The 144,179-nt window shown below is 44.5% G+C and overlaps 1 protein-coding gene across 1 annotated transcript; it reads left to right on the forward strand.

Annotated features, from left to right (window-relative positions):
* The first annotated feature begins 9,511 nt into the window (after positions 1-9,511).
* On the forward strand, positions 9,512-107,288 carry TOM1 (target of myb1 membrane trafficking protein). The gene is made up of 15 exons (XM_077278802.1): positions 9,512-9,678; positions 21,123-21,207; positions 21,283-21,361; positions 21,583-21,732; positions 30,259-30,393; positions 34,340-34,498; positions 39,617-39,733; positions 44,887-45,020; positions 46,249-46,297; positions 69,007-69,112; positions 91,175-91,295; positions 95,089-95,164; positions 97,104-97,163; positions 102,878-102,917; positions 104,502-107,288. The coding sequence occupies exons 1-15, from the start codon at positions 9,627-9,629 to the stop codon at positions 104,645-104,647; spliced, it is 1,509 nt and encodes a 502-aa protein (XP_077134917.1). The 5' UTR covers positions 9,512-9,626; the 3' UTR covers positions 104,648-107,288.
* Positions 107,289-144,179: the final 36,891 nt, after the last annotated feature.

Consider the following 144,179-nt stretch of genomic DNA (forward strand, 5'->3'; position numbering starts at 1 on the left):
AGCTTGAAAAATGATTTTAAAATCTGAAATGTTGGCCTACTGAAATGTATGTTCAGTAAATGCACTCAATACTTGGTCGGGGCTTCTTTTGCATCAATTACTGCATCAATGCGGCGTGGCATGGAGGCGATCAGCCTGTGGAACTGCTGAGGTGTTATGGAAGCCCAGGTTGCTTTGATAGCAGCCTTCAGCTCGTCTGCATTGTGGGGTCTGGTGTCTCTCATCTTCCTCTTGACAATACTCCATAGATTCTCTGTGGAGTTAAGGTCGGGCGAGTTTGCTGGCCAATCAAGCACAGTGATACTGTTGTTTTTAAACCAGGTATTGGTACTTTTGGCAGTGTGGACAGGTGCCAAGTCCTGCTGGAGAATGAAATTTCCATCTCCAAAAAGCTTGTCGGCAGAGGGAAGCATGAAATGTTCTAAAATTTTCCTAGTAGACGGCTGTGCTGACTTTGGTCTTGATAAAACACAGTGGACCTACACCAGCAGATGACATGGCTCCCCAAACCATCACTGATTGTGGAAACTTCACACTAGACCTCCAGCAGCTTGGATTGTGGCCTCTCCACTCTTCCTCCAGACTCTGGGACCTTGATTTCCAAATGAAATGCAAAATTTACTTTCGTCTGAAAACAACACCTTGTACTACTGAGTAACAGTCCAGTTCTTTTTCTTCTTGGTCCAGGTAAGATGCTTCTGGCGTTGTCTACTGGTCATGAGTGGCTTGACACAAGGATTGTGACACTTGTATCCCATGTCCTGGATACGACTGTGTGTGGTGGCTCTTGAAGCAATGACTCCAGCAGCAGTCCACTCCTCGTGAATCTCCCTCAAAATTTTGAATGGCCTTTTCTTAACAATCTTTTTAAGACTGCGGGTATCCCGGCTGCTTGTGCACCTTTTTCTACCACACTTTTTCCTTCTACTCAACTTTCCATTAATATGTTGGATACAGCACTCTGTGAACAGCCAGCTTCTACAGCAATGACCTTTTGTGGCTTACCCTCCTTGTGGAGTGTGTTACGGACTGACCTGGTTGGAGTAGTGATATTGCAACCACTAAGGGCAGCACCGGCAGGTAGCGTAGTCTGGAATAGCCGAGGAGTCGATACACAGGAACAACAATGTAGTTTGAAGGAATAAGCAGGAATCTTAGTCAAGGAAGCCAGAGGTCGTTTACCAGGAGCAGCAGTGTCGTTTGAAGGAACAGCAAGTGGAAGGATGCTTGACTAAAGGCAGGTAGCTCAATAATCACGCAAGGAAATGAGAGCAAGGTCAGGTTTAAATAGGGTGTGCAATCAGAATGAGCCAATCAGGAACTCATAGTGGTAACCAACAGCAAACTCAGGGAGGAGACATCAGCAACAACATAGGATCAAGTATTTGGATAAGCATGGAACTGTTAAGCGAGCGGAATAGCTCAAAAGGAAGAGCTGCCGACTGGTGCACAGGAGCTGCTAGGGTCAAATCTTGACAGTGTGTGTCAATGACTGTCTTCTGGACATCTGTCAAGTCAGCAGTCTTCCCCATGAGTGTGGAGTCTACTGAAACAGACTAAGGGACCTTTTTTAACACTTAGGAAGCCTTTGCAGGTGTTTTTTGTTGATAATACTAATTTACTGAGATAATGACTTTTGGGTTTTCATTGCCTAAGGTATCTTCACACTGAACAACTTACCAACGATAACGATAGTGATCCGTGACGTTGCAGCGTCCTGGATAGCGATATCGTTCTGTTTGACACGCAGCAGCGATCTGGATCCTGCTGTGATATCGTTGGTCGGAGCTAGAAGTCCACAACTTTATTTGGTCGTCAGATCGGCGTGTATCGTTGTGTTTGACAACGACGCCTGCAATGTTTTACAATGGTAACCAGGGTAAATATCGGGTTACTAAGCGCAGGGCCGCGCTTAGTAACCCGATATTTACCCTGGTTACCATTGTAAAAGTAAAAAAAAAACACTACATACTCACCTTCTGATGTCTCACGTCCCCCGGCGTCCACAGGATTACGCGCTGCTGCTCAGAGCTTCCTGCACTGACTGTCAGTGCCGGCCGTAAAGTAAAGCACAGCGGTGACGTCACCGCTCTGCTTTAGGGCCGGCGCTTACACAGTGCAGGGAAGCGGACGCCGGGGGACGTGACACACACCGGAATGTAAGTATGTAGTGTTTGGGTTTTTTTACATTTACACTGGTAACCAGGGTAAACATCGGGTTACTAAGCGCGGCCCTGCGCTTAGTAACCCGATGTTTACCCTGGTTACCCGATGTTTACCCTGGTTACCCGGGGACTTTAGCATCGTTGGTCGCTGGAGAGCTGTCTGTGTGACAGCTCTCCAGCGACCACACAACGACGAAACAGCGACGCTGCAGCGATCGGCATCGTTGTCTATATCGCTGCAGCGTCGCTTAATGTGACGGTACCTTTAGCCATAATCATCAACATTAACAGAAATAAACACTTGAAATAGATCACTCTGTAATGACTCTATATAATACATGAGTTTCACTTTTTGTATTGAAGAACTGAAATAAACTTTTGGATGATATTCTAATTTTGTGAGAAGCGCCTGTATATAGAATATTAACCCCTTCCTGACATCCGACGTACTATCCCGTCGAGGTGGGGTGGGCCCCCATGACCGCCGACGGGATAGTACGTCATAGCCGATCGGCCGCGCTCACGGGGGGAGCGCGGCCGATCGCGGCCGGGTGTCGGCTGCATATCGCAGCTGACATCCGGCACTATGTGCCAGGAGCGGTCACGGACCGCTCCCGGCACATTAACCCCCGGCACACCGCGATCAAACATGATCGCGATGTGCCGGCGGTGCAGGGAAGCATCGCGCAGGGAGGGGGCTCCCTGCGGGCTTCCCTGAGCCCCCCGCAGCAACGCGATGTGATCGCGTTGCTGCGAGGGTCTTACCTCCCTCCCTGCCTGCTCCAGACCCGGATCCAAGATGGCCGCGGATCCGGGTCCTGCAGGGAGGGAGGTGGCTTCACAGACGCCTGCTCAGAGCAGGCACTGTGAAGCAGCCTGCACCTCTCGCAGATCGGTGATCTGTCAGAGTGCTATGCAAACTGACAGATCACCGATCTGTATTGTCCCCCCCTGGGGCAAAGTAAAAAAGTAAAAAAAAAAATTTCCAAATGTGTAAAAAAAAATTAAAAAAAATATTCCAAAATAATGAAAAAAAAAAAAATATATTATTCCCATAAATACATTTCTTTATCTAAATAAAAAAAAAAAACAATAAAAGTACACATGTTTAGTATCGCCGCGTCCGTAACGACCCCACCTATAAAACTGCCCCACTAGTTAACCCCTTCAGTAAACACCGTAAGAAAAAAAAAAAAAAAACGAGGCAAAAAACGCTTTATTACCATACCGCCGAACAAAAAGTGGAATAACACGCGATCAAAAAGACATATATAAATATATGGTACATGGTACCACTGAAAACGTCATCTTGTCCTGCAAAAAACAAGCCGCCACACAGCATCATCAGCAAAAAAATAAAAAAGTTATAGTCCTGAGAATAAAGCGATACCAAAATAATTATTTTTTCTATAAAATAGTTTTTATCGTATAAAAGCGCCAAAACATAAAAAAATGATATAAATGAGATATCGCTGTAATCGTACTGACCCGAAGAATAAAACTGCTTTATCAATTTTACCAAACGCGGAACGGTATAAACGCCTCTCCCAAAAGAAATTCAGGAATTGCTGGTTTTTGGTCATTCTGCCTCACAAAAATCGGAATAAAAAGCGATCAAAAACGGTCACGTGTCCGAAAATGTTACCAATAAAAACGTCAACTCGTCCCGCAAAAAACAAGACCTCACATGACTCTGTGGAGCAAAATGTGGAAAAATTATAGCTCTCAAAATGTGGAGACGCAAAAACTTTTTTGCTATAAAAAGCGTCGCTGGTTTCACACTTGCGTTTTTGTCTGCAGCGTTTTTTGCACAAAAAAACGCATGCGTTTTTTCCCTATATTTAACATTGAAAACGCATGCGTTTTTTTTGTACACGTTTGGTCGCGTTTTCAAACGCATGCGGTTTTTTTCTGCATGCGTTAATTTTCAGAAATACAACCTGCAGTATTTTCTTGCGTTTTTAAGCACATGCGTTTGTTTGCGTTAAAAACGCATGCATTTTTATCGAAAAAAAAACAGAAAACACACTGAAAAGCCACCCACCACCATCAAGGTGATAGAGATCCAAACCCTAACCCTAACTCTACCCCTAACCTCACCCCTAACCGTTTAATGAACATTTTCTGACAGTCATAGTGCCACGTATTTCAGTGCCACGTATTTCAGTGCCACGTATTTCAGTGCCATGTATTTCAGTGCCATGTATTTCAGGGCAACGTATCACATATTTCAGTGCCACGTGTTTCAGTGCCACGTATTTCAGTGCCACGTATCACGTATTTCAGTGCCACATATTTTAGTACCACGTATTTCAGTTGCACGTGTTTCAGTGCCACGTATTTCAGTGCCACGTATTTCAGTGCCACGTATTTCAGTGCCATGTATCACGTATTTCAGTGCCACGTGTTTCAGTGCCACGTATTTAAGTGCCACGTATCACATATTTCAGTGCCACGTATTTCAGTGCCACGTATTTCAGTGCCACGTATTTCAGTGCCACGTATTTCAGTGCCACGTATTTAAGTGCCACGTATCACATATTTCAGTGCCACGTATTTCAGTGCCACGTATTTCAGTGCCACGTATTTCAGTGCCACGTATCACGTATTTCAGTGCCACGTGTTTCAGTGCCACGTGTTTCAGTGCCACGTATTTAAGTGCCACGTATCACATATTTCAGTGCCACGTATTTAAGTGCCACGTATTTAAGTGCCACGTATTTCAGTGCCACGTATTTCAGTGCCACGTATTTCAGTGCCACGTATTTCAGTGCCACGAATTTAAGTGCCACGTATTTAAGTGCCACGTATTTCAGTGCCACGTATTTCAGTGCCACGTATTTCAGTGCCACGTATTTCAGTGCCACGTATTTCAGTGCCACGTATTTCAGTCACGTTTAGGGTTAGGGGTAGGGGTAGGGTTAGGGTTAGGGCTAGGGTTGGAGGTAAAGTTAGGGTTGGGGCTAAAGTTAGGGTTGGAGCTAAAGTTAAGGTTGGGGCTAAAGTTAGGGTTAGGGTTTGGATTACATTTACGTTTGGATTAGGGTTGGGATTAGAATTATGGGTGTGTCAGGGCTAGGGGTGTGGTTAGGGTTACCGTTGGGATTAGGGTTAGGGGTGTGTTTGGGTTAGGGTTTCAGGTAGAATTGGGGAGTTTCCACTGTCCAGGCACATCAGGGGCTCTCCAAGCGCGACATGGCGTCCAATCTCAATTCCAGCCAATTCTGCGTTGAAAAAGTAAAACAGTGCTCCTTCCCTTCCGAGCTCTCCCGTGCGCCCAAAAAGGGGTTTACCCCAACATATGTGTTATCAGCGTACTCGGGACAAATTGAACAACAACTTCTGGGGTCCAAGCTCTCTTGTTATCCTTAGGAAAATAAAAATTTGGGGGGCTAAAAATCATTTTTGTGGGAAAAAAAAGATGTTTTATTTTCACGGCTCTGCGTTATAAACTGTAGTGAAACACTTGGGGGTTCAAAGTTCTCACAACACATCTAGATAAGTTCCTTGGGAGGTCTAGTTTCCAATATGGGGTCACTTGTGGGGGGTTTGTACTGTTTGGGTACATCAGGAGCTCTGCAAATGCAACGTGACGCCTGCAGACCAATCCATTTAAGGCTGCATTCCAAATGGTGCTCCTTCCCTTCCGAGCTCTGTCATGCACCCAAACAGTGGTTCCCCCCCACATATGGGGTATCAGCGTACTCAGGACAAATTGGACAACAACTTTTGGGGTCCAATTTATCCTGTTACCCTTGTGAAAATACAAAACTGGGGGCTAAAAAATCATTTTTGTGAAAAAAAAAAAGAATTTTTATTTTCACGGATTTGCGCTATAAACTTTAGTGAAACACTTGGGGGTTCAAAGTTCTCAAAACACATCTAGATAAGTTCCTTGGGAGGTCTAGTTTCCAATATGGGGTCACTTGTGGGGGGTTTGTACTGTTTGGGTACATCAGGGGCTCTGCAAATGCAACGTGACGGCTGCTGACCAATCCATTTAAGTCTGCATTCCAAATGGCGCTCCTTCCCTTCCGAGTTCTGTCATGCGCCCAAACAGTGGTTCCCCCCCACATATGGGGTATCAGCGTACTCAGGACAAATTGGAAAACAAATTTTGGGGTCCAATTTATTCTGTTACCCTTGTAAAAATACAAAGCTGGGGGCTAAAAAATCATTTTTGAGAAAAAAAAAAAAAAATTATTTTCACGGCTCTGCGTTATAATCTGTAGTGAAACACTTGGGGGTTCAAAGCTCTCAAAACACATCTAGATAAGTTCCTTAGGGGGTCTACTTTCCAAAATGGTGTCACTTGTAGGGAGTTTCAATGTTTAGGCACATCAGGGGCTCTCCAAACGCAACATGGCGTCCCATCTCAATTCCAGTCAATTTTGCATTGAAAAGTCAAATGGCGCTCCTTCCCTTCCAAGCTCTGCCATGCGCCAAAACAATGGTTTACACTCACATATGGGGTATCAGCGTACTCAGGACAAATTGCACAACATTTTTTGGGGTCCAATTTCTTCTCTTACCCTTGGGAAAATAAAAAATTGGGGGCGAAAAGATCATTTGTGTGAAAAAATATGATTTTTTATTTTTACGGCTCTGCATTATAAACTTCTGTGAAGCACTTGGTGGGTCAAAGTGCTCACCACACATCTAGATAAGTTCCTTAGGGGGTCTACTTTCCAAAATGGTGTCACTTGTAGGGAGTTTCAATGTTTAGGCACATCAGGGGCTCTCCAAACGCAACATGGCGTCCCATCTCAATTCCAGTCAATTTTGCATTGAAAAGTCAAATGGCGCTCCTTCCCTTCCAAGCTCTGCCATGCGCCCAAACAATGGTTTACACCCACATATGGGGTATCAGCGTACTCAGGACAAATTGCACAACATTTTTTGCGGTCCAATTTCTTCTCTTACCCTTGGGAAAAAAAAAAATTGGGGGCGAAAAGATCATTTTTGTGAAAAAATATGATTTTTTATTTTTACGGCTCTGCATTATAAACTTCTGTGAAGCACTTGGTGGGTCAAAGTGCTCACCACACATCTAGATAAGTTCCTTAGGGGGTCTACTTTCCAAAATGGTGTCACTTGTAGGGAGTTTCAATGTTTAGGCACATCAGGGGCTCTCCAAACGCAACATGGCGTCCCATCTCAATTCCAGTCAATTTTGCATTGAAAAGTCAAATGGCGCTCCTTCCCTTCCAAGCTCTGCCATGCGCCCAAACAATGGTTTACACCCACATATGGGGTATCAGCGTACTCAGGACAAATTGCACAACATTTTTTGGGGTCCAATTTCTTCTCTTACCCTTGGGAAAATAAAAAATTGGGGGCGAAAAGATCATTTTTGTGAAAAAATATGATTTTTTATTTTTACGGCTCTGCATTATAAACTTCTGTGAAGCACTTGGTGGGTCAAAGTGCTCACCACACATCTAGATAAGTTCCTTAGGGGGTCTACTTTCCAAAATGGTGTCACTTGTAGGGAGTTTCAATGTTTAGGCACATCAGGGGCTCTCCAAACGCAACATGGCGTCCCATCTCAATTCCAGTCAATTTTGCATTGAAAAGTCAAATGGCGCTCCTTCCCTTCCAAGCTCTGCCATGCGCCCAAACAATGGTTTACCCCCACATATGGGGTATCAGCGTACTCAGGACAAATTATACAACAACTTTGGGGGTCCATTTTCTCCTGTTACCCTTGGTAAAATAAAACAAATTGGAGCTGAAATACATTTTGTGTGAAAAAAAGTTAAATGTTCATTTTTATTTAAACATTCCAAAAATTCCTGTGAAACACCTGAAGGGTTAATAAACTTCTTGAATGTGGTTTTGAGCACCTTGAGGGGTGCAGTTTTTAGAATGGTGTCACACTTGAGTATTTTCTATCATATAGACCCCTCAAAATGACTTCAAATGAGATGTGGTCCCTAAAAAAAAATGGTGTTGTAAAAATGAGAAATTGCTGGTCAACTTTTAACCCTTATAACTCCGTCACAAAAAAAAATTTTGGTTCCAAAATTGTACTGATGTAAAGTAGACATGTGGGAAATGTTACTTATTAAGTATTTTGCGTGACATATGTCTGTGATTTAAGGGCATAAAAATTCAAAGTTGGAAAATTGCAAAATTTTCATAATTTTCGCCAAATTTCCATTTTTTTCACAAATAAACGCAAGTTGTATCGAATAAATTTTACCACTAACATGAAGTACAATATGTCACGAGAAAACAATGTCAGAATCGCCAAGATCCGTCAAAGCGTTCCAGAGTTATAGCCTCATAAAGGGACAGTGGTCAGAATTGTAAAAATTGGCCCGGTCATTAACGTGCAAACCACCCTTGGGGGTGAAGGGGTTAAAAATGCTCCACTCAGCTGGCACAGTGTGGGGTAGTTATCACTCGCTGCTTCTCTGTATGGGGCACTGCATTGTAAAGTAGGCTGAAATAGATTGGTAAATGCATTAACAGCCCTTGCTTGATGGACATCTCTGAGGCTGGCATACATTATTACAGACCTGTTCAGACATAATCAGCTTTTTCTGTGTTGTATGAATAAAGCTGAGACCAGTATACCTCACTTTATGGCATGTGTCAGTTGCTACCTGAGCTAGCTTCTAAAGACATTTCCAAGCCCGTGAGACATCAATAATCAAGTAAAAAAGAGGAGCATGACTCATGAGGAGTGCGGCACCAGCTTTATCTGGCACAGACCCTAGCACTTTTCAGGAGTGTGGCACCGCCTCTAGGACTCTTCAGGAATGAGGCACCTCCCCTAGGACTCTGAATGAATAACACATACAGATTTCAAAGTTGTTTTTCTTGTGCTGCATTTGGCAGAATACACAAGCGCATCGTTCTCAGCTTATTACTGGATAGTGACGGTTTAGAGTTGTAAGGTGCAGTTATGATTGAGAGATTGGTACTGAGCTCTGACGTGTTCATCATGCAGATAATTCACACATACTTGTGCATAGAATTAATTGTATTTGTGCATTCAAAGTTATTCACCTAGAGATAACCCAGAATGTACTATTACAAAAATGCTAATGTGTTGCATGGATTATGTGATAACAGATGAACCCATTATGACTACAATGAATCATGAGATCCAGTGTATACTGCTACTAACAGGTCTATTTACAGAGCGCTGGAAGCAGAAAGGACACAACGTAGACATCACTGGGCCGAATACACAAAAAAACTAAAAGTGGCGGAGACTGTGAGCGCCGTGTGACGTGACCGCACAGCCACGCACGGCTCAGCTGACTGACTGACTGACTCCAGCAGGCTGGACACGTGTTTCCTGTTGGGGCGGAGCCAGGCAGCGTGACAGAACGACGTAACGGGGTGGGCGTGGCGGACGGAGGTCGGCTGGTGTCATGTGATCACGCCTCGTATCACGAGCTCTGCTGCTTGGTGTGGAGGAGCCGCCGCAGCCTCCGGCTTGGAAGCATGGATTTCCTGTTGGGTAACGCGTTCGGGACCCCGGTGGGACAGCGGATCGGTGAGTGCTGAGCGCATAGACGTGTACAGTGCAGCGCCACGGTGATTGCTGTACGACCACTTGCTCTTTTCCATTCGGCCAATGAAAAGTTGCTTAACAATAGGGGCTAAGCCTATTACTGTTGACTTAAACGGCCCGTCTGACCAATGGACTGCAAGCTAGCTAACTGGCTGGCCAATCAGTGTACAGACGTACCTGTTCTGCTGGCTGAGTAACCAATGAGGTGTAGAGGATTCTCCGGGTGGGCGGGTCAGTCATTCTGCACTTCCCCGTTGTGAAATATGTGACAGTCGTTAGGTGACTGTCCTTCCGTGCTCTGCCCGGTGGAGGCTTGTGGCCTCTTAAAGGGATTGTCTTGTAATAAAACTGAAAACCTGGGGAAAAAAACCTCAGTAGGTAAAGGGGCGTTCTGGAATTCTCACCCCAGAGGAGGGAGCGCTATAATGGCCTGTGTCCACCTACATTCCCAACTGATCCCGCCGTCAGGATGTGTCCTAGATCTCCACACATCACCACAGGCTCTGGCCTCAGAGGTCACATTCCAGTGATTGCCTGCAGCGGTCACATGATTGATGGACGTCACAAGTTAGAATGAATCCTTTATAGGAGCCCATGTCTTGTCTCCCAGAGCTAGGTCAAAGGGAAAATAAACTCCAAGCAAATGTGGCGCTAAGCACCTACAGGGTTTTTGAATGCATCCACTTCCTGTGTAAAATGTTAATAAAAATTCATTTATTTTCTCAAAACAAACAAAAAAAAAATATTTTTAAAATACAGTACAACGCGTTTCGGCTGCTATTTCTACAGTGCAGCCTTCATCAGGTAGCAAAAAATCCCCCAAAAGAACAGACCTACAATAAGCACTATCAAGTGATGTTACAACCTCCCTTACGCTCAGAGGAAGCGCCGCACTTGTCTCTCTTTTTCCCTCTTTCCCTAAACCAGCATATTTCTAAAGACGTCTGCCAGAGCTAGGTGTTATCCCCTATCCCTGGGTCAGGGGATCAGGTTCTGCACTGATCGGCGCAACACTCCCGCCCCCCCCATTAGAATGGCGCACAGGGCGCCTGCTCCCCCGCTGCTCCGTGCCTTCCTTATGGGGCTGCTGAGAGCTGTGCCGCTATGTCCCAGGATGGAGGTGCCGCCTCACATCGGGCACAGTCTTTCCCAGACAGGGGCTTGCTGTAGTCGAGGGTCCGACCTGGCGCACTGTACTGGCTGTATGGAGTAATTGGACTTTTTATGATGTTTCTGTACTCATACAATAGTCTGGTGCTGAGTGGACGTGCTCGGATAAGCTCTTAGCCCCAAAAATCTATTATAAAGGTAATAAAAAAATCAAACCTTGAAAACTTAGAATAGGCCCACCATAACCCACAGAGACCGCACACAGGAGAGAGCCCAGTATGTCATTGTGTGCCCCGGCGCTGTTGTGAGGCTTTGCCGGTAATTATGTCAGCTGCTTGGCGATGGATTTGCATGTGCCGGTTGCTGCAGAGACTTTTGGACTTTGTCTACCCTTACAGTATACACTACAGCTGATTATTATGTGCGGAGCGTTGTTGTGCTGCTGCTTTGTAAAGGTACCTTCACACTAAACGACTTTACAACGATAACGATAGCGATCTGTGACGTTGCAGCGTCCTGGCTAGCGATATCATTGTGTTTGACACGCAGCAGCGATCTGGATCCCGCTGTGATATCGCTGGTCGGAGCTAGAAGGCCAGAACTTTATTTGGTCGTCAGATCGGCGTGTATCGTCAAAAGCAACGATGCCAGCAATGTTTTACAATGGTAACCAGGGTAAATATCGGGTTACTAAGCGCAGGGCCGCGCTTAGTAACCCGATATTTACCCTGGTTACCATTGTAAATGTAAAAAAAAACCACTACATACTCCCCCTCTGATGTCTGTCACATCCCCCGGCGTCTGCGCTGCTACTCAGAGCTTCCTGCACTGAATGTGTCAGTGCCGGCCGTAAAGCAAAGCACAGCGGTGACGTCACCGCTGTGCTCTGCTTTTACTTTACGGCCGGAGCTGACAGTCAGTGCGGGAAGCAGACGGCCAGGAACCTCACGGACATCAGAAGGTGAGTATGTAGTGTTTTTTTTTTTACATTTACAATGGTAACCAGGGTAAACATCGGGTTACTAAGCGCGGCCCTGCGCTTAGTAACCCGATGTTTACCCTGGTTACCCGGGGACTTCGGCATCGTTGGTCGCTGGAGAGCTGTCTGTGTGACAGCTCTCCAGCGACCACACAGCGACGCTGCAGCGATCGGCATCGTTGTCGATATCGCTGCAGCGTCGCTTAATGTGACGGTACCTTAACCGCTATTAGTTTATGACGCGTACAAGTCGGCACAACACACATAACAGGTAAAAAGTAACAAAAGGACCAGGCCGTTTACCCCCCATTCCTGACACATTTTGGGGTATTTTCGTTCTTCCAGTTTAAAGGGAACCTGTCACCCCGTTTTTTCCGTATGAGATAAAAATACTGTTAAATAGGGCCTGAGCTGAGCATTACAATAGTGTATTTTGTGGACCCCGATTCCCCACCTATGCTGCCGAAATACGTTACCAAAGTAGTCGTTTTCGCCTGTCAATCAGGCTGGTCTGGTCAGATGGGCGTGGTGTCTTCCCCCAGAGTTCGCATCTCTGCTTCAGGAAAATGGCCGCCGCCGCGATCTCCATCTGCGCACGCGCGGCATCCCGCGGCCATTTTCCTGAAGCCCCGGGCAGCAGAGCGCTCGATCTGTGCACGCTGCCACAGGAAGATGGCCGCCCCCACCGATCACCAGGGAAATAGCGCAGATCGCGCTCTTTTCCCTCCCCTGGCAGAGGATTCTGGACTTGGGCATGCGCACACCACTACGCCACCAACGGAAAACTAAGCAAGATCTGGGGGAAGACACCACGCCCATCTGACCAGACCAGCCTGATTGACAGGCGAAAACGACTACTTTGGTAACGTATTTCAGCAGCATAGGTGGGGAATCGGGGTCCACAAAATACACTGTTGTAATGCACAGCTCAGGCCCTATTTAACAGTATTTTTTTATCTTATATGGAAAAAACGGGGTGACAGGTTCCCTTTAAATGGCTGTAAAAAAAAAAGTTCTTATTTTTAGATATTTTAAATACTTTTTACATTTTTTTTTTTTGTGATGCGTGAGGTTTAATTTTTATGTTCTTTTCTTACTCTCATTTATCAGGTGATAATGGCAGGAAAATAATGTGACAGTTTTTCATATTTGTATGTTTTGTTTTTTTTTACCATAAAGGATCACTAAACACTATTTTAAAATTATTATTATTTTCATATATTGAACACTTTTTTTCCCCAACTGGGTGGGGATAGTATTATCAACTGTTGAATTGGTATCAACTTTTTGTTTCCAATTTTTTTATTTCATTATTTTTCATTTATTTCACATCTCCGAGCACTAAAAAATACTCGGAGGTCACCCGAGGGTGCTCTGGTAATCTCGAGTAACGAGTATATTTGCTCATCACTAATATTCACATACGCTGCAAGTGAACGCAGGAGTTTAGTGTCACACATTCCACACTGACTGGAACTTATTAAAACTTTAGTCGCATTTAGTCTCTGTGTCGGGAAACATAGCTCTTAAAGGGATATTCTGAAGTTTGAAGTTGCCTCCGATTCATAATAAGTTCCTGTTTGCTGGGATCCTCACCAATCCTAAAAACCAGGGCTTTGAATGGGGCGGAGATCGATCTTGCACAGTGCCCCTATTGATGAGCGAACATGCTCCAATACGGTGTTATCCAGGCATGCTCATGTACTAACAGAGTATCTTCAGCGTGCTCGAATACTGTTTTCGAGTCCCCGCAGCTGCATGTCTCACTGCTGTCCGACAGCTACAACACATGCAGGGGTGGCCTGTTTGTTCGGCAATTCCCGTATGTGTTGTGGCTGTCGAACAGTCGCGGGGTCTCGAACATATTACTCAAAGATACTCGGTTAGCAGCTGAGCATGCTCAGATAACACCTTATCCCAGCACGTTCACTCATGACTAACTGTCGCTCCTCCATTCCTATGGGAGTGCTGAACACCGGCCGTGCGCAGCTGTAGGCGATCTCTGGCGGTTCCAGTAAGGATGAATGGAGCAGCAGTGCACAAGATCAGCCTCCACTCCATTCACATGTGGCTCTTCAGAGCACCAGTTCTCGGGATTGATGGGGGGTTCTAGTCGTGGGACCCTCAGCGATCAGATAGTCTTCGCCTATCCCACCGATACCCCTCATCCTTCCACATTATCTTTTGTTTTGTTTTTTTTTGCTCAGCTTAATTTTTTTTCCCTTTTATTTCATACACCCCATGTGCAGGGATAAAGTCCAAAATTCTGGAAATTGGATGTGGTGACCTCGTACTTTTCTCTTATTGTTGAGCAGTGTTCACACTTCAGGACTGCACCTTCAAAAGCAAACATTTAATCTTCACATAGTATCAGTGGTTTGTTTGTTTCTAGCCATTGCATTCTTCTTTATCTTTATTGCCTGCTTAGATTATTTTGGGTTCAGCAGTTTAGTTTGGGGCGGATTGTCTACTTGTGTCCATTGTTCTATTCACATCATGTAATTTTTTTTTCCTTTAACAGAAGTGAATAGAGACCTATCACTTTACTGCTTTCAACAGGGACAGTATGACTGCCACTGCTGCTTACAGCTGAAGGAACCCACAAAAGTTGCAATTTTTGCACCATGCCTATTATAAAGTGTTCACTCTTCGTGCACTGGCACTTTGCAATACACATTTACATTTGTGCAGAGCTTCCTTCCAGTGGAAATGTGAAGGCTGCAACCGATCACTGGACATTGATTAGCTGCAGTAGTCATGTGACATAGTTTATCACCAGTGGGAGACACAGGGTTGAGAGCAGCGGCACATCACTGGTCCAGTAAATAAGTATAGGTTATGGGAATTTAAATAGAACCCTGGGCTATTATTATGGTGTTGTCCAGCGGTGGGCATCCCCTTTAAGGGTTGTATTATGATTGATGATTATCGCACAGTGTGGAACTTCCATTATGCACCTCTGTTACAGCACTCATTTTTTTTCCTGCTAAAATCCTTTATCATGGGTAAAAGCTTACCCATGATAAAGTGCAAGTGCAGGATCCCAGGGGACAGCCCCGATGCACGTTTCGCGATATACCCCTGTGAAAAAGCAAATTTGTGTCAGGGCTGTCTCCTGGGATCCAGCACTTGCACTTTATCATGGGTAAGCTTTTTAGCTGTAATCTACATGCACATGCACGTTGCCTGTATATTGTTGCAACTGGCTAATGAACTTATGGGACTCTTATGATTGGTGAGTTATCCTTATACATATGCACTTTGCTGGTTCATTGCTTTTCTGGCTAGCTTGTGAACATATTAATTAGGTATATAGAATTACTCTATTAAATTTTCACCCCTCTTATAATTTGTCAAAAACTCTGGTTTGTGTATTACACTGATTTTTTTTTTTTGCCCATGTGTTCCTTTTTTATTGTGTGTAATTTTTTTAATAAAATAAATGTTGTGTTTAATAAAATGATGCTAATTAATTGTACATTTCTGAAGTCAGCACTCCAATTTCTTAGTTTTTGAATGTTATGGGCACATAGTGCTCAGCTTTATTAGGTTGTGTAACCAGTTGCACAATGGTGAGGTCGTTTCACAAGAATTTTCACTGTTTTTAACTGTGGGGTGTGATCTCATAAGAGGAACTTATCTGGAGTGTTGGCTACTTGCAGGGCCGCTGTTACATGGTTTGTACACAGTTCTGATGGGAGCACACGGCTTTCTCCAAATTCCTGGACTGTATGAGTAATTTCACTGAGCTGTGTTATTAATATTTAATTACCGTAGTAGCTTTCACTATTGAAAACAGTTTTGTTTTTTTTAATTTTTGAAATTCATTTTTTTTTTCTTTTGAAAAACATGGAGTATATAATAAGCTATTATTATCATATATTACGTATATTATTACAGTACTCGTATCATGTATATCACAACTGGTATATACAGGTAACTCATATAGAAATGCATAAAAATGTATATTATAGAAAGTACAGGACATTTATTTATCATTTTTGGTAACTTTTTTGCATATCACAATTTATATTAAAAATAAAAAAATAAATCTTGCAAATCATTAGCCACTGGGGCTGTTCTAAAGTGTAACTTCCTTTTAGTTTCAGGAAATAACACATGTACATAGCCACAATGAATCAATCTTTTTAATTGAAGGCTATACTGAGGGTGCCGAAAAGTAACTGTGAAGGAAGAGGGAGGAGTAGGGACAGCTATGACATCGCCTATTGTGATTGGTGGATCTTGTGTCAGCTCTGTATGAAGATGTTGCCTGTCATTGTAGTCATGCCTCTGATGATAAGGAGCCTGCTGAAAACACTTCTTGAAAAAACAAAAAAAATGTTTTCCTTAAAGATGGTGTATGATATAGAAAAAATGGCAAAAATATTCATTAAAAAATACATGGAAGATAAAAACTTGACTTTAAGGAATAGGAATTAAATCTTATTCACATGCCAGTGTTTGTCTTGTCTTCTGTATGGCTATTGACATCAGACCCATGATCTGGAGATGGTCAATAAGTGGGCACACAAAAAACCTAGGAGACAATTAGAAAACCTCCATACTTTTTTTTCTTACAAGGAAAAGAGATGACACATGGTCGATAGAAAACAGGATGCAAATGGATGAAAAACGGACATAGATGTGTGAATAAGGCCTAAGCTGTGTGACCATGTGAGATACAGTATAAGAAGATCAGTGGGAATGGAGGCAGAATTTCCAGATTCGGTCTCCACAGAGCGGCGACCACTTCTCACTGTGTAACGGGTCCATCAGCCAGTTTATTGTGGTCGCGCTATAGCAGCTGATATCGCCTGGGGAATCTGTGGCCGGTCTGCAGCGACCACTGACAGGGAAATATAGTGTCACTCGTCAGCCATTCTGAGGGGCAGCTGCTCTAATTTGCGGCCTCACTCTTCGGCTGTGTTCACACCACCTTATTGATAGCATTCAGATCAATGTTATTATATGGGATTGTTCAGGTGACAGTTTGTTTTCACAGAATGAATGTCATTAATGGCAGCATGCGCTAGTTTCGTCCATATTTTGGATGAGACTCGCCCATTCTGACCAATGGGTGCCCAATGTCAGTCAGATCCCGCACGCATCAACTACATGATATCCGATTTTTACTGAAATATTGCGATTAGTAACGTAGGAAACTGGATGTGGTCTTCTAAATTTTATTCACTGCTGAGCTGAAAAATCGTCCTTTCTTTCTGGATGAAAACCAGACCATTTTTTATACAGTCGTGTGAATGTAGCCTTATGGCTCATAGATGGCAGTCAGGAAGTAGGTGACCAACATGGTGACTTCCATGGGATCTCTTTATGAGGTAACCGATTTAAAAGGGAAACTGTCAAGAGATTCATGCTGCCCACAATACATGAGTCTGACATTGGCGGTGTTATGGCAGCCGTGTATGTGTTATTCTGAAATGCTGCAGCCTACTTTGAAAAGCCGGTCAGGCATTATTCTTTTTCGGTGGTCTACAGCAGGTCTCCATTGGCTTCTCCCTGCCCCAATTCCTTAAACTGATAGGTCTCCCCACTGGCAGACCCAGGCAGAAGAGAGCCCCTATGCAAGAACAATATATGGGCCCTTTTCAGTCCAAGATGCAAAATTGCACCTGCTCTGCTTGTAAAAATGGGCCCCTGTTTCACCAATGACATGACCGCCCCTGGGCCTCCCCTATACACTTACGGTATATATGGAGAGACAACCCCCATCAGTAACCGTCAGTGTGAATGTGGCTCTGGACTATAACTCAAAGTGCATTTACAAGGTTATTAAACATATAGATTAGTGCCTTGTAAACTGTAATATGGTGTTAAGAGGTGAACCTTCCCTTATAACACCCCGTTTGTATCTTCTAATCCCTCTTGTAAAGCCTTCCCATCACTGGTGCATTGGACGGCACCAGACTGGGGGGACGCTCCAGGGACTGGGGGGACGCTCCGCTTACACCTGAGATCACTTACAAGATGCTCTTAGCTGCAAGGACTTATCCTAGAAATATTTCCTAAGAATTTCCTTCAGTGATCGGACAGTGATACCACTAAGGCACTGTGACGTGAATGTGTACCCGGAAACGGGAGCAGACAGACCATTGGTGAAACCTGGCCAGTTACACAGGGGCCCTGGTGGTCGGGGGGCCACTACCACCTCCAAAGCAGCAGCATATACCACAGGCACATATAGGGGCGCATAATGATGAACTATTGGACTGTTAAGGATCCAGATACTGGGTTAAGTCCAAAAATAGATGTGGAATCAATGGATATGAACATATTCTCAACACTTGTTCACACAGCAAGCAGTCGGTCATGTCTTTTTCTGGGTGGTATAAACCTTAAAGGGATTGTCTTATGTGAGACTTGTGTGGCTTCCATGGGATATGCCATAAATGCCCAGTAGATGGAGGTTCACCCCTGTCCCCAGAATAGGGGTCCCTCTATCCCCCTTCTGGCTGGCTTCCAACCACGACTGATTGTAGAGGTGTCAGCAGATTTGCTGGCTTTCCCTATCCATAGAGGTCCTGACTATAGTCATACAATGGCGTATTCATAGCTCCCATAGTGGTAAATGGAGAGAGCCACCGCGTGCACCGCCACCTTCCCCTCACTGTTCGTTGGGCGATAGTCAGTACAAGGGATCCGGAGCGGCATGGGGGGCTGATGTTCTGGAGATAGATGAATGTCCCAACTCAGAGACCCACACCCAGACATTTATTGCATATCCCATAGTGAGATAATCACTTTTAGGCTGCCGTCACACTAGCAGTATTTGGTCAGTATTTTACATCAGTATTTCTCAGCCAAAACCAGGAGTGCGTGATAAATGCAGAAGTGGTGAATATGTTTCTATTATACTTTTCCTCTATTTGTTCCACTACTGGTTTTGGCTTACAAATACTGATGTAAAATACTGACCATACTGACCAAATACTGCTAGTGTGACGGCAGCCTTAAAGAGAGTTTGTCACCAAGTTTTTGCTACCCCATCTGAGAGCAGCATAATGTAGGGGCAGAGACCCTGATTCCATAGATGTCGCTTACTGAGCTGCTTTCCACAATTTTATCTCCTAGTTCTCTGAATGCTCAGCTCTGTATAACCCACCCGCACCACTGATTGGCAGCTTTCTGCCTATGCACAGTATACACAGAAAGCCACCAATCAGTGGTGTGGGCGGGGTTATACAGAGCTCAGCATTCAGAGAACTGCTAGCTCAGCAGAAATAAAATTATTTTATCAAAACTGCAGCAAGCAGCCCAGTAAGTGACACATCATTGGAATCAGGGTATCTGCTCCTACATCATGCTGCTCTCAGGTGTGGTTGCAAGAACCTATTGACAGATGCTTTTTAACTGTTTTTATAGCGTACTCTCCAATGGCCACCACTTAGTCGCTTTACTGTATTCTTAAATAACCTTTTAAACCCATATTTTTTTCTCTAATATTTGAGGACCCGGAACCGTTTACTCCATTTTTGGTCTCTGGCTTTCTGACATGTCTTCATCCACTCCCCATGCATTGCATATCTCTAAGAATATAATGTGGAACTGGGACTATGGGGGTCCTGGAATGTCATTGGGTGGTGCCACCAGTTCAGGCGTCAGTTTGGAAAGATGTCTTGGTCCAAGAGTCTTTGTCAAAGGGAAATTAAGGAGTTTTTTCCCGCACGGGGTGTGGTAGGGTTAACCACAGTGGTTTCAATGCCTTCCATTCGCCCTGTGTCAGCGGAATCCCGCAGACTGTATTAATCAGTTATGTTGTGCTGGATTCCTGCGCTGGATGATATGGAGGCATCGCACGCTTCTCACAGGATAAAATGGGCTGATCTTACCATGTGCGTGCTATGTGATGATGTGCTATTTAAAGGTCACCTATCTAAACTGGCAAAGCTGCCGATAACATTAATAAAGGGAACAGATGACTCCTGGGATGTTAACCCTTAAAGGCTGGGTTGGATACTTAGTGTAGGGGTGACCGCTGCCAATGCTATCATGGCATCAGCCATAGCTTGTCATGACTTGTCTGGTAAATGGATGCCATTATTTTTTATTGATGAATGCTGCTATTCGACATTCCTTTAACCCCACTCTCCAAGGCTGTAACGGCATCCATTTACCATCTATATAATAAGAGATTAAACCGCTCATGTCATATCCGTTTAAAAGGACATGTGTATTCAGCAGCTCTCAGCTCTGCAGTCTCCGTATTTCTTGGTTTCTGAGTTTGGGGGGCACTGTTCCTTGAGTGACAGTTCTTGTGCTGAGCTTTGTAACACATTCAGCTGTTAAAATTTTTTTTCTGGAGTCCATACTGTTATCACAGTACTTACATACAGAGATAGCAGCATTTGAACAAGCACACTGCTCAGGAAAATGAGAGCCATGTTGAGGAGAACTGCTTTGAAAGCTATAGGTTGTGGGTGCTGTTTTTGCAAGATTTGTAATGGCAGCTAGTCAGCAGCTGAGGGGGCTAGAGAATGAGGAGAGCATCTAACTGCTATGTAGAAATCAATGGGCTGGAGAGGGTTGGCTTGGATCTTAGGAGTTAACTCCTCTCCTGGAATGTAGCGACTGCGAATACTCATCCAGGCTGAGCTCAATAGAAAGAAGCTGTACAGTATGTAAGATAAAAGCTAATTTAATAACATGAGAACACCCCATTAGTAGCTGTTTGTGATGGGCACTCCACAGTTTCTGACAACCATAGACTTCGATTTTAGGGAGCCTGTCAGTTCCCCTACACCCGCTGAACCGCCACCATTGCTTTTTATAACCCTATTGCTGCCTTACAATAGTCAGTCATCTGCAATGTACTTAGTTCTATATGAACTAAGCAAATCATCTTGGACTGGTCTGTTGAGACGTCAATTCCCCCGACTGATCTTGTAAGCACACCTCCCCGGGCTTTCATCCAGCACAGCAACAATGTCAAAATAGGGTCCCTGCAATTCATCTCAGCCATGTTTTGCCCCCTTATCATACATAGTGAAGTCGGGGAACATACAACTAGCTCCATTGCGCATGACCAGAGAAGGCCGAGCGTTGCACATATACCCCGAGATTTATAGGGGCTCGATGGTGACATTGTCATTATGCTGGATGCCAATCATACCCAGAGGAGTGAACTTTCAAGATCTGACACTGGACTAACTAGTCGACACCGCTACTTAACTAGGTAAGTTTAGAAGAGGCAGGGAGCTGTCAGGTTCTTCCTAATGATATGTGCACAATATGGGTTTTTAAGGCAGGAATTTAAGACTATTTAAAAAAAAAAAAAAAAAACCACGTTTGAAAAAAAAAAATATTTTTTATTTTTCAGAAAAGGCAACCGATGGATCTCTGCGTTCTGAAGATTGGGCCTTGAACATGGAGATATGTGATATTATCAATGAGACTGAAGAAGGGTAATGACACCAAGTTCCCCGTATTCTGTGATGCCACATATTTGACCAGTCGATGACGCCAGTGTTTTCTCTTAGGCCTAAAGATTCTATCAGAGCCCTAAAGAAGAGGATTGTGGGGAATAAGAACTTTCAGGAGGTGATGTTGGCCTTGACGGTGAGTTCTATCTCCGCTCCCTCCTGTTTAGGGAGCCTGTAGCACAGCGACATCAGATAATATATGCAGAGGACAGGGACCACCGGAGCTGGAGCTTCTCTAACGGATTTACCGTTCATACTGGGGCATGGTGTCCTGAGCAAGGTCGTAGTATGGGATAGTATTAGGTTATACTAGTGAATGTATGTAAAATAACCCTCCCGTGTTTTTCACTCCTCCAGGTACTTGAAGCTTGTGTGAAGAACTGTGGCCATCGATTTCATGTATTGGCAGCTAGCCAAGAATTTGTGGAGGGTGTTCTAGTAAGGGCCATCTTGCCTAAAAACAATCCCCCGGCTATAGTCCATGATAAAGTGCTCAATTTGATACAGGTACGGTGACACCACACAATGGAAATGTCATAAAGGAAATGTGTCATCAGAACATCACCTATTATTTAAATCAGATTTTTGTGTTAAATGTATCTAAAGAAAAATAATGGGTTTTTTTCCTTTCCCCATATCACAATCAGTATTAAAAATAAAACTATTAGAATTTTTACATTGGCCACTGGGGATATTTTAGACTCTTTAAATTCCTATTGTTTTAGGAAACCACACGTGTAGATGGCCACAGTGGTCATATCCCAACCTTAGCTTTTGTATTGAAGTGTCTAATGAGCGTGTGCAAAAGTAATTGGGAAAGGAAGTAGGGGCTTATGTTACATCGTCTACTGTGATTGGTGGATCCTGTTTTATCAGCTGTGTATAGAGATGTCACCTGTCATTTTAATCCTGCCTTTGATGATAAGGAGCCTGCTGAAAACTCTTCCAGGGCAGGACAGTAAGTTTAAAAAAGCCCCAGTGGCCAGTGTGAAAATTGCAAGATTATTTGTTTTAAAATAAATATATATAAATATATTATTATTATTATTATTATTATTATTAATAATTATTAATAATATTGTCTTAAAAAAAAAAACACCTAACACAAAGACCTGATTTAATCAATGGCTTGTTTTATGATATCTGAAACACTACATGTTGTCTTTTACTACTTCAGAGCATCTCTAAAAGTCAGTATATATATATATATATATATATATATATATATATATATATATATATATATATATATATATATATATATATATATTAAGGTTTCTCTTACTGAGAGTGTTGGGGGACACTCACTTGGCCGCGATATTCAAGCACACGGGCACGGGTTTATAAAACAAAGCAGTCCATGCGGTTTATTAAGCCTCATAAACCGGGTTACGCACAGTTCAAAACATGAAACACAACAGGCACCAACTGGTGATATTTACTTGCAGCTTCTAACACTTCAGTGTACGGCTTTGCCTCACGGCCACTAACACGCTGGTCCTCCCTTAACCAGTTCCCAAGGGAGACCACACAGTTCATAGAACTTCACAAGCACTACCGGCCTGTACGATACCTGACGGGAGCTCCGGCTCCACCTGCTGACTCCTTGCCAGTCCACACCTCCGGGTAAGCTGCCTTACAGGGATCACCAACTTTCCTGGCCGGCACACACTAGTTAGTCCAGACCTCACCGAAGGACTCCAGCTTCCCCACACTCCGTTAACACTCTTCTGGGTAAGCTGCCTAACAGGGATCCCCAACTTGCCTGTCCGGCATACAGTAGTCAGTCCAGACCTCACCGAAGGACTCCAGCTTCCCCAGTTCCACTGTGCACTGCTCCGGGATCCGGTCCTCCTACTAGGACCTCCCACGCCAGCAGGTGCTTTCCAGGAAGCCTCCTCTCAGGCTTCCAACACAGGAACACACCGAGCCCTCAGGAACTCCCTCAGGGATTTTGCACTTGGACCCTTCAGGTCCAAACACTGGAACCACACAGGAACATGTGACCCACACTCTGGTCACGTTATGTACCTGTAACCACACCCACAGTAATGGATCACATGGACTGGTCATGTGATCCTGACATCACTGCAGGTCAATTCTCACGGCCTCAATACAACTCCGTGCAGATCCCGGGGAGAACACGCAGCGCCCCCTACCTGTAACAGGGGTCACTGCATCACATATATATATATATATATATATATACAGTACAGACGAAAAGTTTGGACACACCTTCTAATTTAAAGATTTTTCTGTATTTTCATGACTATGAAAATTGTACATTCACACTGAAGGCATCAAAACTATGAATTAACACATGTGGAATTGTATACTTAACAAAAAAGTGTGAAACAACTGAAATTGTCTTATATTCTAGGTTCTTCAAAGTAGCCACCTTTTGCTTTGATGACTGCTTTGCACACTCTTGGCATTCTCTTGATGAGCTTCAAGAGGTAGTCACCGGGAATGGTTTTCACTTCACAGGTGTGCCCTGTCAGGTTTAATAAGTGGGATTTTTTGCCTTATAAATGGGGTTGAGACCATCAGTTGTGTTGAGCAGAAGTCTGGTGGATACACAGCTGATAGTCCTACTGAATAGACTGTTAGAATTTGTATTATGGCAAGAAAAAAGCAGCTAAGTAAAGAAAAATGAGTGGCCATCATTACTTTAAGAAATGAAGGTCAGTCTGAAAAATTGGGAAAACTTTGATAGTGTCCCCAAGTGCAGTGGCAAAAACCATCAAGCGCTACAAAGAAACTGGCTCACATGAGGACCACCCCAGGAAAGGAAGACCAAGAGTCACCTCTGCTTCTGAGGATAAGTTTATCCGAGTCACCAGCCTCAGAAATCGCAGGTTAACAGCAGCTCAGATTAGAGACCAGGTCAATGCCACACAGAGTTCTAGCAGCAGACACATCTCTACAACAACTGTTAAAAGGAGACTTTGTGCAGCAGGCCTTCATGGTAAAATAGCTGCTAGGAAACCACTGCTAAGGACAGGCAGCAAGCAGAAGAGACTTGTTTGGGTTAAAGAACACAAGGAATGGACATTAGACCAGTGGAAATCTGTGCTTTGCTCTGATGAGTCCAAATTTGAGATCTTTGGTTCCAACCACCGTGTCTTTGTGCGACGCAGAAAAGGTGAACGGATGGACTCTACATGCCTGGTTCTCACCGTGAAGCATGGAGGAGGAGGTGTGATGGTGTGGGGGTGCTTTGCTGGTGACACTGTTGGGGATTTATTCAAAATTGAAGGCATACTGAACCAGCATGGCTACCACAGCGTCTTGCAGCGGCATGCTATTCCATCCGGTTTGCGTTTAGTTGGACCATCATTTATTTTTCAACAGGACAATGACCCCAAACACACCTCCAGGCTGTGTAAGGGCTATTTGACCAAGAAGAAGAGTGATGGGGTGCTACGCCAGATGACCTGGCCTCCACAGTCACCAGACCTGAACCCAATTGAGATGGTTTGGGGTGAGCTGGACCGCAGAGTGAAGGCAAAAGGGCCAACAAGTGCTAAGCATCTCTGGGAACTCCTTCAAGATTGTTGGAAGACCATTCCCGTTGACTACCTCTTGAAGCTCATCAAGAGAATGCCAAGAGTGTGCAAAGCAGTCATCAAAGCAAAAGGTGGCTACTTTGAAGAACCTAGAATATAAGACATAATTTCAGTTGTTTCACACTTTTTTGTTAAGTATATAATTCCACATTTGTGTTACCGTATTTTTCGGACTATAGGACGCACCGGACTATAAGGCGCACCCAGGTTTTAGAGGTGGAAAATAGGGAAAAAAATATTTGAAGCAAAAAAAATGTGGTAAAATATTTAATAACATAAATAACATACTATTATATGTGGTGTTATTACATATAATAGTATGTTATTATGTTGGAAGCTGCGGGACCAGTGTGGTGTCTGTGAAGTACTATATGAAGACACTGGAGGGTGAGTATAAGAATGGGGGCACAGGGCTTATAGTGACAGCACCACTCCAGCACTGCAAAATAACACTGGAGTGCTGCTTTAAAACCCCATGGGAGAACTATAACTCCCAGCATGTCCTGCAGATCCTATGACATGCTGGGAGTTATAGTTCACCAAAGGAGTGGCAGAGTGCTTTATTGTGTTTTGTAAAGACTAACCTCTTAATTGTGGGAGCCAGCCTGTGGTGAGGTAAAAGCTGGAGCATCCCATGGCTGCACACACAGAGCCCTCTCTCTTGTTGCCTTTCCACAGCGCATGCGCAGGACATAAGAAGAAGCTGCAGATTCTAGGTGGGAGTCTGAAGGACCTATGATGATGTCAGAAGAGGGAGGGCTCTGAGCTGCCATGTGATGCTCAGCCCGCCCACTCCTGACATCACACAGGTCCTCCTGCACAGCACTCGTCCAGCACAGGCAGGTATGCAGCGATCTCCTGGCCCCTGCTGCTGCTGCCTCCTCCCCCGGACACACAGATTCTCCCCAGAATCAGTGCTGGGGAAACTGTGTGTCGCTGCTTAAGTGCAGTATTCATTTGCTGCTCCTGGCTCACCGCTCAGCTGATCGGTGGGCGGGGAGCCGCTAATGAATATTCACTGCACTTAATCAGCGGGGCCATGTGGTTTCCACAGCAGCTGATTCCGGCAGCGGGGACATCCTGAAGTGGGATAACAGTGCGATCCCACTCGCTGCTGCCCCCCTCCCCACATGCTATATCCGTACTATAAGACGCACCCACACTTTCCTCCCAAATTTGGAGGAAAAAAGTGCGTCTTATAGTCGGAAAAATACGGTAATTCATAGTTTTGATGCCTTCAGTGTGAATGTACAATTTTCATAGTCATGAAAATACAGAAAAATCTTTAAAGGGAACCTGTCACCTCCAAAATCGAAGATGAGCTAAGCCCACCAGCATCAGGGGCTTATCTACAGCATTCTGGAATACAAGAAGAGGACGTCATCGTAAGAAGATAGGAGGCCCCGGACCGGACTGCGACGCCCATCAGACCGGACCGCCCCTGGGTGAGTATAATCTAACCTAATTTTCTGATTTTTCAGGTTACATCGGGGGCTTATATACAGCATTCCAGAATGCTGTAGATAAGCCCCTGATGCCGGTGGGCTTAGCTCACCTTCGATTTTGGGAGTGACAGGTTCCCTTTTAAATGAGAAGGTGTGTCCAAACTTTTGGTCTGTACTGTATATATATTTTTTTGAGAAAAGGCAGCAAATCTGTACAGAAAGTTCATAGGGTACAATTCATAATTTGAGATTTGTTTGTTTAATTTTTTTTTTTTTGCCTTATGGTGTTTATTGCCATCTTTTTTTGCACTACTTTCTTCAAAATTGCACACACAGGTTGATGAATGTTGTGCCCAATCAAAGATGCTCTACTTTTTCTAATTTTTTTGTCTGCTTTTTTTTTTTTTTAATCGCGTAATCTGTTATTACGTCGGACGCTATTCTTCAACTTAAAATTAGATGTTGTACTCAAATTTTGTGAAATTTGTACTCGGATTAATATATAAACTAGTTGATGTCAGAAACATTTTCAATCCAGAAAAAAGGCGCAAAGACAATTTTGTTTTTTTTCTTTTTTAAAGTATATTGTGACCCATTTGCAATCTGCAACATCTCAAATTACGTTTTTTGCAATGCAAAGGATGAACGAAAGGCAGAAATTCACATGGGGATTTTCTCCTGTAGAAGGCCTGACGTGGAAAGGCTCCACAGGACCATAAAGAAATTATTTATAATTAAAGGGGTTTTCCACTTTTAGAAATGTGGACCACTACTGTCTTTATATACAGGTCCTTCTCAAAAAATTAGCATATAGTGTTAAATTTCATTATTTACCATAATGTAATGATTACAATTAAACTTTCATATACTATAGATTCATTATCCACCAACTGAAATTTGTCAGGTCTTTTATTGTTTTAATACTGATGATTTTGGCATACAACTCCTGATAACCCAAAAAACCTGTCTCAATAAATTAGCATATTTCACCCGACCAATCAAATAAAAGTGTTTTTTAATACCAAACAAAAAAACCATCAAATAATAATGTTCAGTTATGCACTCAATACTTGGTCGGGAATCCTTTGGCAGAAATGACTGCTTCAATGCGGCGTGGCATGGAGGCAATCAGCCTGTGACACTGCTGAGATGTTATGGAGGCCCAGGATGCTTCAATAGCGGCCTTAAGCTCATCCAGAGTGTTGGGTCTTGCGTCTCTTAACTTTCTCTTCACAATATCCCACAGATTCTCTATGGGGTTCAGGTCAGGAGAGTTGGCAGGCCAATTGAGCACAGTAATACCATGGTCAGTAAACCATTTACCAGTGGTTTTGGCACTGTGAGCAGGTGCCAGGTCGTGCTGAAAAATGAAATCTTCATCTCCATAAAGCATTTCAGCCGATGGAAGCATGAAGTGCTCCAAAATCTCCTGATAGCTAGCTGCATTGACCCTGCCCTTGATGAAACACAGTGGACCAACACCAGCAGCTGACATGGCACCCCACACCATCACTGACTGTGGGTACTTGACACTGGACTTCAGGCATTTTGGCATTTCCTTCTCCCCAGTCTTCCTCCAGACTCTGGCACCTTGATTTCCGAATGACATGCAAAATTTGCTTTCATCAGAAAAAAGTACTTGGGACCACTTAGCAACAGTCCAGTGCCGCTGTTTATGGTTCAAAAGTGGCTTTACCTGGGGAATGCGGCACCTGTAGCCCATTTCCTGCACACGCCTGTGCACGGTGGCTCTGGATGTTTCCACACCAGACTCAGTCCACTGCTTCCTCAGGTTCCCCAAGGTCTGGAATCGGTCCTTCTCCACAATCTTCCTCAGGGTCCGGTCACCTCTTCTCGTTGTACAGCGTTTTCTGCCACATTGTTTCCTTCCAACAGACGTACCATTGAGGTGCCTTGATACAGCACTCTGGGAACAGCCTATTTGTTGAGAAATTTCTTTCTGGGTCTTACCCTCTTGCTTGAGGGTGTCAATGATGGCCTTCTTGACATCTGTCAGGTCGCTAGTCTTACCCATGATGGGGGTTTTGAGTAATGAACCAGGCAGGGAGTTTTTAAAAGCCTCAGGTGTCTTTTGCATGTGTTTAGAGTTAATTAGTTGATTCAGAAGATTAGGGTAATAGGTCATGTAGAGAACCTTTTCTTGATATGCTAATTTATTGAGACAGGTTTTTTGGGTTATCAGGAATTGTATGCCAAAATCATCAGTATTAAAACAATAAAAGACCTGACAAATTTCAGTTGGTGGATAATGAATCTATAGTATATGAAAGTTTAATTGTAATCATTACATTATGGTAAATAATGAAATTTAACACTATATGCTAATTTTTTGAGAAGGACCTGTATGTAATATAACATACAGAGCAGTTGCGCCCTCTTCATGTCCAATGCCGGCTCTCCGCTCAGTGTTTTGGCTGACATCTACCATGGCTGAGCCTCTAAGCTTAGTGATTGCCTGCAGCGGTATTGTGAGCTGCCGATGTAACATCAGTCCTACCAGGGCTGTGGAGTCAGAGTCGTGGAGTCGGAGCCCATTTTGGTGGAGTCGGTGTCATGGAAATTGAGGAGTCGGAGGTTTGGCTTCCCGACTTCACAGCCCTGATTCCTACAGCCAGAACATGGAGAGCAGAGCATCAGTGGAAAGCGGACTCCTCTCTCCCCATTGAAAATACATGCACACTTGCACAAACTGAGCGTACATGTGTGTTGACCACTATCTAGGGTGTATGGGGACCTTTAGGAGAGGCATATCCAGCTTGCACAATGAATCATTTTCCTCTGCATCAACAATTTTTTTATGGTTGTGAATCATTTGGAGATGTCAATTTTGTCCTCAAAACATATTATGGAAATCTTCTAGAACTGGACTGAAAAATGCATCAAAATCTGAAATATTGCCAGCTATGATCCAGAGTAGATTTCTTCTATAATTTATGTTTTATTTCTGGCATAATTTGTAGGGCTGCTGCTGGCCGTTCCCCTTTGCCGACATTGCGCATCATGACCTTTTAATAAAACAATCTTCATGAATTCTCATCCAAGTATTTTACCCTGTAGACTAATATCCAGTATATCAAGATCTTTCATGGCCACCACTTGATAGCAGCCAAGGTTTGCAGAAGACTGAGATTTGCGATGCTCCTTTTTTGACTTAGAAAATAGTTTTATTAAACGAAATGTGTCATGTTCAATTTTACATCTCCAGCTTTACAATGGAACTGTCCAATAACTCATCCATTCCTTAATGATAATGAAATGACTCTGCTCTTTCAGTCTCAGTCTACACAGCAAAGCTAGCTGACTTTTGAGCTTGAGAAAACCGGAAGAATAAACCTATTCTGACAGCTCATATCACCATTATCAAAGCTGGAAGATTTAGTATTTTTTCTGTGAATGGCAAATAAAAGCAAAAAATCCTTTTTCGGTGGAGGGGGGCATTCTTTCGAGTTTTACTTGTTACTGTGATAGAATAACCATATAAAACTTCTCATCGCTTTTTTTTTACATTCGTCAATGGCTTTGTCTGGCATTTCATGTGAAGCCCTGAAAACTGGGATTTGGGTATATTCGCCTTTAATGAGGCAGGCCGTTTCCACAGTTTTTGTGACCCTTTTTTTAAAGGGGGGGGGGGGGGCACTGCCGACAATTAGGTCAAGCAGAGCACATAGGGACATCATCTGTTTGATTGAAGTCAATGGCCTGGTCAGGAGTTGGGGGTTAAAGCCCATTTTTCAGGGCTCCAAACTGAAGCCCCAATGGAAGCATTGATGTGTTGCAAAAACTTGATGTGAACATAGCCTTACTGGGGCTCAACTAAAAGGCATCTAGGCAAAGAAACACATAGGGATCATAAATGGAAAAAATGCTGCAGATATTATTATATTATTAAAAGTATTCTATAGAATAACAATTCTTAAAATGTGGCAAAATCTTCATAATCTGTGCATCTGTAAATTATATTGAATTTAATTTACGTTTCTCTGGTTTCCTAATTACAGGCATGGGCTGATGCTTTCCGCAGCACTCCTGACCTAACGGGGGTGGTCACCGTCTACGAGGACCTGAGACGGAAAGGGCTCGAGTTTCCAATGACTGATCTGGACACTCTGTCTCCTATTCACACACCTCAGGCGGTAAGTTCTTTATTGGGGCCATATATTTATATAATCTCTGACTGAATATAGTTTTTCGTCTCTCCTGAGCTTCTATGACCTGCATTTAGAGTCTGCCTTCCAGCAGCCTCCTGGGCAATAGTCAGCAGTTTCTAGGCATGCTCTGTGACCTGTGTAGAGGTCATTGTGCAGGAAGGGGGTGGAGGTGAGCTGTGACCAGCACCCATTGCATAGAGCAGATCCTTTGTTATATATTTATATGTACGGTAGTATATAGAGGTGTTATCATACATTGCAATCCTGCCTTTAATAAGGAGATGATTACTGGAAAGTGTTCGGTACACCACAGAAATTATGAGCGTATTATTTGGCTTAGTAACCAGCGTGAAAATTGCAAGAGTTCAGAATTTTGGTAGGATTTTTTTATTTATTAAAAATAAGCATCTTTGCCATTTACCTCTAATTAAAATCCTGCCCAATCTTAAAAATTGAGGGATTTTTAATTCTTTTGTTTACAATTTATTTTCAAGGTTTCCAGCCACCTCTGCAGTCTTATCAGCGGTGGCCTGTGCCCTAGGCAAGGAGAATACGCTTGCAAGATCTTTGCAGTGCAATGTTTCTCCGATGCTCCAGAGGCTAAGCTGCTTCTGTTTGCAGTATCGGAGAGCGCACAATTCAGACCAGTTGTGCGACCATTACCACTGGGCCGAGGGGTCAGTGATCAGGAGCACACCATTCCTCGGCAAGCATTAGGAAGGGATGCAGGGGAGCGGTGCGCTCCTGAATATAGAACGTGAGAATAATCCCTTATAATAAAAGCTTAATTTGCACCATAGTTTATATTCTGATGACATTCCTGTTAAAGAGAACCTGTCAATAACAATTATAGGCCAGCCGGCTCAGTGGCTAGCACACTTGCTTTTACAATGCTGTGAATGTGAGCTGGAATACCAACTGGTCCACTTGTATGTTCTTCCCCATGTCTTTAATATCTCTACATTGATCTTGGTAATCTAGATATGTAAAGTGAATATGGCCTGGGGTAAAATTGCTTGTTTACCCCTAACAAGGCAATTTATTGAGTGATAACTGGTTGATACCTTGAATCTCGTTCTTAAAGGGTTGTCCATTCTTACCTCTATACCACAAGTATGTGAATATAATCTAATATATAAAGCTGAATGTGTGTATGTATGTATGTATGTGTGTATGTATGTATGTATGTGTGTATGTCCGGGATTGGCATCTGAACCGTCGCAGCTACAGCCACAAAATTTTGCACAGTCACACGTCTGGACCCCAAGAGCGTCATAGGCTATGTTGTGAAGTGAAATTTTAACCCCGCGCTTTCCAATTCACCAAACAATTTTGCCCCTATCTACATAATGGGGAAAAAATGAAAGGAAAAGTGTTGGAGGCAAATTAACAGCTGCCAGATGTGAACAAGGGGGACTTAAAGAATGACAGCGATGGCGCCAAAGAGTATATACTGTACAGTTGCTAAGGTGGGGCCCCGACATGGGATAATCACCACACACGGGGATATGAACACATACACAAAATGCGCCACACACTACCACGTGCTCGAACACATATACCACCCTCAGCGCACATTTCACCACACATACACCAACCTCGCCACATGAAAGTAGAAACACAAAAGTCGCCGCTCAAAACTCGCCACGCGCAAAACTCTCCACATGCAAAACTCGCCACACGTGCAAAACTAACCTCATGGAAAACTCGCCACAAGCAAAACTTGCACACGCAGAAAAATTGCCACATGCACAAAAGTTGCAACACATGCAAAAGTTGCCTCACACAAAACTTGCACATACTCAAAAGGCACCACACATAAAACTCGCCACGCGCAAAACTCGCCATGCGCAAAACTTGCTGCACACAACTTGCTACACTAACCTGTCACATGCAACTCGACACACAAAAAGTTGCTACACGCATGTCGCCACACAAAACTCATCTCACAAAAGTCCCTACATGCATGTCGCCACACGCAACTCAACACACACAACTTGACACACGAAACTCGCCCTAAAACACACACAAGTCTGGTATTGTCCTTCAAAAATAAAAATCTGATTAACAAGCAGACAAACTACAAGAGCAACAAATGTACCATATAGGAATCCGGCAGCTGTCAGTCACATGACCTGTCTATTATGTGTATGTGTGAGCTAATATATACTGCCAGGGGGTGGGCTTACTGTTGGCTGGGGATTTATCAGGCTGCCAATTTAGCTTACAAATACTGAGGTAAAAATACTGACTAAATAACGTGTGAACGAGGGCTAATACAGGAGGAGATGACATACAGATATATACTATATACAGGAGGAGATGACACACAGGTATATACTATTTACAGGGGAGATGACACACAGGTATATACTGTATACAGGAGGAGATGACACACAGATATATACTATAAACAGGAGAGATGACACACAGGTATATACTATATAGAGGAGGAGATGACATACAGGTACATACTACATACAGGAGGAGATGACATACAGGTATATACTATATACAGGAGGAGATGACACACAGGTATATACTATATACAGGAGCAGATTACCTACAGGTATATAGTATATACAGGAGAAGATGACACCCAGATATATACTATATATAGGTGAGATGACACACAGGTATATACTATATACAGGAGATTACATACAGGTATATCTAATATATAAAGCTGAATGTGTGTATGTATGTATGTGTGTATGTCTGGGATTGGCATCTGCACCGTCGCAGCTACAGCCACAAAATTTTGCACAGTCACACGTCTGGACCCCGAGAGCGTCATAGGCTATGTTGTGAGGTGAAATTTTAACCCCGCGCGTTCCAATTCACCAAACAATTTTGCCCCTATCTACATAATGGGGAAAAAGTGAAGGGAAAAGTGTTGGAGGAAAATTGACAGCTGCCAGATGTTAACAAGGGGGACTTAAAGAATGAGAGCGATGGCGCCAAAGAGTATATACTGTACAGTTGCTAAGGTGGGGCCCCGACATGGGCTCGCTACATGCAAAACTCGCCATATGCAAAATTAGGCTCACGCAAAACTTTCCACACGTGCAAAACTCACCTCCTGGAAAACTCACCTCATGCAAAACTTGCACACACAGAAAAATTGCCACATGCACAAAAGTTGCACCACATGCAAAAGTTGCCTCACACAAAACTTGCACATACTCAAAACGCACCACACATAAAACTCGCCACGCGCAAAACTCACCATGCACAAATCTTGCTGCACACAACTTGCTACACTAACCTGTCACATGCAACTCGACACACAAAATGTTGCTACACGCATGTCGCCACACAACTCATCTCACAAAAGTCGCTACATGCATGTCGCCACATGCAACTCAACACACACAACTTGACACATGAAACTCGCCCTAAAACACACAGAAGTCTGGTATTATCCTTCAAAAATACAAATCTGATTAATAAGCAGACAAACTACAAGAGCAACAAATGTACCATATAGGAAATACGGCAGCTGTCAGTCACATGACCTGTCTATTATGTGTATGTGTGAGCTAATATATACTGCCAGGGGGGAGGGCTTCCTGTTGGCTGGGGATTTATCAGGCTGCCAATAGCAACCAATCACAGCTCAGCTTCTATTTTGCTACAGTTAATTAATCTGAGCTCTGATTGGTTAATATAGGCAACAAAGACATTCTCAGTATAACAAAGCTAATATATGTTGTGAAATGCTTCTATTAGTTTAGTTTTTGCCTTTTAATAATTACATTTCTATCTATTTGTTTTGTGGTTTTTGTGTGCAGAATAAATTTTTGTTAACACATTCTATTTTGCTAACAGCAGTCATTAACCCGGGCGAAGCCGGGTAGTACAGCTAGTATTAATATATATGCCAAGATGACAAATAAATACTTTTCCTGCTCAATTGTTTCTTCCCCAGAGTATTGTCACACCTGACCCCATGCCACGACCGGTTTTGCCACCTCCTGATACTCTTCAAAGAGGCAGTTCAGTTAGTCGTCCTGCACCACCCCCTTATGCAAGTCAGGCCCCTCCAGGACCCTCAGGCGACGCTCCGATAATCCCCACGTCTGAACAGGTAAGTTGAGCTTTCAGCCTCATGGCAAAATATGTCAACCCATCGGATGTACAGGTAACAAATGGAGGCTGCAGTAGGAGAGGTAGTCCGCCGGCTCCCCACTTCTATCCCATAATTGTGCCGACCAGCGTCCAATTAAGCAAATAGAAGAAAAACTTGTTCACTATCAAAATGGATAAGTGTAGAAAAAGCTTTGGGGCTGATACATAAATGTTTACCCCATAAAACTGGCATAAAATACTTTTTTTGTTGCAAAATTGATGGGGAGTGGCTACACCTTCCTATCAAATTCATGTAAAGTGGTGGTGTTTCTTATTCTAGTCACTGACTGGAGTAACGTTTCTGGCACGGCACATGTAGGCACTTGCCACTGATTAGATTTAGTAAGTGGTGTGCTTCTCTTAATGAATTCACCACATCTTATTCCTGCACGCCACTCATTAAGATTGGCGTAGGAAATGAATCAGAGCCTTTATTTCTTTAAAAAAAGTGCTTTTAACTTTTTAGTCATCAGTCCTGAATGGGTCTCAATGATCGGCAATTTTTTTTTTCATTTTTGGATCTTTTCTTTTCAGCAATCATATTTTTTTCATTTTTTAATTAACATCACTATATGAGGCTTTATTTAATGCAGGACATAATTGTATTACTTTGTCGCTCTCTTTTGGGAGGTACTTATCAATTATTGTGCAATTTATACACACTGCTTAAAAAATAAAGGGAGCACTAAATTACCACATTCTAGATATCACTGAATGAATAAAATATTCCAGTTGTATATCTTTATTCATTACATTGTGGAATCTGTTGAGAACAATAAAACAAAAATGAGCAATGTAAATCAAAATGAATATCCCATGGAGGTCTGGAGTTGGAATGATACTCAAAATCAAAGTGGAAAATCAAATTACAGGCTGATCCAACTTCTGTGGAAATGCCTCATGAGAAGGAAATGATGCTCAGTAGTGTGTGTGGCATCCACGTGCCTGTATGATCTCCCTACAACGCCTGGGCATGCTCCTGATGAGGCAGCGGATGGTCTCCTGAGGGCTCTCCTCTCAGACCAGAATTACAGCATCAGTTAACTCCTGGACAGTCTGTAGTGGATGTTGGTGGATGGAACGAGACCTGATGTCCCAGATGTGCTCAATTGGATTCAGGTCTGGGGAACAGGCGGGCCAGTCCATAGCTTCAATGCCTTCATCTTGCAGGAACTGCTGACACACTCCAGCCACATGAGACCTAGCATTGCCATGTATCCGAAGGAACCCAGGGCCCAGTGTACCTGCATATAGTCTCACAATGGGTCTGAGGATCTCATCCCGCTAGCTAATGGCAGTCAGGCTACCTCTGGCGAGCACATGGAGGGCTGTGCGGCCCTCCAAAGAAATGCCACCCCACACCATTACTGACCCACTGCCAAACCGGTCATGCAGGAGGATGTTGCAGGCAACAGAACGTTCTCCACATTCTGTGTCACGTTTGTCATTTGTGCTCAGTGTGAACCTGCTCTCATTCATGAAGGGCACAGAATGCCAATGTTGAATCTGACAGTCACCCTGCACAATGTTGGGTTATAAGCACAACACCCATTTGTGGACGTTGGGCCCTCATTTCACCCTCATGGAGTTTGTTTCTGACAGTGTGAGCAGACACATGGATGTTAGTGGCATGCAGGAGGTCAATTTGCAGGGCTGTGGCACTGTTCTTCTTGTTCCTTCTTGCACAAAGGAGGAGGTTGTTTTCCTGCTGCTGGGTTGTTGCCCTCCTACAGTCCCCTCCATGTCTCCTGGTGTACTGGCCTGTCTCCTGGTATCTGCTCTATGCTCCGGACACTACGCTGACAGACACAGCTACCCTTCTTGCCACAACTCGCATTGATGTGCCATCCTGGATGAGGTAACTACCTGAGCAACTTCTGTGAGTTGTAGACACCGCCTCATGCTACTGTACCTCTAGGAGTGAGAGCAATGACAAAGTGTAAAAGTAACAAAAACAACAGCCAAAAAGGATGAGAACAGAGAAATGGTCTGTGGTCACCCCCTGCAGAACCACTCCTTTATAGGGGTTGTCTTGCTAACTGCCTATCATTTCTAGCTGTTGTCTGTTCCATTTGCACAACAGCAGGAGAAATTGGTTCACAATCAGTGTTGCTTCGTAACTGGACAGCGGTATGATTGACTTGACGTTACATTGTGTTGTTTAAGTGTTCCCTTTATTTTTTGGAGCAGTGTAGTTTTCTTTGTGATGCAAATATAGAATTTTTTTTAGTTTTTTTTGTTTAAATTTTTTTGCTATTCTCATTACACACTAGGTAGCCTTTTTGAATGAATTCTCCAAGTTACTACGGTTGTATGGATGCCTAGGTGTTTTGCTTCTTTGTTCTGTGTATCTAATAAAATCTATTTCACGTATCCACAAACAAGTGTTGTGGGAACTTTTTATTTATTACTTTTTTTTGTTTTCATTTTTATCTGGAGATGTTTTATGCTTATTTATAATTTTTATACAGTATGTCCCCCAGAAGATCCTAAACTATTTCTGAGGAACATTTTTTTTTCATCATTTTTTTTTTTTTTTTTCATTGTAATTGGGTCATTCACTCAAACCCCAGATACAAGGAAAACCAGCCCAGTGGAATGACAGAAGTCACTGGCAGGGCTAATGCGGGTCTGCTAGGACTCAACATCCCTTACGCTGGCAGCGATGTATTCATATGATTGCCAGGTCCTACAGATGCTGATGCTTCTGGTCACTGCTCTCGATGGGCACTATGTAACTGGTAAAGGAGAAGACAGAGGCGGCGATAAACCTGTTCTGTCTTCTTCCCAGTGTCCCTGGCTGTTTCCTCTTTAAAAAGGTTGTCCACTACTTTGGTATTGATGACCTACCCTTAGGATAGGGCATCAATGTCTGATTGGTCGGGGTCCAACACCCGGCACCTCTTCCGATCAGCTGTTCTTGGTGTAGGCCAGAAGTACTCGCTTGCGGAGCTGCTCCGTTTACTTGTAGTGGCCGAGGTCGGGTACTGCACATCAGCCTCCTATTCAGATCAGTAGGAGGCAGGTATGTAGTACCCTGCGGCGGCCACTATCAGAAGACGGAGCTGCTGCGCAAGTGAGTATCTCTGGCCGCTATAAGGAAACAATTAGATTATTGATAATAAAAGAATCCTTTGAAATATAAAATAAACCCGTTTGCTCGTCTCCCCCGCAGTCTTCAGTTTCCCTGCATCCTAGTGTCATTTCATTTAATATAGACTGAATGGATGTAAAGGAATTGTCACATAAAGTAAATGCTATCTTTTTTCCATCGCCTTCATCACTTAATAGGATTTATTTTTTATGCCCGGAGGGATCTTTACACATTCATTGCCTTCCAATAGAATCCTTACACGAGACAGAAGATGAGTCTTTAGGAATGTCTCATTGAATGGGAATTCTTTTCATTTTTCACACTATTCCGTGCAAATGCTGTCGTTACCCGTATGAGAAAGTCTTTTCTTGCCTCCATCTTCCTCCCCTGAACAGGCTGGAATGACATCTCTGTAGTTTCTGTTTGCAGATCGAGGTTACTTGATGTTGATCCTTTTTTAATATGTTGTAACATGTTGTGCTTGTCAATAATGGCCGATTTATAAGCATTTTTAGAGGTGGTTCCTCCTTATATGTGGATATTATCTGCACAGAACATTCCTTACGGTAATTTATACTCACCGCGTCCTATAGCCCGAACTCATCCCGAGCTTCATCTTCAAGTTTGCAGGCTGAGATGAAACACGTCCATATTTTATGCACAGAACATGCCCTGGTGGTTTAATAATCTAAAGTAGGAAATCGAAAGTCTCCAGACACTTTAAATTAAAGGGGTTGTCCAGCAAATACAAGTCATCACCAATCCGCAAGGTAGGTGATAACTTGCTGATTAGCGGGAGGTCCGTCCGCTGCGACCCATACTGATCAGCAGTGTAGGGAATTTTTATCCCCCAAGGGTAACTTTTACCCCTGTTACAAAATTGAGTGGCAGGTCGGATGCCCGACCACCGCTAAATTTCAATGGGGCTGCCAGAAAAGGTAGAGCGTAGAGCTCCGCGGCCCCATAGGGAATGAATGGAGCGGTGGTCGAGAATGTGCACTGCCGATCCATACTATGGGTAGGGTCTTCACATTCGAGAAAAATGGTCCAAGTATTCTGACCAGACTTTGATCGGCATGGCATTCGTTTTTCTCAGAGGTGGATACAAGACAAAAACAATTTTTTCCGCCTTTAATGTTTTGTCAGCCGTGAAAATCAGACTGCACCTGGATATCATCCGAGATCGGTTCTATTTTTGTTCGCGGACCCATAAATTCGCATTGACGATTTTGATCCGGCGCTTGGATCAAAAGCGGACGTGTCTCGTATTTTTTCCGTTGACCACTCAGACATGTGCAGAGACCCCCAAGAATATCAGAAGTTGGAGTGCTATCGGTGAAAAACACAGAGAGCACCCATCTGAGAGACTCGATAAATGGTGCTAGTACAGCTGATCGGTGCAGGTCCCAGCGGTCAGACCCCCACGATCAATGTTCTCACTTGGACAACCCCCTTCAGAGTTGGGAAAACGCGCCTTCATCTAAGGTGTATGGGGGCCTCCTGACTCTTCTCTTACTGATGATTTTGGGGAGCGACTTATCAGGAATTCGTGATTTATGGCTGTCAGCCACACAAGCGTGCAGGGACCGCTCTTAAGGCGGTCTGGCATTACAGACGAGCAGACATATTCACACTACCCTGCTTTGGCATCTACTTTGGTACTTGTTGACAACTGGACCATTTTGAACTACCTTTGCCAATACTCAAATTCCAGCGGCATCTTCTGCACCTCTCTTGGTTACTGGGCCCCCGTACCGCCACGTGAGGCCTCCTCCCTAAGCCTGGCCCTGCTGTCACAGAGGACCAAAGTACCTTTTGCTCTTCTTCTGGACACCGGTGCTCCAGGAGCATTTGCCGGTGCTCCAGGAGCATTTGTCTGTAGGGTGTTGACTGATTCCTACAGACGTAAGACCACCATTACACTATATATAGTATGGTCATCACCAGGCATTGTATGTGTAACTTGTATCATGTCTGTGGCAGATTGCAAAGCTGCGTAGTGAGCTGGAGGTGGTGAACGGGAACGTAAAAGTCATGTCGGAGATGTTGACTGAATTGGTGCCACAGAACGCAACACCGTCTGATTTGGACCTTCTGCAGGTAGGAAGCCAGGACTGGTTTGTACCATAAAATCTTTGATCGATTCTTCTATATTTACACATTTGAGGGTTAACGTTCCAGGATCTGTCAAATCATATGCGAGAAGAAAACTTGTTGGAAATGAGCCCTTGGCAGCAACGCCTTGTATAATTGTAAGAGGCGCTTACCGGCCAACCACGTGCCTGCTTGGCTTATTCTACGTATTATGCTGGGGTCAGGTGGACTGACCTCTCCATGCAATGGCTATCTACAGTGTACAGCAAGCTGCAATGGATGGTCTGAATGGGCCAAACCAATGCTGGCAAAAAAGGGGGGGACGGTGCACTCATGACTGCCAGGTCGGACCATGGCTGTTCTGCTGGTGTGAACTGTGCACTCATAGATGCCGCTAGTTAGAGTAGCTTTCCCTCTGCAGCATGGAGGAGCGCAGTGGCACTAAAGCTACCCCGATCCAGTGATCCTGACACTTTACAGCTGTGCTTACAAGCTTTATAGCAAATCTAGAAAGTGCTAAACCTCTTGCCTAGAAGACCAGCCACTGCTGAAAGAGTGCAGAGGTGGTCAGCAACCTAGGCAATAAAGAGTAAACAGTAGAATTAAAGGGAATCCGCCTGCAGGTTTTTGCTATGTAATCTGATAGCAGCATGATGTAGGGATAGAGACCCTGATTCCAGCGATGTATCACTTAGTTTACTGGGTATAGCAGTTGTTATAGAATCACAATTTTCTTTGCTGAAGATCTAGCAGGGCCCTGAATGCTGAGCTCTGTATAACCCCGCCCACACCACTGATTGGCTGCTTCCTGTGTACATTGTATATTGAGAGAAAGATGCTGATCAGTGGTGATGTTGTGGTTGGACCAGGAGGCACGAGACACCTAGTCCTGCAGTGATAATCCCCTGCTGATAAAACATTGATTTTATTGAAACTACAACATACAGCCCAGTAAGTGACACATCACTGGAATCGGTGTCTCTGTCCCTACGTTATGCTGCTCTCAGATTACATAAGAAAGCCTGCTGACATATCCCTTTATAGTCCCTTACATTATTGAGAACGAAGATAATTTTTTAATCACAAGTAAATTGCAGAGTTTCTTGCACTTTTGACCATTTAAGAAATTGAGAATAACTAATTTAATAGTTTAAAAAACCCATCATCATTTGCCTGTTTAATCCAACCATTGTTTGCACTGGTGACGTGCGCTGAAGCAGCAGGGACATTACCAGGTGATTGATTTTCGTATTTATCTTGGGGATCGTTTTGTGAATAATTTAATGTGTTCATGCAAAACATAATGATTTTTTTAGTTGGAATATTTTATAAAAAAATCCTCTTGTCTTAATATTTCTGTAACACATTTATAATAGGTATTTATTTAGCTCCCCCTAATGGGTAAGTATTAGCGATGAGCGAACAAATGGTTAATCCCTGCATGTGTTGTGGCTGTTGAACAGCGGCGAGACATGCAGCCGCGGGGACTCAAACATATTTTTCGAGCACGCCGAAGACACTTGGTTAGCACATGAGCATGCTCAGATAACACCTTAATCCCAGCACGTTCGCTCATCACAAGTAGGTACCTAATGTGTCCACTCACTGCTGGGATCTTCTGGTACATGGACTTTAGAGTGATCCTGGTCATCTTGCAGACCAGTTCGTAAGAACCTGGACGCGGAGGAGAAACATATGAAAAGGACACTAGGTGGCGCCACACCAACAATTACAAACCATTCACATCTAGATAGAAACATTCTTTATTTTTCACACTGAAAATGTGTTTTTCACAATCTAATGGCGCAAATGAATATTTAATCATAGGACAGCACCTTAATATGTTCAGCTTCCATTTATTTTTTGTCCTCATAGGCACTTTACTTTCTGATCTGGAAACCTTTCTTTATAATAATTTTGCCACAGAAGACAAGTCACGCTCTTTTCCTTTAGTGGTAATGTTGGGAGATACCGTATTTTGACCCTTTACCTAATTTTTAGAACACTATGAATTACATTACTATAAGTCACCCCAGGTTTAGACAGCAAAAATAATATGAAAAATATTTTCCTACTAATTAAAACTTTCCTAGCGATGTAAAGTAGTGGAGGGGTCAATGTCACTAATTCTAATGCACTTGATGAGTATAGGGCGGTAAGAGTTCTCTTCATACTTCACACATTGCTTCACAACATGCACATTATGTACAATCTCTGCAGTGCAAACATACAGAACACTGGTGCGTGTACAGTACATGCACGCTCCGCTCCTATGTGTATATACACAGGTCTTCTAGGTACATATGCGCCTCTCATATTCAGCTCTGCTATATATACACACGCACACACAAAAACAGTGCTCTGACATATGCGCGCACACACTCAGATCTACTGTATGTATAGACAGTTATTCTACATACAAACTCAGCTCTGCTACATGTATATATACACACACAGTACTGGTATACACACACATTCAGCTGTGCTACATACATATACAGCCCTCGTACACACTCAGCTCTGAAATTATATATATATATATATATATATATATATATATATATATATATATATACTGTGTGTCTCTCTCTCTCTCTCTCTCTCTTTATTTATTTATTTATATATATATAGCATCGTGATTACTCTCTAATCCCGCCCCCTGCACAGTAGCTCCGCCCCACCACATCACCACACATAATCCCGCCCCCCACCACATTACTACACATAATCCCGCCCCCCACCACATCACCACACATAATCCCGCCCCCACCACATCACCACACATAATCCCGCCCCCACCACATCACCACACATAATCCCGCCCCCCACCACATCACCACACAATCCCGCCCCCACCACATTACTACACATAATCCCGCCCCCCACCACATCACCACACATGATCCCGCCCCCCACCACATCACCACACATAATCCCACCCCTCCACCACACATAATCCCACATTACCACACATAATCCCGCCCCCCACCACATCACCACACATAATCCCACCCCTCCACCACACATAATCCCACCCCCCACCACATTACCACACATAATCCCGCCCCCCACCACATCACCACACATAATCCCACCCCTCCACCACACATAATCCCACCCCCCACCACATTACCACACATAATCTTGCCCCCACCACATTACCCCCCCCACCACATTACCACACATAATCCCGCCCCCCCACCACATCACCACACATAATCCTGCCCCCCCACATTACTACACAAGGCTCCGTCCCCACACATTACCCAGCAGCGTTAATTAGATAGCAATCAGCGTGCCGAGCGTTAGCTGGCTGGAAACAGCTAGTGTATACATATATATATATATGTGTGTGTGTGACACCCAGTGATTCATATGGGTTTTTCCCTTCTTCATACTATATATGCGGTCTTGATTCAATACTCATTTGGACCAGGAGGAAGACACATGTGGTGTCGAAACATGTCGTCCATAAGGAATTGAATGTATGCAATATTGTTAAAGAAGAAATCTGGAACTTTTTAATGGATAAATAAAAGGTATATTTTACTCTACCATTGGACTGGGTGATGGAGAAACAAATAGTTTTTTCTTTACATGTGTGGATTTATCCCAATCCGATTTCCGTGCGAACTGCAACCACAGGTTGGATGTATTCCTGTTTCTTCAATGCAGTGGGCTGGCTTTGCCAAAAACTCTTTATACATATAATCATACACAAGCGCACACAGTGTTCTGGTATATACACATACTCAGCTCTGCTGTATATATACGCAGCTCTGCTACATACACGTGCAGCTCTCATACATACACAGCTCTGCTACATATACATACAACTATATAATCACACACTGTGCTCTGCTGTATATATACACACACAGCTCTGCTACATGTACATACAACTCCTATATAATCACACACTGTGCTCTGCTGTATATATACACACACAGCTCTGCTACATATACATACAACTCCTATATAATCACACACTGTGCTCTGCTGTATATATACATACTCAGCTCTGCTACATGTACATACAACTCCTATATAATCACACACTGTGCTCTGCTGTATATATACATACTCAGCTCTGCTACATGTACATACAACTCCTATATAATCACACACTGTGCTCTGCTGTATATATACACACACAGCTCTGCTACATATACATACAACTCCTATATAATCACACACTGTGCTCTGCTGTATATATACATACTCAGCTCTGCTACATGTACATACAACTCCTATATAATCACACACTGTGCTCTGCTGTATATATACACACACAGCTCTGCTACATATACATACAACTCCTATATAATCACACACTGTGCTCTGCTGTATATATACATACTCAGCTCTGCTACATGTACATACAACTCCTATATAATCACACACTGTGCTCTGCTGTATATATACACACACAGCACTGCTACATGTACATACAACTGCTATATAATCACACACTGTGCTCTGCTGTATATATACACACACAGCTCTGCTACATGTACATACAACTCCTATATAATCACACACTGTGCTCTGCTGTATATATACACACACAGCTCTGCTACATATACATACAACTCCTATATAATCACACACTGTGCTCTGCTGTGTATATATACATACTCAGCTCTGCTACATGTACATACAACTCCTATATAATCACACACTGTGCTCTGCTGTATATATACACACACAGCTCTGCTACATATACATACAACTCCTATATAATCACACACTGTGCTCTGCTGTATATATACACACACAGCTCTGCCACATGCACGCACAGCTCTGCATTAACACACACAGCTCTGCTATGTACATGCATTACCACATTTTGAAGTTCTTTGCAGGGAAGTGACTGATGGCATGACCTTACAGATCCTTCAGCTAGTCAGGACCTGACTATAAGATGCACACACTTTTCATCAAGAGTTTTTCTTGCTAAAAAATGCATCTTGCAGTCCAAAAAATACAAAATATGTGACTTGTTTTTATGTGATATTTCTAGTGCATACTACATGGCCACTATTACAGTTACTTGATGTCGAGTGTCAGTGTATCCTATGTTATAGCAGGCAGGACAGCGCGCGCCATCCATCTTTGGTGTTGTCACCAGACATGAGCGTTGTTTGTTGTGATTCCAGGAGTTGAACCGTACGTGTCGATCCATGCAGCAGCGAGTCCTGGAGCTGATCCCTCGAGTGACCCATGAACAACTCACAGAGGAGCTTCTTCTAGTGAACGACAACCTGAATAATGTTTTTCTCCGCCATGAGAGGTAATTGCCGGACGTTTGCCGCCACTTCACCACGCGGTGGTTAGGGGATTAGCACTAACGTGGCATCTGTGACGGTGGTCAGGTATTCGGCGACTTGTATCACTGTGATGGTTGTAGAAGTTTGTGCCTATGTATAAAACATGCCTGACTGCTCCCGGGGGATTCTATGTGCAGATATTCACCTTTCACAAAAACGGTAAATGTCGAGGACACGTAGTACAGAAAATTAAAAATTAGCAGATTTTGGGGTGGTCTCAGTATATTGCTGCCTTCCAGGCAAGCGAACACTTTCCTGCACAGAAAAAGGCCCCAAATCGAGAGGAAGTGAGAGCAGTCTAGACTCCTCGTGGGCGGTATTCACAACAAATACTTTTCTAATAGTAAACCTCTTAACCCCTTCTAGTGCCAGTTCCAACTTTCGTTTATTTTTTAACCTTACTGTTTTCCTTCTGCTTTTTCTAAGAGCCATAACATTTTAACTTTTCCGTTCACTTTACATGTGCTATAATTGGGGATAAGATCTACGTGGGGGCGGGGGTGGATGATGAAGAGATAAAAAAAAAAGCAAAAGTCAAAACTCTATTCCTACAGGATTCTTTTCGAGGCTGTTCACTATGCGGTAAAAATAATTCCACTGTCAGCAATTAATAGTGACATCTAAGGCCGGTTTCACACTAGCGTTTTGAGGAGCTGTGGAGGGCTGCAGACTTCCTACGTGAAGCCCCACCCTCGGCTGCACCTCCGCCGCTAGCTCCGCATACTTCTGCATGCGGCCTGCGTACTTATCTTTAACATAGTTATCGTACATAGGTACGTAGGTCGTGCCGCAGTATGCAGATGCTTCCGCATGCGTCGTTTTGACGATGCGGCGACCAGTGTAGGACGCAGCTAGTAGCAATTTCTTTTTTTCTCCGCATCGTCAAAACGACGCATGCGGAAGCATCCGCATACTGCCGCACAACCTGCGTACCTAATGTTAAAGATAGGTATGCAGGCCGCATGCAGAAGTAGGCGGAGCTAGCGGCGGAGGTGCGGCTGAGGGCGTGGCTTCACGGAGGAAGTCCGCAGCTCCTCAAAACGCTAGTGTGAAACTAGCCTAAGAGGTCTCTACAAGGAGAATCGTTACCCCTCTAGACCCGCTATAATAATTAATGACGATTGTTATTATTAATAGTGGATGTCAGAATTGATTTAATAGAAATCTTACAGGAATTTTCTTTATTTTCAGGTTTGAGAGAGTATTTGTGAGTCAGACCGGTAGAGCTGCAGAAAACCAGGTACATATGTTATGCTAATTATTCATAGACTATAAGTACCGGGGAATTCTGTACATATGCAGTAGTGCTCATCGATTTCTGCCGAGACGCCAGCTGTGAGAAGATGCTGCGCTGTATGTGTATCTGTGTGTACAGCCATGAAACGATTTGTACGCCACCTGGCCACTTTTTCCCATTCCGTATCAGACACATGTTCGGGTTTTTTTTTTTCATACATGTGGTTTTTCTCTGTATGATATTTAAATAAATATCGCCTTTTTTTTTTAAATTATTATTTAATAAAACGTGGCCCCTATTTTTTATGAATTTTTTTTTTTAGATAAGAGATAAAATGTAAAGAAAAAAATAAAGTATTATCTGTCTATTTTTCACTTTTTTTAAATTAACCACTAAAAGAACATTTAAACCTTTGAAATTGAATTCTCCTTTACACAGAAATAATTTTCATATGTTAGAAGTATGTTTTTTTTTCCCCGATTGGGGCAGGATTAGATGCAGCAATTCAGATTGGCAGTGGCTTTTTTAATTTAATTTAATTTAAATTAATTCATTTAATTTTTTTTTTACTATACCCTCATTCATTTTTTTAAAAAAATTATATCGCTATTTTGGCACCTGATAGTGTCACTAAAGCCTTTTATGGTGGCATTTCAACATGTAAATCCATTTTTATATTGCTGATTGAAGCTGGCATATTAGCCCTAGTCACAGGGCAAATTCAGCTTCCAGCTTTAACAGCGGGGCTGATTTGCGTTTTGCTAGGACCCAACAACTCCTGGCAGTCACATGGTCGCTGGGTTAGCGCTTCTTATACTGTATTCAGAGCTCATGTTCAGCACTGTGTGTACAGCAATCAGGAAGGCAGAGACAGTTTAATACCACCTCTGCCTTCTCTGTGGGGAGTCTGGCTGTGTCTGACACCTGGCTCCCCAGTCGTGCACAACCTCCCACAGCTGCCATACTATGCAGCGATGTTTTAGAATATCATTGTAGAGTAAAATGCGGACATTTAAACTCTATGGATGGTCTGCAAGTCGTTAATAATGGCGTTAGTGTTCTCACCTGTGTTTTTTACCTTCTCCAATGGAACATTTATTTTGACATATACGCTTGTAAAACTATACTCTCTCCATATCTACCCTGATGTGCAAAAGTTTTAATCGGATGTGGGAAAAAATGCTACATAAATAGTTGTTCATAAATTATTTTTCTCCTACGCCTCATTGGGGGACACAGGACCATGGGTGTTATGCTGATGCCACTAGGAGGACACTAAGTAGACAGAAAGATTAACTCCTCCTCTGCAGTATACACCCCTTCACTGGATACAATTTCAACCAGTTCTTGCTTAGTGTCTGTAGGAGGCACTTGGGTCTGTTTTTTTTCAGACCCCAACTTTATTTTAATTTTTGATTTTTAATTTTACGTAAATTTTTATTTTTTATCTAACGGAGTGAAGGGGGCGACGGGTCCTTTTTTTATAGGGTCCGCTCTCCCCCGAACCAACAACAGGCGAGCACGGCGAGTATACCTCCCCGTCCCTCTCCTGCGACGTATGGCGCACGAAAAGCTTGCGCCGGGGCAACGGTTCCTATACGGTCCCGATTCCCCCCCCCCCCCCCCACCTGCAATAGAGCAATGTGCTCTGGAGAAAATGCAGCCGGAGGGGAAGATGTGCCGCAGCACCAACAAACCCCTTTGATCAGACGAGGATGCATCAGGGGCCTCTCCATCCCCATCCAGGGTGCATGGATTGAGTACACACCCTCACAGAACCGCCCTGCAGATGTGAGAACCGGGGAGCACTGCGGCTGTAAGTACATACCCCCCTGCTCCCCTGTGTGCAGCAGCGATGTGGTCCGGGTCCCTGGAGAGAGGCGCCGCCGACCGGGGGTCGGCGGTGCTTGGCGGAGGTTCAGAAACGCTCCGTCGCGGCCGCACATCGCGTCAGGCCCCAAAAATTTAGTCCCCGGCTTCTTCAGCCGGAGTAGGCCGCAGTGGGCAAAATCCCTCCCACGGCCGTAGCTCCGCCCCCCTACATCGGCGCTTCTCGTCTGGGACGAGAAGCGCCCTCCAAATCTCGGGGGCCATATTTCCACACTCTCTGCACGGAGCCCACGCATCTACAGCGCTCCAGAACCGCCATATCTCTCCCTGGGGACACAGACAGGACCGCGGGTAAGCTGCTTCAAGAAAGCTTAACCCCTTCCCTGCGTATACTGCCCGCTCTGTCTCCAAAGGCACTATGTCTCAATCCAAGGAGACTAAAAAGGGTAACAAGAAGCACACAGTGTTTTTCACTGTATGTGCCACTTGCAATGCGGCCCTGCCCCGAGCCCACACTACTCCTTTGTGTGCAGATTGTGTCTCGCCCTCTGTGCAGCCGCCTCTTGCCGCCGCCGGTACTGTCGCCGATGCCGCAGCCGTCGACCCTGTAGAGCCTAGCCCCCCTGAGTGGGCAGCCTCTCTGTCACGATCTGTGGCTTCCCTAGCCAGGGCAATTGACTCCCTCCGGGGCCCCTCTCCAGGTCGGACCGCGGAGGATTCAGACGACGGTATGGATCCGTCTACCAGCAGGGGGCGTACCCGGTCACTTTCTACCCGGGGCTCTAGAAAACGTGTTCACGTTTCATCCCCTGACCATGAGCTAGCGGGCCCTTCAGTGCCTGCAAGCTCTGCTTCCCGGTCCCCTTCCCCAAACTCGGATGACTCTGAATATGAGTCCGACATTTCCTACGTTCAGGACTCCCCCTCCTCCCAAGAGTCTCTCGACTCTCTCATCGAGGCGGTCAACCAGACCCTGAAGGTGACTGAGGACTCCGTATCGGAACCCGAACACGTGGTGTCTTTCAAAAAGACTAAACGTGTTCAAAAGGTTTTTGTCACTCACCCTCACTTCAAGGAGATTGTACAAAAACATAGGGATCGCCCAGATAAACGTTTCATGGGACAAAAGTCCATCGAGGCCAAATACCCTTTTTCTCGGGAATTAATCAAGGACTGGCTGCAGTCTCCCTCAGTGGACCCTGCTGTGTCACACCTCGCGTCCAAGACCATCCTGTCTCTTTCGGACGGTTCCTCCGTTAAGAACCCCTCCGATCGCCAGATTGATTATCTGGCTCATTCCGCCTTCGAGGCCACAGGAGCGTCTCTCTTCCCATCCTTCGCCGCCTCTTGGGTGGCTAAGGCTATGGTCTCTTGGACTGAGACTCTTTCTTCTACCAAGGGGAGTGGTGGTAATTCCGTACCTGGACGACCTACTGATAAAGGGTCCTTCCTACCCAGCGTGCGAAGAGTCAGTCGTTCTCACGGTGGATACTCTTTCTCGCCTGGGATGGAAGATAAACTTCGAAAAATCTTCTCCAATTCCGGCTCAACAGATCTCTTTCCTGGGGATGATACTGGACACTTCCCGCGGTCTGGTCATACTCCCTCAAGACAAGGCTTTGGCCTTGCAGCAGGGAGTTCAGAGTCTTTCCCGTCCAGTCTCCCACTCCATTCGTGCCAGCATGCGAGTTCTCGGGCAGATGGTAGCTGCCATGGAAGCGGTCCCATTTGCGCAGTTTCACCTCCGTCCCCTGCAGCATGCGCTACTGTCGGCTTGGGACGGCAACCCGTCCTCCCTCGACCGCCGATTCATCCTGTCCCCACGGGTCAGGAAGACCCTCAGGTGGTGGGCGCTGAAGTCCTCCCTAACCCAGGGAAGGTCCTTTCTCCCAGTACGGTGGCTGGTGGTGACCACCGATGCCAGTCTCATAGGCTGGGGAGCGGTCTTCAACCATCACACAGCCCAGGGGCGGTGGTCCACTCAAGAGTCTCTCCTTGCCATCAATATCCTCGAGATTCGAGCTATCAGGCTAGCATTGTTCCAGTTTCACCGCCTTCTGGCAGGTCACCCAGTCAGAATCCAGTCCGACAACGCCACGGCCGTGGCGTACATCAACCGTCAGGGCGGAACCCGCAGCAGGACGGCCATGCTCGAGGTGTCTCACATCCTTCATTGGGCGGAGTCAAACCATTCACCCATCTCGGCGATCCACATTCCAGGTGTGGAGAATTGGGCGGCGGACTTCCTCAGCCGCCAGGGCCTCGCCTCCGGAGAGTGGTCCCTTCACCCGGAGGTCTTCCAGCAGATTTGCCATCACTGGGGGACCCCGGATGTGGATCTCATGGCTTCCAGGATGAACAACAAGGTTCCTCAGTTCTTTGCTCGGTCCCTCGACCCACGGGCCCTCGGAGTAGACGCCCTGGTCTTGCCTTGGCGCCAATTCCGCCTCCCGTACCTTTTTCCTCCTCTTCCCCTGCTACTGAGGGTCATCAAAAAGATCAGGGCAGAGGGGGTACCAGTGATTCTCGTTGCGCCAGACTGGCCGCGTCGGGCATGGTACGCCGAACTGGTTCAGCTGGTAGCCGATGTCCCCTGGCGTCTTCCAGATCGCGTGGATCTTCTTTCACAGGGCCCGATTTACCACCAGAACTCAGGGGCCCTGTCTTTGATGGCTTGGCCGTTTATTCCTGGATTCTAGGCCAAGCGGGTTTCACTCCCAAGGTGTCCTCCACCATGATCAGAGCTAGGAAACCTGTTTCCATGCGCAGTTACCACCGTACCTGGCGAATTTTTTTCTCATGGTGCGGTGCACAGGGACGATCTCCTCTGGTATTTTCTATCCCTTCCATACTGGAGTTTCTTCAGTCCGGACTAGAGTCGGGACTTGCCCTTAGCTCCCTAAAGGGTCAGGTTTCGGCATTGTCAGTCCTTTTCCAGCGGAAGATTGCCAATAGGTTGCCGGCGAAAACTTTCTTCCAGGGAGTTTCCCGTGTGGCGCCTCCCTACAAATCGCCCTTGGATCCGTGGGATCTTAATTTAGTTCTCGGAGCTCTTCAGGAGACTCCCTTCGAACCGCTACAGGACGTTTCCTTGACCTTCCTTTCTTGGAAGGTAGTCTTCCTAGTAGCCATTACGTCCATCAGAAGGGTTTCGGAGTTGGCTGCACTCTCCTGCCGCCCTCCCTTTCTAATTTTTCATCCGGACAAGGCGGTATTGAGGACCTCTCCCACCTTTTTGCCCAAGGTCGTCTCTTCTTTCCACCTCAATGAGGAGATTGTTCTGCCTTCGTTCTGCCCGGCACCAGTCCATCGCATCGAAAAGGCTCTACACACTCTTGATGTGGTGAGGGCTCTTCGTCGGTACGTCTCGAGGACGGCTCCCTTCCGCACGTCGGACGTCCTGTTCGTTCTTCCAGAGGGGCCCAGGAAGGGTTCTCCCGCTTCAAAAGCCACTCTGGCTAAATGGATTCGGTCAGCCATTCAAGAATCCTATCGTGTCAAAGGTGTTCCTATCCCAGCTGGGATCAAGGCCCATTCTACTCGGTCGGTGGGCGCCTCGTGGGCCATTCGGCACCAGGCGTCAGCACAGCAGGTCTGCAAGGCTGCGACGTGGTCCAGTTTGCACACTTTTACCAAGCATTACAACATTCATTCTATCTCTTCTGCAGACGCCGCCCTTGGCAGGCGCATTCTGCAAGCGGCAGTTCCTTCAGCCGTAAGCCAGTGGTACATGGGGTATTAGGATATTGCTCCCCACCCAGGGACTGCTTTTGTACGTCCCATGGTCCTGTGTCCCCCAATGAGGCGTAGGAGAAAAGGAGATTTTTGTGTACTCACCGTAAAATCTTTTTCTCCGAGCCACTCATTGGGGGACACAGCACCCACCCTGTTAGCCTGTTTTTTTTTTTTTGGCTTGTTGTTACTTCTTGGTTTTGACATAGTTTGTCTTTGTTCATGCTCCTACTGCTTTACTACAGAACTGGTTGAAATTGTATCCAGTGAAGGGGTGTATACTGCAGAGGAGGAGTTAATCTTTCTGTCTACTTAGTGTCCTCCTAGTGGCAGCAGCATAACACCCATGGTCCTGTGTCCCCCAATGAGTGGCTCGGAGAAAAAGATTTTACGGTGAGTACACAAAAATCTCCTTACTCTGTCGCCTCATTGGGGGACACAGGACCATGGGTGTTATGCTGCTGTCCACTAGGAGGCGACACTATGCATAATCTGAAAAAGATTAACTGTGGCTCCTCCTGTGCAGTATACACCCCTGGACGGCATCAGCCTTCTCCAGTTTTTGCTTAGTGTCGCAAAGGAGGCACACCTAAAGATTTTTACTCCGTTTTACTCCGTTTCCCGTTTTCCGACGGGATTACAGATGAAGAAAAGAGGGTCTCCTGTGAGACTCCCGGCATGGCTCCTTCCTCGGCCCCCTATTATGGGGTGCCCAGTTGAAGTTGAGATGGCTATTCCCCATGCTGCTCCTTCCCCAGCCCCTCGGGTGTTGGTTCGAAGTCGAGACCCCCCTCCTTCCCCAATTCCTTTTGGTTTCTGGGTTGAGCTCGAGGCGAGGATAAAGGCCCCTGAAGGTGTGACAAAAGCACCCTCCCTATCCCCCTCTGGGGGTATTAGGTTGAGACACCTCAGGTAGGGCCTGTACAGGCAGCATCCTACAGCTCCCAGCAATGGGCCAGCATACTGCGCCTGCATCCAGGGACCCCAGCCCAGCTGCAGGCTCCTGTTGGGGCCGGGGGGAGTGCAGGCAGGCATGGCACATACAGACACAGGGCTCCCTGCGCCCCTGTCTCTGCGGCAGCACCAGCTCTATACTGCCTCAGGGGGACCCCAGCCGGGCTCCCCCTTCCGCTTATAGCCCCACCGCCATCCTGCCTTCAAATCCGGAGGGGTCCGGTTCAGATCCGACCCCCTCCCGGACTTTCGCGCCGGCCTGGAGCCGTTCTGGGCCTCAGGCATCTAATTTAGGCCCCGGCTTCGGCCTAGCTGAAGCAGCAGCCTCCTCTCCGCCCCCCGGCCCGCCCCCCGGATGACAAATATGACACTCTACAGTGTCATACAAGGGGCGGATCGAGACAGAAAGGGCGGGTTTTTTATAGCCTTGCCGCCTTTTTCCAGCTCTCCGCCCCCTTCTCCTCCTCTCTCCTCTGTCTCTGCAGCCATTTTCGGCTGCAGATTAACCCTGCATCTCCCGGTCTGCAGGACCAGGACCAGGCAGCCAGTCTCCGGGGGGCACAGGACTGTGGATTTTCGGCGCTGGACCTAGGGGTACACTGGTGGGGTAAGATCACAGCTGGGTTATCTTTACTCAGCTGTGAATCCATATTACCTATAAGGCTCCCCTGTAGGTTCTCTACCCCTGTAAGGTCCATCTGCTGGCAGCACTTCTGCACTCTGTGCACTATGCCGGGCTCAAGGTCTAAGAGAACCAGGCAGAACTGCTATTATGCATTCTGCACAGCCTGCGGGACCGCTCTCCCCAGTAGTAGCACGTACCCGCATTGTCAGAACTGTATACAAACTAATGTGTCACAGCCTCAAGAAGCCCCTGCCAATGCCTCGGTGTCTAATGCCACACCGGAATGGGCTACTCAGATATCGCAATCTATGACGCAGTCTATAGATAACCTAACTTCCACATTGCTTCAGGCTCTGCAGGGTCATGCCCTGGCTATGACCGTTACCCAGCAAAGGGAGAGCTTGACTCAGGAACAAGATGACCCTGGCACATCCACGTCTAGGTCACGACGCAAGCGGAGATCAAGTCCATCTGCGTCATCCCATAGCACACGGTCATCCCCCTCTAGGGAGAGACACCGTTGCTCCAGGTCATCTAGACCGTCCCATTCCAGGGACAGACAATGCAGATCTCCGCAATCCCCAACCAGAGAAGGCCTCCTCCCCAGCTCACCCAGCAGGGGACGCCTCAGTGATACACAGGATTCGGAAGGCATCTGCGACTCTGACTCAGACAGAGAAACGGAGGGGTCCCTGATCCCAATCCCTCCTAGCAATACAGCGCTAGTTGAGGACATAATATCGTCCATCCATTGGGTGCTGGACATTTCTGATCCGCCACCAGAGGCCCCAGAACATCAGATTTCCTTTGAAGGACCTCTGAAGCCGCCTAAGGTTTTCTCTAACCATCCAGAGTTTAAGGCGATCCTTAAAAAACAGCTCTCACAGCCTGAGAAAAAATTCGCTAATCGCAAATATCTGGAGGCGAGGTACCCCTTCCCACAGAAGGACACCAAGGAATGGACAGATCCACCTGAAGTGGATCCCCCAGTCTCCAGGCTAGCAGCACAGACCCTCCTTTCACTGCCAGATAGCTCAACCCTAAGGGACGCAGCAGACCGGCAGGTAGAACGCATGGCTCGTTCAATTTTCGAGGCAGCAGGGGCATCCCTGGCTCCCGCGTTCGCCTCAGTTTGGGCTGCCAAGGCCATCCTGGCCTGGGCAAACAATTTACAAGCCTTCCAAGCATCCGCTCCTGAACTGTCGGACCAAGCGGTTCAAATTGCTGTTGTAGCAGATTACATGCTCCATGCAGCTCTGGATTCAGCAAGGGGAGTCGCGGGGATAGCATCAAACGCCATCACGATTCGGCGTATCCTCTGGCTGCGGGAATGGAAAGCGGACGCAGCCTCAAAGAAGTCCCTCAGGCACCTCCCCTACCTCAGTGGGAGACTTTTCGGTGAACAGTTGGACACTATGATATCAAACGCCACAGGGGGTAAGAGTACTTCTCTTCCCCAACTGAAACCTAAACGCACTTACAAGAAGCGTAACCAAACTCGATTCCGATCCTTTCGGAATTCCTCCGGCTGGTCCGTCTCACGTCCAGTACAAAATCGTAACCGTTCCCCACACAGGGACAACTCACGATCGACGCAAAGGTCGGACAAGACCTGGCAGTCAAAAGCAGGCCAGTTTAAGCCCAGAGGAGGAAAATCTCAGACTTTCTCCTCCTCATGACTCACGGACTCCGGAAGACACCACACCAGTAGGCGGCCGACTTTTGCTCTTTCATCAAGTCTGGCTGCCTATTACAGAAGACAGGTGGGTCACGGAACTAGTGTCTTCCGGATACAAAATAGACTTCACCTCCAACCCACCGGACCGGGTCTTCCTCTCTGTCCCCCCAAAACCGCCAGCCAAGGCTCGAGCCTACCACCAAGCGGTCTCCTCGCTTTGTCAATCAGGAGTCATAGTACCGGTACCCACGACCGACCGCTTCCGAGGGTTCTACTCCAATCTGTTCGTAGTTCCCAAGAAAGGAGGCAGCGTACGGCCCATACTAGACCTAAAACAGCTCAACAAATATGTACGGGTCCGTCATTTCCGCATGGAGTCCCTTCGGTCCATCATTGCGTCCATGGAGAAGGGAGAATATCTCGCCTCCATAGACATACAAGACGCATACCTGCATATACCCATTGCACCTGCCCATCAGAGGTTTCTCAGGTTCGCAATAGGCCAGGACCACTACCAATTCGTGGCTCTCCCCTTTGGACTCGCCATGGCTCCCAGAGTGTTCACCAAGGTCATGGCAGCCACCATGGACGTCCTGCACTCCAGAGGCATAGTAGTCGTTCCATACCTGGACGATCTACTCATCAAGGCTCCCACCTTCAAGGACTGCGAGCTCAGCGTCTCAATCACAACCGATACTCTGTCGCATGGGCTGGTTAATCAACCTACAAAAGTCATCACCAACCCCGAGTCAGTCCCTGACCTTCCTGGGAATGTTATTCAACACCTCCAGGGGTCTAGTGCTCCTTCCCAAGGACAAGGCACTGGCTCTCCGACTAGCAGTTCGCACCCTCCTCCGCAAACCCCCTCGATCTCTCCGGTTTGCCATGAGAGTCCTCGGCAAGATGGCAGCGGCAATAGAAGCTGTCCCATTTGCCCAGTTTCACCTCAGACCTCTCCCACTAGCCATTCTCAAGTCCTGGGACAGGAATCCCTTTTCTCTTGACAGGGAGTTCCAGCTAACGTCGTCAACCAGGAGGTCCCTGCACTGGTGGCTCAAGCCAACCTCGCTAGCAAAGGGGAAATCCTTTCTCTCAGGTCAATGGAAGGTCCTGACCACCGACGCGAGCCTGACGGGTTGGGGTGCGGTGCACCTACACCACAGGGCAAGTGGTCCCCAGCGGAAGCGACCATGCCCATCAACATCCTGGAAATTCGTGCCATCCTACTGGCATTGAGGGCCTTCCATCACTTACTGGCAGCCTCTCACATCAGGATACAGTCGGACAATGCCACAGCTGTGGCATATGTGAATCATCAAGGGGGGACCCGCAGTACCCAGGCGATGCGGGAAGTGTCACATATCCTCCGCTGGGCGGAGGACACAGGGTCGGTTCTTTCGGCGGTCCACATTCCGGGTGTGGACAACTGGGAAGCAGACTTCCTCAGCCGACAAGGAATAGACTCGGGAAAGTGGTCTCTCCATCCCAAAATTTTTCAACAGATCTGTCTCCGCTGGGGGACCCCGGATGTGGACCTAATGGCATCCCATTTCAATGCCAAGGTCTCCAACTTCATTGCCAGAACACACGATCCGCGGTCGCTCGGAGCAGAAGCTCTGGTTCAGGACTGGACCCAGTTCCAGCTTCTGTACATTTTTCCACCTCTCCCCCTGATATCCAGAGTGGTGAGGAAGATCAAACAAGAGGGAGTTCCAACCATCCTCATTGCACCGGACTGGCCCAGACGCACATGGTACGCCGACATCGTACAACACACAGCAGACGCCCCTTGGCGTCTCCCCGACCGCCACGATCTTCTATCACAAGGGCCGTTCTACCACCAGAACTCAGGGGCTCTCAATTTGACGGCGTGGCCCTTGAGACCTGGGTTCTAACCCAGGCAGGGCTCTCGGCAGTTGTCATTGGAACCATGATCAGAGCACGGAAACCAGCCTCTGCCAAGATTTATTACCATACCTGGAAAGCTTTCTTTACCTGGTGCGAATCTCGTGGCCAGATCCCACTCCCTTATTCCATACCCAAAGTACTTGGTTTTCTCCAATCGGGTCTGGAGGCCAGGCTGTCATTGGGCTCGCTTAAGAGCCAGGTGTCAGCCCTCTCAGTGCTTTTCCAAAAGCGCATTGCTACCAAGCCGCAAGTAAGGACTTTCCTTCAGGGGGTTTCCCGATTGGTTCCCACCTACAGACGACCACTAGAAACGTGGGACCTCAACCTGGTCCTGACAGCATTGCAGGAACCACCCTTCGAACCTCTTAAGGAGGTCCCGCTCCGCCTTCTTTCCCAGAAGGTGGTTTTCCTGGTGGCAATCACCTCGCTACGCAGGGTGTCTGAACTGACAGCACTCTCCTGCAGACGGCCTTTCCTGGCATTTCACCAGGACAAGGTAGTTCTTCGTACGGTCCCATCCTTCCTCCCGAAGGTTGTGTCCGACTTCCACCTCAATGAGGAAATTTCACTACCATCCCTTTGTCCGGTTCCGGTTCATAGAGTGGAGAAGGCTCTGCATACGCTTGACCTTGTCAGGGCTTTGCGTATATACGTGTCTAGGACTGCGTCCTTCTGGAGGTCTGATTCCCTTTTCCTCCTTCCGGAAGGCGGCCACAAGGGTATGCCAGCTTCCAAAGCTACTCTTGCCAGGTGGATCAAATCCACCATACAAGAGGCGTATCGCCTTAAGAATTCTCCTCTTCCAGCCGGTATTACGGCACACTCTACACGGGCGGTAGGGGCCTCCTGGGCCATTCGGCACCAGGCTTCGGCACAACAAGTGTGTAAGGCGGCCACTTGGACTAGCTTACACACGTTTACTAAACACTACAGGGTTCATACCCAGTCCTCAGCGGATGCGAGCCTGGGTAGACGTGTCCTGCAGGCGGCGGTGCCCTAAGTGTACGGGCCTGTCTGCACAATATTCGTCCATTGCTTCCCACCCAGGTTCTGCTTTAGGACGTCCCATGGTCCTGTGTCCCCCAATGAGGCGACAGAGTAAAGGAGATTTTTGTGTACTCACCGTAAAATCTCTTTCTCTTAGCCTCTAATTGGGGGACACAGCTCCCACCCTGTTGCCCTTTCCGGGCTGTTGTAACTGTTGAGTTCTCATATTGTTTCTTGAGCTCGTACATAGTTGCCTTCTTACAGGCATAATTATGTTATTCATGTTACGTTCCTCCTACTGCTTTTGCACAAAACTGGAGAAGGCTGATGCCGTCCAGGGGTGTATACTGCACAGGAGGAGCCACAGTTAATCTTTTTCAGATTATGCATAGTGTCGCCTCCTAGTGGACAGCAGCATAACACCCATGGTCCTGTGTCCCCCAATTAGAGGCTAAGAGAAAGAGATTTTACGGTGAGTACACAAAAATCTCCTTTTTATCGATTCACCAAATTCAAAGATAAATCTAAATCATTATTTGGTCTGACCTCACTTTGCCATCAATGCATCATCAGTTCGTACTTCGCAGTATTTTTTTCCACACCCGCCTAAAACTTTTGCACAGCACTGTCTATGTGCCACATAGGTGTCCAATGCCATGCTGGTAATGATGTCATTTCTAGTGATGAGCGAATATACTCGTTACTCGAGATTTCCCTATCATGCTCGGGTGTCCTCTGAGTATTTTTTTTAGTGCTCGGAGATTTACTTTTTATTGCCGCAGCTGAATGATTTACATCTGTTAGCCAGCATAAGTACATGTGGGGGTTGCCTGGTTGCTAGGGAATCCCCACATGTAATCAAGCTGGCTAATAGCTGTAAATCATTCAGCTGAGGCGATGAAAATCTCCGATCACTAAAAAATACTCGGAGGACACCTGAGCGTGCTCGGGAAATAACGAGTACCCAGTATATTCGCTCATCACTAGTTATTTCCCATTTTAAAAAAAAGATTAAAACTTTCACAAAAGTTAACAACTTTCCATTTACAGTGATTGTCTGACTGTTGAAAATGTGAAAATGTGACTCTAAAGCCGCAGCTCTTTGCGGTTATCACGGGAATGTGAATTTCTTCTTTTTTTTTTTGTCCTGACTTGCAGTCAATTTCTATTGTGTGAATGATTGGATCTGCAGTTACTGAGAAGATGATCACAATTCGGGTTAGCTACCTTATATACCGTATTCTATGGGTTTATCTTTGGAAGTCGGATCATAATTCTGTGAATTGCAATTATCGATGTAAAAAAAAAGGTTGTAATTCATTAACCTCTTCATGACAGGAGGTGTTTTCGTTTCTTGCTCCCCTTCTTCCCAGAGCCATAACTTTTTTTTTTTTTTTTTAACTTTTCCGTCAATATGGCCATGTGAGGGCTTATTTTTTGCGGGACGAGTTGTACTTTTGAACCACATCATTAGTTTTAACATATCGTGTACTGGAAACAGGAAAATAATTCCAAGTGCGGTGAAATTGCAAAAAATGCAATCTCACAGTTGTTTTTTGTTTGGCTTTTTTGCTATGTTCACTAAATGCTAAAACTGACCTGCCAGTATGATTCTCCAGGTCATTACGAGTTCATAGACACCTAAGGCTACTTTCACACTAGCGTCGTGCACTGCACGTCGCTATGCGACGTTGCGGCGCACCGACGCTAGCTGTGAATGCGCCGCACAACGGGGGCAGCGGATGCAGTTGTCCAACGCATCTGCTGCCCCATTGTGAGGTGCGGGGAGGCGGGGGCAGAGTTCCGGCCGCGTATGCGCGGTCGGAAATGCTGCAGACGACGCACCAAAAAACGTTACAAGCAACGTTTTTTGGTGGCGACGGTCCGACGCAACACGACGCAACCGTCGCACGACGGTTGTGACGTGTGGCAATGCGTCGCACTGCGTCGCTAATAAAAGTCTATGGAGAAAAACGCATCCTGCAAGCACTTTTGCAGGATGCGTTTTTTCTACAAAACGACGCATAGCGACGTGCAATGCACGATGCTAGTGTGAAAGTATAAGCCGACCCCCCTAATTTTGCCACAAAAAACTGGGAAAACTTAATGACTCGAGTATAAGCCTAGGGTGGGAAATGCAGCAGCTACCGGTAAATTTCAAAAGTAAAAATAGATACCAATAAAAGTAAAATTAATTGAGACATCAGTAGGTTAAGTGTTTTTGAATCCATATTGAATCAGGAGCCCCATATAATGCTCCATAAAGTTTGATGGGCCCCATTAGATGCTCCAGATTAAAATATGCCCCATATAATCCTGCATAAAGGGTAATAAGGGCCCCATAAGATGCTCCATAGAGATATTTGCCCTATATAATGCTGCGCAAACGTTATGGCCCCATAAGATGATCCGTACAGTCACTGCCCCTTATAGTGCTGCACAAGCGTTATGGCCCCATAAGATGCTCCGTGCAGTCACTGCCCCTTATAGTGCTGCACAAGCGTTATGGCCCCATAAGATGCTCCGTACAGACACTGCCCCTTATAGTGCTGCACAAGCGTTATGGCCCCATAAGATGCTCCGTACAGTCACTTGCCCCATTATAATGCTGCACAATCGTTATGGCCCCATAAGATGCTCCGTACAGTCACTTGCCCCATTATAATGCTGCACAATCGTTATGGCCCCATAAGATGCTCCGTACAGTCACTTGCCCCTTATAGTGCTGCACAAGCGTTATGGCCGCATACAGATGCTCCGTACAGACACTGCCCCTTATAGTGCTGCACAAGCGTTATGGCCCCATACAGATTCTCCGTACAGTCACTGCCCCTTATAGTGCTGCACAAGCGTTATGACCCCATAAGATGCTCCGTACAGTCACTGCCCCTTATAGTGCTGCACAATCGTTATGGCCCCATAAGATGCTCCGTACAGTCACTTGCCCCATTATAATGCTGCACAATCGTTATGGCCCCATAAGATGCTCCGTACAGTCACTGCCCCTTATAGTGCTGCACAATCGTTATGGCCCCATAAGATGCTCCGTACAGTCACTGCCCCTTATAGTGCTGCACAATCGTTATGACCCCATACAGATGCTCCGTACAGTCACTGCCCCATATGCTTTTGCTGCGATAAAAAAAAAAAAAAAATCACATACTCACCTCTCTTCGCTCAGGACCCCTGGCACTTTCAATATTTACCTGCTCCTCGTGCGGCTCCGTCTTCAGCACTGACGTTCAGCAGAGGGCGTGCACTGACTACGTCACCGCGCCCTCTGACCTGAGCGTCACAGCCAGAGGACGCTGATGACGGAGCCGCACCGGAACGAGGAGCGGTAAATATCGCGCAGCGCTGTATACTCACCTACTGCTGGCGCTGTCCCTGCGCGTCCCTGCTTCTTCCAGCGCTGCTTTTTCTTCCTGTATTGAGCGGTCACAGCTACCGCTCATTACCGAAATGAATATGCGGCTCCACCTCTATGGGAGGTGGAGCCGCATATTCATTACGGTAATGAGCGGGACCATTTGACCGCTCAGTACAGGAAGAATATGCAGTGCTGGAAGAAGCAGGGACGCGCAGGGACCGCGCCAGCAGTAGGTGAGTATAATTAGATAGCCCCCGCCGCCCCTCCCCTGCCGACCCCCGGTATGACTTGAGTATAAGCCGAGAGGGGGACTTTCAGCCCAAAAAAATGGGCTGAAAATCTCGGCTTATACTCGAGTATATACGGTATGTTTGATTTTTTTATTTTTTTTTTATTTTGAAAAGGGCGAAAGGGGTATGATTTGAACTTTTATTTTTTTTTAAATCTTTTCTTTTCAGTTTTGGCATGCTTCAATAGTCTCCATGGGAGACTAGAAGTTACCATAACCTGATCGGCTCTGCTGCACACAGGCGATGATCAGATCTTCAGGTCTTCAAGAGACCTCTGGTTGTCATGCCAACCCATCGGTGACCCGCGATCACGTTACGGTGTAACCGATGGGCGGATTTCTGGCGGAATATGTCTTTCTTTATATATACATATATAAATGTACACAAATTCAAAAATTAAGGCAGCACTCCATATCCTTGGTGAAAAACGTGCAGGATTTCTTCAACCCACATGTCTGGGCGACGTTTCGGCTCTGAATGAGCCTTTCTCAAGCCTATACAGTGGGGCAAAAAAGTATTTAGTCAGTCAGCAATAGTGCAAGTTCCACCACTTAAAAAGATGAGAGGCGTCTGTAATTTACATCATAGGTAGACCTCAACTATGGGAGACAAACTGAGAAAAAAAAATCCAGAAAATCACATTGTCTGTTTTTTTATCATTTTATTTGCATTTTATGGTGGAAAATAAGTATTTGGTCAGAAACAAACAATCAAGATTTCTGGCTCTCACAGACCTGTAACTTCTTCTTTAAGAGTCTCCTCTTTCCTCCACTCATTACCTGTAGTAATGGCACCTGTTTAAACTTATCAGTATAAAAAGACACCTGTGCACACCCTCAAACAGTCTGACTCCAAACTCCACTATGGTGAAGACCAAAGAGCTGTCAAAGGACACCAGAAACAAAATTGTAGCCCTGCACCAGGCTGGGAAGACTGAATCTGCAATAGCCAACCAGCTGGGAGTGAAGAAATCAACAGTGGGAGCAATAATTAGAAAATGGAAGACATACAAGACCACTGATAATCTCCCTCGATCTGGGGCTCCACGCAAAATCCCACCCCGTGGGGTCAGAATGATCACAAGAACGGTGAGCAAAAATCCCAGAACCACGCGGGGGGACCTAGTGAATGAACTGCAGAGAGCTGGGACCAATGTAACAAGGCCTACCATAAGTAACACACTACGCCACCATGGACTCAGATCCTGCAGTGCCAGACGTGTCCCACTGCTTAAGCCAGTACATGTCCGGGCCCGTCTGAAGTTTGCTAGAGAGCATTTGGATGATCCAGAGGAGTTTTGGGAGAATGTCCTATGGTCTGATGAAACCAAACTGGAACTGTTTGGTAGAAACACAACTTGTCGCGTTTGGAGGAAAAAGAATACTGAGTTGCATCCATCAAACACCATACCTACTGTAAAGCATGGTGGTGGAAACATCATGCTTTGGGGCTGTTTCTCTGCAAAGGGGCCAGGACGACTGATCCGGGTACATGAAAGAATGAATGGGGCCATGTATCGTGAGATTTTGAGTGCAAACCTCCTACCATCAGCAAGGGCATTGAAGATGAAACGTGGCTGGGTCTTTCAACATGACAATGATCCAAAGCACACCGCCAGGGCAACAAAGGAGTGGCTTCGTAAGAAGCATTTCAAGGTCCTGGAGTGGCCTAGCCAGTCTCCAGATCTCAACCCTATAGAAAACCTTTGGAGGGAGTTGAAAGTCCGTGTTGCCAAGCGAAAAGCCAAAAACATCACTGCTCTAGAGGAGATCTGCATGGAGGAGTGGGCCAACATACCAACAACAGTGTGTGGCAACTTTGTGAAGACTTACAGAAAACGTTTGACCTCTGTCATTGCCAACAAAGGAAATATTACAAAGTATTGAGATGAAATTTTGTTTCTGACCAAATACTTATTTTCCACCATAAAATGCAAATAAAATGATAAAAAAACAGACAATGTGGTTTTCTGGATTTTTTTTTCTCAGTTTGTCTCCCATAGTTGAGGTCTACCTATGATGTAAATTACAGACGCCTCTCATCTTTTTAAGTGGTGGAACTTTCACTATTGCTGACTGACTAAATACTTTTTTGCCCCACTGTATATTGTGAGGCAGTGACAGTTGTTGTATGCAAGGGTCGCTATCTGTCCCCCGTGATACGCATAGAAACGTATTAAGACCGCTGGAGTGCATTGCAGTCACAGGCATAGCTGTGGTTGCAATGGAAAATAAAAGTAAGTGTGGTCTTGGACAAGCTATTTGCGATTCGCTCCCTCCAGGCCGGGTCTTACAAGTGGCCCATGGCCACAGATTCCATTTAAAAACCTTGCAGCAAAGGGTTTGGGTGTGCCAATCTTGGTTTGCAAACTGCAGAGCAGGTGGCTCTGCAAGGTTCAGCCTGTGTGAAGCAACACTGAGCCAAGCAAAGCCAAAACGCCTGGCACCCCTCAGCGTGTCACGGTGGGGCAGTCGCCCACGGGAAGCGGTCTTGGATACAGACTGTCTTGATTCCTGGCTGTGATCTGAAGGATACCATTTGTTTTCCTCTTGTGAGTACATTAGACGTGAAAGAGACTTTTGTTTTTGAACAAAGTGTTTATTTTTTTTTAATTCTATAAACTACTGACAACATGTTTCCAAAGTTCCAAGCAATACATTTTGTATTTATTTTCTGAAAATGAGAAATGGTCAAAATAACAAAAAAAGCATTGCTTGCAGACCTCAAATAATGCAAAAAAAACAAGTTCATAATCATTTAGAAACAACAATACTAATGTTTTAACTCAGGAAGTGTTCAGAAATCAATATTTTGTGGAATAACCATGATTTTTAATCACAGCTCTCATGCGTCTTGGCATGCTTTCCACCAGTCTTTCTCACTGCTCCTGGCGCAAAAATGTAAGCAGTTCTTCTTTGTTTGATGGCTTGTGACTATCCATCATCCTCTTGATTACATTCCAGGGGTTTTCACTGGGGTACAGGTCTGGAGATTGGACTGCCCATGACAGGGTTTTGATGTGGTGGTCCTTCATCCACACCTTGATTGACCTAGCTGAAGCATCCCCAGATCATCACCGATCCTCCACCAAATTTCACAGTGGGTGCAAGACACTGTGGCTTGTACGCCTCTCCAGGTCTCCGTCTAACCATTAGATGACCAGGTGATGATCTGGGGATGCTTCAGCAAGGCTGGAATTGGGCAGGTTAATCTTAGCGATGGACGTATGAATCAAGCCGCATACAAGGTTATCCTGGAAAAACAGTTGATTCCTTCTGCTCAGGCAATGATCCCCAACTCTGAGGACTGGTTTTTCCAGCAGGACAATGGGCCATGCCACAGAGCTAGGTCAATCAAGGTGTGAATGAAGGAGCACCACGTCAGATCCATGTCATGGCCAGAGGTTTTTTTACTGCATTTTTTCCCCGCTGGAAAAAAACACAACCTTTTATAGTTCTAGCAAAGTGAATGAGATTTCTGAAATCTCATGCACACGCTGCTTATTTTTTCCTTGCAGATTTTTTTTTTTAAATCTTTCAGCGTTTTTGTAGCGTTTTTCACCCATTCAAATTAATAGGAAAAGGTGTGCGAAAACGTTCAGAATACGCTGCATGTATCCTGCCGACGCTCTGAGAAATGTGCTACTAATACTAAATGTGTGCACATAGCCTTAGCATTTTTGTGATTTTAGCCACTGACTTTCCTCTTAGGGCGCACTGCACACTGCTTACTTTTCCTCTTATGGCGCACTGCACACTGATTACCCTTCCTCTTATGGCGCACTGCACACTGCTTACTTTTCCTCTTATGGCGCACTGCACACTGATTACCCTTCCTCTTATGGCGCACTGCACACTGATTACCCTTCCTCTTATGGCGCACTGCACGCTGCTTACCTTTCCTCTTATGGCGCTCTGCACACTGCTTACCCTTCCTCTTATGGCGCACTGCACGCTGCTTACCCTTCCTCTTATGGCGCTCTGCACACTGCTTACCCTTCCTCTTAGGGCGCACTGCACACTGCTTACCTTTCCTCTTATGGCGCACTGCACACTGATTACCCTTCTTCTTATGGCGCACTGCACACTGATTACCCTTCCTCTTATGGCGCACTGCACGCTGCTTACCCTTCCTCTTATGGCGCACTGCACGCTGCTTACTCTTCCTCTTATGGCGCACTGCACGCTGCTTACCCTTCCTCTTATGGCGCTCTGCACACTGCTTACCCTTCCTCTTAGGGCGCTCTGCACACTGCTTACCCTTCCTCTTAAGGCGCACTGCCCCCTGCTTTACTCTTCCTTTTAGGGCGCACTGCACACTGCTTATCCTTCCTCTTAGGGCGCACTGCACACTGCTTACCCTTCCTCTTAGAGCGCACTGCACACTGCTTACCCTTCCTCTTAGGGCGCACTGCACACTGCTTACCCTTCCTCTTAGGGCGCACTGCACACTGCTTGCCCTTCCTCTTAGGGCGCACTGCACACTGCTTGCCCTTCCTCTTAGGGCGCACTGCACACTGCTTACCCTTCCTCTTAGGGCGCACTGCACACTGCTTGCCCTTCCTCTTAGGGCGCACTGCACACTGCTTACCCTTCCTCTTAGGGCGCATTGCACACTGCTTACCCTTCTTCTTAGGGCACACTGCACACTGCTTACCCTTCCTCTTAGGGCGCACTGCACACTGCTTACCCTTCCTCTTAGGGCGCACTGCACACTGCTTGCCCTTCCTCTTAGGGCACACTGCACACTGCTTACCCTTCCTCTTAGGGCGCACTGCACACTGCTTACCCTTCCTCTTAGGGCACACTGCTTACCCTGCCTATCAGATAAGGCACATCGCTCCACAATGTATTTTGCCCCTCTATCTCAGTGATTGGCGGGGTTCTTGGCACCAATCCTCCTCTCTATGTCCTTTACATACATATTGCTGTGGAGGATGTTGTGGATCTGCTGGTGCTGCAGCATTTTTGTTCTGGCTTATAAAGAATGGAGTGTAATAAAGTCCCGTTTCTGTCCCCGTAGGCCGCTCCACTGTTTGCAGAGTCACCTCTCATTGCTTTGATACATACTGTTCTCTCTAAACCAATTACTTGAATGTCATTTTTTCATAGGTCAGAATAATTCACCCGTCCTTTGTGGCTTAATATTTGCATACGTAAGCCCCTTCTTCACTTGCCCCCATACAAAGGACAATAATAAGAGTGTTTAATACTGCTGGGAGATTGGGCAATGCATGACGGCGGAGAACATTATTAATTCATCTGCAGCACCATGAACGTCATTTATGAGTTTCTCCTGCGGAAGCTGCTGCCCGATGTTTAGCGGCTGCCTGCGGTGAGCGCAGTCCATTTTTGTATTCTCGCCAAAATGGAGCATTATCCCTGCTGGAAGGAGTCTCGTGACTGACCCTGCCATGCAGCTGCACAGTAATACGGTGTTATCTCAAGACTCTTTTCTGTATATATTCAGTCCCTGGGTATAAAACTGTAATTTATGTGAGATTTTGTGCCTTTTTTATGTAGTCTTCTGCATATATACAATATGCTCTATATTTTCTTAGACCTCATGTTTGGTTTTTCTTGTGTCCTTGAAGGTTTGTTGTATTATGATTAGTACGGTATTTCTCTTTTGCCTGCGACTCCAGATTTTGTATCTGACTATGCTTTACTATCACTGTAATGGTATAAAATACCATAAAAATAGACATGGAGTTTTTCACAATAAAATACACTTTAAAAAAATTAATTCACACTATGCAAATCGTAGCAAGAGCCACTACTCAGCACATCTTCATGACTTCATGCTGGAAATGCTGTTCTCCCCTCCGATATATCCAACACGACACGCAATACATAAATGCAGGACCACTACAGGTTCAGTACTCAGAGGCGCAAATAAGGTTCATTTTAATTCAGTACAATTAAAACAAATATTAGTTAAAAATAAAAAAATAATCTGCTGGTTAATAGCGTTCCAAAGCTGCCTAGCCGCCGCACTGTAAGCCCGGCTACTGGGAGGAAATAAACTTTGTTCTAACCACCAGTCTCTGGCATCATGGCTTAAGTCATTGCTCAGTGAATAGTCAGCGGCGGGTGAACCATAACCCTGGCACTGACTGACAGCTGGCTCAGCAGTGCATAAGTACAGAGCTGGCTGTCAGTCAGTGTCGGGGGAGTGGTTATAGCTGCCACTCACTAGTGTGTCTGAAGCCATGCTGGATGCACCTCTTGACTGGAAGCCAGAGGACTAAAGTTCTTTTTGTCCTGGTAGCGGGGCTTACAGTGTGGCAGACGGGCAGCTTTGGAACGCTATTAGCCTGCAGAGTATCCCCACAACTGCATGCTAATAGCGTTTTGGGACATGATAGGTTCTCTTTTAAGGGGTTGTCAACTACTAGCTCAGCTTCTTTTTGATAAACATGTTTGGCGCCGATTAAAATAATTAAGTCTAAACTCTCCTCCTGTGGTGTCGGCACTCGCTCTCCCAGGTCTCCCGTGTGGTTGTTGTGATGCCGGCGCCCAATCAGAGCTGGTGTCACTGTCTCCGCCTTCGGACAAATCGAGCATGAAAAGGAAGTCCGGGCTGCAGCTGATCTCTGACTTCCTCTTCCTGCTCAATTCGACAGGAGGCGCTGATTGGGCGCCGACGTCACTCGTTACAACAACAGCACGGAAGCGCCGGGAGACAGTGACGACACCGCGGGAGCGGCACCGGCACGGGAGGGGAGTATAGGCTTAATTTTTTTAAGGAGGTCAAGCGAGGGGTATGAGAAGACGCTGGCCAAGTAGTGGACAACTTCTTTAAGTCAATTCCTTCTCCCAGCTATATAGTCTTTGTACATGCCCAAAGTATGCTGCACATCAGTAATAATAAAACATTGCATAAATAATCTTTAATTTTCCAAGACTGTTGGCCTGGTAATACATCTGGTTTGCGTGAGGACATCTTACCTAGAGATCATCAGCTTACACAACATTCCAAGGATGTCTGCAGGCTTAGCTGGTTTCTTTAGCTGAATTTTAGGAAAACATGTTTTTATAACTGGCATATAACAAGTAATATAACATTGGCAAGTTATAGATTGTGATAGCCGTATTGATTATTTATTTTACTTCTCAGCATATATTTATTGTTGTTTTTAATTACTATTTTATATGAATTTGAAAGAATTAAAATGAATCTTCTTCTTACCATGGAGTATAATCATGTGCTAGATAGTCTAACAACCGTAACTGCCCGGTATTCATGCAGTGTCATTCTGTGCTGTAGGGTTGCTGATGGATGTAACGTACAATTTACGCTCAGAACTAACAACAATCCTTTTTTCTCCACAATTAGACCCCAAGCAACAGAGAAGCCCCACCATCTTTTGTTGACCTGGAGGCCACCTCTGATGCTGTCCAGACATCTGCTTCTTCTCTATCCGCACAACTAGCCAGTATCAGTAAGTTGTCGTATTGTTCATTATTTTCTATACTGTGTTTATGCTTTAAAACACTGAAAAGGAAAATTCCAGAATTACCTTCTAAGATAAATTGTAGAGTGTCTGTGGCATAAGGACAACCCCTTCCGCAAAGATATCTACTCTACCGGTTGGCTGATTGCCATCATAAGTCTGGTTCTTGTACGACTGGTGATCGCTAAGAAAATCTGTAAGTGGCCATTGAAGGGAAAATGTAGTACTCCATTCCAGTCATTCAGATTAATCGCCATCCATATAATAAGACGTGGATTTCTGGATCCAAAAGATCAAAAGATGCAATTTAGGAGTGTCCATCTACCCTGGCTAGAAAATGGGGGTCACAAATGGAATGTATCATCTATATTGTCTTTTAGCAATTAAAACCAGATAGTGATACATATTTTCTTGTTCTAATCTGTTGTAGAATTTATTGTATTCTATTTTCTATACATACCTATGGGGCGGCCATCTTGCCCAGTCTTCTGTTGACAGCGTTTAGAGGTTGGCTTTACCGCAGCTGCGTGACCAAAGAGAGGATCTCGTATAATTGGGTCAGATCTCTCAAAGTTGCTTTAAAAAAGAAAAGCACGGACTTTGTTGCTATTGGCAACTAAGGGGCACCACTTCTATTTTATCAGGAATGGAAGCTAAACTAAGCCGGTGCATCATTACCATGAGGAACAAAGGCAGGTTTACTTTTAGAGTGTTTTGATATATCTGCCAAATTGATTTCATGGGAAAGCATTTTAGGCATGCTCTGTGATCTGTGCAGAGGTCATTGTGCAGAGAGGGGGAGAGATGAGCTGTGACCATCACCGATTGTAAGTGGGGGTAGCTTCTGGTCACTGATAAACTGCCTGTGATTTCCGAAAAGTGATTTCTACCGAAGAGGAAGCTTCGGTCCATTATAAAGTAGTCCATAAAACTTGGAGATAATCAATATATTATCTAGAGATCATGGGCCTAAATGCGGACATATCTCAGAGGTAATATGTTGATGCTCGTAAGAGTCCCAGCGTAGAGCAAATATATAGCAAAACGTAAACTCTCAGTAAGAAAGTGGAAAATGCATAACCGACAAAATAATTACCAATACTACATATATGAATTACTATCAACATAATAACAAGCCTATGTAGTCATAAATAAATAGCATAGTTCAAAGCATCGAGTCAAATGTATCCATAGTGAAATGAACTACTACCCCCAAGGAGGTATAACCATAAAAAAGTGCAACAGTAGTGGGTTCAATCAATAAAATCTCACAAATAAAATGTCACGTGCAGTTACAGCCAAAAAATAGGACCTGCTACAGAGCTATAACTACCGTGCATCAAATCATGTATAATTAAAATGGCTTATATGAACCAATGAGCTTAGCATGTGTATGCCTGGCGCACGTTCTTTTCGCTGGAGCTTCATCCAGGGCTTGATCGAATTATGCCTCCACAAGCACCAAAAAGAGGCATGTAATAGTTTAAATGTGGAAAGCACTGAAACTCTAATGCACTTGTTTTTTTTAGGCTTTTCATGGACACTTTGTTGGGTAGCTACACAATATTTGCTTTTTATGCTATACTTTCAGTTTAGGGATTATTTCTGTTTTAGAATAAGTTCAGGTTTTTTTTCGGTGACTTATTCTGAACAGATGTTTCCAGCACTTACACACCTTGTCTGCTATCAATGAGCTTATTAATAGTTGCTTGAGGAATGTTCTACCACTGAACGTGCTTGAACAAATCATCAAGATCCGCTGCTGTCAGCTTCTTTGTAATCTCCAATCAATGAAGTCCCAGATGTGCTCGATGGACGACAAGTTAGGAGACACTGTAGAGCATGGTAGCACATTTAGGCTCACAGAATGTTCAGAGTAGCAAGAACATACGACTTGGTGTTGTCGTGTTGAAAGATGGCTCCTGGGACACTTTAGAGAAATGGCTGCAATACTGGTCCCTCGACTAATTCAATTTAATGCTGAGCTATTAAGTGTACCTAGAGTTAAGATTAGAGGGGTCCGGCTACTGTGCATTATGCCACCCCAGGAGAAGGACTTGTGTGATGTTCCCTTCTAAAGGTCTCTTAATTGACCTCACACCACCACTCTCAAAGGCTATCTTGATGCTGAGCAAGACTGCAATGGAAGTTGGAGTGGAGGTCTATCCTCTACAGTGATGAGTCCTGCTTCTATCTTGGACGCAATGACATACAGATGATGGTCTGGAGACCACTTGGGCAATGCTTTGAAGAAGCCTTCACAAGGAAATGTCACACCATTCTTATTCCCAGATAGTTGGTATCAGCCAAGGTGTGTGAGTGTAGATAGTTGGTATCAGCCAAGGTGTGTGAGTGTTTCTACACGTGGTGTTCGTACTCAATACTGAATAAATCGAGATGTTTGGAAATTTTTGTTTTAAGTTTTCCATAATTGTAAAATCTGTATTTTTCCTTCTTGCTGTTGCAATTTCAATGCAGAGGAGTGTGTATAATCGCCGTAAATTTTCAGTTCACTACTGAAGATATTGTTCTTCGGTTCTTTCTTTTGTATTCTTGACTTTCCTTGGTCACATGCATTGCCGATGTCCCTTTAGGATGGTCCCATTTGCTCAGATGAGCCTGTGCATTCAGTTTGGCCTGTGCCTTTGGAGATTCGTTGGGTTCTCGGAAGTGCACATTTGGAGAGCATGGTCCAGCCTGTCCGTCTCTCTGCAGCTTAGTCAATAGGACGATTCTTGAGAATTTGAGGAACCAGAGTGTCATCCTGTTCTTCTCGGATTGGCCGTTGATGTTACACAGAAATCTGCCTGTAGTATAGATAGTAGCATCCAGAGCGTTTACTCAAGCATCACATAGTGCTGCCCCCTGAGATAGGGAAGGTGGGACACAAGGAACGGATCTGGTGACATGAAGGTAAACTTTCTCTCTGAAGTGGGTGAATGTGTGAATGGCGGGACAGTAGTTATAAGGAGAGATCAGAATACCCTTTTTAATTACCAGAATATTCCAGGAGTGCATATTCCCTATCCTTAACCGATATCACAACTCATAGCGGGATAAATTTTATAATAGGGTATATATAAAGAAAATCTATAAAAAGAGGAGTTTATGCAGTTTAGCACACCGCTGAATCATCACCTAACTTGAATCTCTCATTTGTACCATTTGTATTTAAAAAGAAAAAGAAAACGCCCTCAAATGGCAGGATGGTTGTGGTAACTACTCAGAAGTTTCCAGCATCACTTTGTGTGCTACCAAATTTTTTTATGTGCTACCTAATGGAAAAAATTGAAAAATTTCATGAGCAGGTATGCAATCTTCAGGTACCTCCTATAGCATACTTCCTTATTAAAATGCAACCAGATACCAGTAACATATGAACCACATAGAGATAGCGGACCGTATGATCTCCAGTGACGCATCATAAGGTTGCGTGAAGCTGATACTCCCTATACAGCTGTTTGACAGATGGGGATTTATTGGAAATGTGTCCCATCTGGAGCATCAAATAAATTAATTAGGATGTGAAAAGATTTGGCAGATGACTCAGTATAGATCTAATTTGTCAGCTTCGTAATATGCATTTATTTCCTTAAAGCAATATTGAAATGCAATTAAAATAAAAATGTAACGCAAATTTTCTAATATGAAAGTGAATGTTATCAGAAAAGTATCTATTGTTTAAATCAGGTTTTGTGCTAAATGTATTTTTTTTTTTTTTTAAATCAAGAAAGTTTTGTAAAAAAAAAACAATGTCAAACGATACAGCAGAACGGTTGTCGATAAACAGATTCATATATAACTCGGGTACAAGAATAGCAAGCATATAAACCAATGTTCATACATTTTACAAACCAAATTCTTACCCCCTCCCCCATACAAACATCACCCACCTTCCTCCCTCTTCCCTTTGTGGGGTGCAATGAAAAGTTACCATTATGAAGTGAGATAATTCCGATAAGTTAATGTATCAGATATAACGTAATCCAGCTAAAACAGAAATTAGAAACCTCTCGTAGAACCAACAAATTGAAAGCAACATCCTTTGCCAGAGCCTCAGAAACTACCTCTGGGCATCTAACCCAGTCTCCCCATTGTTTCCAAAAGTTATCGATCGCTCCCTTCTTAATAGAGACCTTTTTTCCACTAAGTTTGTATTGTTCAAGTCGTGGACCACTTCCTCCACTGATGGAGGACCATTTGCCAACCAATATTTGGCGATAGACTTCCTAGTTTGATAAAATATTTTAGCAATGACCAACTGCACTTGGGAAATGTGACGACTCATTTTTGTAGTTGTGACAGCTCTGGTTCTGCTTTAATTTAAACGTGGTTTTTACTTTTGGGCCAGCAAGGGTTAATGTCAGTTTCCTTGCTGGCAGCTGCTGTGTTGCTGATCAGCTGATGTGGGTGGTGACCACTCCCAGCATCTTTTAATAAGTCACATGACGCATCAGGTGACTGTTGGTAATAGATTGTTTCTCTGAAGACCAGGCTAGGAGTTGGGAGCTCTCTGGTGCCAGCAGTGTATCAGCTTTTGAGGTCCTGGTTACGTATCCTCTGCTGTGTAGAGCTTGCAACTGAAGCTTGAGCTAAGTTTTTATTGTTTCCTTTCCTTGTTGGTCTCGTGCTTGTCACTACCTCCTGTGTTGATTCTATCTGCAGTAGTGAGGCTGGCGTCCTTGCCGGCCAGTACACCAGCTAGTGTATAGTGAGGTGATCGCTAAGAACTAGGCACGTGACGGCGGCGGGGGGAAGGACCCACATAGGGCATTGGGGATCTTAGGGATAGGCACATGTTGTTGTTTAGGAGGTGCCCCATCACTCGTTCCCTATTGTTAGGGCATTCCCTCTCCCTTTTTTCATCCCTTTTGTGTGTGTGTGTGTGTGTTGTGCCGTCTGCTGGACCGACCACTGTTGAGTCGTGACAGGAATATCCAGCCATGTCCCCCACCAGACCTAGCACACAGGATTTTGAGCAAATTGGGATTTGAATATTATACACCTCCATGACAAATCTGCCAATACTTTCCCATGGCCCAACTAATCAAGGGCATGTCCAAAACATGTGCATTAAGTCCGCACCTTCTTATTACAATATGGACAGCAGTCATCAGCCCTAAGGCCCTTTCTGTATAATACTTTAGGAGTTCTGTAGACTCTGTGTATAAGAAACAATTGGGACTTTCTCTGAGCTGTATTTGAGACCAATCCTGTCGATTCTAGCATGTCCTAACACTCCTCAATGGAGATATTGCCCACATCCCTCTCCCACTGGGCCCTGATCAATGACATTGGATCTCCCAGAATTTTTAATAACAAGGAGTTATATAATAAAGAATTAATTCCCTTTATAGTTTGTGTGCACCAGAAAATCCATAACCCATTTGAGAAAAAGGAAAGATCAGATATGGTTTCATGAGCCCTTATTGCATGTCTTAATTGCAAGTACTTAAAAAAAAGCCTGAATTACGCAAGTAAAACTCCTGCTTCATGTGGTCAAAGTCAAATGAGCAAAAATGACCATGTAAGAACAACTGATAAACATATTTCAGCCCCTGATTTCGCCATACTCCAAATCCCTCCAGTTTCCCTCAAGTCAACATTATTACAAAGGGGTGTATACTTTGAGCAGTCCTTAATCCCCAGCCATTTTTTACATGACCACCATTTTATGAGCTAGGGAGAGGGTGGGGTAGCATCTCACGCTACCCTGGAATTTGTGAGATTCTAGCAAGTCTAATAAATTATGGAAGGGAGAAGTTTGAATTATTAACATATAATGACCAGTTATCTGCTTATAAGGCAATCCTTTCCTCTTTGTTGCCATACTTAAATCCTACTATCGCGTGCAGTCTACTATTAATGCATGCTAATGGTTCAGTTACAAGTTAAATGCGTAATGGTGATAAGAATCAGCCCTGTCTAATACCGCTAAAAAGTTCAAATCCATCAAACATCTCCCCATTAGCTCTTACTTTAGCTATCGGGGCTTGTATTGTAGCATAATCCATTTGATAAAGTTGGGACCAAGCCGCGTCTCTTCTAGTCGCCCACGTATACCTCCACTTCTCAGTCAGTGGCCTTAGTGGCATCAAGGGAGACAATCCATTTATTTCTTTGGTCAACCTGTGCTACTTGCAAATTTAGGAATGCCCTACGTAAATTAGTGGCCGTTAATTTGAGGGCATGAACCCCATCTGGTGAGAATGAATAACCGAGGAGATGACCATACCCAGGATTTTCGCAAGGATCTTGATGTCAGATGTCAATATTAATGTGGGTCTATATGAATCTGGTAATCCCTTCACCTTCTCCTCTTTAGAAATAACCACAAATATTGCCTCACGCAGAGAACTTGGAAGTTCCTCTACAAGAACGCATTATTAATCATTTTCCAAGTATTGTTGCCCCAATACATCCTTAAACAGCTTGTATATTTCCATTGGAAGGCCATCTGGACCGGGTGCCTTGTCGTTGGACATGTTCCCCACTGCCTGCTGCAATGCCTTCTGTGAAATTGGCCTTTCTAGAAATTCCCTATGATTGTCCCCCAGCACAGAGAGACCAATCCCTTCTAAATAGTCCAAGAGGTCCTCCTGTGAGTAATTAACCCTGGAGGAATATAAGCCAGAATAAAAGCCTTGTAGAATATCCAGTATTTTGTCAGTTTGGGTACTGATGTTTTTCTCACTATCCTTGAGATCAGGGTTCCCCAACCCGTTGTTCTGGAGCCACATGTGGCTCGCGGGACCGTGATGTGTGGCTCTCGCGACTGTCTGCCAGCTTGGTGCATTAGCACGAGTTCTTGCAAACAGCTATGAAGAGCAGGTCTCTAGATGGTGAATTTTGTGAGTAGCCCTGCACAAAAGAGCAGATCTGGACAAACATATACTGTCCTTGGGGGTTTAGCGATAATGTAAGTATGACCAAATGATACTACATGTCAGAAGAGGTCCTTGTAAGTATGACCAAATGATACTACATGTCAGAAGAGGTCCTTGAAGCTGGATGCAACAGTGTGATGGCAGTGCTTGATGTTAGAATACTGAATGAGGGGATTGTGGAAGCCCCCTGATCTTGGTGTACCACCTCAGTGTGATTTCTATTTGAGTTTAAAATAATAATTAAAAAACTGAATTGATATCCTATGCTATAAACGGATTAAAGCCGCACTCCGAGCAGAACTGGTAGGCTGTATTATGACTCGTGTAAGGCTGCAGAGGGCTGAACAGGACACTGGTGTTTTCCTGTAGGGTTCCTTGCATCCCTATATCTTGCCCAGTGCCCTCAGGCTCTGTACTACAAATAACACCGGGTATGCATTTTTGCCTGAAGTATTCCTTTAAAGTATGTATCTGATGAGATGTTCAGCTTGTGGTAGAACCCCTGCAGGGATACCTTACCTTTTTTATATAGTGGCTCTGTGGACATAGCAGCGTTCGGCATTATTGTCCGATCCCACTGCTTTGCTTTACCTCAACTACAATAACTAAGTGATGAAAGCTATCACGAGTGATTCAGTCTCCATACTTGCTACTCTCCCAAGCTGGGCTGACCATTGTTCTTGTACATTTGTAATCCTCAAATCCTAACTTCTTTTTTTAATGTCAGCTTTTTGCCATACTAAACTTTTTTTTATTAGCTGTTCTTTTGTATCTGGTCAAAAAGCAAGGCTCTGTTTTCTATAGCTATGACCTCATTAGTAGTTCCTATATAAGTTTCTTATCCAAATATAGTAAGTTTAAAGACTAATTTACGTCCTGTTCTTGGAATCATAAGGCCTCTTCAGAGATGAATATGTCTCGTGTGCCACTTAGTGGGGTAGCAGTCCTAAAAGTCAATATTGAAACCAGACACTCCATTTGCCAACACGTGTTTCAGGGTGTTTGCTCCTCATTAGTATGGTTGAGCAAATTTTTCAAAATTCAGTTCCAGTTACAATCGGCGGCGAATACTGTATTTGCAATATTCGCCGAAGGTCATTGGAATCAATGGGACTAGAAATTACCGAATATGTTCAGAATTGATCGTCAAATCTAAATTCGGAACAAATAGGGTACCAGTATGACACAAATATGGCAAATTCAGATTCAGCGACCGATTCCGAACATATTCGCTCAACTCTACTCATTAGTGCGAATCAGGAGAACTGCTTTGGCTTTGTGAGAGGCCTCTGACATGAGGGCTACAGGAGATTTATAGGACTTACAAATCTCCTCTGAAAAATTAAATTTGCAAAAATCCTCTTCAGAGAAGATGAGGTCAGGAGTTTTGCCACCACCTATTGGGGGATAGTAATCCTCAAAGTCAATGTTGTCCCTTTAACTAGTCTTTCCACATGACTTATGATTGGTACTCACTAGTGATGAGCGAGTGTACTCGTTGCTCGGGTTTTCCTGAGCACGCTCGGGTGATCTCCGAGTATTTATGACTGCTCGGAGATTTAGATTTCATCACGGCAGCTGAATGATTTACAGCTACTAGCCTGCTTGATTACATGTGGGGATTCCCTAGCAACCAGGCAACCCCCACATGTACTCAGCCTGGCTAGTAGCTGTAAATCATTCAGCTGCCGCGATGAAAACTAAATCTCCAAGTAGTCATAAATACTCAGAGGTCACCCGAGCGTGCTCGGTAAAACCCAAGCAACGAGTACACTTGCTCATCACTAGTACTCACCACAAGGAGAATTATCAAAAGAGTACAGACAAAAGGATTGCTTGTGTAAGCCAATATTTTTGTTCATCAAGTGATGAAAGAGTGATGATTACCTGAACAAATGATTGAACAAATCTTTTATTGTGCCTCTGGGTTCGAACCCTTGAGCCTGTGCTTTGTGGTCGGCTTCTCTGTCCGGCGAGCCACAGCAGATAAACCTTTTCTCCTGGTGTTTAGTTTCGGTTATCCTCGCTTTAGTCTTTTTAGAGAAACAGCAGACAAATGAGTAATTGAAAACACCTATCACCTTTTGGGTGCTGCTTGTCCCCCTACTGGTATTTCCTGCTGGTGATAGTCTCATTTGGATGTCCAGCCATACTGCTGTAGTTTAAGCCAGTCAGTGAAAGACCAGCTAGGGTTTATCTCTTTGCTGCCTATGTGCTTTACCCTGCATCTATCTTCTATTTCTTTTTAGGAAGTAGGCTGCATATTCTCTAACAGTTTGTTTTACTCACTCTGATATCTTTCTAGTTCAGCACACTTTACCTTATTTAAGTAATTTGGATTCTGCTTTCTCCTCCGGTACTTTAGGTGGAATCTGAAGCGCTTGACGGCCATTCAGGCAGCATAGGTCTGAGTTGCCATCCCCTAGTCCTTGGTTAGGGCTATCTCAGCTCACACAGGAACCACTATGGACTACGAGGTCAGGAACTCTAGTCCGTACAGGAACCGGCAGGGCCAGTTGAAGTTTTTAGTGTGTTGCCTATTATGTCTAGTGAGTTGTCACACAATCATAACATCTTTGTTCTCAATCATTTCCCAGCGTTAAGAGGCTCTTCAATTAAATGACAAATAAGAAAACTAAGGGTTCATTGACACTGGCTGACCCTTGGCTTTAAACAACCACAGATCAGCTACATAGAAGAAGACTGTCAGTCGTTTAATTGCCCATTTAGAAGACCGGCTGCATTTCTGATGTGCACAGAGCAATCCCTAATACATGGTTCAGTGCACGTAGACTATCATTGTTCTCGGCAGCACATGTCCTGTAAATATATGACATGTTCTGCTGAGAGAGGTTATTTTTAAGCAAGCTTAAAAATCGTTTCACCCGACGTACAAGCGTTTTGATTGTTTGTTTGGTGATCGGCAGCTTTTTTTTAGTGTTCGAATATCGGAAAGCTAGAAATCCTAGGAACACTAATTTCCGGTAATCTTGCCGTATAAATGCATCTCAAAATGGATTGTTTATCAGCAGCACAAACAACTTGTGTGAACAGGGAGTGTGTTGAGTTAAGTAGTGTAGATCTGTAAAAATGATTTTTCATGCAAAACCATCACAATAACTGCAACATCTAAGATAGAAAATAATGTGAAATTCATTGGAAATGTTCACTCTAACCTAAGACTAGACAGTATGTGTTTAGCAGCACACGGACATAGATAGCAATAGACTGGCTCTGACTCATTCGCTTCTGCATGAGAGTTTGTTCTGATTCGGGCATCTGTTTATTGGAAATGGAGGAGGAGGAGGTGAGCTGTGAAATCACCCATGGTGAATGGTGGGTCGTGTATAACTACTGTATACAGAGATGTTACCTTTCATTGTAATCCTGTCTGAGACTTCTGAAAAGTCATCTGTACAGAACAGGAACTATGAGGGTTCACATGAGGTTCCCGCTAAAGCCATGGACATGGCCATAAACGAGACCAAGTGTGGTACACACTTGTAGACTTTGGACTCAATTTGCCTCATGTCACGCACAGGATCAGTCGGACGTTCGCCAACTCCATCTAGATCTCATTTTCAGATGTAGAATTGTGATGAGAAAACTGAAAGGATAAAAAAAATTGTTACATTTATTTTATTTTTTACAAAAAACCTGATTTAAATAATAGATGATCATTTTCCGATAACACGTTCCCCTTAATAGTAGAACCTTGACAAAAGAAACCTATAGGACATTACAGTGCACCTTTTATTTTATTTTTGGTGTGCAAATTTCTACAGATGGTATTATGTTCGGCCCGTACATCTGATTTATACCTTTCCTATAGGCGTATATGGGGTTATACGTAAAACGTTGTGAAAAGCAAAGGTTATAGTTCATGAATGATAGGCAAACGATCTGTACCGACCCTACAATGTAGACCTTGGGCATACTTGCAACGATCTGTACCGACCCTACAATGTAGACCTTGGGCATGTTTGCAACGATCTTTACCGACCCTACAATGTAGACCTTGGGCATGTTTGCAACGATCTGTACCGACTCTATAATGTAGACTTTGGGCACGTTTGCAAATTTTATTTTCCTCGTAAGCAACCATAGGGGCTTCTGCACGTGTAACAGGCTGTGGAGCAGATGATCGGTACGTCATGCAGTTTGCACTGCCAGGAAAATTGGATGGAAGTCCCCTGCTGTTAGAGCGCGATTCTGAGCCGGTGGCGTGAATAAGCATTGATTGATGGTAATAGTACTGTATGTATTTTCTTCAGCCTATGGCCATATACTTTTTTTTTTTTTTTTTTGCAAGCAGGTGTACTATAAAACTTACCGTCTGTGAGTTTTGGAGTTCATAATATTTTTGAACGTTAACGCAACCATCTACTTTTATTAAAGGAGTTGTCTAGGGCTAAGACTGGCTGTCGGCCAATTGGTACGTATCTGTACTAGCGTCCCCATACACAAGTACTTGGCGTGGCTGAGGATTCATGTGTTTCCAGTGAGGAGAGAGGAGAAAGGCACCAACCGACGTATCTTATTTCCACTAAAAACAAAAGGAATGGACATTGAAATTTGGACTTCTCTATCTTTCTCTCCATCAACATCACGTGTCGGGGAGAGTTGGAGTGCCCGCGTACATATCAGATGGTCTTGTATTCTTCTTGAGATTGTCGAGTTGCATCCAACAAGTGTGGAGGCCATAAGTTATTGATGATTGATATCCTTAGGATACAGCACTTTGGTCGTCAAAGTTTATAAAAGGAATTGTCCGACATCAAAATAATTTTTTTTTAGCCATGGATGGTTCAAAAACAATTAACTGAGGCATACTTGCCTTCCAGCACAGGGCGCTCCAGGTCTGCGCCAGCTCAGCAAGAGATGTCCGCTCCATTTGTAACTATATGGTACATACGGTATGTACGCATAGTGTGTTTTTCTTCATGCTAGGCACATTTCAGCCCACAGCGTGACGGATGATTGCATTTCATGTATCCGTCTCCAGGACTATGGAATTCTCCATAGAGACTTTTAATTAATACCTGTAATTAGGTTCAAGACAGCCGTTTGCAAAAGGCAATTAGATCAATTAGTTTGGCTTCTTTGTGAAGTTGAAAGAAGATCTTTAACAATTAAAGTGGCATTCTTTTCTTATAAAGTGTCGACACGTCTGTAGTATATGCCATCACTTTATAATTGGTGGAGATCTAACCTCTGGTTCCTCTACCGATCCAGTGAATGAAGGGAATGGAGGACAACACGGAAACTGTAGACTGCTTTATTCACTTAAATGGAAAGCACGATGGCTGGGGACCCCTGTGTAGTGTGAAAAGAGTCAAGGCTACGCAGTGCTAGCTCATTATTAGGATCAGTGGGGGGTCCTGTAGGCTGGAACCCGCTGATCCTAAAGCTATGGCATATCCTAGGGACATGTCATTATTTTATGCCTTTAGACAACATCGTTAAGATCGACCCATGTACATTGTACACACTTTTTAATCAAAGAAAAGAAAAAATGACAATTCAAGACTTTGACGTACCTTCTGGATGATGTAGCCACTTATTGTATTCTACAGCAGATCCACTTCCCTCTTCATTGAGGCTCATTTCGATAGCCTTATAGTAATTTACTTTTTTGTGGCTTAGTTATTTGCTATCTTATGCATAATGGCCAATCCAAGTGGGCCGGGCTCCGGTGTAAATTGGGAGATGGCCCAAACCTTAGAAAAGCATAGAATCGATTATAAACTAGTCTGGTGCAACACCTTGTCAGCAAGTGACCAAACCTTGACCCGAAGATAAGAGGGTCACAACTAGCGCCATTGTGGAATGTTCTGGGTACACTGATGTAAGTTATAGACACAGTGGTAAAAAAATAAGCATAATACTCAAGAAATAATGCCCTTCTTGTAAATGATGTCTTGGTTCAAAATAATATAAATGTTATGTCTTACTTTGTGATGGATGGAAGGTATGTATGAAGCAAGGACTTGTAGAATTGGCACTGAAGGCTGCAAGAAAGTCCGAGACAATGCAGGCAGAAGCCGGCCTGGAGCAGGTAGTGGTGTACAGTAACACAAACAGAACCAAGAGTCTAAATACCAAGACAAGTCTGTTTTTTGTGTCCGATTGTGGTCCGTTTTTTAAGGACCACAAATACGGCCACATGCACACAATTTGCATTCAATGGTGGTGCGTACATGTCAGGTTTTTCACACGGAATGTGTCTGTGCGAAAAACCCGCAGACATGTCAGTTTTTTATCCGCAGCACAGACAAAATGTGAACACTGATGAGAAAAGGATGACATCAGTGCCTGGGAAGAAGTGGTACAGTTTGTGCTGTTCCCAGGTGCCGTCTGCTGAAGGCAGCTCTCATCATTGTCACCTGGTCTCCCTGTGATCAGTGCGACTAGGTGACAGTGATGGGAGTTGTATTCAGCACCCACTGTATCCATTCTATGTTTAAGAAATAAAAAAAAATGGCATTGGCTCCCAACTAATTTTCATAACCAGCAGAGGGAAAGCCTACGGCTGAGGGCTGATGTTGCTAATCTGGGAAAGGGGACATTATCCCAAAAGGTTCCCAGGCTATTAATAACAGCTCACAGCTGTTTACTTATCCTTTACTGGTGAATTTACAGGGGACCCCAGAAAAAAAATGACACAGGGTTCCCCTATAAATTCAAACCAGCAAAGACTAAACAGACAGCTGTGGGTTGATATTAATAGCCTGGGAGAGGGCCAGAGATATTGCCCCCCTCCCAGGCTACCAACATCAGTCCTCAGCCGCCCATAAATGGCGCATCCATAATCTGGCCCTTAGCCTCCCTCTTCCCACTTGCCTTGGTGCAGTGACAAGTGGGATAATAGGGTTGGGGTTGATGTCAGCTTTACATTGGTAGCTGACATCAAGCCCAGGGGTTAGTAATGGAGAGGCGTCTATAAGTTGCCCCATTACTAACCCCATAGTAAGTTTTGAAATAAACCCACAACAAGAATAAAATCCTTTATTTGAAATAAAAATCAACACTCTGTTTTACACATTTATTTTAAAATAAAAAACAAAGTTATACTCACATTTATGCCTAAGATCCATTGAAGTCCATGTCCCCTGTAAAAAAAAAAAAAACAAACTATCCCTCACCTGTGTAATGTGAAGATATTCCTTCGATGCCCATGTCCCCTGTAAAAAAAAAACAAACAAAGAACAATCAACCTTATCCCTCAGCTGTCCTACGTGAAGATAATCCATTTGTCCCTTGATGAGTCTAGCTCTGCTACATCTGGATGCCAGGCTGAACGATGAGATAATGCGAGCGTTCAGCCTGCCATCAAGCAGAGACACTGAGCTGCACGTGTCTTATCTTGTGTGTCTTGTGTTGACGTGAATAAGGTGAACTGAGTCATAGCCGATGAACTCCAGTCACCTCACTGATGTCACCACTTAATATATTCTAATAAAAAATTGTACTTTAATACTGCAAGTGGTCTTTACTCTATATATCCAACCAGGAATAATGGATTGGGATATTTTTTGATGATTATATTCATAGGGTGACCCTATAACATAATAACATATTGGTTTGAATATTTATTAGGACTTTTTTTTTTTATGTATTATTTGATATTGTACCTGAATTGAAACATGACTTTCTGCCCGTGTTCTGCTTTCTATATATTGAAAATACGAGGGCAGAGAACGACTCTGTAACACACATGATCGGAAACTTATTAACCCTGCGTCTTTTGCTATTTTGTACTGTTTATAGCAGAAAAACAGCAGTTCGGATGTGGATAAAAATGAGAAACACTTTGTTGGTATTTTTATATAATACTTGAGGGGTAATTTATGGGAAAAAGTAGAAAACCTCATTCAGTATAATGTGTGTAATGTCTTTTGTTTTGGTCAAGAAAGTCGACATTAAAAGCTGCTAAATAATAAAAAATTGTGTCTATACAGTTGTGGCCAAAAGTATTGACACCCCTGCAATTCTGTCAGATAATACTCAGTTTCTTCCTGAAAATGATTGCAGTCACAAATGTTTTGGTATTATTATCTTCATTTAATTTGTCTTAAATTAAAAAACACAAAAGAGAATGAAGCAAAAAGCAAAACATGGATCATTTCACACAAAACTCCAAAAATGGGCCAGACAAAAGTATTGGCACCCTAATACTGACAGCCTAATACTTGGTTGCACAACCTTTAGCCAAAATAACTGCGACCAACCGCTTCCGGTAACCAGCAATGAGTTTCTTACAATGCTCTGCTGGAATTTTAGACCATTCTTCTTTGGCAAACTGCTCCAGGTCCCTGATATTTGAAGAGTGCCTTCTCCAAACTGCCATTTTTAGATCTCTCCACAGTTGTTCTATGGGATTCAGGTCTGGACTCATTGCTGACCACCTTAGAAGTCTCCAGTGCTTTCTCTCAAACCATTTTCTAGTGCTTTTTGAAGTGTGTTTTGGGTCATTGTCCTGCTGGAAGACCCATGACCTCTGAGGGAGACCCAGCTTTCTCACACTGGGCCCTACATTATGCTGCAAAATTTGTTGGCAGTCTTCAGACTTCATAATGCCATGCACACGGTCAAGCAGTCCAGTGCCAGAGGCAGCAAAGCAACCCCAAAACATCAGGGAACCTCCGCCATGTTTGACTGTAGGGACCCTCCACCATGTTTGACTGTAGGGACCGTGTTCTTTTCTTGGAATGCCTCTTTTTTTCTCCTGTAAACTCTATGTTGATGCCTTTGCCCAAAAAGCTCTACTTTTGTCTCATCTGACCAGAGAACATTCTTCCAAAACGTTTTAGGGTTTTTCCGTTAAGTTTTGGCAAACTCCAGCCTGGCTTTTTTATGTCTCGGGGTAAGAAGTGGGGTCTTCCTGGGTCTCCTACTACACAGTCCTTTTCATTCAGACGCCGACAGATAGTACGGGTTGACACTGTTGTACCCTCGGACTGCAGGGCAGCTTGAACTTGTTTGGATGTTAGTCGGGGTTCTTTATCCAACATCCGCACAATCTTGCGTTGAAATCTCTTGTCAATTTTTCTTTTCCGTCCACATCTAGGGAGGTTAGCCACAGCGCCATGGGCTTTAAACCTCTTGATGACACTGCGCACGGTAGACACAGGAACATTCAGGTCTTTGGAGATGGACTTGTAGCCTTGAGATTGCTCATGCTTCCTCACAATTTGGTTTCTCAAGTCCTCAGACAGTTCTTTGGTCTTCTTTCTTTTCTCCATGCTCAATGTGGTACACACAAGGACACAGGACAGAGGTTGAGTCAACTTTAATCCATGTCAACTGGCTGCAAGTGTGATTTAGTTATTGCCAACACCTGTTAGGTGCCACAGGTAAGTTACAGGTGCTGTTAATTACACAAATTAGAGAAGCATCACATGATTTTTCGAACAGTGCCAATACATTTGTCCACCCCCTTTTTTTATGTTTGGTGTGGAATTATATCCAATTTGGCTTTAGGACAATTCTTTGTGTTTTTTCATTTAAGACAAATTAAATGACGATAATAATAACAAAGAATTTGTGTATGCAATCATTTTCAGGAAGAAACTGAGCATTATCTGACAGAATTGCAGGGGTGTCAATACTTTTGGCCACAACTGTATATGTTATCTGGTAAAATTGGCGGCTCCTTGCAAATAACCGCTCAGCTTCTTTGTGCATATGATGATTTCTTTTTTTTTCCCCTGCTATAAAGAATGGCATTAACGCTTCCAATAAGTCTATAAAAATTCATAGATGCCAAGTTTGTATGTATATATTCCTCCTCCTTTTCTTTTCCTGTTGCTTTGTTTTCCTGTGCGGCTGCAGTCGATGACACGGAGCCTCATTTATCTCCGTCACTCAGCTGTCTCGCTTGGTTCTTTGCTGTCCTGATGACAGCTTGTCTTCGGAGCGGTTTACAGCGGGTTTATCACATAACTCCACCATATTTAGTAGTTTCGGCATATTGATAACTTCATTTTCCAACAAAATAATCATTCAAATAAACTGGGGAATAACACTCCAGACAGGTCTGCTTTCCTTGCCTCTGCGCACAGGCTCTGCATAAAGCCAACATAATACTCCATCTTTGCATAGGAATAATCTATAGGGAATCATATATGCCCAGAAGTATCATTATATATTGGAAAATATTTGCACTGAGCATTTAATGTAAAAATGTAATTATTTATTCCTTATGATATTTAGAAATATGTATTTTGATTATCACCATTATTTTAATTTTATTATTATTATTATTTTTTTCTTCCCACATTGCCATATTAACAGTCCCTATTAAGCCCATCAATTGCTAATCCAAGACAGTAGCAACTCCTATTTGAAGTGATGGAAAACAGATCCATGAATTCTTAGTGTAGACCACAAAGATGCCTCCTTACCATTGTTTGCCGGACTCGGGTATGCCCCAATAAAGCGAACCTGTAGGATGATTTATGCTGCACTATCGGGATATGATAGAGGAAAGGAAACTGAGCTCCAAGATGTATAGAATCATGATTGGTAGGAGGATTTCTCAATAAACAGCAGGGTGACTCATTACAGGACTCTTAGGAGAGACAACAAGAGTCCTGCTTACCCTGCCCACACACACTGATTGACACATTTCCATTTATCAGGGTGTATACATTGTAGGCTGTAAACCTTCACTGTCTCTCTTATAGATGGATAGATCCCAGAGCTCTGCTTCTCTGCTTGCATCACATCCTGTTCTCTACAGCCTAAGTCGCCTGAACAGTTTGCTTTACAGGGTTATTCCTTTGTTAAAAATTGCAAAGTTGTTGTAAAAACTTTTATCGTCCACCTCTGCAGTCTGTTGGCGGTGGCCTGTGTCCTATGAAAGGAGAGCAGTGCTTAGGAGCTCTTTTCTATAGAGTTTATAAGCAATCATCTGAAGCTGGTCCTGATCCCTGAAGCTGGCTGCTGAATTTCAACAGCTGATCTTTTGTTCTCCCTGGAGATAACTGAGGGTAGACCGATCCCTGAAATGGTCTGAATCACAGAAGGTTGCTCAATCACTGAAGCTGAGCCAGATTGGTGAAGGTAGCACAAACACTGAAGCTGATCTGAATCACTCAAGATAGCCGGATCACTGGAGCTGGGCCGGATCACTGGAACTGGGCTTGATCACAGAAGCTGATGTGAATCACTGAAGCTATCCCAATCACTGAAGCTGGGCCAGATTACTGAAGGTAGCCCAGTCACTGAAGCTGGGCCAGATCATTGAAGCTGGGCCGGATCACTGAAGCTGTGCCGGATCACTGAAGCTGTGCCGGATCACTGAAGCTGTGCCGGATCACTGAAGCTGTGCCGGATCACTGATGCTGGGCCGGATCACTGGAGCTGGGCCGGATCACTGAAGCTGGGCCGGATCACTGGAGCTGGGCTGGATCACTGGAGCTGGGCCGGATCACTGAAGGTTGCCAAATCGCTAAAGCTGGTCTGAATCACTGAAGGTAGCCCAATCACTGAGGCTGGGCTGGATCACTGAAGGTAACACAATAATTGAAGCTGGTTCAGATCAATGAAGTTAGCTCAATCACTGAAGCTGGCTGCTGTGGATACGGGCCCAACTAGAAGACAAGCGGGGAAGAAGTGTGTGGCCTGTTCCAATGGCTCCTACACGCATTTCACCCACAGCTTCATCAGGGGGCATATCTATACCCCCTGACGAAGCTGCCAGTGAAACACACTACTTCCCCTCTTGAACACATCACTAGATGTAAGTACAGTCCGCCTCTATAGGCAGATATAGGTCCTCCATGGACATAGCCTTTAGACTAGGGGATTCTGAGCACTCTCGTGTTTATATTTATTCCATTAGTGTGCATTATCCTGCATACTAAGTGTGCACTGGTCCAATTTTAGGAATATTCTTTTTTTTGTTCTTTATTTATTTAATCTTTGTATCAATAAAGATGTTCATTTTATGAGACTTCTCTGCACTAATTTTTCTTGTGGTTATGTGTCATTTCAATAATGCGTCTCTATGTAATATATTTTTTTCCTTGATTTTCTGCTCCTATCTGTGTAGGTTTTCTGGTACTGTGCTTTTATGTATCCACTGCTGCTAGACCTTCAACATTTATAGTGAAATGTAATTCTGCTGCATTTTCATAGGCGTTCTTACTTTTACTCACCAGTCTGCAGCCCTGATAATGTCAGTAACGTGAATGCCATTTGTAGCTAATAGTAATTTGCCTCCGTAATCGGTGATCAGGCTTGAAGCGGAAGCCATTATGTGATGTGACTCATTCCTTGTGTGATGAGGACTTAAAAAAGGAGACGTCTGTGAAACTAAATGAAAGGAGTATTCCCATCTCAGCTGTTTACTCCCACAGAAGTTACTGCGGAGTTATGGGAACAGCGTAGCGCGGTCTGCAGGGTATAGCTCCAAAGCCTGAACAATTCTGCAGTCATTACCCGTGTATTTTTCCTACAGTGTGTGCAGTGCCAAGTCACATCCACACCCTTGTTTATGGGGCTGCATGATTGAAAGTGCCACATATTTTGGATTAAAAAAAAAAATCACTGTGATTGCACCAAGTTTGTGGCCAGAGATGGTTTTATTATACTTGAGAGGTATAATTCTAATATCAGTCCAAGAAGACTCATACTGTGCATAAATGGGAAAATACAGCCCCGAGCCTTCATGATCGACCGGATATATAATATATTCTGTCAGTGGACATAAGTGATAATATTTTTCCAAAACATCCAAATAACCCTGATCAAAAGTTTACATACCCTGGTGATTTTTACCTGATAACATGCACAGAAGTTGACACCAATGGGTTTGAATGGCTACTAAAGGTAACATCCTCATCTGTGATCTGTTTGCTTGTAATCAGTGTGTGTGCATAAAAGCTGAGTTGAGTTTCTGGTATCCAGACAGACTCTTGCATCTTTCATCCAGCCACTGACGTTTCTGGATTGTGAGTCATGGGGAAAGCAAAAGAATTGTCAACTGATCTACAGGAAAAGGTAGATGAACTGTATAAAACAGGAAAGGGATACAAAAAGATATCCAAGGAAATTGTGCCAGTCAGCAGCGTTCAAACTGTGATTAGCAAATGGAAAATCAGGGGCTCTGTAAAAACAAAACCACGGTCAGGTAGACCAACAAAAATGTCATCCACAACTGCCAGGAAAATTGTTTTGGATGCAAAGAAAAACCCACAAATAACATCAGCTGAAATACAGGACTCTCTGAAAACTAGCGGTGTTGCTGTTTCAAGATGCACAATAAGGAGGCTTAGATGAAAAATTGGCTGCATGGTCGAGTCACCAGAAGAAAGCCATTACTGCGCAAATGCCACAAAGTATCCCACATATAATACGCAAAATAGCACAGAGACAAGCCTCAAAACTTCTGGAGCAACGTAATTAGGAGTGATGAGACCAAAATTGAACTTTTTTGCCACAACCATAAAACTTACATTTGGAGAGAGGTCAACAAGGCCTATGATGAAAGGAACACTATTCCTACTGTAAAGCACGGTGGTGGATCGCTTATGTTTTGCAGATGTGTGAGCTACAAAGGCACAGGAAACTTGGTCAAAGATGAATGCAGTACGTTATCAGCAAATACTGCTGCTCATGGGACGTACTTGGACGTTCCAGCATGACAACGATCCCAAACACAAGGCCAAGTCGACCTGTCATTGGCTATAGCAGAACAAAGTGAAGGTTCTGGAGTGGCCATCTCAGTCTTCTGACCTCAATATCATTGAGCCACTCTGGGGAGATCTCAAGCGCGCAGATCATGCTAGACAGCCCAGGAATTTACAGGAACTGGAAGCTTTATGCCAAGAAGAGAGGGCAGCTTTTCCCTCTGAGAAAATAAAGAACCTCATCCACAACTACCACAATAGACTTCAAGCTGTCATTGATTTTAGAGGGGGCAATACACGGTATTAAGAAATGGGGTATGTAAACTTTTGATCAGGGTCATTTGGATGTTTTGGGTTGTCATTATGATTCAAAAAGAGAAAACAGAGTATTTTGACAATAAATAGCTTCACCCAACCACTATCCATGAGTGGAGAAAACGTTTTGGTGTTATCATTCATATTCTCTGAAAAAAAGGCCAAGAAGGGCCTAAGACCCAAGAAGGGTAACGTTTCTCCTTGTGGAGAGTGAGATATCAAGCATTGCATGTCAGAGTGCGGAGACTTAAAACCATGCATTCTCCTCTGGGAAATTAAATATGCAAATTGTGTCTTCATAAAGGAAAAGGACACAATAGGTGGACTCTAGCTCCACCTGTTGAAGATGGCTATTCTAAAAGTCAATATTAAGTCAGTATTAACCCTTCAACTAAGGTGACTGTCTTGCCTGCCTGCTACTTTTATTATATGTATCTCTAAAAGTCCCCATGCACATTAAATTAACACTGATATTGGTGATATTGACAGGTGACCGTCTAATGTATACTTTGTTCTGATGATTTATTTTTTTTTGGAGAGATATGCCGCCGCCAGTGGAATTTGGCAGTGGCTTACTCAGAGAACATAGGAGCGTCTGTGTGTGACGGAGTCAGGAAACATAGCTGTCAGCCAAGCCAGCTGTCTATTGTGTGTGGGAGGCCAATGATGATCAATTTGTATTTTCTAATGACATTTTTGTTTAATTTGTCTATAATATACCGCAATGCAATTATCGTTTTTTCCAAAAAACAATGAAGCCATCTCACCAAAAATGTCCAACAGCTCCAGGTGCTCTGAATGCCGTCCAGATCAGACGTATGCAGCAATACAAAGAGAAAAGAGGTTTTTGTTCCAGCTTTCAAAATTTTTCTTGTATCATTGTTAAAATTCCATGACACTCAAAAATAGAAAAGTAGCGACGCGTTTCAATCGTACTCCTGCGATGTAAATCAGGGTTCTGATTACGACCCCAGGAGTATGATTGAAATATGTTGCTCTTTTACGCCGCCATTTTTATTTTTTTATTTTTTAGCGTTATGGGATTTTAAATCATGATGCAATAACATTTTTGAAGTATCAGTTTTTCCCCATTTTCACATTGTACGGTAGCCCAGATTTACCCAAGGAGAAACTGTATCTATCTATGTAGTTTTGCTCATGGGAATATGAATATAGAACTTTTTCTCTACTTTCTATTTCTTATTTTTCAGATGTGAGTTCTGGGTCTGTGAGTGGAACTCTGAAGTCTCTGGAAGAAGGCAAGAAGCAGGACGATGATTTTGATATGTTTGCACTTACCAGAGGGAGCTCTCTGGCCGAGCAACGTAAGAGGTGGGTGGCCGGCATGGGATTCAGCGCTAGTATTACTTCACTGCTGTTTTATTGCCTTCTGTACTGCAGTAGAATTGCTGAATTTGTAATGGGTCATTCCCAAAAAGTATTTCCACCCTTGAAATTGTTCCAGAAAATGAAGTATTTCTCCCACAAAATTATTGCAATTACACGTTTTGTTATACACATGTTTGTTTCCTTTGTGTGTATTGTAACAACACAAAAAAATGAGAAAAAAAGGCATAATTTCACACAAAATCCCCAAAATGGGCACCCTCAACTTAATATTTGGTTTAGACTAGGCATATTTTACTGCTCGTTCATCCAGAGTAGTCCATAAATCACAGTAAAATATTCTTTGTATATTAAATTATTTAGCACCAACATATTTAATAATTGAAATATAATATATTTAATAACTTACCCACATAGTGAGCTTCTTATGAAACTATTTCATCAGTTTTGAAAAAAACCAGAAGTCATCAAAGGAAACAGGTGCAAGGACTGGGAAAGCATGCAAAGTATATGGAAATGTTGGATTTGATATCAAATCCACGGTGTTGCGATGCAGAATTGCTGTGCTATACGCTGGCCATCTCTGCTGCCCAGTCCTTCATCAAAGAGACTGGTACAATCATCCCCACCATACAGCACATGCGGACATGCAGGTCTCTGAAGTGTAGATCCATCAACACTATAGTGAGGCATATGGAATCGACACATCTGCATTAACCCTTTCTCATACGTGCTCCTGGATGTCACAGGTCTATTCCTATGTATTGGGTGAGATAAAACCATTTCTTGCATGGTGTGCGCCTACTGATGGGGGGTACTCCCGTAGTAGTAGACCGCATCTGAGTATCCACCTTCAGTAGGCGTACACGCACAAAAATGAGGCACAGCAGAGCGCACATTCGCTCTATCGGCACCATTATACTCTATGGCCCTTCGGCGCATACGCCCGAATCCAGTTCTGCAGGTGGTTCGGAACCAAGGAACGGGTGCCAAAACAGTGTGAAAACACCCGTATTTGTAACCATCTCTATATCTCTTAATATACCTTTTGTAGGGTTTTTGTATTCCCAATGTACATTAAAAGTTATATTTTACAGCTTCTCTCCTCGCTACATATACAATGTATTCTCTGAGAGGCTTGTGTCATTTACATATAGGGCATCAGTTAATTTTTTGGGTGTTAAATTCATCAATACCTTTTATATTTGCTATCTGTTGCTGCATTCCTGAGTACTTAACATTTAATTCATATGCGCATATATAGCATTAAGTCCTCTGGGAGTGGCAGAGCACTTCCAACGTGTCTTCTTCTCTAGGTTATTTCCTCGCCAACTATCAGCCTCTTTAGCTTCATTGATAACTCATGATGTGTGAATGATGTCAGGTCCCAGGCCAGGAAATCAGACTGTGAGCTAGCAAGCTAATGTTGCTGATACTGGGTGTGGAAAAATCCTGAGAAAGCAGAGGTGCGAGAAGTGATCTGCCACTCCAAGCCTCTGTAAATGATGTGTTAAGTGCTCTGGGGGTGGCAGAGCACTTCCTGAGCTTCTGACACCTCCAGAGTACTTAACACCTTATGTAGACGGACAAATCAATGTGGTAGTTTTGCTTCTCAGTCTCTCATGTTGAAGAATAAAGATCCACGGGTATAAATGAGGGGTAGGGTTGTTTATGCTATCTTCCCTGTATGCCCCTGTAAGACTCCTGTCCTAACAAGGACAGGCCCCAAGTGGACCCTGCTATGGACCACCACCATAAAATGTAGATACCCGGTGTTTCTCTTCTCCCTACGCGTTTCAACTCCAATAGTGGAGAATCATCAGGGGAGTTCATGCAGAAATAGGTGCCAATAGGCATAAAAGTCCAGCAAAAAGTCCGTATGTATCATAGGTCCTGCAGTGGCTAGGTGCCCATGGGTCAAGATGACTGTCTGTGTTTGCAGTCTAAAGGACCTATGATCCTATATTATCCTCCATAGCTATGCTAAGTTCAGTAGCCCCAGCGGCGGTTCTATCTGAACTCCCTTCACAAAATGGGATTTGAACGCATGACTACGCCTAGTAGACTACGTCTTGGTGCCCACCTCCAATAGGCATGTGTGGATGAAAGTGGCACTGCATCTCTATCTGTATCATTATAGTCAATGCCCTCGTCGGCTCATATGCTCAAATGCCGTTTTGCTTGGGTTTCGAACGGAAGCCCAGACGGGGCCACTGAATGAAGGAAAAGACATGATGTGAACCCAGCCTTAGATAATCCATTCCTCTAAATGTATTGACAACTGGTTGTTATCAATTACATAGATTCTTTGCATTCTCTTGCTGCTCTCAGTGCCCCATGCCAGCCCATTTAGGAACACATTCCCTTGGTATGAGGAATGGTGAGCCAAGTTGGCAATTTATTCCTAATTTCCCAGTAGAATGAATTTGGGAATGGCAAGAATTGTAGGAAAAGATGCTCCGGAATTGCAAATACATTTTTTCCTATAAAATAACAAACACATACAGACGTATCTGGAGAGATGACAAGTCCGTATTGAAGAGGACACTGGGAATGCTTAAATCCTGGAACTTGTGAGAACTGCAGTAGGTATAATCTCTGGTTATCATCCAAGAGTCTGAGATTGTTTTCAGCAGCCTTCCCTAGGTGATAAAGGACTATTGGCTGTTATGTGACTCCCTCCGGCCTCAGGGATGACACTCGGGCGTCGTAAATCAATGTTGTATGAACTGAGCAGACACCAGGCTGATCATGTGAGGTTCCTGCAGAAGATGTAAAATGACCCCTCATATAATCTGATCTTTAGTTGGTGAACAAGATTGAGAGCTTAGTTTAGGTACATGACGGAGGATCTTGACATCAAATTACTCTGCCCTCAGGGTGTCCAGTCTATTTCTGCCTCCCCACTGGCTCCTACATATCTCCTTCAGGTCTCTGGTCTCCTGACTGCATTTATCTTCTCTTGCTTCCAGGATTTGTTATTTACTTGAACAACAGCTTTTTTAGCTCTTTTTGGCTACATCTTGGTGTTTTTTTTTCCCATTTTTGTCAGTTTTCCTATAGCAGTTCCTTATTTTCCTAACCATGAGCCTTTCCGATTTCTGCGGCTGGTGCAAACACCTAAGAGCCTTTGTGCCCTTCTTCTTGATTAGTGGGATGATAGTGGGCATCTACTTCATCCTGGAGGCCATTGTGCATAGCGGACCTTTATCTGATGAGCATTTCTTTGATCGGCTTGACCTTCATTTTCCTAAGCCAATTTCACCAAAGTCTGGACTGGATCCAGCTGCTCCCAGGTTATTCTTAAGGTTTTCCCTCCGACACATCACATGTCGTTTGTCTTCGGGAAAGTGAATAGTTTCGTAAATAAGGGAAATGGAGTTTGGCTGAACAGTGCCCTAAAAAGTTTTTGTCAAGTCAGAAATTTCTCTGTAAGTTAAATATCAGTCTGAAGAACCAGGGCTGTGGAGTCGGAGTTGGAGCCCATTTTGGTGGAGTCGGAGTCGGTGTCATGGAAATTGAGGAGTTGGAGTCAGAGGTTTGGCTTACTTGACTCCACAGCCCTGTGAAGAACAATAGTTGATGTTGGCTCCCAATTTCGAGAGGGGCTTGTACATATATTGGATAGGATCGTTTTCCATTTTTGGAGAGCATTTATTTTAAATACCAAAACGCTCAGTCCTTCTACTTGAATCCCTGTGGTTTGTTGTTTTCTTTTTTTTTTCATTTACAATTTCCATTTTCTATGTTATTTAGATTAAAAAATTTTTCCACCTAGTGTTAAATATGAAGATCCTCAGGCAGCAGAAGGACTTGCAGTAGCCCTTGATACTCGGCAGCAGAACACCGGTGCGGTAAGTAGTATTTGACATGCCCCATAATTACCAGACTTTTTTTTAGAAATGCAAAAAGGAGTTGTCCGAGGGGGAAACTTTTTTTTTTTTGTAAATGGCTCAGGATGATTTAAGAAAGCAACTAAAGAAGCAATACTAATTTTTATCGATAGTCTTCTGCCCCGTTCCAACGCTGAGAGTCCTCGCTGGTATTTACTTCATAGGCCAGGCTTAGAGAGGGCCTATCATAGACCAAAAGTGGCCATTTTTTGCTCTTATTTTATTTATGCTGTCCCCCTGAGTATTCAGTAGTTGTTTTTTTTTTTTTTTTTTTAAATTCACCATTTTGTTCCAGAGATATGTGTCTTTATATTTGGTGCTAATGTTTATTGCCTTTACAAAGGGGGTGTGTCTCACAGGCCAATAATGCAGAGCATTCTAAAGACACGCCCCTGAGGATCCTATGAGCCACGCCCCTCAGTAAAGACCACACCAATTGGTACTAAAAAAGGGCCCATATCTCTGGAACCGTATGGGTGATTTAAACTCCGGATATCAGAGACAACAAAATAAAAGCAAAACTAGTCACTTTTTTGCACTGGTGACAGGTCCTCTTTAACACTCAGGGAATGCATTGGAAAACCTTCATCTGCCAGAGATTTTTGACGTTTTTAAAGTAAGCATCCTGCAACCAAATTATTCACATTGAGAAATATAGTGTACTTTGAAAATATAAAAGAATATATAAAAATTTGTATCACCCTTTTCTCCATTACACTTTAAGAAATAAAAAAAAATAAAAATATTATCATCACATCAATAAAAGTTTGATTTACCTAAATATAAAATTAACACAATAAACTCTGTAACAAGAAAAACATTCTAAACCCTAAAAATTAAAAAAATGCAATCAAAATTTCATTTTTACCCCAAACTGGTATAGTTGTAACCAACAGCTCACCACGCAAGAAACAAGCCCTCACACAGCTCAATTGAAGGAAGAATAAAAATGTTATGGGTCTCAGGTTATAGCGGTACAAACCCCCAGTGCCAAGGTCAGAATTTTTGTGCAAAGGTCAGAATTTCTTTTCACCACATAAATAAAAAATAAAAAAAAATCCTTGATTCCTCATCATTTTTACCACACCATAAACTCCTTAAAAGTAAAAATACGAACAAACGTGGCAGAATTTCATTATTTTTCATCCCACTTGGAATTTTTTCTCCGTTTCCCAGTACATTGTGGCTAATCCCACTTTTTCCACCTCACTGAAAATAGTCTAAAAAAAAGTGTCGAAAACATTTTTGATTTGCTTAATTTAAGCCAAAATTGTGTAGTCGTTTGCTTTATAAATTTGCATAAATGTCTTTAAACCTTATCTGATCAGTGACTGCTTTACAACTTCATAGCTTTTTGTCTTTTGTAGAAATAACATTAGGGTTGTATTAAAGTGAATATGTCAACCTGTTTTTGCTACTCCATCTTAGAGCAGCATGATGAAGGGACAGAGACCCTGATTCCAGCAATGTGTCGCTAACTGGGCTGCTTGCTTTAGTTTTTATAAAAAAAAAAAATCAGTTTTCTTTGCTGCAGACCTAGTGGCCGTTCTCGGAATGCGGAGCTCTGTATAACCCCGCCCACTGCACTGATTGGCAGGTGTTTGTGTATACTGTACATAGGGCGATAGCTGCCAATCAGTGGTGGGGGCGGAGTTATATAGAGCTCATGACTACATGGCAGCAGATTTACTTCTCCTCTAGTGATAATCTCCTGCTGATTAAAATAGTGATTTTTATCAAAACTACATCAAGCAGCTCAGGAAGTGACACAGCGCTGGAATCAGGGTCTCTGTCTCCACAGTATGTTGCTCCCAGATTAGGTTGTAAAAACCTGGTGATGGATTCCCTTTAAATTCAATGGAAAAAGTCGACATTGTTTTTTTTTTTATTTTCTTATCAGATTCCCGCCTCTCAAAACAACTTTATGGACGACATTGAAAAATGGCTGTCTGTGGATGCAGTAAGTAACGAGGCCTTGTTGTCCTGCTCTGTCGGGGAGTCGCTCACTGCTTTGTCCTGCTTTATTATTATAGGAGGTTGTTGTGTGAAAAGCGTTATAATAATGAGTAATAAAATACCGGTTGTAATCAGACTCCTGATTAGCAATCTGATGATTTGATATGAAAGTGTAATTTGATTATTTTCATTTCCCCGAGAACGGCTGGAGTGCTTCCGTCTAACCATTTCTAGGTTTATCTTATAGGAACCTTTCTCTCTCTTAAGAAACCTCTGGTTACCATAGCAACTGTAGCCGCTTCTGCAAGTAACACTAGTATAAAGAGAAGTCTCATTTTTGATCTTCTGTGCATAATATTGTGTGACACAGGTGCAGGGCCGCACATTCATAGTTCTGCTTTAGCTGATTGAACACTCATTGGAATAGGATTTACAATATAAGTTACATTAAAGGCAGGTTTTTGCTTCCTCATCTGAGAGCAGCATGATGTAGGGACAGAGACCCTGATTCCAGCTATGTGTCACTTAGTGGGTGCAGCAGTTGTGATACCGTAGACCTGGTGACAGATTCCCTTTAAGACTAGTGGAAAATAGTAATTTGTATTGATGTTGGATGAGAGGGTCTGACTTCAAATTGACAAGTTAAAGAGAACCTGTCAGCAGGATTTAGCACTATAAAGTAAAAGCATGGCCATAATGGTGCAGTTCTTTTGATTACATCCCATAATGGTGCAGTTCTACTGATTACATTCCATAATGGTGCAGTTCTACTGGTTTTAAATTGATACCTGCGGTGAAGGAATCCGATCAGTGGTTGTTGATTAATTAGCCTCTAAAGGTTATCTCTGTGCATTGGGGCGGTCCTAGCTAGTAGGGTCTTTTCTGCTCCTCCTCCTCCAACCTCTTATGATTCTTTTACAGGTCCCTGATTATTCAGTGACCTGCCTCCTTTTCGAAATTCCACACCACCTCCACCATCGTTGGGGCGGTTGGCGCATGTGCTCTGTGAATACGCAGACAGTCTTCAGGTGTGCAATAAAATGGCGCTGTAGTGGCGTGTGCACAGATCGAGATTTTGGCTTGATGAAAACGCCATAGAGATGAGATTTCGATCTGCGCATGCGCCGCTCCTGGCGCCATTTTATTGCACACCTGAAGACTGTCTGTGTAATCACACTGCACACGTGCCAGTCACCCCAATGATGGCGGTGGAGGAGTGCAGTTTCAGAAAGGAGGCAGGGACGGAGGAGCAGGAAAGACCCTAGGCCTGCGACTTGATGCACAGATGCAGTGGCTTGCAAAAGTACTCACTCTCTTGGCATTTTACTTATTTTGTTACATTGCAACCTGTGTTTTAAATATTTTTGTAATCCAATTTGTATGTAATGCATCAGCGCTAAGGAAGTGAGAAAAGATAGGTATAAATTAAATTAATGGGATCAAATAACTGTAAAAATTAGCATGTGCATATGTATTCACCCCTTTTGCTATGAAGCACCTAAAAATTTCTGGTGCAAGCAGTTCCCTTTTAGAAGTCACTTGTTTAATGACAGGACGTCCCCCTGTGTGCAATCAAAGTGTCACATGTCGGTCAGTAGATGCACTTTACCTTTTCTGAGAGGCCACAGAGGCTGCAACACCATTAACAAGAGGCACCACTAACCAAACAACACCATGAAGACCAAGGAGATCTCCAAACACCACCATGAACATCAAGGAGATCTCCAAACAACACCATGAAGATGAGGGAGATCTCCAAACACCACCATGAACATCAAGGAGATCTCCAAACAACACCATGAACACCAAGGAGATCTCCAAACAACACCATGAACACCAAGGAGATCTCCAAACAACACCATGAAGACCAAGGAGATCTCCAAACAACACCATGAACACCAAGGAGATCTCCAAACAACACCATGAAGACCAAGGAGATCTCCAAACAACACCATGAACACCAAGGAGATCTCCAAACAACACCATGAAGATGAAGGAGATCTCCAAACACCACCATGAACATCAAGGAGATCTCCAAACAACACCATGAACACCAAGGAGATCTCCAAACAACACCATGAAGACCAAGGAGATCTCCAAACAAGTCAGTGACAAAGTTGTTGAGAAGTACAAGTTAGGGTTGGGTTGTTAAAAAAGCAACAAACCTGCCAAGAGAAGGTCGCCCACCAAAACTCTCAGCCCGAGCAAAGAGGGCATTAATCAGAGAGGCAGAACAGAGACCAAAGGTAACCCTGAAGGAACTACCATAAGCCATACACTCCATAGAGATGGCCAGAAAAAAAGCCATTACTTGCACACAAAAATTGTAAGGCCCATTTTGAATTTGCCAAAAGACATATGGGAGACTTTCCAAATGTATGGAGAAAGGTGCTGTGGTCACATTAGACCAAAATTAAACTTTTTGGCCACCAATAATAAGGTAAACGCTATGTCTAGCGCCAAACCAACGCAGCTCATCACTCCATGAACACCATCCCCACAGTGAAACATGGTAGTGGCAGCATCATGCTGTGGGAATGTTTCTGGCAGCAGGGACAGGAAAAATGGTTTGAGTCGAGGGGAAGATGGATTTTACAAAATACAGGAATATTTTTGCACAAAACTTGTTTCAGTCTGGGACGGAGGTTCACCTTCCAATAGGACAATGACCCAAAGCGTACTGCTAATGCAATAGTCAAGTGGTTTAAGGGGAAACGTGTAAATGTTTTGGAGTGACCTAGTCAAAGCCCAGATCTTAATCCAACTAAGAATTTGTGGTCAGACTTGAAGATTTCTGTTCACCAGAGGAAACCATCTAACTTGAAGGAGCTAGAGCAGTTTTGCCTTGAGGAATTGGCAAAAATTCCAGTGGCAAGATGTGAAAAGCTCAGAGACTTATCCAAACCAACATGCAGCTGTAATTGTCACAAAAGGAGGCTCTACAAAGTACTGACTCTAGGGGGTTCACAGCTGTAGGCAGGTTGTTTACATGAATTGATGCAAACCCTAAAAAAAGTGAAATTGCAGGTTGTGGGTTAACAAAACACAAAAAATGCCAAGAGGGGGGCAGCGTCTGTGAATATTTATGCAAGCCACTGTATATCATCATAAGAAAACTTTAGAGGCTGATTAAACAGCAACCACTGACCAGATTTCTTCTCTGCAGGCATCACTTAAAGGGAATCTGTCTCCCCCCCCCCCCAGTCGTTTCAATCTAAAAGAGCCACCTTGTGCAGCAGTAATGCTGCATTCTGACAAGGTGGCCCTTTTAGTTCTGGGTGCTGTAACTAGAGAAATAATCTTCTTTTTAATTTGTCAGAAATACCTGGTCTTCAGTCAGGGAGGCCGGCGTTTCCCCCTGCTTCAGACAGCACACAGCCGTCACTCAAATCTTCTTGGCGCCGGGCGCCGCCTCCTCCTCACCGCTGTTTTGAAAATAGCCGGCGCCTGCGCCCTTTTCCCCTGCCTGGTGCAGGCGCAGTGAGCGCTGCCGGTCTTTCCTCATATGCAGCCCAGCTGACTGCGCCTGCGCGGCCGCCCTGCTTGTGATTCCCAGCCCTGCAGTGAGAATAAATCATAAGTCACAAGCCCCTTGGGTTCCTCCATGAAGCGTCCTTACACTATGGTTCTACGGGCTTTGCTTTTGTATAGGGACACAGTCATATTGGCACAGGAGAAGAGGGCCTTCTCCAAATTGTTGCCCCAATGTTGGATACAACCATCTAAAATGTCATGTTCTATCTGTAGCATTACCATTACTCTTCTCTTGAAATAACGGGCCTGTTCCAAACCCTGATGACCAGCCTCACGCAATCGCTCCTCCATGAGATATCACAGCCAACCCTACACATTGTATACAAATTAAGCTAGTCCTTGCACATAAATGTCAGACTTATCTGTATAAATGAGTTTCTATTTTGTACCCTTACGTTACAATGGCCCAGAAAAAACCTTTGATGTTGAAAATATTGTAACTGGGGCCAATTTTATTTAAAGGGCTTTTCCGGGATTTTGGAAAAATTGGCAAAAAATGGGAATGTTATATAGAGAAAAAGAATAAACATGACCTACTCCTTGAATCCCCCAGCGCCTTTTTTTTTTTTTTTTAAGTTTTTAAACCTTTTCTCATGCTTTTCCTGAAATAAAAAAAATCATCCTCATCCTTTTCCTAGTTAGAATTTTCTGTGATTCCTCGGTGGTAACTAATATGGCTGCTTTCACAGCGTCACTGTGGTGGTCACCCAGCTTCCTGAGCTGCCCATTTGCGTGGTGTGCTAATATGGGAGTTCTTAGGTGCTCTTATCCTAGTTGTAAAGAGTTTGGTGGCAGCCCCTGGGGTATTTGTCTATGTGGCCATATTGGCGGTCACCCAGCTCTAAGAGAGAATTTTCATGAACATAATAGAGTTGGGTGTAATAAGACTTTAGTTTAATTTTATTTTTTTTGTCGGCAAAAAAAATAAATAAAAAAGGTTTCCTTTATCTTCATCTAAGAGCTCTAGTTCCGGGACACCGTTCTTTGGTTTGTGTGCACTTCTGCTTCCTGTGTTGTCACGTGACCAGTGCTTTGAATGAAGAGGTTTCCAATAGCCAATTTAGCCAATGTTTATATCGGCAAGGGGGCTGGCTTAGCTATTCAAATGAGCATTCAGCCAGCCCCCTTCACAGTTCTGGTCAAATATTAAATCAGGCGATAATGTCCTCTAGGAGACTGTAGATGAAGATAACTTACTAATTTAGTCAGATTTTAAAGGGGTTTTCTGGTTTCAGAAAACCCCTGTCTTCCAGCTGAAGTGTGTTTAAAACAAAAAACAAGTTATGCTTTACTCACCGTCCACTGGTCCACCATTTAATCTTCTGCTTCCGGTGTCTGCTAATGGCTGCAGCACTGACAATGTGTTGAGAGCGCTGCAGCCAATCTGTGAGCTCAGAGGCTCTTCCGGAGTGGATGGCACGAACCTCTCCGAGCCACTGGGATCACTGATTGGCTGCAGTGCTGCCGACGTGACTTTACCACTACAGACAATAACTGACATTGGGAGCAGCCGTGGTGACTCCGTGTTGGACCTGGGGAGGGTGAGAATCGACAGTGATTTTTTTTCCTTATTTTTTAAACAAAATGCAACCAAGGGAACAGGGATTTTCCGAAACTAAAACTCCTAGAAGTACGATACATTATGGAAAACCCTTTTTAATACATCTAACTGGTCAGCATTGGTGATGAGCGAACGTGCTGGGATAACGTGTTACCTGAGCATGCTCGGGTGCTAACCGCGTGACTTCGACGTACTGGACTACTACGTTCCTGTCCCCGTGGCTGCATGTCTCGCAGCTGTTTGACAGTCACAACACATGTAGGGATTACCTAACAAACAGACGATCCCTACATGTGTTGCAACTGTCAAAACAGCAGCGAGACCTGCAACCGCGGGGACTGGAACATATTTTTCGAGCACGCGGAAGTCACTCGGTTAGCACCCGAGCATGCTCAGATAACACCTTATGCCAGCACGTTTGCTCATCACTAGTTATAACATATGTGACCCGCCATCACTTTGGATTTGTGAAAGGTTTATATGAGGAGCGCCCAATGATCTGGCGATAAGGATTTCCGTGTTATCCTTTTGGATAGGCGTTGTTGCCATAGCTCTTGACATGAGATTTGCTGCCCGCTCTCTCCTACTGTTTTCTAATTCTTGTGTTTTCTTCCCACTCACAGGAGGATGAGATGGAGGGGGAGGATGGTGTTACAAGTGAAGGTAAGCGCCCGGCATTTAATCCCCTGCAATGATGAGGACAACTGTAATTATACAGCGTTCTGTTTACTACCACGGGGTCACGGCTCCTTCTCCAGTCGTTTTCCTGTTAGGGAGGATAATGGGCGCAATTTGTCATATAAAGGCAAGATTTAACTCTTTAGGAGCACAGCCTATTTTCTTTTTAGCATTTTCATTTTTTCCCTCTTCTTCCTCCAAGAGCCATCACTTTTTTTTAATATATTTTCAGTCCACAATCATAGATGTATAATGTGCTTGTCTGTCATCAGTACTGATCTCTGGACAAGGGTAACCTTGAGGGTAGTTTGGTCTGTCTATCAGTGTCGTAACGAGAGTCTGAAGATCCTCTGTGCAAAATTTGTACCTGGGCCCCCACCTGCATGTTGGTCCGATGTATGGGCCCTTGTAGCATTCTAGAACGTATACAGACATGCCTGATCACCCTCTATGTAATAATGCCGCCCATTCTTGCTCTTTCCTGTAATAATCCCCCCCATCCTGGCTCTTTCCTGTAATAATGCCGCCATCCTGGCTCTCTCCCATATAATTCCTCCTGTCCAGGGCCCCATGCTATAACAATATGCTTTGCTCCTTCCTGGTATAATATCCCCATTCTGGGTCCCTTCCTGGTAAAATGCCTCATTCTAGCCCCCCCCCGTGAGTGAAGAAATTCCAGAAAAAAATGAGACGTTTCGGTCACTACCTGACCTTCATCAGTCATCTGGATAGAGGAGATCTGTGTGGCAGTGCACTGTGTGAGTCTGCAGTGTCCACTGCAAAGACCAGAAGTGCTGACCAGTGCTTCCTGTATTTGCAGTGGACACTGCAGACTCTCACACAGCACGGTGCCACACAGATTTCCTCTATCCAGATGACTGATGAAGGTCAAGTAGTGACCGAAACGTCTCATTTTTTCTGGAATTTCTGCACTCAATAAATAAGTTCTTGAACACACCTATACGAGTGCCAAGTACATCACAGCTGACGGATTTGGTTATCCTACTTGTGCACCACCAGATTTCCAGAAGTGCCGTGTTTTTCTAATTCATTCTAGTCCCCTTCCGTTCTTCTCCAGGACATTTTATAAAAAAAAAAAAAAAAACTATTCTTACTTTCCTCTGCTTCCACAACATGCATCATGCTCTATAGCCGTCGCAGGAGCCGGCAGCTAATGTCAATGTGCTGGCATGGGAAGCCTCTGAGGACACGCATCCAGGTGATCATGACACTGGCGTTAGTGGGCCTCCCTCTCGCACGAGCCCGATTGCGGTTGCACTCTCTGGGGCCAGCGATTATTCCGCCCCTTCCGTCGGTCCTGTTGGCTGACGGTTATCCATTTTATTAAGACAAATCAAGATTGGCAAACGCCATAGCTACAGGTGCACGTTTCTTTATGTAGCCAAAACTGTTCCAAAAATGCCATTAACTGGTGCCGTAATGGTAACATCCACCATCAAAGTTCATATGATTATTTGACGATAAGAAGATTTCAGGCATTGTCACATATTTGCCCCTTAGTTTAGTCATTTAAGTTTGAGATGTAAATTGTTCTTTTTCTTCCCACAGAATTTGATAAATTCCTAGAGGAGCGAGCAAAGGCAGCAGACCGAATCCCAACATTGCCTTCTCCTCCCACTGATGGCCCCAGAATATCCTCCAGCACCGGGCGGAATAAGAAGGAGAAAGATGAAGATGCTCTCTTTGCCTTGTAAATCCCTAACTCTCATCAGTCTGGAGCTTAAGGACATCGGGAATTGTAGAAAAAATAATGGTCACAGAGTGGAACTTTCCAGTAGGAGGCTCCTCCGTGACGAGGAGAAAAGTGTCCTGTGGTACGAGGATCTTCTAGACTATGGATGAGTAACACCAGACTACATACCTGATTTACTCTGTTGATTTGAAATCTCCTGTGATGTTGGCTGAGATGGCTACATCTCCTAAACCCGCCTAATGCTGTAGACCAACTTGGTTGAACCTTTTGCTTTCTTCTTGTGTCCCATATCTGGATGAAGTGAAGCGATTATTTAGCACTACAAACCTGAATCTGTCTACATCTGCCTCCAACGGACTCACCAACCACCTCCAGACTTCACTACTGGAAAGAGTATACAACCAAGCATGAGATTTCCTAATACAATGGTCATCTTCTCACCACCACCTTGCTTAACACCTAAAGTGCCTTCTTGGTCTTGCTTTGTCTTTGTAAAAAAAAAAAAAATGGGTGAGTCTTCAGAGAGGTTGTTATAGCGGTAGCACTCGGTTAGTTCCAGTACAGGTGCAGCAATACTCTACTTTTTAAAATCTATTCCCCATAGCGTTGGAATAAACCCAAGACATGGTAATGTCAACATTGGTCCTATTGGGAAATGACATGAGGAACCCATGTAAGCTTGGACTTTGGGTGGTCTCCACTGGGCTTACTGCCCTCCTCCCTACTGAGGATATGCCAGACTAGAACATACATTTTGATTGGCTAATAATTGCTGTTTTATATTTTACGCTCTCATGTCTTCAATACTGTTCTTCACCAGGCATTTCTTTCTTTGTGGACGAGAATCAAGCAGGGTTGATGTACAGGATTAAAAGAAAAACATGGGTTACTATCTTCCAAAATCAGCTCCACATCTGTTCACAGGTTGTGTGTGGTATTGCAGTTCAGCCTCATCCACTTCCAAGTAGCTGCAGTACCGGATATATCCTGCAGAGAAATGTGGCGCTGTTTCTGAAAGAAAGAATAGTGTTCAACTCTTATAAAGTACCATCCTTGTGTGTGTGTTTTCTTATTTTACTATCCATTTGCTATCATTATTTTATGTTTTGTGTATAAAATCAAACACTTATTGGCATCTTCTGCCGTTTTCAGCGCTGCTCCAGTCCTCTCCTGGACCACGTGACTGCAATTGTGACCAGCCGGATCATTACAGTGTTTGCTGTCAGAGCGGAAGCCACTTTCTCAATATAATTCTATGAGACTATGACTATGATAAGCTTGTGCTAAAAGGAGAAGTAACGGCCTGCGGTGTGATCTTATAAGAAAGAGCTGCAGTCACGTGATGCAGGAGAGGACCGGTGCAGCGCTGGAAACGGCAGCAGACAGCGACTGGAAAGTATTTGAATGCAAACACTGAACAGACAGTTATGATGGCAAACGAATACACAAACACAAAAACGTCAGAACGGGATTTTAAGTTTTGCTGTCGGCTAAATGTTTCTTATTAATCCAGTCTAGGCTTATGTTCTGAATGGGGAAAATGGGAATAAGCCTCTGCTAGATACCCCTGTCACCAGCTTATGCTTCCTGAAAACAGAAAGATCAAGCCTGTTGAAATCTAACCACTCGGTCCTTCTGTTCCCAAAAATTCTCCAGTCGAGGAAAGTCAGGACGCACAAATAGAACATTCATCATTGGCCTAAATCGACAGTTTTGGTTGATGTTTATCTGATGTGTATGGCCGCCATCAGACTTTTAATAAACCTTTAGCTTGTAACTTTGTACTGTTATAAGCTATCCCTATTTTACAGGAATGCAAATCATGGTCGCCATGTGTGTGTTCCTGGCCACCTATGTGTTATTTTTTGTCTGTTTCCCCCCAACATTCATAAATGTTCTTAGATATCTGATGAATCTAGAGAAGAAACATATGGAGGGTCTGATAACCTCACACGTGTTAGTCGTGATGGTTTAGTGTTCAATGTCCAAAGTCCCAGAAACCTGATAGATTTCATATCTGGAAGAACGTGGCCATTTATATACAGGTTACATACGAGCGTCCCTGGAAATAGTTATGGCAACCAGGATCCATTGTCTCCACTGCTGGCTGCACTCAGAGGACTAGACAATGAGGCAGATGGAAATAAGGTTTTAAGGGTTTCCTCTTGTTGTTTGTTTGTTTGTTTGTTTATTTTATTTTACAAAGCTTCCTTAAAAAAAATGACAACTACTTGTAGAAAGGTTCAGTATCTTCAGTATCATCATGGTTCTTATTCTGCTCGTAATACTCGTAAAGCTTGGACACTTTTATATTCGTGGCCCTTTAAGGTCAGCATTTATACCTTCTGGATGAGATTGAGACTCCTCGGAATGGTGAAAGTTCGGATCATCGGAGAGTATTCCAATGATGTATCCAGTGTGTTCGCTGCTGCTTTGCTTCTCTGCATGATTGACTTTCTGCATTTTCTGGTGTCTACAGCTCATTACTGTCTTCATCCAACATACCAGGCAGATGTCTCACGCTTGTCATTTCTGTTTTGTTTTGTTTTTTTTTTTAAGAAATCTCAAACATTTTTCTGGGAGTCTCGTTGTTTAAATATATAAATGTACTGAAATTAATGAATAAATACAATTGAAAGTGATGCATTCTTTCTTGTGTCTGTGAATGTGTCATACCTGAGAGCTGAATGTTCTGAAATCATATGTCAGCTTTCTGATGTATTTCTAAGATTATCCATCACGGTATGAGCCAAATATTAATGTGACCGATGCATGTGTACAGTGGTCGCCATGTGAGGCCTAATTCACACATCCATGTTAATAATAATCTTGTAATCTTTATTTTTATATAGCGCTATTCCCTATCAGTATGTCTTTGGAATGTGGGAGGAAACCGGAGTACCCGGAGGAAACCCACGCAAACACGGAGAGAACATACAAACTCTTTGCAGATGTTGTCCTTGGTGGGATTTGAACCCAGGGCTGCTGTGCTAACCACTGCGCCACCGTGCTGCCCCATGTTACTGGTCCATCGTCTAGCTGTGGTCTTTACTGATGGAACACGTCCCCCATGAGACCACATAGGCAGGTTCACAAGTCCATTTTATTGTGCTGTCTGATTACCGGCAAAGACATTTTTTTTAAAAAAAAGATGATTTGTGGCTCAAAATTGTTCAATGGGCCTGTGAAATAACGTCCAGCACGTGGATGCCATTCATTCTGCATCCTAGTGTTGCCAATCTGATTAGGAGAAAAGCAGATACCACACTGACGTTAAAAAGAGGCATAAGGAGAGAAAGAAAATGTACTAAAATACACTGATCAAAATCTACCCATTTTCTTGTTTCAAAAAAAAAAAAAAAAAAAAATACAAATTTTACTCATTCATATAGCACCAGTGTGCTTTACAGACACCGTCATCGCTGTCCCCATTGAGGCTCACAATCTAAATTCTCTACTAATGTTTTTGGAGTGTGGGAGGAAAGCCACGCAAACACAAGGAGAACATACAAACTCCTTGCAGAAGTTGTCCTTGGTGGGATTTGAACCCAGGACCCCAGCGCCGCAATAAATAAACTTGTGCAAACAGCAAAAAAAGCTAGTCTCTAAAAAATACAACCCCTGGCAAAAATTATGGAATCACCGGCCTTGGAGGATGTTCATTCAGTTGTTTAATTTTGTAGAAAAAAAGCAGATCACAGACATGGCACAAAACTAAAGTCATTTCAAATGGCAACTTTCTGGCTTTAAGAAACACTAAAAGAAATCAAGAACAAAACATGTGGTAGTCAGTAATGGTTACTTTTTTTAACCAAGCATAGGGGAAAAACTATGGAATCACTCAATAATGACGAAAAAATTATGGAATCAGGAAAAACAAACAAAAAAACACTCCAAAACATCACTAGTATTTTGTTGCACCTCCTCTGGCTTTTATGCTTTTTGCTCTATGGCAGGATGCATTATCATCTTGAAAAATGATTTCATTATCCCCAAACATCCTTTCAATTGATGGGATAAGAAAAGTGTCCAAAATATCAACATAAACTTGTGCATTTATTGAAGATGTAATGACAGCCATCTCCCCAGTGTCTTTACCTGACATGCAGCCCCATATCATCAATGACTGTGGAAATGTGCATGTTCTCTTCAGGCAGTCATCTTTATAAATCTCATTGGAACGGCACCAAACAAAAGTTCAAGCATCATCACCTTGCCCAATGCAGATTCACGATTCATCACTGAATATGACTTTCATCCAGTCATTCACAGTCCACGATTGCTTTTCCTTGGCCCACTGTAACCTTGTTTTTTTCTGTCTAGGTGTTAATGATGGCTTTCGTTTAGCTTTTCTGTATGTAAATCCCATTTCCTTTAGGCGGTTTCTTACAGTTCGGTCACAGACGTTGACTCCAGTTTCCAACCATTCGTTCCTCATTTGTTTTGTTGTGCATTTCCTGTTTTGGAGACATATTGCTTTAAGTTTCCGGTCTTGACGCTTTGATGTCTTCCTTGGTCTACCAGTATGTTTGCCTTTAACAACATTCCCATGTTGTTTGTATTTGGACCAGATTCAAGACACAGCTGACTGTGAACAACCAACATCTTTTGCAACATTGCGTGATGATTTACCCTCTTTTAAGAGTTTGATAATCCTCTCCTTTGTTTCAATTGACATCTCTCGTGTTGGAGCCATGATTCATGTCAGTCCACTTGGTGCAACAGCTCTCCAAGGTGTGATCACTCCTTTTTAGATGCAGACTAACGAGCCGATCTAATTTGATGCAGGTGTTATTTTTGGGTATGAAAATTTTACAGGGTGATTCCATAATTTTTTTTCCTCAGAATTGAGTGATTCCATAATTTTTCCCCTATGCTTGGTTAAAAAAAAAGTAACCATTACTGACTTGCACATTTTTTGTTCATGATTTCTTTTAGTGTTTCTTAAAGCCAGAAAGTTGCCATTTGAAATGACTGTAGTTTTGTGCCATGTCTGTGATCTGCTTTTTTTCTACAAAATTAAACAACTGAATGAACATCCTTCAAGGCCGGTGATTACATAATTTTTGCCAGGGGTTGTAAATAGAAAAAAAATAGGCCCAGCAAAAATGGTGGTTTGCTGGATCTATTTTTTTTATTTTTTGCAGTCTAATTTTTTTGCTGTTTGCACAAGTTTGTTTATTGCCATAACATGCAATGCTTTGAGGGTGGCATTATTAATGTGACAGATCTCAAGGCCACTCTGACGATTGGAGGTGTCCTTCTGCTTGTGATCTGTGGCAAGACGACAATACTGTTTGAGTTCAGGTGGCTGCTGCACTATGTCCAGGCCTGGACTTGCCCACAGGCGGATCCTCGGGCGGGTCCCCCATGCAGGAATGGGCTCTCCATTCCACCTATATGAGACGTAGTTTGCACCACACAGTTCTTTCACTATGTACAGACAAGGGCATCATCTCAACCTTCATTTAACAAACTACCCCATTTATTTTTATATAGAAACAGGAGAAGTTGTGTATGAGGGTAATGTGATATTTGTATGTAGCTGAACAGTGGGCCACCAGAGTTAGTTACTGGTGAGCCCTTGGCACCCCAATTCGGTACTGGCTATGTCATCGGGTCACATCAAGCAGCAAAGTAGATCTTAAAGGGGTTGTACATGTGCGGTACCCCAGGGTCCTGGTCGTCGCAGTAGTGTCACTTTCCTCCCAGGGAGAGTGATGCTACGTTCAGAGGCAAGGAAGGATAACTGCATCCAGGTATCACAAACATGCAACACATTTCATACTCCAGGCCACCAGGGGGAGCTTCTGATCCTATTAGGTGACTCCCCATATATATATATAACTGGTACTCTGTAGGGAAAGTTAGAGAAAGTTCCAGACATCCGTCTGAGGAGGACAGAGGGTCCACAGAGCTGTGCATGCCCTCAAAGCTGCAGCTCCCAGAAAAAGACATTTTGAAGGCATAATTGTATTGCAGTGAGCGTGAAGGAAGGCATGGATACCAGAAGGGGACCTGCCCAGAACAGGCTGCCTCCTTCTGAGGCGCAGAACACCGGTAGCCGGGACACCGAGGTAGTAAGGACCTCTGCACTTTACTTCAGAGACTGGCAGGACAGCTAATTGCATGTTACCTGTCCACACCTACACCCAGGAGGCACGGTGACACCCCACAGAGCCGGGTTATCTAAGAGACCCTATAAACAGGCTCAAGTCACCAGTCATACGGGTATTGTCCTATCCTATATGGGGGACAGAGAGAGAGACATTACATCTGTGAGGACCTTATTTGAAGCTTATGCAGTAAGGGACTACAGCGCAAGGGAAGGCTATTGATTTCCACCTGGACAAGGGGACTCTGGACTTGCCTCTGAACCGGCCAGACTCTGCCTGCCCTGTGATCTGGTGCCCTGGACTGTGGATGCTGAAGTCTTCAGTAAAGGTCAAGAGACTGCAACCTTGTATCCTCGTTCTTCACTGCGCCATTCACCATCTACATACCTGGAAGCCCTGGGGATACACTTCACCTGTGGGAAGGTATACCATCTAGCTGCCATAACATCACCCCAGTGGACCCCTTAAAGCAGCGTCGGTCACCCTGACCGAATACCACAGGTGGCATCACGAACACAAACTTTATACCTTTAAAGACCTTTCCCTTTTACACGGATGTCCCAGGGCTATGGACCGGGTCAACCACCGTGACATCCCCCTGTGAACCGCAGGACCCAGTACCGAGTACCCCACGGCCCCTGGGGGCTCTCCAAACTTTGGCGTCACGAACAGGATCTACTAAACCCCGTAACTCGTGTCATGTGTGCCTAAGAGACTGTGCCTAACTCTTTTGTGCTGAGAGACTGTGTATCGCAAAAGACCACCAAAATTGCTGCCATTACGGCGCCATGTGGCGTGCAGGAGGAGTGGGGCATGCCATCATGGGAGGAGACTACCAAAGTGGCGCGAACAGTGCTCAACGCCCCCTACGAATGCTATTATTCAATGAGGACCTGCCCATCTGCCAAGGAGGTCCACCTCCTGATTTGCAATCGCGGGAACAAGGAGAAGGAGCCCCGCCCCCAAGAAATGGAGGAGCAGCGTGCGTGTATGGCTGGAAGAAGAGATGGCGACCAGCGGGTACCTGAATGACAGACGAAGTGATCCGGGACCATCCCAAGCCACCGGAGGACCCGAACACACCGCTGCAGGAGGATCCGGACTTCCTGGAGCCACGGGTGGAGACGCTGAGCCGCCAACTCCTGGACACAGAGCTGACCGCAGTGAAGAAATGGAAATCAGCCCTGTGCAGGAAGAACGCACTGGAAGGGTATGTGCACACGTTGCGGATTTCTTGCAGAAATTTCCTGAAGAAAACCGGAAATTTTCTGCAAGAAATCCGCATTTTTTTTTTTGCGTTTTTTTTTGCGTTTTTTTAGCATTCTGCAAGCGTAATTAGCTTGCAGAATGCTAAAGTTTTCCAAGCGATCTGTAGCATCGCTTGGAAAACTGACTGACAGGTTGGTCACACTTGTCAAACATAGCGTTTGACAAGTGTGACCAACTTTTTACTATAGATGCAGCTTATGCAGCATCAATAGTAAAAGATAGAATGTTTAAAAATAATAAAAAAAATAAAAAAATGCTTATACTCACCCAGACATCTCAGCGGCGTCCGTTCCTCTTCCTATAGCTAGCGTGTGCGCACAGGACCTTCCGTGACGTCACGGTCACATGACCGCTCACGACCAATCACAGGACAGTGACGTCATCGGCAGGTCCTTCACCGCACACCAGCTACAGGAACCGAAGCGACAGCGTGCAGTGGAGGCGGGAAGACATCGAAGGTGAGTATAGGACTATTTTTTATTTTAATTCTTATTTTTTGACCACTTATATGGTGCCCAGTGCGTGGAGGAGAGTCTCCTCTCCTCCACCCTGGGTACCAACCGCACATAATCTGCTTACTTCCCGCATCGTGTGCACAGCCCCGTGCGGGAAGTAAGCAGATCAATGGACCCCTAGGTGTGCGGAATCCCCTGCAATTCCGCATTTTAATGAACATGTTGCTTTTTTTTCCGCGATGCGATTTTTTCGCGGAAAAAAAGGCTACATTTGCACAAAAAATGCGGAATACGCTTAAAATAATAGGAGGCATATGTAAGCTTTTTTTTCGCGTTTTTATCACGTTTTCATAGCGAAAAAACGCGAAAAAAACGCGCAAAATACTTAACGTGTGCACATGGCCGAAGAGTCGCAATCCGGGTAGCAGCTGACTCCAGCATCCATCAGCGGAGCAGACCGGCATCGGTGGAACCACATCAGACGCAGGTACAGAAAGCAACCCTGCCCTGGTGACCGATCCGGCTCCAGCGACAGATCCTGCACGGGATCTATGCTGAGGGGATCATGTGACCTATACCCGTCACCGGGATGACAAAGGCTGGTGAGCTCGAAACGTTAAGAAACGCGTACCCACCACAGCGCCACCTAGTGTCCAAGTTGATACCGCTACTATTCCTCTGGTTACAGAGCCTGCAACTCCTCAAACCTACACTACTTCTACTGTGTACATAATCACCACCACTGAGACAACTGCTGTGGCAAATGCAATAGCTGACGTACGTACTCAGGCCACGCAAACTCTGATAGCAGCCAATGACTCGACCATATATGAGAGGCAAACCCATGATATTGATATAGCATCAGATGAGGATCTGGATACAAATCTTTCTGGGCCAGGACGTGCTCGATACCGATTGGTAGCTTGGCTACTGCTATAATAGAACAAAGGAAATGTGAAAAATGACTGTACATAGCAAACTCTTCACTGCAAATTTAAATATGACTGTTGCTGTTCACAAGTTCACCGTTTAAAAGTTCACAAACCCTACCAGGTTTTCTTAAAGGGGTCCCCGGTTTAAAGGGATTCTATGTTTTGCACAAGTTGCCTTTTTGACGAAAGAACTGTGAATCATGAACTGCATAATCAAAAACTTTCCACTGTAAATAGTTTGCACCTTCTTAAAGGTGCTTCCTACTGGTTTTACAAAAGAAGCTTTTAAAGACAAGAGACTGCTTCTAATATTGTTGTGAGAACTGTTTTGTTTTCCAGAGACCTGAAGAAAAACCAGTTTGGCGCAGCAGGATTCCAGGTCTGGATACAGGCCTTGTAGCCCGCCCAAGCCCAACGTTGGGGGTTAATAACGGGTTCCTCGCTCGTTGCTGCTGTTCTAAAGTATTGATTGACTTGAATATTAATGTGATTGATACATTTGCACTACCTCAAAAAGACAAGGACTTGAATATTGTTTGAATCCTTAAAGGGAAAGTTTACTCTTTGAGCTTTGACAGATATACTTGTATGTTGCAAGATAGGCGGTTAATATATTATGGAACTGATACAGTAAATAGTGCTGAAACTTGAGATAGACATGTGTTTTATATAGCCAATAGTGTGTAGCTGATATTATGATGCACTTTTGATAAAATGAGAAAATAAAGTAGCCCGCGGGGGTTGGACGAAGATTTTGCACTTAACAGATAGTATACCCGTGAGGGTTGTAGCATTTCATAGCTAGTTAATTGTTGCACTGTTTTATTAAATTGTTCTTAAAAGTAGGCCTACAATGTAAATGTTTTGTAACGCTCAAGTGTCCTCACCTCCCATAAAGAGAAGCTCTAGTTTACATAATATTAATTAGTTTTATAAGTTTTATAGCATTTAAAAAATTGTATGCCTTTTTGCTAACATGTATTGTTGTTCTTTTCCCAGCCCGAGAGTACTGGATTTAACGGGGGGTTTGGGGGGGAGTGCGGCGCCCCAGGGTCCTGGTCATCGCAGTAGTGTCACTTTCCTCCCTGGGAGAGTGATGCTACGTTCAGAGGCAAGGAAGGATAACTGCATCCAGGTATCACAAACATGCAACACATTTCATACTCCAGGCCACCAGGGGGAGCTTCTGATCCTATTAGGTGACTCCCCATATATATATATACTGGTAGTCTGTAGGGAAAGTTAGAGAAAGTTCCAGACATCCGTCTGAGGAGGACAGAGGGTCCATGGAGCTGTGCATGCCCTCAGAGCTGCAGCTCCCAGAAAGAGACATTTTGAAGGCAGAATTGTATTGCAGCGAGCGTGAAGGAAGGCAAGGATACCAGAAGGGGACCAGCCCCGAACAGGCTGCTTCCTTCTGAGGCACAGAACACCGAGGTAGTAAGGACCTCTACGCCTTACTTCAGAGACCGGCAGGACAGCTAATTGCATGTTACCTGTCCGCACCTACACCCAGGAGGCACGGTGACACACCACAGAGCCGGGTTATCTAAGAGACCCTATAAACAGGCTCAAGTCACCAGTCATACTGGTTTTGTCCTATCCTATACGGGGACAGAGAGAGAGACACTACATCTGTGAGGACCTTATTTGAAGCTTATGTAGTAAGGGACTACACCACTACAGCATAAGGGAAGGCTATTGATTTCCACCTGGACAAGGGGACTCTGGACTTGCCTCTAAACCGGCCGGACTCTGCCTGCCCTGTGATCTGGTGCCCTGGACTGTGGATGCTGAAGTCTTCAGTAAAGGTAAAGAGACTGCAACCCTGTGTCCTCGTTCTTCACTGCGCCATTCACCATCTACACACCGGGAAGCTCTGGGGATATACTTCACCTGTGGTAAGGTATACCATCTAGCTGCCATAACATCACCCCAGCAGACCCCTTAAAGAAGCGTCGGTCACCCTGACCGAATACCACAGGTGGCATCACGAACACAAATTTTATTCCTTTAGAGACCTTTCCCTTTTACACGGATGTCCCAGGGCTACGGACCGGGTCAGCCACCGTGACATTCCCCTGTGAACCGCAGGACCCGGTACCGAGTACCCTACGGCCCCTGGACACGCTCCACATGTGTAAAGCAAACCCTGAAATACAAGTGCTTCTCACAAAAGTAGAATATCATCAAAAAGTTAATTTATTTCAGTTCTTCAATATAAAACGTGAAACTCATATAGTCATTACAAACAGAGTGATCTATTTCAAGTGTTAATGATAACCCCTTTCCGACGTTGGGCGTAATAGTACACCAATGTTGGACTCCCTCCCTTTGATGTGGACTCCAGCGCTGAGCCCACATCTTTTCTGGCACATGGCAGCTGTTTTGAACAGCTGACATGTGCCTCTAACAGCCGTGGTTGGAATCGCGATCCACTCGCGGCTGGTAAGTAATTAAATGCCGCTGTCAAACTGACAGCGGCATTTAACACGCGCTCACGCGCTTCCGGCAAGCGCGCCAGAAATCCTGCCCATCGGCACCGATATCACGTGACCGCAGGTCACCGATGGGTTGGCATGACAACCAGAGGTCTCAAGCAGATCTCTATGTTTGCCACTGCCGGATTGCTATGAGCGCCGCCTGGTGGTCAGCGCTCATAGCACATCAGCAATTCTGCTACATACAAGCGATATCCATCGCCTGTATGTAGCGGAGCCAATTTGGTTATGACAGCTTCTAGTCTCCCATGGAAACTATTGAAGCATGCCAAAAGTTTAAAAAAAGTTTTTAAAAATATAAAAAAAATAAAAGTTCAAATCACCACACTTTTGCCCCATTCAAAATAAAACAATAAAAAAAAATCAAACATACACATATTTGGTATCGCCGCGTTCAGAATCGCCCAATATATCAATGTAAAAAAAGAATTAACCTGATTGCTAAGCGGTGTAACGAGAAAAAAAGTAAAAACGCCATAATGACTTTTTTTGGTCTCAGCAACATTGCATTAAAATGCAATAACGGGCAATCAAAAGATCATATCTGCACCAAAATGGTATCATTAAAAGCGTCGGCTCGGCGCGCAAAAAAATAAGCCCTCACTCAACCCAAGATCACGAAAAATTAAGACGCTATGGGTATCAGAAAATTGCACAATTTTTTTTTTTTTTTTAACAAACTTGGTATTTTTTTTCACCACTTAGATAAAGAAACCGAGACATGTTTGGTGTCTATGAACTCCTAATGAACTGGAGAATTATAATTGTAGGTCAATTTTAGCATTTAGTGAACATGGTAAAATAACAAACAAAAAACAACTGTGGGATTGCACTTTTTTTTTGCAATTTCACCGCAGTTGGAATTCTTTTCCCATTTTCCAGTACACGATATGTAAAAACCAGTGGTGTCATTAAAAAGTACAACTCGTCCCGCAAAAAACAAGCCCTCACATGGCCATATAGACAGAAAAATAAAGTTATGGCTCTGGGAAGAAAGGGAGCAAAAAACAAAAGCGCAAAAGTGAAAATACCTCCAAGAGTTAAGAGCTTAATGTTGATGATTATGGCTTACAGCTAATAAAAACCCAAAAGTCATTATCTCAGTAAATTAGAATACTTTATAACACCAGCTTGAAAAATGATTTTAAAATCTTAAATGCTGGCCTACTAAAATGTATGTTCAGTAAATGCACTCAGTACTTGGTCAGGGCTCCTTTTGCATCAATTACTGCATCAGTGCGGCATGGGCATGGAGGCGATCAGCCTGTGGCACTGCTGAGGTGTTATGGAAGCCCAGGATGCTTTGATAGCAGCCTTCAGCTCGTCTGCATTCTTGGGTCTGGTGTCTCTCATCTTCCTCTTGACAATACCACATAGATTCTCTATGGGGTTAAGGTCAGGTGAGTTTGCTGCCAATCAAGCACAGTGATACTGTTGTTTGTAAACCAGGTATTGGTACTTCTGGCAGTGTGGACAGATGCCAAGTTCTGCTGGAGAATGAAATTTCCATATCCAAAAAGCTTGTCTGCAGAGGGAAGGATGAATTGCTCTAAAATTTCCTGGTAGATGGCTGCGTTGACTTTGGTCTTGATAAAACACAGTAGACCTACACCAGCAGATGACATGGCTCCCCAAACTATCACTGATTGTGGAAACTTCACACAAGACCTCAAGCAGCTTGGATTGTGGCCTCTCCACTCTTCCTCCAGACTCTGGGACCTTGATTTCCAAATGAAATGCAAAATGTACTTTCATCTGAAAACAACACCTTGGACCACTGAGTAACAGTCCAGTTCTTTGTCTCCTTGGTCCAGGTAAGATGCTTCTGGCGTTGTCTATTGGTCATGAGTGGCTTGACACAAGGAATGCGACACTTGTAGCCCATGTCCTGGATACGTCTGTGTGTGGTGGCTCTTGAAGCAATGACTCCAGCAGCAGTCCACTCATTGTGAATCTCCCCCAAATTTTTGAATGGACTTTTCTTAACAATCCTTTCAAGGCTGCGTTTATCCCAGTTGCTTGTGCACCTTTTTCTACCACACTTTTTCCTTCCACTCAACTTTCCATTAATATGCTTGGATACAGCACTCTGTGAACAGTCAGCTTCTTTAGCAATGACCTTTTGTGGCTTACCCTCCTTGTGGAGTATGCCAATGACTGCCTTCTGGATATCTGTCAAGTCAGCAGTCTTCCCCATGATTGTGGAGCCTACTGAAACAGACTAAGGGAACTTTTTAAATGCTTAGGAAGCCTTTGCAGGTGTTTTTTGTTAATTATTCTAATTTACTGAGATTATGACCTTTGGGTTTTCACTGGCTGTAAGCCATAATCATCAACATCAACAGAAATAAACATTTGAAATAGATCACTCTGTTTGGCCTCTTTCTTGTATATGTGAGGGGGACCAGGGATGTAGTCGTGGCCCGCAATGATAGCTGCTAAAGGGCACCCGGGCCACCCGACACATACACATACTGTTGGAGCGCCCCGGCAGGGCAGTGGGGTACTTGGTACCGGGTCCGGTCTTAAAGGGGGAAGTCACAGTGACTGTGACCCGGTACGTGGCCCTGGGCGCCTAATTAAGGGGACGGTCTTTTAAGGGAAAAGTGTTTATAAGTCTGTCATGACGCCACCTGTGGTGTTCGGTCAATAGTGGGACCGACGCTGTGTTAAAGGGGTCCTCTGGGGGATGTTTGTATCTCCCCACCTCATTGTAGATTGTAAGCTCTCACGAGCAGGGTCGTCTTATTTTGTCTTATTTTGCTTTATTACTGTATTGTTAACGTTGTTACCTATGACTGTTGTGTTTGAAACTGTTAAACTGTAAAGCGCTGCGGAAAATGTTGGCGCTATATAAATAAAGATTATTATTATTATATGTTGTTGCAGCACTGATGGTACACTTCCCACATGTGAAGCGGGGTCCCCAGGGGTCCTAAGGTGTATGGCAATGATGACGTATGCTGGTAAATGAGTAAAGGACACAAGTTATAAAGTATTTACCTGGTTTTGTAATAATTATAGGGGATAACTCAGGAGACTCTTTGCGTGGAACAAGACAACTACAGGACACAGTTTTATAAGTGGTAAAGTCTATATTATCACACGGTGATTAAAACAGGTGCAGAGAGAAACTCAAGTCCACAACACTTGGTGCAAATAATAAACGCAGCTTAGCAGTCTTCAGAGAAAAATGCAATCAAGCAGAAAGTCTATGAAGCACAGTTATTCTTGAGGATACTTGACACGAATAAATCCTTGTCTTAGTCCAGACACAGATAGATATGCTTATAGGCAGTTCAAATCATATCTTAGCTCAACCAGGGAGGCCTGGTTAATAGTCTCAGGTTATAGCAAAGAAGCAGCAGCTTACATGTCCAGCAAATGCAGATGAAGTAACCACGAGCAGCAAATGAAGGAGGATTACTGGAAACTTGTGTATGCAGCAGGAACTCAGAGCAGAGTAGCAGGATCACCACACAGGTTCACAGGAGCAGGTGTATAGCCAGGGAGTAATCAGAGGTCAGGAGCTGGATGCAAGGCAGAATACTCTAGCACAGACTGAAGGCTGGGGTGGAGTTTTATAGCAGGAAGACACAGTGCACATGAGACCAAAGACGCCATCTTGGAAGAGGGCAGTAATGCACAAAAGGTAAAAAATGTTCAGAGTCCTGACATTACTCCCTCCTTAGAAGCGGCCTCAGGATGATCCTGGACCTGGTTTCTCAGGGAATCTCTGATGAAAACGAGAAATCTTCTGTTGGGCATTGATGTTTTCTACAGGTTCCCAAGAGTCTTCCTCAGGGGGATATCCCTGCTATCTTATCAGATATTGGAGCCGATTCCTGCGAATCCTGGAATCAATAATTTCCTCCACAAATTGTTCTTGCCCATCAATCACCACTGGCTGCGGAGGTGGCACAACACGTCCCTGGAAGGTATTAGGAGATACAGGCTTTAGTAAAGATACATGAAAAACTGGGTGTACCTTCATTGTCCTAGGCAGCTTCAGCCGGCAGGCCACAGAGCTCACAATACCGTTTATCTTGAAAGGGCCAATTAATTTCTGTCCAAGTTTTTGTAAAGGAACGTTTAACTTCAGATTCTTAGTTGCTAACCACACGGAATCTCCTACCTTGAACATGGGTGCAGGTTTACGGAAACCCTCTTTGAGAAAGCTGACCGCGAAACGTGCGTCAGAGAGTCACCAGTGGAGCAGAGAGAGCCCTTTTTTGTCCCTTATATGGGTAAGTCATGACACTCTATAATGTGACTGGGGTATAATATGGAGGTGTATCTTTGCACAATTGTGTGCCTTACAACCTGTCTTTGACTATGGGTTTCCTCTTATATATTCCTAAGACAAATTAAGACAAATGTATGACACTTATATATGCCCAATTTGGGACAATTGGACTCCCCTGTACCGCTGGTATACCTACAGCATTTGATGTCTTAAATTTTTGCTATTTATTGGTAAATATAAATTTATATGTTTTTGAACATGTGTTTTGGGATCTTCTTACTCCGGTTTTTTGTTGTATATATCTTGAACATGGGTGCAGGTTTACGGAATCTATCAGCCGATCTCTTATAACGTTCTTGAGCTGTGGTCAGGGATTCCTTCAGAACCTCCAGATTTTATTTCGTCGCAGTCAGCCTTTCCACCACTGCCGGAACCGGAGAATTAATTGGAGACCTAGGTAAAATACACGGATGATAACCCAGATTGGCAAAGAAAGGTGTAAATTTAGTGGAGGCGCTCTGAAAATTATTATATGAAAATTCGGCTAACGGCAACAACTCCAACCAATCATCCTGGAGATGGCTGACATAGCATCTTAGATATTGTTCCAGCGTCTGGTTGGTACGCTCAGTCTTACCATTTGTCTGGGGATGGTAAGCAGATGAGAGACAGACATTAATATTGAGTGCAGAGCAAAACCCCTTCCAGAATCTTGAAGTGAACTGTACTCCACGGTCAGAGATGATCTCATCCGGAACCCCATGCAACCGAAAGACATTCTGTATAACCAAGTTCACTATCTTTAGCTGAGGGGAGGCCGGTGCATGGAACAAAATGAGCAGCTTTAGTCAGGTGATCAACTACCACCATGATTGTATTCATGCCTCCTGATGTAGGCAGCTCCACAATAAAATCCATTGATATAGACCCCAAAGGGCGGGACGGAACCGGTAATGGTTGTAGAAGACCCGTAGGTGCCACATGAGGAGTCTTGCAACGGGCACATACCTCGCAAGAGAGAACATAGTCCTTGGCATCCTTCAGGCAAGTTGGCCACCAGAAGAATCGGCTCAGGAACTCTTGTGTCTTCTGTACCCCCCTGTGACCAGCCAACTTGGAGTCATGTACCAACTTGAGGATCTGCAGACGGACGACCTCCAGGACGTAGATACGTCGATCTCTGAACCACATGCCACCCTTAAAGACAAGATTAATATCCACAGGTGGGTTAGCCAGAAATACATCACCTTCATAGGCCTCCCTGCACTCCTTCCACAAGTCCTGATCGTGCATAACTCAGATGAAATTGGCATCAGATAGAATGGTCTTGGACGGGGCACCAGGTACGGAATCCGCAGCATGGATTCGGGATAAAGCATCAGCCTTCCCATTACGAGAACCTGGACGGTACGAGATAACAAAGTAATAAAAATAAGTTCCAAAGAGCCTGACGAGGAGAAAGACATCTAGCGGATCTAAGGAACTCTAAATTGCGATGCTCAGTTAGTACTATGATCTGTTGTGCAGCTCCTTGCAGATGATGCCTCCATTCTTTGAAAGCCGCAATAATAGCCAGCAATTTCTTGTCTCCCACATTGTAATTCTTCTCTGCTGAGGTTAGTCTACGGGAAAAGAAAGCACAAGGATGTAGCAGACCCTTCTCTCCAGTTCTTTGGGAGAGAATAGCCCCCAAAGCATTATCAGAAGCGTCCACCTCCACAATGAAAGGTTGTGTTGGATCTGGGTGTATCAACAGTGGTGCTGATGTGAAACAGATCTTAAGCCGATCAAAAGCTTCTTGAGCCTGTGATGACCACTTAAAGGGCTTTTCCTTCTTTGTCAAGGAAGTAATGGGACGGACAATATCAGAAAAATTTTGAATGAAGCGTCTGTAGAAATTTGCAAAACCAATAAAACGTTGGACCTCCTTAACGTTCTTGGGTACCGGCCAGTCAAGGATAGCCTGAATCTTACCGGATTCCATGTTCAGCCTCTGAGGAGAGATGATATAACCTAAGGACTGTATCTCAGAACGATGGAACTCGCATTTCTCCGGCTTAATATACAGATGGTTTTCTTTCAGACGTCTTAAAACAGTTTTGACATGTTCTTCATGTTCCTGTAGAGAGTTAGAAAAGATTAGTATATCGTCCAAATAGATCACTACAAACTGGTCCAACAAATCTCTGAAAATGTCATTAGCAAGGTGTTGAAATGTTGCAGAGGCGTTACAAAGCCCGAAGGGCATCACAAGAGATTCAAAGTATCCATACCGGCATCTGAATGCTGTCTTCCACTCATCCCCTGGACGAATACGCACCAAATTATAAGCCCCACGAAGATCCAGTTTAGAGAACACCTTAGCATGGCGGACTCTTTCCAGTAATTCGGGAATCAGAGGCAAAGGGTAACGGTTTCGTACGGTTACCTTATTGAGTTCCGGATAGTCAACACAGGGTCTCAGGGTCCCATCCTTCTTCTTTACAAAAAAGATAGGTGCCCCTGCTGGTGAGGAAGAAGGACATATGAAGCCTTTGGCCAGATTTTCATCAATATACTCTTTTAAGGCTTGAAGCTAAGGTGCCGCCAAAGGGTATACGTTACCAAAAGGAATGGCTGCCCCGGGAAGCAGCTCAATGGGACAGTCATAATGCCTGTGTGGAGGAAGCTGATCTGCATTCTTCTTGTCACAGATGTCAGAGAACTCTTTATAAACTGGAGGTAAAGAAAATACCAGTACATGTGGTTCCGTAGTCGTGGACTCAGGGACAGCTTCTGTTAACGCTGAGTTGCTCCTTGTTGGGAAGATAATCTCCTTGGTCTCCCAGTTGATAATTGGGTTCTGAGAACGCAACCAAGGAATGCCTAAAATCACAGGAAAATGAGGAGAAGAAATTAGCAAGAAAGAAAGTTGCTCCTGATGATTAGGCTCCAACAAAATTTCAAGGGGTACGGTCTCCTGATCCACAGGCCCAGAGACTAAAGGTGACCCATCCACTGTTTCCATGGTAATTGGAGAGGCTCTTTGCTGAATTTTAATACCATGTTCCTTGGCAAATGCGATATCCATGAAATTGCCACCTGCACCAGAGTCAATCATAGCTGAACTGGAAATCCACTGTCCTGAACACAGGATCTTAATAGGGAGAGAACAGTGAGAGTTCTTTTCTTTCAGCTCCTTGGGGGGTGAAGTCATAGAAAGTGAATGGAATACAGCGTTTAAAGGCAGGCTACATTCAGAGATGTCAGATTCATCATCACAGTTGTCATACTCCCCTATTGCTGCTAGCACCTTGTTAGGCCGTCTGGGACACTTAGGACAATTGATCAAGAAGTGGTCAGACTGGCCGCAGTAGAAACATAGACTTTCACGAAGGCGATGCTCCCGGCGCTCATTGATCTCGTGCCTCTGAACGGAATCAATTTGCATGGGCACCTCATCCACCTCCTGAGAGGTTTTACCTGCAGGCTCTTTGGAAGGAAGGGAAAAGTTAGAAACACGGTTATATGCAGCAAATTTCTCCTGCCTACGCTCAGTAAGGCGAATGTCTACGCGCACACAATGCTATATAAATGTCTGTAGCTCTTGTGGTGACTCAGAGCGGGCTAGTTCATCTTTTACAATACTAGACAGACCCCTTTTAAAAATAGGCAGTTGTGCATAACTGTCCCAATTGGTATCTACCGCCAATCTCCTGAATTCAGTGGCATACTCAATAACAGAACGTTTAGCCTGGCGTAAAGACAACAAAGCAGATTCAGCGGTTGCACGGCGATTAGGGTCATCAAACATTAATGCCGTAGCGGCCAAGAAATCATCCAAGTCATTTAACCGTGTGGCAGGAGACTCAATCATCGGATTCGCCCAGGCGAGTGCTCATGAAGTCAGTAGCATTGTTACACACAATACTTTGGATGTATCAGTAGGAAAGCGGTCAGCATGCACATCAAAATATAGCATACATTGATTCACAAAGCCACGAAATTTGTCGCGATCACCATTAAATCTGAATGGGGGCAACTTAGGTGGGCTAGCTGGTGGTGGTTGCTCAGAGGGAAAAGTCTCTTGTGCAGCTATTTGCGTGCTTATGTCCTGAAAAGCCCGTCCATACTGGGACTCTATGCCAGCAAGTTTGTTTTCCTGGGCTGCCATGCGGTTGCTCAAGTCCTGCAAAGTCTATCCAAACACTTGTTGATTGAGTTCAAAGCTTCCAAACTTCTTTTGCAGACCTTCCACATCTTTCTGCAGTGATCTAATTATGGAAAACACCTGCTCTAATCTGCTTTCTGCAGTCATTGTTCCAGCAGTCTCCTTTCTTTTTTTTTTTAGGCTAGAGTATCCTGTAATAATTATAGGGGATAACTCAGGAGACTCTTTGCGCGGAACAAGACAACTACAGGACACAGTTTTATAAGTGGTAAAGTCTATATTATCACACGGTGATTCAAACAGGTGCAGAGAGAAACTCAAGTCCACAACACTTGGTGCAAATAATAAACGCAGCTTAGCATTCTTCAGAGAAAAATGCAATCAAGCAGAAAGTCTATGAAGCACAGTTATTCTTGAGGATACTTGACACAAATAAATCCTTGTCTTAGTCCAGACACAGATAGATATGCTTATAGGCAGTTCAAATCATATCTTAGCTCAACCAGGGAGGCCTGGTTAATAGTCTCAGGTTATAGCAAAGCAGCAGCAACTTACATGTCCAGCAAATGCAGATGAAGTAACCACGAGCAGCAGATGAAGGAGGATTACTGGAAACTTGTGTATGCAGCAGGAACTCAGAGCAGAGTAGCAGGATCACCACACAGGTTCACAGGAGCAAGTGTATAGCCAGGGAGTAATCAGAGGTCAGGAGCAGAATGCAAGGCAGAATACTCTAGCACAGACTGAAGGCTGGGGTGGAGTTTTATAGCAGGAAGACACAGTGCACATGAAACCAAAGACGCCATCTTAAAAGAGGGCAGTAATGCACAAAAGGTAAAAAATGTTCAGAGTCCTGACAGGTTTACTGTAGTTGGCAGGCCACAGTTCAGGGTACCAGGCATGGTTGATGATGTGGCCCGGCCGGCTCAGAGGCAATGGGAGAATCCCTTTTCCAGTAGAGGTCCGTGAGCCTTTTAAACTAGTGCCGTTCTATGTGAGGTCCCTGCTGCCTGAAGCTTACTGGCAAATTCCTCTTTTCCTCTGTCCTGGGACAGGTACCTGCATGATGGGCAGCTTGAGCTGCTTTACACGGACTCTATCATGTCCCAGGCTCCTCAGGTGCTGCTGCGTCTCAGGTGTGATGTGGGCCAATCCCATAAATTTCTCAGCCCTCCGGTTCTGCCAAGTGTCGTTCAGTTCCACTAAGGCCTCGGGCTCCCGGTACCCGATACTGCACTTCGGCTCTGAGGGTGCCCGGTCACAGTTCCCCTCTGAGCCCTGTTCCTCTCCTGTGCTCCTTTCCTATCCAGCTCCTCCAAATTCAACCCCCTCAGGTTGTTTCTCCTTTCCAGAGGCTGCAGCTCCCTCGTGGCTGCCAGGCCTCTCTGTCTGCTCTCTCAGACTTCCTTCTCCTTCATTGTCTCTATCAGACTGGCTAACTCCTCCTCCAGACAAGGACATATATCCATATTTGAAGGAAGCTCCCCTGAATCCGGGTCCTGAGATCCCCCTTCTGGTCTGGATTTGGAATATATTGCATGTGAGTGCCTTACCTGGTGAAGAGAACTCCATTGCCTATGAGCATGATATTCCTCTCCCCGAAGAGAAAGCAACATCACTGCAACAACCGGTTACCTGGAGTGTTGCATTCCCCCCCATTAACACCAGTACTCCCGGACTGGGAAAAGAAAAACATAAACAACAGGTTGAAGTCAATTTTTGAGACATGTATGTCAACAGGTTTAAACTTAAATTGGAGCATCCCTTTATGGGAGGTACAATTCTTGAACGTTGCATAATAACTTTAACATAAGTGCACACAGGTAGAAGTGCAAACTATTGAAATAAACAAGGCGCATTTACCAATCCTGGTCTCTTCTGTGCCATGCAGCTCTGCTAGTGTAAAACAAAACAGGCGCACATGTATATACAGTCCTGCTCACTCTACCAACGCGTGGAAATATCAAAGAAGGGCACCGGAACAGGTGCAAACTATTTATCCAACAGTCTCCAGGGAACATCTATCCATTTAGGCCATGTGCACACGTAGGGAGGGTCCTCTGCGGGTTCTCCCGCAGCGGATTTGATAAATCTGCAGGGCAAAACCGCTGCGGTTATCCCTGCAGATTTATCGCGGTTTATCTTGCAGTTTCCGCTGTGGGTTTACTCCTACTATTGATGCTGCATATGCAGTAATATGCAGCATCAATAGTAATGTTAAAAATAATTAAAAAATGGTTATATACTCACCCTCTGACGTCCCGATCTCCTCGGCGCTGCACGCGGTGGCCCGGTTTCAAAGATGCTGTGCGAGAAGGACCTTCATGACGTCACGGTCATGTGACCGCGACGTCATCGCAGGTCCTGCTCGCACAGCTACCCTGCGACCGGACGGCTACGTGCAGCGCTAAGAGGTGAGTATATCATTATTTTTTATTTTAATTCTTTTTTTTTACACAAATATGGTTCCCAGGGCCTGGAGGAGAGTCTCCTCTCCTCCACCCCGGGTACCATCTGCACATGATCCCCTTACTTCCCGCATCGTGGGCATAGCCCCATGAGGGAAGTAAGCGGATCAATGCTTTCCTATGTGTGCAGAATTGCCGCCATTTTGCACAAAAGAAGTGATATGCTGCGGAATGTAAACCGCTGCGTTTCTGCGCGGTTTTTCCCGCAGCATGTGCACAGCGGATTGCGGTTTCCATAGGTTTACATGTAACTGTAAACGCAATGGAAACTGCTGCGGACCCGCAGCATCAAAATCGCTGCAGTTCCGCGGTAAAAACCGCAACGTGTGCACATACCCTTAAACTGCAAAGAAAAACAGCACTACAACATATTTACAACTGTTTTTTTTCACACAGGTGAATGTCTCTTTTAACTCTGTCTCTTCCAGGACAGGTCCTGACGTGTACAGCTTCCTCACTGAGGAAGTTCCAAAACACATGGGTCATCAGGTGACTCCTTAGAAAAATGTTCAGCTTCCAAAGTCTGTGTAGCCCGGGTTTGATGTCCACTCGCAGTGACTACACGGATATTGTCATGTTGGTTTGGACACCTTTTAACATGCAGGGCATAATATCCCCTTTCTCCATGGTGCCGGGTATAAGTCACTTTGTCATCAGGATATAAGTCATGGTCAGGGTGTCCTCTTAAGAGATGTGATTCTACGTCCCTGCGGTTGATGAATAGTTCCCTGTGTCTTATTTTTCCTTGATGAAACCCCATCCTTTATCCAAATTGAAGGAGACAACAGTTCCTGTTCTTATAGGTCCCCTACTCGCAGGTTTAATTGTGCGGGACTGGGCTTTAGCTAACAAGTTCTTCTGTTCCATAGCCTCCCACCTAATTTTGCGGATTTTCTCTTCCGCTGCAAGTTTTAATATCTGCTGTCGGCAGTAGTCCTCCTTATCAATCAATTGCACACCATTAGCTGCTGATAGGGCCTCTATTGGGAATCCCATAAGGTCTGTCTGGGGATGCTTCCATTGAACAGTCTCTTTGGGCCTGCATGCCTTCAGGGGCGATGGCACAGGGGTCATTGGCTCAGTAAGTGCGTTGCATACGTCAGTCATACAGTCCCAAGTTATGGCGGTTGTAATTTGTCTGAGCATTAAAGTTGGCGGGGGTGCTAGTGGTCCCACTAAGGCTAGTTTCACATTTGTGTTAGAATCCGCAGCGTTTAATCCGCAAATGAAGGAAAAACCGCTTTGAAATGCGTACAAATGCAGCGTTTTTTAGACGCATATGTTAACGCATGCGTTTAAAAAAAGCGGCGTTTTCACGCGTTTCCATGCGTTTTGCATGCGTTTGCGTTTTTTGTACGCATGGTGAAAAAATTAACAGAAACAAAATCTAGATAAACAGACACCAGAGCTTTTGTCTGTGGGAATGACTCACAGACTTTCAAGAACTCGGATATGGGCCGACGTGTGTATGGAAGAAATTTTAATTTTCCACTGCCACGACCTCTCCCCAACACTCAAGGCCCACCTATGCCATTTGTTATGGTTGGGGATGAGGCCTTTCAGATGTGTGAAAACCTACTGAAGCCATATTCCAGTCGGGACTTGAACCACACTAAAAGGATTTATAACTACAGACTGACCAGGGCCCGAAGAACAGTGGAGTGTACCTTTGGGATTCTTGTCTCAAAATGGCACATTCTTGCGACAGCCATTAATCTAAAAATGGAGACAGTCGATGAGGTGGTCAAAGCCTGTGTGATTCTCCACAATTACATAATGGCTAAGGAGCGACCCAACATTGAACTGGATGAACCAGTTGCAAACCCATTGCCAGATTACCAGCATCATTTAGAAAGAACAAAGAAAAAGGTAGTATGCAGACAAAAAGGGATCACCAGAATGATTTACCAAAATATACCAACTTTATTAAACCACAATCATTAGATACACTACAACATGATTATTAAAAACACTTAAAAAATGCATAACAAAGCAAACCATGAAAACTAGACCTATGATAAGGTCAAGCCACAATGCCACCCTACAAAATGCCTGCAACGTCAAATAGGAAATTCCCCCATAGCTACCAAGTAGTCAAATCCAAGGGTATACCATACTACCTGGTGGAAAATGCCAGGCCTCGCAGGTAGCCTCCCACTAGGACCTATAGCATAATGGAAAAGGGGGAGCAGGGTAGGTGGCACCGGGCAAGGATGCCCAACGCGTGTCGCCAGCTAACTGGCTTCTTCAGGGGCGATGGCAGAAGTGTCCCTAGACCGTGGTTAAATACCTGTAAGATGATTATCAGAGTAGGGTCAGCTGGGAGCCAGAGGTGTCCGGAAGATTGTAACCGGTTCATTGCTGATCTTAACGAGAATCCTTTCAATATCAGGCTCACATCACATGTTTCATGTACCTCGGTGGATTTTCTGGATCTTAAAGCACCTCAAGAATGGGATACCAACTGGCCAGTTTCTGCGCCTGAAGAGAAATTGCAGTCTGACCTTGGATTTCCAGGATGAAGCAAAACTACTAACGGATCGTTTCAGATATCGGGGTTACCCCAAGAAGGTCATCTCCTCTGCATACCAGAGAGCCCGGAATAGCTCACGCTCAGATCTGCTTCAAAGACAAACACATTACTCCAAACAAAAATTATTTTAATTGTAAGACGCGTTCTCTCGTCTATGCCATGGTTTGTGATTGCCCGAAAGTTTATGTGGGACAGACCACACAAGAATTGCGTAGAAGAATAGCAACACCTATCAAATATTTCCACGGCACCCAGGGACCGCGACAAGGGCAAGAGCATTTCATCGGTTGCTGCGCATTTTCTGGACTTTCATAATGGACGGATTAGGGGACTAAAGGTCATGGGACTTGAGGCAATCCCGCACAATATTCGAGGTGGTAATGCCGCCCGAAAACTGTTAAGATGTGAATCAAAATGGATTCATAATCTACATACTTTGACTCCACATGGATTGAATGAGGAATTGCTTTTTACCGGATATTACAAACAACTTTAAAAATATTCAGCTGTGGGATCACAGATGTGCATTACTTTATTATAATTTTTCTTCCTTTTTTTTTTTTTTTTTTTTTTTTTTCTTTAGGTCCTGAGCACTGCCATGTCTTTCATAAAAACATTTGGATATGTCTGTGTGTGTAGGTTTGTATACGTATGTGTGAGTGCGTGTAATGCACTAGTATGTATGTGTGTATGAGTTATGCATGTGTAGATGTATATGTACATATATATGTATACAATATCACAAAATTTAACCCCCCCCTCCGGATGAACTAGTTTCTATCCGTTAAAAAACCATGTTTTGTTTTGTTTTTTTTTTTTTTTTTCTTTTTTATTAAAAAAGACAAATTTCTAATTGTGTTCATTAGCTCCACTTGGTACCTACATATACAAAAAACAACAAAAAACACTTTTTTGTTACATTTATTATTATGTTAGTCTTTTGGCAGCCACAGACCTGTACAGATATGGTATTTTTTACAAATATATATGTAACATCAAGTCTTCATCCCTTGCTTTTGTATTTTTATCAGGTATTCTGTTACGTCATCATTTTTCATCTCATTTTCTTAGGTTGTTTGTATATCTGCCCCCCTTTTTAAGAATAATTCCTCTTGTTTAAATTTGTGCAATATACATCCTCTCAGGATCCATTCAGGATACCTCCTCTCCCATCCCTCTGACCCTGTATGCACCATGTAATGTTTCTTTATTGGAGGAGGCTAATTTTGGCCCCTCCTTTCCTTTACCTTTCATCACCCTGTCCCGTGGGTGTCCGCTCCTGGCCCTCTGCGTGTGCATCGCGCGCGTGCTCGGGGCCCGGGGCGGGCATCTCGGGACAGGGGATTATTATTCCAGGTGCTTTAACACGCATGCGCCCATTCTTCGGCGCCTGCCCCTGTCTCTCCTGTCCCTCCATGCCCGCCACTTGATGCATACTGCGCGTGCGCACTACAGCGCATGCGCACTTGCGCCCCGGCACACCACCTACTATCAGCACCTTACTCATACTGCGCAGCCGCCGGCGTTCTGTGGGCCACATCCGGTCCTGGTCGATTGTGCACAGCCCCGATCAAAAGTCCGGACACCTCTGGCTCCCAGCTGACCCTACTCTGATAATCATCTTACAGGTATTTAACCACGGTCTAGGGACACTTCTGCCATCGCCCCTGAAGAAGCCAGTTAGCTGGCGACACGCGTTGGGCATCCTTGCCCGGTGCCACCTACCCTGCTCCCCCTTTTCCATTATGCTATAGGTCCTAGTGGGAGGCTACCTGCGAGGCCTGGCATTTTCCACCAGGTAGTATGGTATACCCTTGGATTTGACTACTTGGTAGCTATGGGGGAATTTCCTATTTGACGTTGCAGGCATTTTGTAGGGTGGCATTGTGGCTTGACCTTATCATAGGTCTAGTTTTCATGGTTTGCTTTGTTATGCATTTTTTAAGTGTTTTTAATAATCATGTTGTAGTGTATCTAATGATTGTGGTTTAATAAAGTTGGTATATTTTGGTAAATCATTCTGGTGATCCCTTTTTGTCTGCATACTACCTTTTTCTTTGTTCTTTCTAAATGTGCCTTCTGTAGTATGCTAGAGGTGATCCCTGACGGTGGTGCCTGCCTATACCTTTGGTGCAGATTACCAGCATCACCCGCTGCGGTCAACAGTTGAAGTTGGCCACATGCCGGACCAATTTGCTGCCTATTTTGATTTTGATATTGGACGTGTGGCATGGCAAGACAATATTGTGTAAAATTTCCTGTTGGGTTTTGGCCTGTACCAGTTATGTTTTAAATGTTAATAATATTTTTTGGTAATAAAATTTGTGTTTTGCTATCTTGACCGAGTCTCCTATGTATTTCCTCTAAAAACCACTTATATTGATAGTGGAAAGGTAGTTGACGTCATTACGTCCAGATTCTGTTCTGCAGTATCTATTGGACGCAGACTGAAGAGAAGATGAGGTATAATAAAAAGCAGATCTACACTCATCAAGTCAGGTGTCAGAAATAATGAATTCATGATGCACAAATAACAGCCTCATGAATTAACTATTTGTGACACCTGTCCAGGTGAGTATAGATATGCCTTGTATGACCTACATCGTCTCTTCGGTTTGTGTGAAATAGATTATGTAAACTGAAGAGAAAATGGAGGTTATACAAGGTAGTTCTCTACTCACCAGGTCAGGTGTGATATATAATGAGTTCATGATGCAGAGTTTTGTGCATCATGAACTCACTATTTATGACACATGACCTGTTGGGTATAGTTCTGCTTTGTATTACCGCCATTTTCTCTTCAGATTAATCAGAATGAAGAGATTATGGAGAAAATACCAGTTATATTTTTTTTTTGCCACCTCATAGCTCTATACCAAACACACAAAGCTGCAGTCTTGTACTTAATAACTACTGGAGCTATGATATGGCAAAAAAAAAAAATAGTGTGCGGCGCAGTGTTTTATAGGCGCACGGTGTGTGTTGCCGGCAACGAAATACACAAATAACCAATCATTATTAGGGGCAAAAAACATTATTATTTATTTATAAATCCCCCCAAAAAATTAACTGCGCCTGCTTGGGGTAGAGTGACGGAAATGGGGAGGGTGTAGCTGTGAGGCCTGGCTAAGTGTGGACAACGCAGGGGTGGCAGGAGAAGGGGCAATCAACGTAGTGGGATCTGGGAGTTCGGGGATGGGGCTTGACGCATGAGAGGGCTGAGACACACTGGAAGGGTGAGACAAACCTGACATTACAGACACATTGGGAGGTGGGGGGGGAATAGAGATAGTCCGCTGTTTCTTTTTCCCTTTTTTGGGATCGGCGCTGCGGTCTGGGGAGCCTCGGCGGGCTAATTTCTTGTGGCTTGGTCATAGTGGCCGAACTATCAGGGTCTTTGTGCCGCTGCTGCTGCATGGTTGCGGTTGGAGGTTGGAAGGCCATGCCAGGGTCCTGCTGCTGTGGCATGGTTGTGGAGTGGAAGGCCATGCCAGGGTCCTACTGCTGCATGGTGGAGCGGAAGGCCATGCCAGGGTCCTGCTGCTGCATGGTGGTGTCAGTGGAGGAGGTCCAAGCAGGAGCAGCAGTTGTCATGGTGGTGGCGGTGGGCTGTCCAACAGCACTCGGCATGGTGGTGGTGCTGTAGTGGTGTCCGGCAGTGCTTGGAATGGAGGTGGCCGTGCAGTGGTATGCAGCAGAGCTCGGCATAGATGTCAAGCGTGACAATGTTGGCACAGGTGGATATGCCACCACTGTCTGCTGAAAATACTGACTCTGCTGCATAGCCTGCACGTAAGCAGCATTGCAGGCCTGCATGACACTAAGCTGGAGATCAGAAGTAAGGTGTTCCGACATGCCCCGGTTCAATTTGATTGAAAAAATTATGTGCTGGCCTCTGGAGGTCGGCTTTCACTTGGTCAAGGCTTTTGGTGACCTCCTGGATACGTGTATTCATATTGTTTATGGCACTATCCAGTCAGTCACCCATCGCCTTGAGTCCATCATGAAAGACCGAGCTCAAGTGCAAAAACTCGGGCATGAGTGACCTGTCCGAGGCCCTCTGCCGCTGCCGGGAAGAGCCCCCCCAAAAAAGAGGCAGAGGACTGGGACAGGGGAACACCTGATGGACCAGCTATCTGGTCTCCAGTTTGTGTGGCAGGCCCACTTGCTGCAGCGCTGCTGGATGGCTGGGACAGGTCCGTGGCTGTCTGATGAAGGACCGCTCCAGCACCAGGGTCAAGAGTGCTGCTTCATGTGCTGTGAAAAAAGAAGAAAAAAAAATGAATACCAAACATTTACAAAACGCCAACTCCTGTGGAATAGAAACATACAGATTATGGCAATAGAACACAACCTAATACACCAAAAAAATACTTACGTTCTCTGGGCAAGGACCGGTCTCGAAAATGCCAGAATGCGGTGGTATTTATATTTTTGGATCCTTGCTTCTGAACCACAGGGAACCCGGCTCTCTTGATGAAGGTCCTTGTTGAAGCGATCCTTCATCGAACGCCAACGTGTTTTGACTTTGAGCACTGTTGAAAAAAACAAAAACAATGGTTAGACAATGGACTTTTGGCTGTGATCACACATCTGTGTGTGATGAGAGTGGAGCGCCCCCACGTGAAGGGCAATGGGGTACTCGGCACCGGGTCTATCTCTCTCGGTTCTGGGGATGTCACGGTGGCCCGACCCGGTCCATGGCCCTTTTGAGGGGCGTCCAATTAAAGGTGAAGTTTGTCTGGTGTTCGTGACGCCACCTGTGGTACTCGGTCAGGGCGACCGACGCTGCTTAGGGGTCCGCTGGGGTGATGGAATGGCAGCTAGATGATATACCTTCCCACAGGTGAAGTATGTCCCCAGGGCTTCCCGGATGTGTAGGTGGTGATGGTGGACGTTGTAAGGCGCAATGAATAATGAGGACACAAAGGTTGCAGTCTCTTTACCTTTTACTGAAGACTTCGGCGTCCACAGTCCAGAGTACCGTTCACAGGGCAGGCAGAATCCGGCCGGTCCGAAGGCACATCCAGAGTTCCCTTACTCAGGTGGAAATCAGTAGCCTTCCTACTAGCGCCTGTGTGTTGTAGTACCTCCCTGCTGAGCACAACGGGATAGTCCTCACAACTTTCGTGGATGTTTCTGATCTTCTCTCTCTCTCTCTGTCCCCCAGATGGTATGGATAGGACAACCCGTATGACAGGGTAGGCCTGGAGCTTATTTATAGGGACCCTAGTGACGCCCCTCTCCCACAATTTGCCTCCGTGTCTTCTTAGGTATTAAGGTCGGGCAACCAACTTGGAATTGACTGTCCTGCCGATCTCTGAAGTAATACGTAGAGTCAATTACTCCCTCGGTGTTCCGGCCACCGGCTACGTGCCTCAGAAGGAGGCTGCCGATCTTGGGGCAGAACTCCTCCCGGTATTATCACCTTGTGCTGTGACTTCGTTTCTCACTCTTCACAATACAATTCCTTTCCTGTCTTTTCTTAGGATGCTGCCGCAATGGGTGCAGGTGCAGCTCCGTAACGTTCAATCTCGTGCTTGGCCTCTGTCAGGATCCCACCCCTGACAGGGACCCTCTGTCTGCAGCTCGGATGTTCCTCCTTCTCCCCCCTGTCTGCCTGACAGATCCTCTCTGGGTCAAACCCAGGTAGCTTCTGACTGACTTCCTACCCAACCCACCAGTTTTACCCATGTGTGAGGAGTGCCCTAATAGATAGAAGCAAGGCTCCCCCTGGTGGACTGGAGTGTGAAGTGTAGTGTGTAACTTGTGATACCTGGTCAGGTGAACTCCTTTAGTACCATCAGATGTAATATCACTCCCCCTGGTGGAAGAGCGACATTACTGCAATGACCAGGACTCTGGGGTGCTGCACTCCCCCCCCCCCATTAAATCCAGTACTCCGGGACTGGGAAAAGAAGCACAACAATACATGTTAGCAAAAGACATACAAAATTTTTGGAAATGCTTTGAACAAATTAATTTAACAATGTTTCCCTTTATGGGAGGTGAGAACACTTGAATGTTACAAACAAGAGCATATTTACATTGTGCAAAAGCAAATTGAAAACAGTTATCTATCTATGGAACCAATTACCCGTACAGGTATTCTACCTACTAAGTGCTATAACAATAATTTAACATTTTTCTTTCTCTAAGTACAAAGTCTATCAACCATCTATCTATGGCTCTCTAGAGGACTCACTAACCCCTACTGGTTTTAGCAGCAGAAACAGGAAAAACAAACAGTTAACTATTTACTTGGTCGTGTGTTGTGAAATTGGATTTTGGGCTCCCCCGGTGGCCACTGGTGGAATTGAACTGGTGTGCATCATCCTCTCTGTTCACCTGTTTCCATCAGGATGTGGGAGTCGCTATTTAGCCTTGCTCCTCTGTCACTTCCATGCCGGTCAACATTGTAATCAGAAGCCTTTCTGTGCATGTTCCTGCTGCTAGACAACTCCCAGCTAAGTTGGACTTTAGTCCTTGTTTGTTTTTGCATTTTGTTCCAGTTCACAGCTGTAGTTTCGTTTCTGTGTCTGGAAAGCTCTTGTGATCTGAAATTGCCACTCTGATGTTATGAGTTAATACTAGAGTCTTAAAGTAATTTCAGGATGGTGTTTTGATAGGGTTTTCAGCTGACCATGAAAGTGCCCTTTCTGTCTTCCTGTTATCTAGTAAGCGGACCTCAATTTTGCTAAACCTATTTTCATACTACGTTTGTCATTTCATCTAAAATCACCGCCAATATTTGTGGGGGCCTCTGTCTGCCTTTCGGGGAAATTTCTCTAGAGGTGAGCCAGGACTATATTTTCCTCTGCCAGGATTAGTTAGTCCTCCGGCCGGCGCTGGGCGTCTAGGGATAAAACGCAGGCTACGCTACCCGGCTACTGTTAGTTGTGCGGCAGGTTTAGTTCATGGTCAGTTTAGTTTCCATCCTTCCAAGAGCTAGTTCTTATGTTTGCTGGGCTATGTTCTCTTGCCATTGAGAACCATAACAGTTTGACCGGCCAAAAAGGGTTAAATTAATTGACAGAGAAAGGAGAGAAAAGAGAAGTCTGCTGAAGATTTTTTTTTTTTTTTTTTCCTTCAGTTCTGAGTGTGCTTGTAATTGAATTTCTTGCAAGTCTGCCTATATTGCAGCCTTTCTCTCTCTCTCTCCTTCTAATCCTGGAATGGCTCTGTGTTCACCTGTTTAAAATGGATATTCAGAGTTTAGCTGCAGGTTTGAATAATCTCACCACGAAAGTTCAAAATTTACAAGATTTTGTTGTTCATGTTCCTATATCTGAACCTAGAATTCCTTTGCCTGAATTTTTCTCGGGGAATAGATCTTGCTTTCAAAATTTCAAAAATAATTGCAAGTTGTTTTTGTCCCTGAAATCTCGCTCTGCTGGAGATCCTGCTCAGCAGGTCAGGATTGTGATTTCCTTGCTCCGGGGCGACCCTCAGGATTGGGCTTTTGCATTGGCTCCAGGGGATCCTGCGTTGCTCAATGTGGATGCGTTTTTTCTGGCCTTGGGGTTGCTTTATGAGGAACCTCAGTTAGAACTTCAGGCGGAAAAGGCCTTGATGTCCCTATCTCAGGGGCAAGACGAAGCTGAAATATACTGCCAGAAATTCCGTAAATGGGCTGTGCTTACTCAGTGGAATGAGTGCGCCCTGGCGGCGAATTTCAGAGAGGGTCTCTCTGATGCCATTAAGGATGTTATGGTGGGGTTCCCTGTGCCTGCGGGTCTGAATGAGTCCATGACAATGGCTATCCAGATCGATAGGCATCTGCGGGAGCGCAAACCTGTGCACCATTTGGCGGTGTCTACTGAGAAGACGCCAGAGAATATGCAATGTGATAGAATTCTGTCCAGAAGTGAACGGCAGAATTTTAGACGAAAAAATGGGTTGTGCTTCTATTGCGGTGATTCAACTCATGTTATATCAGCATGCTCTAAGCGTACTAAGAAGCTTGATAAGTCTGTTTCAATTGGCACTTTACAGTCTAAGTTTATTCTATCTGTTACCCTGATTTGTTCCTTATCATCTATTACCGCGGATGCCTATGTCGACTCTGGCGCCGCTTTGAGTCTTATGGATTGGTCCTTTGCCAAACGCTGTGGGTATGATTTGGAGCCTCTTGAAACTCCTATACCCCTGAAGGGGATTGACTCCACCCCATTGGCTAGCAATAAACCACAATACTGGACACAAGTAACTATGCGGATTAATCCGGATCACCAGGAGATTATTCGCTTTCTTGTGCTGTATAACCTACATGATGTGTTGGTGCTTGGATTGCCATGGCTGCAATCTCATAACCCAGTCCTTGACTGGAAAGCTATGTCTGTGTTAAGCTGGGGATGTAAGGGGACGCATGGGGACGTACCTGTGGTTTCCATTTCATCATCTATTCCCTCTGAGATTCCTGAATTCTTGACTGAATATCGTGACGTTTTTGAAGAACCTAAGCTTGGTTCATTACCTCCGCACCAGGAGTGCGATTGTGCCATAGATTTGATTCCGGGTAGTAAATACCCTAAGGGTCGTTTATTTAATCTGTCTGTGCCTGAACATGCTGCTATGCGAGAATATATAAAGGAGTCCTTGGAAAAGGGACATATTCGTCCTTCGTCATCTCCCTTAGGAGCCGGTTTTTTCTTTGTGGCTAAGAAAGATGGCTCTTTGAGGCCGTGCATTGATTATCGGCTTTTGAATAAAATCACGGTTAAATATCAATATCCGTTGCCACTGCTGACTGATTTGTTTGCTCGCATAAAGGGGGCCAAGTGGTTCTCTAAGATAGATTTCCGTGGGGCGTATAATTTGGTGCGAATTAAGCAGGGGGATGAGTGGAAAACCGCATTTAATACGCCCGAGGGCCACTTTGAGTATTTGGTGATGCCTTTTGGTCTTTCAAATGCCCCTTCAGTCTTTCAGTCCTTAATGCATGACATTTTCCGTGATTATTTGGATAAATTTATGATTGTGTATCTGGATGATATTTTGATTTTTTCGGATGACTGGGACTCTCATGTCCAGCAGGTCAGGAGGGTTTTTCAGGTTTTGCGGTCTAATTCCTTGTGTGTGAAGGGTTCTAAGTGCGTTTTTGGGGTTCAAAAGATTTCCTTTTTTGGATATATTTTTTCCCCCTCTTTCATCGAGATGGATCCTGTCAAGGTTCAGGCTATTTGTGATTGGACGCAACCCTCTTCTCTTAAGAGTCTTCAGAAATTTTTGGGCTTTGCTAACTTTTATCGTCGATTTATTGCTGGTTTTTCTGATGTTGTTAAACCATTGACTGATTTGACTAAGAAGGGTGCTGATGTTGCTGATTGGTCCCCTGCTGCTGTGGAGGCCTTTCGGGAGCTTAAGCGCCGCTTTTCTTCCGCCCTGTGTTGCGTCAGCCTGATGTTACTCTTCCTTTTCAGGTTGAGGTCGACGCTTCTGAAATCGGAGCTGGGGCGGTTTTGTCGCAGAGAAGTTCCGATTGCTCCGTGATGAGACCTTGTGCTTTTTTCTCGCGTAAATTTTCGCCCGCCGAGCGGAATTATGATGTTGGGAATCGGGAGCTTTTGGCCATGAAGTGGGCTTTTGAGGAGTGGCGTCATTGGCTTGAGGGGGCTAGACATCAGGTGGTGGTATTGACTGACCACAAAAATCTAATTTATCTTGAGTCCGCCAGACGCCTGAATCCTAGACAGGCGCGCTGGTCGTTGTTTTTCTCTCGGTTTAATTTTGTGGTGTCCTACCTGCCGGGTTCTAAGAATGTTAAGGCGGATGCCCTTTCTAGGAGTTTTGAGCCTGACTCCCCTGGTAATTCTGAACCTACAGGTATCCTTAAGGATGGAGTGATATTGTCTGCCGTTTCTCCAGACCTGCGGCGGGCCTTGCAGGAGTTTCAGGCGGATAGACCTGATCGTTGCCCACCTGGTAGACTGTTTGTTCCTGATGATTGGACCAGTAAAGTCATTTCTGAGGTTCATTCTTCTGCGTTGGCAGGTCATCCTGGAATCTTTGGTACCAGGGATTTGGTGGCAAGGTCCTTCTGGTGGCCTTCCCTGTCTCGAGATGTGCGAGGCTTCGTGCAGTCTTGTGATGTTTGTGCTCGGGCCAAGCCTTGTTGTTCTCGGGCTAGTGGATTGTTGTTGCCCTTGCCTATCCCGAAGAGGCCCTGGATGCACATCTCGATGGATTTTATTTCGGATCTTCCTGTTTCTCAGAAGATGTCTGTCATCTGGGTGGTGTGTGATCGTTTCTCTAAGATGGTCCATTTGGTTCCCCTGCCTAACTTGCCTTCTTCTTCCGAGTTGGTTCCTCTGTTTTTTCAAAATGTGGTCCGTTTGCATGGTATTCCGGAGAATATCGTTTCTGACAGAGGTACCCAATTCGTGTCTAGATTTTGGCGAGCATTCTGTGCTAGGATGGGCATAGATTTGTCTTTCTCGTCTACTTTCCATCCTCAGACTAATGGCCAGACCGAGCGGACGAATCAGACCTTGGAGACATATTTGAGGTGTTTTGTGTCTGCAGATCAGGATGATTGGGTTGCTTTTTTGCCTTTAGCGGAGTTTGCCCTCAATAATCGGGCCAGCTCTGCCACCTTGGTGTCTCCCTTTTTCTGTAATTCGGGGTTTCATCCTCGATTTTCTTCTGGTCAGGTGGAATCTTCGGATTGTCCTGGAGTGGATGCTGTGGTGGAGAGGTTGCATCAGATTTGGGGGCAGGTAGTGGACAATTTGAAGTTGTCCCAGGAGAAGACTCAGCTTTTTGCCAACCGCCGGCGTCGGGTTGGTCCTCGGCTTTGTGTTGGGGACTTGGTGTGGTTGTCTTCTCGTTTTGTCCCTATGAGGGTTTCTTCTCCCAAGTTTAAGCCTCGGTTCATCGGCCCGTACAAGATATTGGAGATTCTTAACCCTGTGTCCTTCCGTTTGGACCTCCCTGCATCTTTTTCTATTCATAATGTTTTTCATCGGTCATTATTGCGCAGGTATGAGGTACCGGTTGTGCCTTCCGTTGAGCCTCCTGCTCCGGTGTTGGTTGAGGGCGAGTTGGAGTACGTTGTGGAAAAAATCTTGGACTCCCGTGTTTCCAGACGGAAACTCCAGTATCTGGTCAAATGGAAGGGATACGGTCAGGAGGATAATTCTTGGGTGACTGCCTCTGATGTTCATGCCCCCGATTTGGTCCGTGCCTTTCATAGGGCTCATCCTGATCGCCCTGGTGGTTCTGGTGAGGGTTCGGTGCCCCCTCCTTGAGGGGGGGGTACTGTTGTGAAATTGGATTTTGGGCTCCCCCGGTGGCCACTGGTGGAATTGAACTGGTGTGCATCATCCTCTCTGTTCACCTGTTTCCATCAGGATGTGGGAGTCGCTATTTAGCCTTGCTCCTCTGTCACTTCCATGCCGGTCAACATTGTAATCAGAAGCCTTTCTGTGCATGTTCCTGCTGCTAGACAACTCCCAGCTAAGTTGGACTTTAGTCCTTGTTTGTTTTTGCATTTTGTTCCAGTTCACAGCTGTAGTTTCGTTTCTGTGTCTGGAAAGCTCTTGTGATCTGAAATTGCCACTCTGATGTTATGAGTTAATACTAGAGTCTTAAAGTAATTTCAGGATGGTGTTTTGATAGGGTTTTCAGCTGACCATGAAAGTGCCCTTTCTGTCTTCCTGTTATCTAGTAAGCGGACCTCAATTTTGCTAAACCTATTTTCATACTACGTTTGTCATTTCATCTAAAATCACCGCCAATATTTGTGGGGGCCTCTGTCTGCCTTTCGGGGAAATTTCTCTAGAGGTGAGCCAGGACTATATTTTCCTCTGCCAGGATTAGTTAGTCCTCCGGCCGGCGCTGGGCGTCTAGGGATAAAACGCAGGCTACGCTACCCGGCTACTGTTAGTTGTGCGGCAGGTTTAGTTCATGGTCAGTTTAGTTTCCATCCTTCCAAGAGCTAGTTCTTATGTTTGCTGGGCTATGTTCTCTTGCCATTGAGAACCATAACAGTCGTGGCTCCAAGGTTTATTCTGGCGATTCAGGAGGCAGCCCCTGTGGGTGCTGACCACCACCTGCTACCACATAGAGTGCATCTGCACTCTGGATAGGGGTCTGTGTACTCACAGTTCTCCTTGGAGTAATGTCATGATCTCTGCAGGCAGAGATCATAGCAAGCCTATAGAGGGACAAGCTCTCGGAAGATGGAACTATACTGACCATGAACTAAGCCTGCCGCGCAACTAGAAATAGCCAGGTAGCATTTCCTATTTATCGCTAGATGCCCAGCTCTGGCCTAAGACCTAAATAGCTAGCAGAGGGAAATATAAGACCTGGCTCACCTCTAGAGAAATATTCCAAAGAAGACAGTAGCCCCCCACATATAATGACGGTGAGTTCAGATGAAACAACAAACGCAGCAGGAAAATAGTCTTAGCAAATTTGAGGTCCGCTTACTAGATAGCAGAAGACAGATAGTATACTCTCATGGTCAGCAGAAAAACACTAACAAAACACCATCCAGAGATTACCTTAAACTCTGGCATTAACTCATAACGCCAGAGTAGCAATCCCTGATCAACGAGATCTTTCCAGACACAGTAACAAAACTTCAGCTGTGAACTGGAACAAATAGGCAAAACAAAACATGGACAAAAGTCCAACTTATCTAGTAGTAGTCTAGAAGCAGGAACAAGCACTGAGAGGCATCAGATAACATTGTTGACCGGCAAGAAACCACCAGAGAAATGAGCTTAAATAGCGACACCCACTACTGATGGAACCAGGTGAAACAGGAAAGAGGATGACAAGTCCAATTCCACAAGCGGCCACCGGGGGAGCCCAGAATCCAAATTCACAACAGTACCCCCCCCTCAAGGAGGGGGCACCGAACCCTCACCAGATCCACCAGGGCGACCAGGATGAGCCCTATGGAAGGCACGAACAAGATCAGAAGCATGAACATCAGATGCATTGACCCAAGAATTATCCTCCTGGCCGTAACCCTTCCAGTTGACCAGATACTGGAGTTTCCGTCTGGAAACACGAGAGTCCAAAATTTTCTCCACAACGTACTCCAACTCACCCTCAACCAACACCGGAGCAGGAGGCTCAACCGAAGGTACAACAGGTACCTCATACCTGCGCAATAACGACCGATGAAAAACGTTATGAATGGAAAAGGACGCAGGGAGGTCCAAACGGAAAGAAACAGGATTAAGAATCTCCAATATTCTATAAGGGCCGATGAACCGAGGTTTAAACTTAGGAGAAGAGACCCTCATAGGGACAAAACGAGAAGACAACCACACTAAATCTCCAACACAAAGCCGAGAACCAACACGACGATGACGGTTGGCAAAACGCTGAGTCTTCTCCTGGGACAACTTCAAATTGTCCATAACCTGCCCCCAGATGTGATGCAATCTCTCCACCACCTGATGCCTAGCCCCCTCGAGCCAATGGCGCCACTCCTCAAACGCCCACTTCATGGCCAAAAGCTCCCGATTCCCAACATCATAATTCCGCTCTGCGGGCGAAAATTTTCGAGAAAAGAAGGCACAAGGCCTAATGACGGAGCAGTCGGAACCTTTCTGCGACAACACTGCCCCAGCTCCGATCTCCGAAGCGTCAACCTCAACCTGAAAAGGCAGATTCACATCAGGCTGACGCAACACAGGGGCAGAGGCAAAACGGCGCTTAAGCTCCTGAAAGGCCTCTACAGCATGAGGGGACCAATTAGCAACATCAGCGCCTTGTCTGGTCAAATCAGTCAGTGGTTTAACGACATCCGAAAAACCAGCAATAAATCGGCGGTAAAAGTTGGCAAAGCCCAAAAATCTCTGAAGACCCTTAAGAGAGGAGGGCTGAGTCCAGTCACAAATAGCTTGCACCTTGACGGGATCCATCTCAATGGAAGAGGGAGAAAAAATATACCCCAAAAAGGAAATTTTCTGGACCCCAAAAACGCACTTAGACCCCTTCACACATAAAGAATTAGACCGCAGAACCTGAAAAACTCTCCTGACCTGCTGGACATGAGAGTCCCAGTCATCAGAAAAAATCAGAATATCATCCAGATATATTATCATAAATTTATCCAGAAAATCGCGGAAAATATCATGCATAAAAGACTGGAAAACTGAAGGGGCATTAGAAAGACCAAAAGGCATGACCAAATACTCAAAGTGGCCCTCGGGCGTATTAAATGCGGTCTTCCACTCATCCCCCTGCCTGATCCGCACCAAATTATACGCCCCACGAAGATCAATTTTAGAGAACCACTTAGCACCCTCTATACGAGCAAACAAATCAGTAAGCAATGGCAATGGGTATTGATACTTAACAGTGATCTTATTCAGAAGCCGATAATCAATACATGGTCTCAAAGAGCCGTCTTTTTTTGAGACAAAGAAAAACCCAGCTCCCAAGGGAGAAGAAGATGGACGAATATGTCCCTTTTCCAAAGACTCCTTTATATATTCCCGCATAGCAGCATGTTCCGGCACAGACAAATTAAACAAACGACCCTTTGGATATTTACAACCCGGTATCAAATCTATGGCACAATCGCACTCACGGTGCGGAGGTAACGACCCAAGCTTGGGTTCGTCAAAGACGTCTTGATAATCAGAGAGGAACTCAGGGACTTCAGAGGGAATGGACGACGAAATAGAAACCAAAGGTAAGTCCCCATGAATACCCTTACATCCCCAGCTCAACACAGACATTGCTCTCCAGTCCAAGACTGGGTTGTGAGACTGCAACCATGGCAATCCCAGTACCAAATCGTCATGTAAATTATACAGCACCAGGAAACGAATAATCTCCTGGTGATCCGGATTGATACGCATGGTTACTTGTGTCCAGTATTGTGGTTTATTAT

Source organism: Ranitomeya variabilis, chromosome 8 (assembly GCF_051348905.1).
Source record: "Ranitomeya variabilis isolate aRanVar5 chromosome 8, aRanVar5.hap1, whole genome shotgun sequence".
Classification (NCBI taxonomy): Eukaryota; Metazoa; Chordata; class Amphibia; order Anura; family Dendrobatidae; genus Ranitomeya; species Ranitomeya variabilis.

Coding starts and splice junctions, on each gene's coding strand:
- TOM1 (XM_077278802.1), top strand. CDS start 9,627: ATGGATTTCCTGTTGGGTAACGCGTTCGGGACCCCGGTGGGACAGCGG. Junction 9,679..21,122: donor CCCGGTGGGACAGCGGATCG/GTGAGTGCTGAG, acceptor TTTATTTTTCAG/AAAAGGCAACCGATGGATCT. Junction 46,298..69,006: donor GTAGAGCTGCAGAAAACCAG/GTACATATGTTA, acceptor CTCCACAATTAG/ACCCCAAGCAACAGAGAAGC.